The sequence below is a fragment of the Brachycentrus maculatus genome, unplaced genomic scaffold (assembly GCF_059751285.1).
Source record: "Brachycentrus maculatus isolate JH-2025_06_01 unplaced genomic scaffold, ASM5975128v1 h1tg000841l, whole genome shotgun sequence".
NCBI classification, from domain to species: domain Eukaryota; kingdom Metazoa; phylum Arthropoda; class Insecta; order Trichoptera; family Brachycentridae; genus Brachycentrus; species Brachycentrus maculatus.
Genome location: NW_028281568.1, coordinates 248,925 through 393,103, shown reverse-complemented (window position 1 = coordinate 393,103; position 144,179 = coordinate 248,925). Strand labels below are relative to the sequence as shown.

The 144,179-nt window shown below is 31.7% G+C and overlaps 6 protein-coding genes across 8 annotated transcripts; 4 read left to right on the top strand and 2 right to left on the bottom strand.

Moving 5' to 3' along the window:
• Positions 1 to 64,730: 64,730 nt before the first annotated feature.
• SCCRO4 (DCN1-like protein SCCRO4) lies at positions 64,731 to 81,304 on the top strand. 2 transcript variants are annotated; one of them, XM_088275311.1, is made up of 8 exons: positions 64,731 to 64,977; positions 65,149 to 65,291; positions 68,630 to 68,772; positions 72,967 to 73,067; positions 73,898 to 74,026; positions 74,890 to 75,014; positions 76,681 to 76,888; positions 78,147 to 81,304. In XM_088275311.1, exons 3-8 carry the CDS (start codon positions 68,654 to 68,656, stop codon positions 78,224 to 78,226), a joined length of 762 nt encoding a protein of 253 aa, XP_088131437.1. In that variant the 5' UTR covers positions 64,731 to 64,977; positions 65,149 to 65,291; positions 68,630 to 68,653; the 3' UTR covers positions 78,227 to 81,304. The 2 variants fall into 2 exon arrangements, with proteins under 2 accessions (XP_088131437.1, XP_088131438.1); XM_088275312.1 differs by lacking the exons at positions 64,731 to 64,977; positions 65,149 to 65,291; positions 68,630 to 68,772 and adding an exon at positions 70,848 to 71,136 and having other exon boundaries at positions 78,147 to 79,182.
• A 963-nt stretch (positions 81,305 to 82,267) lies between these two features.
• Positions 82,268 to 85,590, bottom strand: ATPsynO (ATP synthase subunit O, mitochondrial). Its single transcript, XM_088275314.1, has 4 exons — positions 85,511 to 85,590; positions 85,099 to 85,353; positions 83,196 to 83,387; positions 82,268 to 82,550 (listed from the first exon to the last, which is right to left on the bottom strand). Exons 1-4 carry the CDS (start codon positions 85,535 to 85,537, stop codon positions 82,392 to 82,394), a joined length of 633 nt encoding a protein of 210 aa, XP_088131440.1. The 5' UTR covers positions 85,538 to 85,590; the 3' UTR covers positions 82,268 to 82,391.
• A 347-nt stretch (positions 85,591 to 85,937) lies between these two features.
• On the top strand, positions 85,938 to 97,904 carry LOC148300075 (kelch-like protein 5). 2 transcript variants are annotated; one of them, XR_015838979.1, is made up of 11 exons: positions 85,938 to 86,353; positions 86,815 to 86,975; positions 87,672 to 87,874; positions 88,937 to 89,134; positions 89,713 to 89,892; positions 91,007 to 91,159; positions 92,434 to 92,594; positions 92,785 to 92,992; positions 94,761 to 94,950; positions 95,733 to 96,041; positions 96,310 to 96,919. XR_015838979.1 is itself a non-coding variant. In XM_088275310.1 (10 exons), the coding sequence occupies exons 1-10, from the start codon at positions 86,124 to 86,126 to the stop codon at positions 95,966 to 95,968; spliced, it is 1,920 nt and encodes a 639-aa protein (XP_088131436.1). In that variant the 5' UTR covers positions 85,938 to 86,123; the 3' UTR covers positions 95,969 to 97,904. The 2 variants fall into 2 exon arrangements, 1 of the variants encoding a protein (XP_088131436.1); XM_088275310.1 differs by having other exon boundaries at positions 95,733 to 97,904.
• Positions 97,905 to 102,857: 4,953 nt separating this feature from the next.
• Positions 102,858 to 125,357, top strand: LOC148300074 (organic cation transporter protein). Its single transcript, XM_088275308.1, has 3 exons — positions 102,858 to 103,039; positions 122,597 to 122,708; positions 123,694 to 125,357. Exons 1-3 carry the CDS (start codon positions 102,997 to 102,999, stop codon positions 125,180 to 125,182), a joined length of 1,644 nt encoding a protein of 547 aa, XP_088131434.1. The 5' UTR covers positions 102,858 to 102,996; the 3' UTR covers positions 125,183 to 125,357.
• A 2,462-nt stretch (positions 125,358 to 127,819) lies between these two features.
• Positions 127,820 to 129,475, bottom strand: sra (RRM_RCAN_like domain containing protein Sra). The gene has a single exon (XM_088275309.1). The coding sequence runs from the start codon at positions 129,342 to 129,344 to the stop codon at positions 128,649 to 128,651; it is 696 nt and encodes a 231-aa protein (XP_088131435.1). The 5' UTR covers positions 129,345 to 129,475; the 3' UTR covers positions 127,820 to 128,648.
• A 136-nt stretch (positions 129,476 to 129,611) lies between these two features.
• LOC148300072 (spermine oxidase) lies at positions 129,612 to 134,885 on the top strand. The gene is made up of 3 exons (XM_088275316.1): positions 129,612 to 131,281; positions 132,640 to 132,760; positions 134,061 to 134,885. Exons 1-3 carry the CDS (start codon positions 129,903 to 129,905, stop codon positions 134,244 to 134,246), a joined length of 1,686 nt encoding a protein of 561 aa, XP_088131442.1. The 5' UTR covers positions 129,612 to 129,902; the 3' UTR covers positions 134,247 to 134,885.
• The last annotated feature ends 9,294 nt before the right edge of the window (positions 134,886 to 144,179 follow it).

Below are 144,179 nucleotides of genomic sequence, written 5' to 3'. Positions count from 1 at the left end.
GTTGTTTGAAGTCAAACACGGCGTGGGTTATCTTTTAAAATAAGATAAAAAGAAGGTAAATGGAAAATAAATGTACTTCGTGCAATAAATGTACCTCGAGGGACGTTTGTACTAATATACATACCCTTGCCATTGATTCTATTCTCATCTTATAATACATACTATTCTTCCTCCGTTCCCTTTCCTTATTTAAATATCTGTACCCAATCTCATCAAATACATATTTATGCACTCTTACATCAAAAAATTAAAAATGCCAAATCGATCGCCTTGGCTTCAAGTAATATGGTAAAATATCAACTTAACACCGCATTGATCTAATGTATTACCGTATGCACTGTTTAGAGAAAAAACCAGAAGAAAGTTACCTGGTCATTTATGTAAGGATAGCCCACATAATGGTGTCCGAAACGTTAGCATAAATATGATAATTATAAGGTAGCCATAAATAAAAATAAATCCTAAAAAACAAAAAATACTAATACTTTATTATTATATTCCTTTATTCTTCTAATAGTGTCCTTATCATTCATCGTTCACTTTGTGTAATACCACTTTAATTTAATTTTAATTTAAGTGAACGATGAATTATAAGGAGAGTGTTATATTACCATACCACAAAGTTAACCATCCTTTTAATATACAAAATACATTGTTATTCTATTTCTTCTTCGTGGTGTTTGGTTTATTTTTTGATACAACATATATCGGAGATAATTTAGTTCATGTAGTTGAAACCACAAATTATAGAGGGGGTCGCCTTTTGTAGTTTGTGCCTTCGCACATACCTTCAGCGGCCTGGGTGTCTTTTATTACAGACCATCCGTTTGTTGTGCTACTTTATTTAAAAAACATCTAGACTCCTCAGTATAGCTTAATACCTCGTTGTTCCGTACATGTTCCCATAAATGAATCCCCAACATACGCTTGTAGCACCACATCTCAAACGCTTCCAGCCGGCCCCGTTCTGCCTGTCCAATAATCCACAATCGCTTCCATATATCGCTCACTCCTTTCTACAACGTCATATATCAAAAATCGGCAATTTTCAGTTATGCATGTTTTCGGAATACCCATAAAATGTACCGTATCCCAGCAAAAGCGGCATATTTTTAACATAATATTTACCCGCCACAGGGCAGAAAGTGCTGTTTTTGCATTTTGAAGAAAAGGTATTGTTTAATTATTTTTTTTAAATATACTAAATAATTTCCAAATGGATAAAAAAATATTCAGATTTTACCCAAAAAGATCTGTTGCACACTAAAAAAGTCAATGAGTGGCTTGATATTAATTTTGAATACATTTGATTATATTTTTAGACTTTAAAAACGATCTCCTGAAAAATCAAGTTTTTTGATGTATGACGTTGTTGAAAGGAGTGAGCGATATGTAACAGTATAATCCAGAATAGAGTTTTAATTAAAGTTTTTTTGTATTTTTAAACTTATTTTATCCTAAGTATTGTATTTTTATCAATTTGCTAGCTTTAATATTCACATCCAACATTTCTGTGTTTACCTGTAAAACACTTTATTAAAACGTGTTTTTTTGGCAAATACATTTATTGATTTGTTTTACTTTAATCTATTTCTTTTCGTAAAGGATAGATCCTTTTTTATTCCTTCCACGTATCTTATACTTGTAAAAAAGGTTAAAGTAAAATCCTTTGCCGGTCAATGGCAATAATAGGAGCTCAATGTGTAAAGAACGTTGTATAGGAAGGACGTTGTTATTGCTTTAATGAAGTTTGTACTGCCCTAAGGCGATAAATAAGGCAATTCAAAAACAATTATTCCGGAACCTTATATAAAGACCTAATACTCGGTATCCAAAGCCCTTTAAAATTGTTATTTTAAGATAGCTTTGGATAATGTACAATGCTTTTTGATTAATTAAATAACCTAAAAAAATACAAAAATGTGTTTGATGAATAATTGTATCCAAGTAATTAAATTATTTGTAGCAAAATTGCCATTTATTTAAAGTATATTTTTACTTTATTATACTCTTCATAGTTTACCCTGATTTGATTTTAAACGGTCGATCAAATTATGGCTTTAACAAACTTTATAAATATAATAACGCAAAGTTTGTTTAAATTATTTTATCACAATACTAGAAGTATGTATTATGTAATTTATTGTATTTTTTGTGTTACATTTTTAATTTAGTAACGATTTTATTGAAATATATGTAGATTATGAAATAACATTTCCGAAACTTCATTCAATATGAAAAAAAAACTTTTACTAACTTGTTTCATATTACCGCCTTAGGGTTGGTAACAACTTTTTCGGGGAAAACTTTCCGTAGAATAGTAACGGATTCAGATTTCAATAATATTTAAATGGAAAATTTTCAATGGAAATTTCCAGATTTGATATGAATAAAAAAAAAATTCTCGACCTCAGAGTTAAAATTTTTTGAAACAATACGAATTGTGGTTTGTAAATTTCCAAATTTATCATTGTATTAATTAAAAAATAAAACGTTTGACTGTTATTTGAGTTCAGTTATTTAAAAATTAATTATTTAATAACTTTACTGAAATAACAGTATATAACCACTCACCAGGTGAGTGGTTATATACTGATATTATTAACATTTTTGTAAAAAAAAAAATGTAAAAATGATTAACCACAAAGTAAATGCTTTAAACATTAATAATATTGAGAATATTGTTTACTTATTTATATTTCTTTTCTTTTTAACTAGACTAAGCCACAGCAACGCGTGACTGGGAATGAAATATTTCATTTTCTAGATTCATTGCCAAATGACAACAATTCTAGTTTTTTGTTCTTGTTTTTTTTTTTAAATAAGATTTTATGAATGCTTAGCTTTTTCATTCGACTAAATACATTTGCCTTTAATTTACGTTCGCATAAAATTCTCGTTGCGATGAACAAGATTATTTAATTTTGGAATTCTCATAAATTTCTTTCAATTTAGTCAATAGACAACAGAAAATATAAGCAAATATACTACGCAAGCATATGAATTTCTCATTAATTTTGTTCACTGAAGCAATTCACACACATCATATTTATGGAACATCAAAATTTATTGGAAATTTCGGATTTCAACTCAAAAGTAAAATATTACGCTTTCTTAGTTCACGCATATGTTGATAAATTCGATTTGATGAAAAATAAACGGATAAGAATTTTTGTATTTCACCGTAGAGCGAACAGTGAGTAACTTACATTTTCACGTTATTTTGAATTAAAAAATATACTTGGTTAATACCACTTTATCTTTATATATATATTGTGACACAAGTTTCACAATCGAAAGTTAAAGAAAACATTTAAAAAAATATATGAAATGTACTACTACTACCATCACGCCGTTTCCCCGCAGGAGTAGGCAGAGAGGATGGAACGCCACACTCTTCTGTCCTGACATACATTTCTCGCCTCTTTCACATCCATACATCTAGTCATACCTGCCCTCCGATTACGCAGACTTTTGACACCGCCAGATTTTAGGTTCCGATTGATCTGATAGTGCCAAGTCTTTTTCGGTCGTCCTCGTTCTGTTTTACCTCTCACATTCGCCACATATATTTTCTTAATCATTATCTCGTTATCCATTCGCTCCACATGTCCATACCACCGTAAAGAACTCGTATCCAAAAAAAAAGAAAGATCACAAGGCAAAACAAAATCACTATATATGTAGGTACATCATGTTATATAATCGTAGGGGAATTGCCTAAATCTTGTAGTCCTGAGATGGAACAGATCACCCCTCTTGGTAGGCCGTTCCAGCAGACCAATCATCCTCCCCACAGGATACATAGATGGCATTAACCGATTACAAGTCCGATCTCTATACAGACTTCACAATGATGAATGCGGTACCTGCAAGTTTCAATCGCGCCCTAGTAATTGTCGCTTCTTTTGATACCAACTTTTATCCTCTTATTCAATTTCCATTCACGAGTTATGTCCTTCGTCCTGATGTCCTTCAATTACGTAATATGTAACTTTTATAGCTTCAGTAAAAAGTTTTACAGCTCCTTATACCCTAATAAAATATTATAATGTATCGGTTAAAAGTATTGCACGCAACAAAATAATTTATTAAGCCTTCCTTCTTACCCGACTGGTCGGAATACAAATTCAGGTGATTTTACACTCCATTAAGAATCGTTCCTACGATTTCAGCAATCACGTATTCCGATGTCACGTTCTTTTTTCTACTACGTTATTTTCAATCTACCCATGGTTTAAACAAGAAAACAAAGTCTGAGGTCTAGACAGACTCTATTGACACTTATACAATACGTGTGGAGTTGAAATTCGGAAATACAATACCTTAAATTGCGACTTTTAGTTTCATAAAGCTCACTCCTTTCAACAACGTCATATATCAAAAATCGTCAATTTTCAATTGTGCATGTTTTCGGAATGCCCAGAAAAAATACTATATCCCAGCACAAGCGTCATATTTGTAACTAAATATTTGCCCGCTACAGGGCAGAAAGTGTTATTTTTGCATTTTGAAGAACAGGTATTGTTTTATTTTATTTTTAAATATACTTGATATTTTTCAAAGGAGAAAAAACCTTCAAGTTTTACCTAAAAAAATCTGTTGCACAGTAAAAAGTTCAATAAGTGGGTTGATATTTATTTTTAATACATTTTATTATATTCTTAAACTTTAAAAACGTTCTCCTGAAAAATCAAGTTTTTATTTTATTTATGACGTTGTTATAAGGAGTGAACGGTATGTGAACATGCTAGGTACAAAATAAAAAGCCAGCGAATGTACAATTATTTATACGAAATGAATAAACAAATTAATATTCGTAGTATTATAATTAAGCATGAATGAATTTAAATATAACATTTCCTTCGTGATATCTCTTACAACCCTTACATTGCATTTAAAAGGCTTTATTTTAACGTAAAACATTGAAATGTCAAAATTTGGCAAACGTTTATCGATCTTTTGCTCCATTGCATTTCTGGCACACGTCCGTAAATAATAAATCTTTTTTCAATTGCCTAACTTTAAGCCCTACATACATTTGCCCTTGTTATATCTGTTCCTTAATCTTTTTAGATACAACGATAGTATCTTTTGTATTGCTCTTATGGTTCTGCAAATAAAAAGCGCTTATGCATTAAAAAAGAAAGAAAAAAAATGAAATAAAACGTTCCATTAATGATTAGTTTGAGGTTATATTGCTGTCGTAAATCATTACTTTAAATAATTTAGGTTTCAGTCGGCCTTACAGTGATTTTTTTATTTTTCTCACATCAGGGATTTTTTATTTTTTTTAATTCTTTTGCATTACATAGCATAAATTCAAATACAAATTTTTTTATAAAATATAAAAATGAATACAAAAAAGATCCCACAAAGGCATGGCCTGTGTATGGGTATACAAAATAATTTAGCCATAAAGGGTATAAGGGTATAGGTTTCTAAGTAGAACTAGTTAATACAAAATACAAAAAACTAAATATAAAATACAAAAAATACTTGACTCTCAGAAAGCATTTTTTTTTAAATAAAATTGAATACTTAAAAACATAAAAGAGATGAAAAAGTAAAAAGCTAGCGATCATGTGCTACAAGAAAAAGGAGCAAAATGAGGAGAAGGAGAAAAAGGAGGAAAAAGGATTTGTATTAAAGAATTACGTAGTAAGAAATGCTCTACAACATTTTGAGTGTGTCCTATACTTGTTCACAAAATCTGGATGATCTCCCATTACAGGAGTTATTTTAATATTATTTGTTGACATCTCATTAAAGATGATGAAGATTTGAGTAGTGTGGTTGTCAATAATGGATAGAATTGGTGAACACGTGTGGAAAGCGATCACTTAAACCAGACTATGACGGTCGTCAGCCCCGTAAATACCCAGACTTCCATATTCTTCTTCATCTTTGATGAGATGTCAAAAAAAATGTTCTTATTTAAGTTTTACTTTTCAAACACCGAAAATGAATCGCAATGCATTGAAATTCAAATTACTTATTGGAAATATTATGTTTTCACATTATTTTTTTATGCATGCAATTTGAGTAAATAAAAAACTAACGCTTAGAAATAAAAATATAAGATTTTTTGCCCATACATTTTCACATAATGAATATTTATGAGTACAGAACGCAAACCGATAAATTAAGCTACTGATTCCGATCGGTGTTTTATCGTCCTGTTTATCTAACACGTTTTACGTACAGTTAAATAAAAATACATTTTTTGTTACGTACTCAAATACGTATTACAATATTATTTCTAATGTTTGAGGAATTCCGTTAAGTAAATGCCGTTTTCATTAAACGATGTACATATTTTGTATCGCGTGATAAGATATGAAATACGAATATCGAGCTCATGGCCAATCAAAGGTTAACAACCGCTTCGGTAACCTAAATAATACATCCAACCCTACGCCGCTATCCTACGAGTACCTTGTAGACTAGGCCTGGCCAACCTGCGGCCCGCGGCGCCTCTACGTGCGGCCCGCAGCGCCTTTACATATGGCTTGCGGTCATGTGATGATTTTTTTTGAATATTATTTATTTTTTTGATGAAGTATGTTTTTATTTAAGAACCATATTGTAGTTAAATTTGTACAACAAAATAACGATTTCAACAGAAAACATTCCGAGTATAAGATTTTTCGCTCATAAAATTATTAGTGCTTTTGGATCCACATACGTTTGTGAAGCTTTTTTTTCAAAAATAATAAAAAAATTATAATAAAAACAGGGCATCAATAATAGACGTAAATCTGAAAAATCAGTTAAGGTGTGTAACTTCAAGTATGTAAATAGATTTAGAAAAATTAAGTGTTCGAAAAGAGTCTCAAATCTTGCACTGAAAAGAGTAGTCATTTGATAATTGGTTTTATTTGTAACAAAGTTTGTAATATTGTTTGATTTATATGTGACTTAATTAATAACATTCAATGTCAAAATATTTATATATATATATATATATATATATATATATATATATATATATATATATATATATATATATATATATATATATATATATATATATATATTTATATGTTGGCCAGGCCTGTTGTAGACAGTTACCCCCTCGCTCACTGGCTCTACCCTATATAGGGGTATTATTTTTAGACTACCGCGACTAAAAGCTAGAATATTCAATTATGTAAACCGCGAATCAATAAGGCATTCCAAATGAAAAGTATCCACAACCAAATCTGGACTCAAGCTATTACTTGTGTTGTATACAACATAAGTTATAATTTATAAGTGTTAAGTTATAACTTAAAGTTATAATTATATAATACTAATAACTTATTTTTGAAAATATAAAGTGTTTAAAAGTGGTATTACGCGAAGTAAACAATGGATGGTGGAGAGGTTTTTATATAATATGTAGTTAAAAAATTGATACAATCGTATTTTTATTTTACAAACATACATACAACACGTGTTACAAACTGATCCCATATAAAAATATTCTTGTAAAGTTGAATCTTCCTTTTTCAATCAATCATTTTTATAACAAAATAATAACTTTATAATTTTTTCCACATATATTTTATTTGACCAGTGACCGGTTTCGACATCATCAAGCTAGTAACCGTATTTGTTAAATATACCACAATAAGGCAAGGGTTGAAAACCACTATTTATGTTAGTTTTTTTGACAAAATGAATTTAAATTTAATGAATATATGTAAGTATTTTTTTTATGAAATCATATTTTTCAACCCTTGCCTCATTGTGTCTAGCCACTCACCAGCTTAATGATGTCGGTAACGATGAAACTCGGTTACTGATCAAATAAAATATATGTGGAAAAAACTTAACATTTGTTATTTTATTATAATATACAAAATATAGTTCCACTAAGAAATGTCAGTACAAATCTTAAGTAAAATATTTTTTTATCTCAAATGGAATATTCAACTTATATTTGTATCGTACATTCGCATATATAATTTTTATTTCATATTTTGTATTTTTTTCTTTTAAATTTAAATTATGAATAAGTGAGTACATTGGCAGGCTTGCAATTTAATTTTTCCGGCTTATATGATATTAGTTACTACTACTAATATAAACTAAAATTCATCAAATTTAAATTGTATGTTGTCTTTATAATAGTTTCACCTTTTTTATGTGCGATCATTTTGTAATACTTTCATAATCCTGAAAAACTAAGGACACAAGCTTAAGGACATTGGCCCAATTAATTTGAGTTGCCGAAGATAAATATTGAAATATGATTCAACTACCATTATTCAAACCCTCCGCATATCGTCAAAGAGAACATATGGTATTACACGTGAATAAATATTTTTTGTTTGAACAAGTAAAATAAAATAAAACGCAAAGTTATGTAACTGAATCCGTAATATTGTTTGAATATTCGTTTGATAAAAGACCCTGAATAAATATCTGAAGCCTCTCTCGGCCGGCGCTTATGTCGCCAAATGTAATACCAAAAAACCTTAAGTCTTTTTCAATATTCCGGGATCACATAATAGGAAAGGTCTCGACAAAAAGACGCCAACTACAGCCTAAATTTTGGTCGGAACGATCTCGGCTTTCAAAACTTTTTCAATAAGAATCTCTGTCTATTCCAATTGAAAATTCACAGAACACTAGGAAAACCAGGTTGAGAGAGAAATCTGAAAGCTCCTTGCATAATATAAACATGAAAAATTCTTTAATTGATTCGGCGGTAGTAATATATCTATTATTTTCTCAATTTATTTACCAGGTGATGTTTAATAATGATACTCAATGCAATAAAATATATATCACAATAGATTTTAACCAATCATGGTATTTACTAAGTAAAATTTCAATAAAAATACATATACATTTTACATTTACTATATCACAAACATTCGTATAATTTTAATATTTGCAAACATTTTTTCACCCTTAATTGAAGAAAACAACTAATTTTAGGATTGTCTTAAGTAGAACTGTCTAGAATTATAATTAAATTATAAATAAATACTTTGAACTATATTAAATAAATTGAAAAATAGATTATATTTTCAACACGGATTTATAACAAGTTAAAACAATTCTTATCAAATTTTATAAACGAAATAAGAATATTTATGTTAAATTGAAAAATTTTCATTGATATTCTCAACTGAATAACAACAATGATGAAAAAAAAATTAAATAGATTGTTTTATTTATTGTTTCGGCATTTACTTGGTGGTAAGACCTGTTAAAATTATGAAGGAAACACGTGTTTTTATACCACTTGAGTTCATTAATGACTACTAGTTTCGTCAGGTCTGAATAATAACTAAAATATAAATTAGAAAACTGTTCTATAAATAAAGAGAGGGGTAAGTTAGGGGGAGGGGGTTAGTCAAGGGCGCGGAGTTGAAAATAAAGGAACAATGGAAAGCAAAGGCGAAGAATTTTTACACATTATATTATTTAATAAATTGTGATTACAATTTAGGTTTTTTTGGATTTCTAAATTTACTAAATAATTCATAATTTGGCCTTTATGTGGTACAAGGTGTAATAATTTTGATTTGTAAGAGTGGAATAAGTGATTTCTATCAATTATTTGATTTGCAAATTCCGAAAAATAATTACTAACACGACCGCTACGATGTTCTTTAATTCCTATCTTTAAATTTCTCGCGGTTTGGCCCATATATTTTTTATCGCAATCTCCACACGAAATTTCATAAATACGACTTTTTTGTATTTTATTTAAAAGAGTGAAAAACTGAAATGATATGTCAAAGATAATATAAGATTAACATTGAGATCGTGATAAAAAAAAACAGAAATGACAAAGTTTCTTTATGGAATAATTTTACAATATTTTGAGGCGTTCTCGCAAGAGACGTCACAAATGATTCGAGAACGTTCCATTGCAAACATGAACCTGATAATGGTAATGGTGGAACTCTGGCGATGGGGTTGCCATTTCGAATTCAAATTTGATGAAATAAGAAAAGAAATAATCTCGAATAAATTGAACGGGGGCAAAACTGAAAGGAATTTCAGGATTTACGTCAGTTTCAGGATCAGAGTATCTGACATAGTCCTATATAATATTACAAATTCTCTCTTGGGAACATAAAAAGTATTTCAATATTTTTCGTGATTTTGTAACATAAATTTTAATATTTTTACACCGGTCTCTTTTACATCAATACAGTGTATAAGTCTATATACATATACATACACGTGTATATACTTGAAAGTGGTCAGGTCAGGAGTCAGAATAATAGGAATGTATAAATGAGAAGATGTATGAATGTAGAAGAGGCGAAGATTGTGTGTGTATAGACATATTGGTATGGCGTTCTCTCTGCCTACCCCTGCGAAGAAACAGCGTGATGGTTGGCAAGTTAGTTATTTAACATTTCCGGGAGTACAATAGCTAATATTACTTTATCTTAGGAGTAGATTCGTTCTAAATAAAAAAAATAAAATTTCACGTAATCTACGTATTATAAAGAGAAATTAAAAAAAAAAATTAAACTCACCATCTCTTTGTTACTCCTTTGAGGAAAATTTGCAACGACGTTCATTTACGTCCATACTCCCGGAAACGTTAAGTTAATAAAATAAACATAATAAACTGCATGTGTGCGTGACATTTGAAAAAAAATTCCTTCAGGATGTGTATTACATATATAAAAATAATATTAAATATTACTCGTAGGTATACAATACAATATCAATTATGTATTAACGAGTATGTAGTTACGTCTAGGCGTAGAATATGGCTTGTGCAGCGTTGCACCAACATCGTGTGTAGCGTATGCAAAGTTGCTGCAAATTAAATGAATTGGATCTTATCGCTCACGAAGAGGTATACATGTTACATATATTCCAGAAGTACATATTTCTCCTTACCACCGCATTACCCCAACTACCCCAACGTAGGGTTACTACCAAAACTTTAAAGCTCTCCATTCTAAAAATTGCAAAGGTGACTTTCATACACCCTTCTAACAAATAGCTCGGATAGTTCATACTCGTACAAGTAAAAGTTGGTATTTCACTCACTCCTTTCAACAACGGCATATATCAATAATCGTCAGTTTTCAGTTGTGCATGATTTCAGAATGCCCAGAAAATGTACTATATTCCAGCAAAAGCGGCATATTTATAACATAATATTTATCCGCTACAGGGCAGAAAGTGTTGATTTTGCATTTTGAAGAAAAGGTAAAGTTTAATTATTTAATTATTCAAGGTATTGTTTAATATACTGAATATTTTTCAAATGGAGAAAAAACATTCAGGTTTTACCTAAAAAGTTCTGTTGCACAGTAAAAAGTTTAAAATGTGATATTTATTGACATTTGTTTTTGATACATTTTTAAACGATCTACTGAAAAATCAAGTTTTTTGATATACCTATGAAGTTGTTGAAAAGAGAGAGCGATTTATCTAATATATGGGTTTTGACATGTTGACATCTCGATATAGATGAAGAATATGGAAGTCTTTGTATTAACAGGGCTGACTTGTCATGAGCTGGTTAAGTGATAACTTTACACGTGGGTAACTTTCACCATTCTGCCCATGATTGACAACCACACTACTGAAATTTTTGGATGTCAAAATGTAAAGAAATTGGAAAACCTAAGATTTGTGAACGAATATTCGGACGCACCCCATATGTATTCATTTAACCTGTATTTTTTCGATATATATTTTTTCAATTTAAAATTTACAATGACGTGTCCTCACTAAGTTCTTCCGTGCCGAAAACGCAAGAATACTTGTTTAGAAAACGATTTATTTATTATTTTTTTCACGAGTCGTTCAATTATGGGTGAAGTGGCCAACGACGCGATCTATTTGGGGTTTTTTCACCCCCATTGTTTATTTATTTATAGGCCAAATTATGAATTATCTTAAAAATTCAGAAATACAAAAAAATCTGAATTCTAATAATAATTTATTAAATAATATATTGTTTCAAAATTCTTCGCCATTGCTTTCAATTTTTCCTTTGTTTTCAAACTCCGTTCCTTGACTAACCCCTTCCCCTCACTTTCCCCTCTCCTTATTTATAGAACAATTTTATATTTTATATTTTAGTTATTATACAGACCTGAATGATGGAAGTTTAGCTTCTGAAACATGTGGTCTATAATAAAACTCAAGTGGTAAAAAACGAAGTGCTTTCTTTAATTATTGTAACATGTCTTACCACAAAGTTAATGCCGAAACAATAAATAAAATATAAATAGTTTCATAAACTCTCTTTTCTCTCTTAATATACAACATTATTCATATATGTGGAATTATTAAATTGGCTTTTATCATTGTCAATCTAACTTTTCTTATGAATAAGCTGTATAATTCCCTAACAAATAAAAATAAATAAATTGGTGACGATAGAAAGTTATTGAGCTTTCTTAGATCAAATTCAAAACAATGTGTTTTTTTAAGTCTTTGATCATTTGGCTCCATTAATGTTTTAAATATTTGTGAGTATATAATATTATGTATAATTTTATATAGAATAAAATAACATACATTAATTTTATATGACCAGCAACTGCGTTTTGTCATAACCGACATCATCAGACTGGTGTGAGGCTAGACAAAATTTTATGTTAAAAACACAACAAGGCTACTCCTTTTTTTTTCTTTTCAACTCCTGCCATGTTGTGTTAGTAAAATTGTAAATTTGTCTAGCCTCACTCCAGTCAGATGTCGGTTACTATGAAACCCGGTTTCTGTTCAAATAAAATTCATGTGGAAAAAATTAAATACCTAGTTGTTATTTTATTCTATAAAATGCAGTTCCACCAAGAAATGTCAGTACAAACTAAAATATAATTCATATTATTTTTTGACATTTCATCAAAGATGAAGAAGAATATGGAAGTCAGGGCATTTAAGGGGCTGACGACCAATAGTGTGGTTGTCAATAATGAGTGGAGTTGGTGAATGTTACACGTGGGTAAAGTGATCACTTAAACCAGCCTATGACGGTCGTCAGCCCCGTAAATGCCCAGACTTCCATATTCTTCTTCATCTTTGATGAGACGTCAAAAAATAATATGATAAATAACTCCTATGATAATCCCGATTTGTAAACAAGTATTTGGACACACTCAAAATGTTGTAATTTAATATAATTTTATAAATGTAATAACCGTTCACCAAGGGAATTTATATATTAGTACCTAAATAACATATTCATTCAATTGTTTCAATGCACTGGCTGGTTTTAAGTATCCCGAGGATATATGAATAATAAATCAAACCGGGATGTGACCTGATTTCATATAACAATTAAAAACCATATCCTTAAATTCAGCCTCCGATACCGCATCAGTTTACAAATGAGTTTTTAAAAAAATTACTTTGTTTTAATCATTTTTTATTGGTACACTTTTTCCAACCGGTTTCGACAAAAAAAAACGGTTGAAAAAAGTGTACCAATAAAAAGTGGTTAAAAACAAAGTTGTTTTATTTTATAAAGTTTATAAAATGTGCCACAAAGTATCTGCGAAAAACATTCAATGTATAATTTTTTTTTTAAATACCAGTTCGTCTTTTCTTTTCCGATTTTTATTTTATTTAAACCAAACATTATTAAATATTTCTGAAATAACATTTATTTGCCAAATAATTTAACTAAAATTTAAAAATTCTTTGTTTAATTTTTTCGTGATTTCAGAAAAATGGTTTATATTTTCATTGGTTATTATATTTTATTTCCTGTTAATCTATGAAATGATCGAATTGTTATTTAAAATATACATTTGCATGTTTTTTTAAAAATGGTTTTACGAAGATGAGAAATTTAAAATAAACACATTCAAAATCAAAAGGTGCCTATTGCACCCTTACGTTTATAAGCAGTGTTATCTTGATTGTTAAATACGAGTAGGTACATAAAAAATGGTGATCAACCCTGCGGTTCAGTAATCAATCCAAACTTATATTAAATAAGAGTGGAACTCGCTTACATTTATTTTTAACTTCTGCAAATCAAACCCAAGACCTCCAACGGGGTAGCCAATCATGCTGACCACAACACTACGAATGTGAAATGAAACGTGTAAGAGCAGATTATACCTGCATATTACCTGCTTTTGATCTTTGAATTTTTAAATAGATATTAATATTTTTTTTTAAAAACACCTTCATATGGCTACACAGATTTTGGACAAAAACATTTTATTGTTAATCAAATCTAGAGAAAAATAATCAGTTTGATTGAGATGGTTTTTGCATATTTAGTATTGTACATATTTACTACTACTACTACTACAACCATCACGCCGTTTCACCGCAGGGGTAGGTAGAAAGGATGGAACGTCAAACTCTTCTGTCCTGGCATACACTCCTCGCCTCCTTCACATCCATGCATCTAGTCATACATGCCCTCCGATTACGCAGACTTTCGACACCACCAGATTTTAGGTTCTCATTGATCTGATCGTGCCAAGTCTTTTTCGATCGTCCTCGTTCTGTTTTCCCGTTCACATTCGCCACATATATTTTCTTCGTCATTCTTTATCATGTACATATTTCAATTTTCGAATATGTAGTGATATTTTTGTAAATGCATGGTAATTTTTTTAAATACTATTATTTATGCTCATCGGTTTTGACCATATTTGCAACCTTGACGACCTAAAAATAATAAAATAAATCAAAGCGTTCTATATTTAAATTTCTAATACGACAATAAGGGTAGCTTTCGACATGTGGGATGGTTTCCCACCCCTAAAACCCGTACAAAAACAAGATGGCACGAAAATCGTTACTTCAGTTTTGATTGCGCAGCTCAAAATACATAACATTACTTATCTTTGCGATATCTTAAGTTTGGATGATTTTTGATAAAAATGTTCTTTTTTATAAATAAAAACCTTGCAATGAAATCAGACAAAAACTAAATGAAATGAAAGTAAAGGGAGGTAGATTCCTCTCACGTACGGAGAGCTTTTGTTTTATTTTGTTTTTCAAGCTTGGTTAGGCAGTAAAAAGGGACCAACTCAAACACTACCGGAAGATGAATTGCTATACAAAATTTGCTTTTGTGACGAAACGGAGGTTTAATGTAATTCTCGAACCGTTGTGTTGTTTTATAGTAGAAATGTATAGTGGAGAAAGTTTATTTTAAAATCTGTAGTAAGGACGAGAATGGATGTTTTAAAATAAACACTTCTTCATCCATACCCATAGATAATACAAACATTTATCTTTTTTTTCATATTATATTTATATTTCATCAAACACACAATATCGATTTTCAAAAATGTGCCCTCACTAACTTTTTCCGTCTTGAAGGCACATTTTGCAATACTTATTTATAAAACAGTTGTAAAGAAAATTATTTATGACTTGAAATAAAATACAATACTGTGGAATAAAGCGATCTATTTTGGATCTATCCACCTATACGATCCATTTAAAATAGCTCTTTTATAATTTTTTTCTTTTTTAAATGACGTTTTAGATAATCGAAGCAGGTTGTACAATTTATTGCAAAATAATCAAAGTTTTTTTCAATCAATAGAAGTATGGTTTTGTTCGATGTGTTTCTGTATTTTGGACCTTGGGGTTTTATAAACGTTAACGTAAAGTGTGTTAATTGTTATTTGTGTGTTTTGCTAGGAGGTGCTTTTTTATGTTATCTGAGAGTAATTTTCACAATATTATTTAATAAACGCATGTTCTTTAGATTAATATTTTTTAATATAAGTTACGAAACGGAAAAATACAAATATCGGTTACATAAACAGTTTTTTTTTGGAATATTAGAATCAAACACCGATTTTTTCGGTCTACTAAATTGTGTATTTTAATTATAAAAAACACATAAAAGTAAAAATCGTGATAACTGTTTCGCCTTGTGTCATGACAAGGCGACACGAATTTCATTTAAATTTGTTTTTAATAATAAAAATAATTCATAAACCCTAAAAATCAGTTTCTGATTTTAATACTTAAAATATAAATTTTAAAGTTCTTCAAATTTAAAGCCAAAACAATAAAAAAATGCACTTACAAATCACATAAAATTCCGATTTGAACTGCATCTTATTTTGCATCACCGTATATTTTACCACAACGCTCTTATTCTCCTAGTAAATATAGAACTCGGTCTCTGTTGAGGTATCGCAGCTTAATCTGCTGAAAATTTTGTCAAATAAAATAGCTTATAATAGGCAGAAAGCCCTGTCACTCTCAGACTTCTTCATTCCCCGTATCAACAAGGACTTCATGTTTTTTTGTGAAATCTTAATAATCATTCCCTTAGTACAGTAAAATTTTGCATTTGTGAAGAAAAATTTTAACGGACTCAAAATATTTTTAATCATTTTTTTTAAATCATTTATGCACACCCCTTCCTAGGAATCGAACCCTAATCCGGTAGCAAAATACACTAACCATACGGAGGCAAATATATGTTTATGTTTATGTATATATATATATATATATATATATATATATATATATATATATATATATATATATATATATATATATATATATATATATATATATATATATATATATATATATATATATATATATATATATATATATATATATATATATATATATATATATATATATATATATATATATATATATATATATATATATATATATATATATATATATATATATATATATATATATATATATATATGTAAATATATATGTGTGTATTAATTAACCTTTTATAAGTTTAGCTTATCAAACATAAAAAGAGGGCGTATTGATTTTTAGAGCTTTCTTAACAACAGGTTTTAACATTCGTGCTTTTTTCAATATTTAGCCTTTCCTTTTCCGTTAGATTGAAAGGAAGAGAATGAGATAGAGCATGTTTTGACTGTTAACAGCATTTTCTATTAGGTAATTGACATTTCAGGGGCTTGTGCCGTTTCTCGTGAATTTTGATGAACGAGTAACCTATTAGGGTCGTTTATGCTAAAAATTAATCTCAACCACGCCATTTAACCATGCCAAAAATACTTTATGGAAAAATTTCGCTATCAAACATCAAATTAAATATATATTAACACGATATTTCATGTTTAAAATAAATAACAGATATTAAGTTTTTTATTTAAACATTTGTTTTTTTTTTAAATAACGCTTTAGAAAAAATGTACGTTTACGTTAGTAGAAACCTTAAAATTTCAATTAGTAAGTCAGAAAAGCCTATCGAAATCCCATGTATATTTTTTATGGTTTATTTAGTTTATAATTTTAGAAACTTCATAAAATAAAACAACTTTGTTTTTACCACTTTTTATTGGTACAATTTTTCGAACCGATTTCGACAAGAACCTTGTCATCCTCAGGGTTTATGTGCTAATTCTAAAACATTGAAATACTTTTAGTTAGGTTGTAATAGTTAATTACTCTTCCCTTGTGATACCGAAAATTTCCACGCACTCCTTACACCATATGAAAATGTGATTTAAAAAACGAGAAAAAACTCCTAAATATTTCCTACTTTTATTGAGCATTGCAGTATTTAAAGTTTATATAATGTGCCACAAAGTATCTGCAAAAAACCTTCAAAGATTTTAATTTTAGATGCTATTATTATATTAGACAATTATAAACGAATAAATCCACACAAATACTAATGTTCAAATACTATATCGACAGGAAATGTGAAAAGCCTTGACCTTGAAACAATATCCTGAGAAAAAGTTACAAATTGCTTTTTTTTTCATTTAGAGTATTGAAAAACTATCAATAGTAAGTTATGAAAACTATCATTTTTCGTATAATCTCCTGGGGATTTTAAAGCTCGTTGTAAGGTTGTAGTAACAGTCCGTTATTAGTCGCTCAGTGAAAAAGCTAGTCACTCTGCGGATTGACTTACGCCTTTAAGCAAAGCTTAAAATAGTTTTTAGTTTCGAACTTTGACTGACGTGTTTTTTGTCGCGGATAGACTAGTAAAACTCCGATTCAAGTCGAGCTTTTGCATACGTTTGAACCTGTCTTAGCTTAAACTAACCACAAGCGTACTATTGACGCTCACAGATGTCTTTGTTCTCGTTACATCACGAAAAAAGTTTTAAAACGATTTGTCATGTTTTTATTCAAATTATTTCTCGCCTTTTTACTTTAGTCAAAGTATGAAACTAAAAACCGTTCCAGGCTTTGATCAAAGGTGTTGGTCACTCTATAAGTTCACTTGTTTATTCACAGATACCAATATCAGGATTTGACTACAACATGTTTGAACAAAATTCTTTAAATATGCATATTTTAGTGATACAGATTTTTTAAAACTTAAACAAGTAACTTTTTTCGTCTTACATTTCTTCATAAAATAAATTCATCGTGAACTGTTAGTTGAAAAATTCAGTAAATGATAAAAAGCGTTTCCAGAAAATTTAATATTTGGAGGGAATTCAAGGAACCAAATAAAGATCAAAAGTTAAAAACATGTTGCCATTTTTGCCAAGTTGCCATTTTTTTCACATGAAGTACGAAATTGGAGATTTTCATCTGTTGATAATTTTTTTTTCATGACTTTAAGCAAGTCTGGATACTTTGAAGCAATCCTTTTCTAGGAAAAACTGTTAAAATAAATTGGAATACAAAAGATTTACATTATGGTAAATTATTTAATAAAAAAAGTTAATGTACAAAATAATGCTTAATCGATGTGTAAAAAAACGATTGTACATAGAGTAAGTATTTAGAATAAAGTTGCAGAATTAAAAAAAAATATCCCTTTGTAAATTCTTAAAGTATTTCATAGATTTTTATTACTTTTATTACATCACAAGCGTCGTAAAATTAAACGTATTTAAAATGTGAGCTTTTTACTGTCTTTCTTTTCTTTATCACCGAACTGAGCGACAAAAATGCCTGGTTGGGTACAGCTAGTGTAAATATTGTATATTCATAAGTTTAACTGATAATTCTGACAAAATGAATAATTTATCAACCACTCTGCAAAACTAGATTTTTCCGATTTTTCTGACCTTGTTTTACGTGATCCAAATGCGCTTAGTTATATTTTTATTTTGTTTAAAAACATCCTTCGTTCTTCAGAATCCGATTATGGTCGGAAAAGCGGCTAGCCCCCGAAAACGCGGGAAAAATATCAAGTGGTTTCGCAGCAAATTTTCCAGACGACAAATTCGCGGACTATAAATTTATATGCGAGTAGAGTCTTTGTGCGGTGTTCCTTTATTATTATTGTGGCTGGAATATCAGGGAATACCTAATATTAAATGTAAGTACACGCTTACAAATGAAATATTATTTCGCAAGCCTACTCCCCGAATTTGTTACTGTTCATAAGACGTACAATATAGGTAGGACATTCAAGAACTTCCAGGGATATCTAAATAATAATAAAAGAATTGAACTTAGTGATTTACTTGACAAAATATGTTATATTCCGGTTGAATATATTTTTAACATTGTATTACTAGTCTTTTAAACATTTTTTGTAGAAATCAGAGCTTTTTTATTCCAAGAATTATACTACAATACATTTTACTACGCGCAATAAAAATTTTCTTTAATTTTGTGGATTAATGTAGTTAAATTTAGACTCAATTTATTTAATTTCATTAATTGATTCGGTAGTCACTTTTTAGAAAAATCTATCCATTTTAATTTATGTTTTACTTAGTAAATACCACTTTTTCTTAAAGTCTACTGTGACATGTGTTTTGATGTTTGAAAATAATGTGGAAGGCATCGAAACACGTGTCACAGTAGATTTTAATAAATAGTGGTATTTACTAAGTAAAACAATAATTAAAAAAAAAAAATTACCACAGTGCTCAAGCCACAATTTATGTACATATAGTGATTTAATGAGCAGAATATAAGATACACTTATTTATTTATTTTTTACAAAAATATTAATAATATTAGTATACAACTAATATTATACTAATATTATTAACATTTTTGTAAAAAAATAAATAAGTTAAAATGACTAACCACAAAGTACATGCTTTAAATATTAATAATGTTGAGAATAGAATATATATGTTCACATTTTGATATAACAAAAGATCAACTTAAGAACCTGAACACTGTCACGAATACACAATGAAAAGAGCTTTGAATTGATTAACAGCTATTTTTTTAGAAAAAAATAGTATCTTGTTGAGTAATACAGATTTAAAAAAAAACAAACGAGTGCTCCTGAATACGAGATAACTTCTTCCCAGTAAAAATACAATACTTTTTTACCCTTTTTAGATTTTCCGCCACAGCAATATTTTTTTACTCATAATTATGCGGATCTCCCATAATTCTCCATTTCTGTTTCTTTCACTGGACCACATTAATTCAACGTTATCCATGTTTAAAAAGATCATCATAAACAATATCAAAGTTGGACAAATATTATCCTTAATAAATAAAAAATAATACGATGCAAAGAATTTATTGTTCTTGTATGAATTTTTTATCTTGAAAAAACTTTTAAAATACGAGAGAAATTTGTTTCACAATATTTTTAGTGTATACAGATCTCTGCTCACAAATTCTTAGTTTGTTTCCTCTTAGGAGTAATTTATATTGATATCTCAACACAGATGAAGAATATGGATAATCTGGATATTTACAACCTTTGTATCATAGGCCAGTTTCAGTGATCCATGATTTAGTATTCTACCCATAATTGACAACCACATTATCTATTAAATGGATAGTGCTGGGAAGTAGCGTGTGTAAGATCTTGGTTTTTACATAGCTTACGACCTTTTATAGTTTGGATTAAGTGATCACTTACACACACGTGTGGTTTTACAACATTTTACCTATGATTAACAACTACACTATGATATACAAATTTCTAAAAAATATATGGTACCGAGAATGGCACATGAAATATAACATCCAAAATTCATCCAAATATCAACAATATCACTGCTTCTCCTTTTTTATACAATTTATTTTTCATTTGAAACCTTAAGAACAATTGCCGGTAAAAAAACTGAATTATAATTCATAAAAATTCCTATCAATACATTGAGAAAATATTTTGAAGTTTATGTAATAAAAATTCACAGAAATCAATTCAGTCAACATGATGGACTCATGAAATGCAGTATACACCTAAATTGAGTAGCATTATTTAAAATCTGGAGAGTTGCTTAAAAAAATACATCTTTTACACATTACTTTATTGTAATACCATCAATGTTACTTAAAAAATACTTTTTTTGATAAAAGTTAGAAAAAAGAATAGAACTTTGGGAAAGCAACTCTAATTATTCAGACGCATATTATAAATACAAAGAAATCAAAGCCGTACAATAATATTAATTCTTAGAGTACTACTTTATCGTCATAATATTTTTTATTATTATCATCTTTTCGGATTCTCGGAACGATTGTAGAGCTTCATTATATTAACATGCGCGAATTGAAATTGCCTTCCCTATTAGGAAAATTCACATCATACTAACCGTATTCATTATGTGTAATTCTCCAACCGTACAATTTACTTTACTCGTTGATTTTATGGAGATGAATCACTTGTTGTTTTAAATAATTCATTATTTATTTAGAAGTCTTAAAAAAAGGAATAGTGAAAACATTTATCTGTATAATTTTAAGATAATTTATTATTTGATAACAAAAAAATACTTAATATTTTAAGTAAGTAATATAATATTCATTAATAATTTACAATATTTTGAGTATGTCCAGACACTTGTTCGCAAATCTGGATTATGTTATAGGGTTATTTTTATATAATTATTTGATATTTCAACATAGATGAAGAAGAATATGGAAGTCTGGGCATTTACGGGGCTTACGACCAAATGCCTAGACTTCCATATTCTTCATCGTTGTCAAAATGTCAAAAAATAATAATGAATAATGCATGTAATATATAATATATGGTAAAATACTAAAATAGTTGATAATTTAAAAAAAAACTATGGCATTCATATGAAACATCAGTGAGTGTTAAAAAAATAAGATCGAAATCACTTTTATTTATTTTTATTTTAAATTTAACTCGGTAAGTAGCATTTTTCAATCAATTGTGATATTTGTTTCGATCCATTTCGTATAATTTTCAAACAATTTATAAAAATAATGCTGAATGCATCAAAATACTCGTCACAGATTTTAAGAAATAGTGCTATTTACCAAGTGAAAATTTAGTTAAAAATTAATAGATATTACCACAAAGTGACTGTGGAATCAATCAATCAAATCACTTATATTGTGACATTTTTTACATCTCAACATAGATGATGAAGAATATAGAAGTTTGGGAATCAGCAGGGCTTATGACCTGTCATAAGCTGGTTAAGTGATCACTTTACACAAGTGCAACATTCACCACAAAACTCAAATTTTTGGAACAACTACATATATCACTAATCTCATGACACTTTATATGTGAGTTCTCTGGAGCCATGTAAGGTTGGATTGTTTAAATTTTATTTATTTATTAGAGATTTATTTCGACTCCCCACTGGGAATTGAGACCGGGATCTCCAGCACGGTAGTCAAACGCTCTGACTACTAACTACACTACGGTGGCCGCATTTCACGTTACTCCCCTATATATGATATTACAGTGAGGCCCCGATATAACGGACCACTATTCAATGGACAAAAAATCAGGTCACAAGTAAAAAATTAAAAACGTCGTATAAAAAAAAATATGCTAAAATTCAAGTGTTGGCGCATGTAAACATTTATAGTGGCCATGATAATCACAAATTATGTCTCAAAACTTGATTCAAAAGTGGAAACGAAACATGATTCCTTTTCCAAAACAGGATAACCGAAAGCAACCGCGTCGATATCAAACACCAACGTCGCTTTACGAGGAGTGTCCTTTATCTGCGTAGAGTGTTTTTTATTGTTTATTTTAATCCCATGTTTAAAAACTGACTTCCGACTTTAACGGACACCCCCTTCCCCCAATTAGTTCGTTATATTGAGGCTTTACTGTACCTACGTATTTATTCTTCATTATTTATTTAATATGGTTACAATATTTTTTTTACAATTTTAATTATTTTCTAACAATCTTAAAATTATAAACGCAGTTCTCTCCAAAAAAGAGACTGAGCTCTTATGCTTGGAGAGGGACTAACACTTGTTTTACAATTTATTTTTTATTTAAGTCATATTTTTTTCTTGCTTAGATTAACATTTATGAAATTCATTTATTTATTTTTTAACAATTTAAAATCTTCATTTTTTATATCTGTAGGAAGGTCGTTGAAGTACTTAGTTCCCAAATATTTAAAGTTTTGTTGGAATTGTTTGGTATTGTAAAGTTTTATATACATATATATCATAAATACAGTTTTTCCTTTATTTTCTGCTTAAATTGAAGAAAAAAATATCGTGCCTTGTTTGACCCATGCCGCTGATAACTCTCATTGAAATTCGCGGTGTGAGCAAAACTTGCTTGTACACTGATTAAGACAGTGTTTATTTAGTAGAACTCGGTATTAAATTATAAACTTAATATGAATAAACTGAACACATTTGTGCTTGAAAGCTCAACATATTCGAAGCCAAAATAAACTAAAGACTTGTGATCGACCTCCCGAGGCCAAATAAATGCGCCACTACATGTATCGACCGACTCAAAACCATGTGAACTTTACAAAACTTTATTGAACCGTGCAAAGGAGTTACCTCCGCAAAACTTTGAATACTAAAAGGAATGTATTTATTTGTTTGGATAAGATTGTTTATTTGAATGATCTGACACACATTAGACACTGCGAATATTTATATTTTTTTACATCCGGTTTGACTAAGGTTTTCAAAAATTTTCGTTATTTCAATCGGAAAATTTTTAATCCTTAATACTGCTAGTACAAATCTATTTCTCGTTTATTAAATTCAAAAGAAAATGTCAACATTTTTTTTTTCTTAATTTTTAAATATTGTTTTAAAGTATTATATTATTTCAGAACAAACACATAACACGGAGCTTTCGTCTTTCGTAAGAATGCCGTCCATGAGTGCATGTATACACTTTTTTTAAGAAAAAAGACCGCAAAACCTCTATGGCATATGTATGGTAGATATATTACGAACAACGAGATTAAGATTTTATATATGTTTATTGAACCCGAGACGCCAGTTCGCAGTCAAGCGTCTACCCAACAACGCCAAATCTAGAAGTTGTAATAATAATAATAAATTTGGATAATTTATAAAGCACTATTTTCGTAAAATACTATCTCAAAGGCGTTTCAATCGAAAAATACTACCTCAAGGGCTTGTAATCGAAATTGTATTGATATTCAGGTCAAAAGTCAAAATGACCCGAAATTGCGGCTAATCTATGATCTTCTTTAATTGGACATAATTGGCAAAGAATCGTTTGCTTTCAAATCTCAAATTCAAATATGATGCTTAAATTGAGATATTATATTACATTTTCAATCAACAATACTCGAATTTGCTTTATTTCATTTTATTTCATAAAAACAACTTTTGTCGTAAGTCCAATACAAACGGTTTTATGTAATATGTTTTTCAAATTGCCTCCCTAAGCTTTTTCTAGGAATCAATTTAGTTAATATTAATAGCATTAGTAGAAAAAGGTTGTTTTTATCCTTGTTTCTAGATTATTCCTAAAATACAATAGAGTAATCCTATGAAATGGACAAAACAATTTTTTACTACACAAATGTCATGAACAATATTCACCCTCGTTTACAAAATTGATTCCATTTCACAATATCTATATTTATTTATCAAAGTTCATTATTTTTGTGCAAATGAAAGTTGTATAATATTAGTGCGTTGTATTAGACTGAGTATTTTCTATTAAAGTAGAAAATTACAGAATAGAGATATGACAAATAATAAATAATAGATATATAATAAAACTGCGTTATATCTGAATAAGAATATTCCATTTATGTAGAAAAGTATAAAATAGAGATATAACAAATTATAAATAATAGATAATATGGCCGAGAGAATAGAACGCCTCACCAATCTGTCTTTGCAAACAATCTTCACGTGTAAGACCGAGGAAAACTTGGCATGATCAGGTATATCAAATACTTTAAAGCAGAGGGTTTATATGAAGAGATCCATGAATGTGGAAGAGGCGAAGTATGTTTGAAAAGACAGAGTGGTGTGCCGTTCTATTCTCTTTGCCAACCTCTGCAGGGAAGCATGGTTATAGTTAGTTAGATTTTACTTAATGTTTCCTGAGAATTATTTAACTTACAAAACGTTTTTTAATGAAAAGGTGAAATATAAGTGTTTTTACCTAACGTTCTTTTTACTTCTAGCAATCTGTCGCTAGTAAATTTATTGCTTTTGTAACATAATATTGATGGAAAAAAGTTCTAAATTACTTCAAATCACCGCAGCCAACGATCGTTAATGCCGATAGCTTTAACCTATCACGAAATTTACTTGGAGCAAGGAAAATTAACACAATCGTTTCACCAATTTTGTATTGCTCAATTCGATTGTAAAATCTGTGTGATATTCTGGTTATATTTTCTATCTTATGATTTTTTTTATATACTTCACTTATCAACTATAATTTTGTCGTTTTCTCAAAATTTCTCTCTGCAAATGCAAACTTTGTATTTTTGTAATATTAATTGAATGTAAAAACCCAATTAGATTTATTATTTTTTGCTTTAAACGTCGTTTTTTTATTAAATAAATAAGTTTTTCTTTGAAATAAATATATGGTTTTGAAAAGCAAATAGTTATTATAAGGTTAGTTTAAGTTCAAGTTAAAAATTAAAAAAATATATATTATTCTAAAAAAAAAAACAATTTTTACATACCGGGAAACACCTGATAATATTTGTATGAAAATATTTTTAATTTGACCTGTTATTTTATTCACAACATCTTGAGTGTGTTCACATTCTTGCACACAAACTCATTGTGTATCTCAATATTGGAGAAAACTCCTAATGTGATAAAACCCAGATTTGTGAACAGATTTGTTAAAATACTCGTACACTCAAAATGTTGAAAACATAATTTTTTAACTACAATAAATATTTAATGTAACCCTGAACCTTACAATATATATTTAATAATACCCGGAGAGTAGATGTGATCACCTTTCCTTCGTACATTTGACAATCAAGATTTCATTTCTATTATATAAAGCAGTACCGTATGCACCATTGAGTGCGAATAAAGGTTAGAATGAACAGCGATTTTAAATCAAAGTTATTTTGTAAAGTAAATTGTAATGTCTGCTTCATATTTGTTAATTGCCTATTTTTCTTTTATTACACAAACAAATATATTGTTGTTGTTACATAAATAAAATATAGTTCAATCTTGTTACATTACGTGGAATAAAAAAGTGACAAATAAAGAGGTTCTAAAAATAATGAAGGGAAAGAACTTTACTGCTGACAATAGGAAACGGAAGAGAAAAGACGATAGGATATATTCTGTTACCCAATGACCTAATCACTAACACAAAGAAGAAAAAACAGGCATAGAGTTATACAAAAAACCTTTTTATAACTCTATGCCTGCCTTCTTAAAAAAAACACTATTTTTCGTTTCTGCTGAAGTAACAAAAGATCAAGAAAAAGGTTAATGCTATATCAATATGGTACAGAAAATAATTGCAGATCAATCTTTAAAAAAAAAAATTAGAACAATTAACACAATACAAACTAATTAACTAACCATCGCATCGCTTATATACATCGGTATAGCTGAAAAAAATAGAACGCCATAACTCTCTGTCTCTGCAAACATTCTTTGTCTCTTCCACGTTCATTCATCTCCTTATGCATGCAGATTGTTGATTCCTGAACTGACTTCTTTCAAGTATTTGACAAACTTCATCATGTCAAGTTTTCCTCGGTCGTCGTTTGCTCCAATTTCCAACTACATTTGCCTCATAAAGAGCTTTATGCCCTAAATGTATAATTTTGTAATATAAAATCAATACATTTAATTACTGTAGCGCATTTTCAAGACTCGAGTTGTTGGGATGTTTCTAATAATTGAATTACCTGCAAAACATTGGTTTAATAATTGCCTGAAAGCTTGGGTTATACAACTCACTTATCCTGAATAATCAAGTAATCGCTTCATCTCTTAAAATATGCCTGAAACCATCCCTTAATGATCCAATTTCAAAACGTTTGTTTCCTTACCGTTTGAAATTCACATCTTCATTTACATATCAAAAACTGTTCTATCGAATCTACTGCTATACTAGTTACGATGGTATAAAATGTCTGCCGGTTGCTATCTAAATAATGGTTTAATTATAATGTCTTCTCGAAAATTTGAAACATATCATTTATTTATGATATATTATATTTGTTGCTTGTTCACAAATCTGGATAATCTCCAACTATAAGAGTTATTTTTCATATTATTTTTTGACATCTCAACATTGATGAAGAAGAATATGGAAGTCTGTATTAGTAAATACATAAGTATAATAGTGAAATTCAAGTACAATGTTTCGAAATAGATCATACATATAGAACTTCTACGAATTTGAGTATTATGGTTGTCAATCGTGAGTAGAATTGTTGAATGTTACACGTGTGTAAAATTATTACTTAAACCAGCCTGATGACGGTCGTAAGCCCCGTTAATGCCCAGACATCCATATTCTTCTTCATCTATGTTGAGATACCAACAAAAAAAATAGGTTTTCTATAATAATTTTATGTAATAATAAATTCATTCTTCTTTGCATGTGTTTTTTAAATGTATAGCTTCATTGGTTTTTCATCAAAATCTTGTTTGGATTTACCAGAATTTTTGATTTCTGGTGTTCTACTCTAACTCATTTTGTGATTTCATATTTTCAATATGAATTTTTGATGAAATGAATTATTGACAATGTTATATGACAAAATAATTCCCTTTGAATAATTTTCTATACGTATATGAAGTAAACACTTTATTAGAGAAGTTGTCTGAGTATAGTATTATCAAAACTCCTACAGTATCAACAATGTGGTTCAATTATAAACTAAACCGTATTATTCCACAAAGTTACATCGAAATCAATAAACAACGAATCGTAAACATGCTGATTTATATTGAGAACCTTGTGAGTTGCGAAAATAATGTGATTTAATGAGAACAGATTAAAGTTTATGAATATAAATTAATTCATTAAACTTGGTTGTATTTATTGGAGAGAAGGTTATTAAGAAAAAATCAAAGATTTGGAAAATCTAAAAAGGTATCATGAATTATTCACGTTTAATATTGGAATGTTTCTAATTCTGTATATTAATGTACTATCCACCCTGTTATGAAAAGTGTGTTGATATGATTTGGGCATGTGAGTCGAATGAGTGAAGAAAGAATGATAAAAATAATTTATGAGGCGAATATGGATAGTAATAGAAGCATAAGAAGACTGAGAAAAACCTATTATGATCAATTATTTATCAAATACTTGAACGTGGTGAGGTTGGGAATCAAAATAGACGACGGATAACTATGAGCAAAATCATGAATGTGGAAGGGGCTAAGATTTTTCGCGAAGACAGATTGGTGTGGCGATCTACTCTCTCCGCCTACCCCTGTAGAGAATCAGGGTGATGGTAATTTAAATAGATAATTTTACCAACCATGCTCATGAAATTGGGCTGTGATTAATTTATTTTTATTTTTATTTTTATATTGTATGCATATTAATTGAGATGAAGAGTTGATTTGGTTTTTTTATACGAAAGAAGATGGAAGCCAGAGCATTCCGGGGTTAACGATTTAGCATTTTGCTGGAATAAGTGAAAACTTTATACACTCATATAACCTTCACTATAGTGACATTATGGAACATACAATATTTTTTGAACGATGTATACTTATATTTGCATTGTTTCGTATAAAAATGATACATCCTAAGTCTAAAAAAAAACACCTTTTATTTTTGTTGATATATCATTTTTTGGGTGAAAATTCCAGAGTCAGATAAAATAAGTAATAATAAAGAGTTTATAGTTTGTGTTCGGATTCGGCGTGACATTGTAACTTTTTGTAAGTAAAAGTTTTACATAATACTTATATACGTGTGGTATGTTCGACCATAACTTTTGCTTGATTTTATTTTTCTCCACCTTGTGTCAATTTTAGCCCCGTGTCATTTTATTAGACGGAAGCATCGACCAAATTTCCAAATCCCATTTCCAAATCTCCTAACCGATTTATTAACGATATATAACCTGCCAAATCAGCCTGCAAAGTTGATTGATAATATCGCATGATTTTAAGGCAGTCCGTGTCAGAATATGTCCTTCAATTATCGTGTTTATTTTATATTTTTACAAACTTTTTATATTTATGTACTTGCTGTACCCAGACTAGAGTTTCTATAGCTTAGTTTGGTTAAATGAAATATAGTGAATAGTATTTTTTTAAATGTTTTTTGCAGATACTTTGTGGTACATTTTATAAAATATTATAAAATAAAACTTGACCTTTGTTTTTAACCATTTTTATTTTTGGTACTTTTCTCCAACCGGTTTCGACAAGAATCTTGTCATCTTTAGGGATAGACGTGTATACATATATCTTTCCTTGAAGATGACATAGTTTTTGTCGAAACCGATTGAAGAAAAGTTCTAAAAATAAAAGTGGTTAAAAACAAAGTTCCAGTTTTATTTTGTAAAGTTTTATTATTTATTGATTCGGTATTAACTTTGTGGAATGACATGATTATTTTAATTAAATTAAACACTTGAATAATCCACTGAATTGAGTTTTATTTATATTTACGACTAGTTTCGAAAACGACAATTGTTTTCATCTTCTGGTACAAATTAAAACTAACGAAAGTTCGTTAGTTTTAATGACAACTTGTGATTTTTTTCTTTTGTTATGTGTTTGTGTATTTATATTAACAAAAACATTTAACAAAATAATTTAATGTTCATAAATACGACTTTATCAAGAGTAAACCTTCCAATTGATATTCCATATTTATGCTTTGACTTCTCACGCGAAAACTGATGGCATATCGGGGGAGCTTTTCTTGATGCTATTAATTATATTGATCTGGTTTTCTTGACAAACAAAAGCAGTCCAAATAAGGGTTTGTTGTCGCAAATCCCTCAAGGGAATGTTTTCCAAGTCATGAAAACTTTCATCTCCTTATGTTGACAGGTATCAAATAATCAAAACATTTTTTTCTCTGTCAGAAACCCCCGGAGATATTTTGGGAAAAGAAACTAAAACCTACCCTTAGTTTCGATGGGAATACTGGTCAAATGTATCGGAATTAATGTTATATGTAGTGTTATTCTGGAAAATAAAACAACTTTCATACAATATTTAGAGTGTGTCCAAATCTTCGTTCACATGTTTTGAGTTTGTCTGATTTTCTTAATGACCCGAATTCAGAATTTAAAAGTCTTGTTTTAAGTTTTCAGAATTTCAGTATCGACTAATTGAATGGAAAAATCCCAAACGTTTCTTAATTATAAAATTCAAATATTTCCATAAGAAACGTAACAGAACTTAGAATTAGAGTAATTTGTAAAGATAAAAAGTAAAATCAAGTATCTCAATTTATCTTTGGATTAGGATTAATCAAATCGACGGAATAAGTCCTCGGCATTAATAACGTTCAGCCAACAAGTTACAAGTATTGGCTAATGAGATAATGTTTAGACGATTGATTGATTACTACAAACTTTTAAGGATGCCTTAAATTTTCAATATTTCAAGGCTCAATGTTTTTTTTTTGTTCTTACGCTATGATTATCATTAATATCACTTTTTATTTATTTATATTTTATCGTACACATAATTACAAATTTAAATAATGTTCCCTAAATAACTTTTCCCGTGCCGAGAGTGAATTTTATGATACTTATTTATAAAGAAAGAAAAAAATATTCATTAATTGATTTGGCAGCCACATTGAGGTAATATCTTTTATTTATCTTAGTTTTACTGAGTAAATACTACTATTTATTAAAATCTGTTGTGACACGATAGCTGACGTATTCAGCCGATGCATTCGGCATCATTTTCAAACACCCTTTGAAACAAACAAACGGTGTTTGAAAATAATGTGGAATGCATCGAAACACGTGTCACAATAGATTTTAAGAAAAAGTGTATTTACCAAGTGAATTTTTTTACAAAATATAGAAAATTATTTATGACAAATAAATACGATATGCCCAAATGATACTGTTTAATTTCCAGTAAGGATCTAAGGATCTAAGACTGTTGCATATATACAGGTTTCAAGTATCAATGCAATCTGTATGTTCAATAATGGGCATAATGGTGAAAGTTAAAGAAGTGTATTAAGTGTCGCTTAAGCCAACTAAATGCCAGGTTTATAAGCCCTTGGATGCTGAGAGTTCTTCTTTCATAAAAAAGAAGCATGATACATATCACATATCGCTCACTCCTTTCAAGAACGTCATAAATCAAAAATCATAAATTTTCAGTTGTGCATGTTTTCGGAATGCCCAGAAAATGTACTATATCCCAGAAAAGGCATATTTTTAACTTAATATTTACCCGCTACAGGGCAGAAAATGTAGTTTTTGCATTTTGAAGAAAAGGTATTGTTAAATTATTTTTTTAAATATACTGAATATTTTTCAAATGGAGTAAAAACCTTCAAGTTCTACCTCAAAAGATCTGTTGCATAGTAAAAAGTTCAATGAGTTGCTTGATATTTATTTTTAAAACATTGTGTTATATTTTTAAACTTTAAAAACGTTCTCCTGAAAAATCTAGTTTATATAAATAAACTAGAAAGACGTTCTTGAAAGGAGTGAGCGATATCAAGTTGAGACACCTTTAAATTGACATCTCATAAGTAGGATGTATAATGCAGTATCCGAAATAGTAAAAATATTAATATTGTAAGCACATTTTTTGTTTTCTTTCCAAATTCTAGCTTCTAATTTGATTGTGACGTGGCTCTGTTTAAATTTCATCTCGAGTGACAATGAAAACAGTAATAATTAAATGTTTGTCAGAGGTATGCGAGTATCTCGCAAATTCTCTTACTTTCTGCCATGAATACTAATTATAAGAGCATCTGCTAGAGAATTCCGTTTCTCTCAGATTTTAATTTTATCCTTTATCTCAGTATATCGTCAAAGGTGGAGCTCTCGCAGTGTAAGGGAAAGTCCACGCCAGTGATTCTGAACAGAGACCATCTGAGCCTCACAGTCTTAACTATAACAATGCTCAGTTCAACTTTCAAAACTCGGAACATCTGCCCTTTCCTAATGGTGTTATTTTTCAAATACACCACCCCGATGAAACGTGTTTCGCATTTTCGACCCCCTGCAATTATCTCGCACAGCTCAGCAGCTCAGAAGGGTAACTGATGTTTTCAGATATTTTTATGTTTTCATGAATTTATGCATGTTCTTATCATCTGTTATATTAAATTTAAGTTTCGTGCTGACATTTTTTAACGGAACTGTATGTTTTTATAATAATATAACAAAATATTTAGCGTTTTCTATTATAACTAAATAACTAACCATTACACGGCTTTCTTGCAGGGATAGGCAGAGAAAATAGAACGCCATACAATTTTATGTATCTCCATATATATACCCGTCCATTATACCTACTCCTGACCTGACCATTTTCTAGTATTTGAAATACTTGGGATTACGTTACAAATAAAAGAGTCCTCTGCTAATAAAAAATCCCAGTCAAATCAATCATAGATACTGCCGCGAACTCACGCATGAAGCGGCGTGAGAATGATATGATGTATGGTATGAAATAATATGGTATTTATTGACATCTCATCAAAGATGAAGAAGAATATGGAAGTCTGGGCATTTAAGGGGCTGACGACCGTCATAGGCTGGTTTAAGTGATCACTTTACACACGTGTAACATTCACCAATTCTACCCATTATTGACAACCACACTACTCAAATTCTTGGAAGTTCTATATATATGAACCAATATCGAAACATTATTTTTGAATTACTAGAACTTCACTAGAGACATCTATTGGTGAGATGAAATATTCTTCTTCATCTTTAATGAGATGTTAATAAATAAAATGAAAAATAACTCCTATAATTGGAGATAATCCTGATTTGTGAACAAGTATTTGGACATACTCAAAATGTTGTAGATTATATGGCATGGGTCGGCAACCTTTTGTTGTAAAAGGGCCAAATAATTTTTATGGGGATCAGTGCGGGCCGCACTTGCAGTAGGTATACATATAATATTTATGTACAAATATTTTAGTTTCAAAAATAAACGCTTAGTGTATATTTTAACGACATTTATTGTATTTAATAAAATCAATGAGATTCCCTTCGCTCCCTTTCTCGCTTCCTTTCACTCGATTGTGTATAATATCGTCCGTCATGTGCGTTGCGGCGAGAATCTCGCGGGCCGCACCAAGATGTCTCGCGGGCCGCATGCGGCCCGCGGGCCGCAGGTTGCCGACCCATGTTATATGGTATTAAATTTTAAAGTTATCTACACTACTTAGTTAAAATGTTATCTTCCGTATGTAATCGGTGCTGTAAAGTAATTTTTTAAACGAGAATGTTGAATGACTATTTCTCTCGCTCACTCAGAAGGTGAATATCTCCTCTGTCCTTATTTCCTATAGCAATATAGAAACGTTCTTTATTACACGTGAACGCGTTTTAATGGCCGCCATTTCTTCTTACTTTTTTTACTGGCTGTAATGCCGTCTGTATTACACGGTTTTATTTCTTGTAAAGCTTGTCATCTGAGATATTTGTTGACATTACTTCTCTCAGAGTCGTATTGCCTTCGAGTTTAATACGGAATCTTGTCAACAACAGGGAGATAAATAAAACTTTATGGAATACTTGTGCAATTCTTCCAGACTAATAAAATAAATGTTTTTTTTTGTTGTTGTTGATTTTCGTTGTGAAATTGTGCGTAAAAATATTTTTTTTGTCGTTAGCGTTTGTATTCTTCATTATACGCTAGTTTATAACCGATTTGAAAATCAAAGATATATTTTAACTCTTTATACCTTGTTGTATAAATAAATCTGATTTAAATCAGATTTATTTGTATAAATAAATCTGATATAAAGTTAAGTTTAATTTAACTTTATATTTCGAAAAAGCTGCATGTAAAATTTTTCAATAATGGAGTTATAATATATGAAATAATAAATTTGGATAATTTTTACAGCGCCATTTTAGTAGATACTATCTCAAGCGCGCTTCACTGTAATTAAAAGAAAATTCCACGCCATCGGACCGTAACAACAAAGACACACTCGCCAAATTTAGTGCCCGTTTGCGAGCTAGTAAGTAAGCAAACATTTTTTTTGTATAAAACTATATTGAATAAAAAAATGTGCATATTTTAACAAAATACGTGAATTTATTCGTTTAAGAAAAAAAACACTTTCTTATTCTTTGTGGGTATATTCATTACAAAATAACTAAAATGACAAAAAGATGTCCACTTGTTTTTTGTAGTATAGGATTTACCCAGTAGTTTTAAAATTAAACATAGGTCGAGTTAATGCGGCGAAATGATCTGTGGGGAGATTTATGAATGTGGAAGAGGCGAAAAATGTTTACAAAGATAGAGAGATATGGCGTTGTATTTTCTCTGCCTACCCCTGGGAGTAACGACTTGATGGTTAGTTAGCTAGTTTACATATATACGAGTGTCTTCTTTCTTTAAATGTAATATCAATTAGTCAAATATTTCAAAATGAAACTCACACTTCCGTTATTATTATCTGTCTTGTATTATCTAAGGTTAAATCACCATCCATTATATACAGATTGGATTTCCATAAAAACGCCAATGGTTTTAGTACCGCGTTCCACCTTACTGAAGGTCAAACGAACCTTTACTTTAGAGAAACTTGCGTTTCGGGAACTTAACGAACGAGTCAATACCAAATTGGGCCAGCATAAGTCACTTGTCGCGAGCTATTTCTAGAGCTTTCAAGCTTTCTACTGAGCTTATATTTACGTACAACTCAACCTTGCCTAACCAGTCGAAAAACTTCAATTTACTTGCAAATGGCCTCTGAGTCCGCACTTAGTATTTATTTCACACCTTGTTAAACATACTACCTGTGAAAATATTTTAAACTAGATTTTATCGAGCACATTTTAAAAAGCGATATATATATTTCTACCCTTGTTCAACTACTTTAAACTATGTCGAGGAAACAAATTTTGTTTGTTCACTGTTATTACCTTCAAGCAATGAATTACAATTATTATTTGTATGAATTTACGTACGTATGATTAAACTAATAAATTATTTTACATGTTAAATTCAAAAGAACTTATTGCCATAATACAAACAAATTACACATATTTAGAGCAAGTACGTACACATTAATTTATTTATTTATTTCATGAATACATAGTTTTTTTTTACTATATGTATTACGGCTCTTTATGCATGGCCTGTGTTGAGCCAAAATACTGACATGTTAATATATTTTTTTATTTATTATTATTTTTAAATTATAAGATTATATACCTACATTACAAAAAATAGATAAAATAACAATTTACAGTATAAAGGTTTAACAATAAAATAATTACACCTGGACTTTAATTCATTCACGTTCTACTTTGTCTGTTCCAACGAGATGCAACCATCGAAGGACATTGTTCTTAAAAACATGATCACTACTGGAATTCTTAATAATTACAGGCAGCAAATCAAATATCTTTGGCGCAAGGAATGAAAAGGTTTTTTGCGCAAAACTTGTTTTGCGGATGGGCCAACGTAGTTTATATTTAATGCTGCCCGGGTTCAAATATTTCGTTAAGTTCTTACCTTATCCATTTTATTCCAGAAGTGAATTAATGCTTCTTTGATGAACAGTTGCTGTAATTGCTGTAATACACATGAAACGACTAAAATTTACATGAAATGCAGTTCCACCATGAAATGTGAATCGAAACATAAATCTAATAAAAAGTGCAAGTACAGTACAACTGACGAGACTCTACTGTGGTTTAAAAAGGGGTGCAGGAAGAAGAACCTAATTATTATCGTGGTTTTAAACCCCTGCCTTGTTGTGTATATAAAATAGAATTTTGTCAAACTTCATTCAAGTCTGAACGACGAAACCCGGTCACTGGTAAAATAAAATATGTAATTTCATTATATAAAATGCAGTTTCACTAAAAAATGTCAGTACAAAATTGAAATTAATAAAATATGCATAATATATCAAATGTGTAATTTTATATTTTTTCTATTCTCTGTCATGCTGTATCAAAACAGGATTTTTTTCAAATAGTCGCTATGTCATTTTTTTCCAATTTCCGGGAAGTAAGACGATGTCAACGACTTCTCAGCGTTGTTTTTTATGATAATTTACATCTTACTCCACTTCTGTTTAACATCCCATTTGTTTAGTGTTTTATCATTCTCAGCATCTCTTCGTTTCCATAATTTTCTCATCTATATAGATTTCTCACCCTCTCAACTTTTCTTCTTTAATACAACTAAAAATATATAAAAAAATATTATTAAAATAACTCCAAACGTTGCTGGATTTCCCTAAAGACTCGAGGATGATAGTCTCAGAGCGGAAAATTCGGAAGACAAATTTATTCATGGAAATATTATAAGCACTTCACATTAAGTAATGTTGTCGGGTTAAAGTAATTAAAATTATGAAAGGACATATTTTGAATGTGACTTAATAAACATAATTACATCGTTACAATATTTCTTTTTAACGAGTTTTCTTGTTTCCACCCATTAATGTTTTTAAATTGGAAATTTTATAATAACTTGCTTTCAAGAAAATGAATTAACTGTCGGGTTGTGGTCTCGTGGTTAGTGTCGCGGACTCTTGAGGCAGAGTTTCTCGGTTTCGAACCCACTATACCACAATTTGATACCTATTTCTTATAATGAGCTGCTTAGGCAAACATAAATAGTATTAAATTGAAGTATTTTTTGTAGATGATAAAAATAAAACATAAAAACACAATTTTTTTTTCAAAAAAATAAAAGACTTGTTTTTTTTTACATATTTTTAAACCTTTGTAAGTATAATATTTACTTAATTCTGCTCACCAAATTTACTTTTTAATGATGTCATGAAATAATAAACATACAGAATAAGTAGGATATAAAATTATCCATAAAATATTTTAATTTGACATCATTAGTCATAAAATTGTTTTAAAAATATGTGTGAAAGAGAACATTTTATTTATTTACTTTTAAATAAAATAATTGCATTTTTTATTTTATTTTTTTATTTATTGACTTGGCGTTTAATTTGTAGAACTCCATTTTAATTTATGTATTAATTTTAAATCAAACACAGATTTTTTGAGTCTACTGAGTTTGTATTTTATTAACAAAAAACACTGAATAATATTTCAGAGTATTTTAGAGTAAGGCGAAACAATTGTCACAATATAAATTTTTATGTGTTTTTTGTTAATAAAATACAACTTAGTAGACTCAAAAAATCTGTGTTTGATTTAAAATTAATACATAAATTAAAATAATTGCATATTTTACTGACAAATATACTCGTGAATATATCCCACTTGTGTTAATTAACAAACAAAAAATTGGTTATTTCAACAATAATTTATTTTGCAACCAAAATAACAAAATTAAATTCAACAAAGAAATGTGCCACATCAATACAATAGCCGAGATATAATTTCCTAAAAATATTTACCTTAGGGAAACGTACAAATCAATTTCGAATAATATTTTCGAAATAGCGGGAAATTTATTTTATTACCCTGTTAAATATTATCCATTACATCAATGAAAAAATTTATGGTACTTCATCACGCAACGATTTATGAAGGTTTTATTGAAAAATACTGAAATATTATTCAGCACTTTTCAATACTCCTCATTATGTATAACATACGTGTACCAAACATGTGAGAAAATATTTCTAAAAATATATTTCCGGGAATTGTATTCTCTAAAATATTATTATTTATTGATTTGGTGCCTTGTAAAATAGCATGATGATTTGAATATAAAAATGAAACTAATTATGAGCTTATAAATATAAACAGCACTAGTTCCGAGAACTACTAGTGTTTGCATTAACAAGTGAAAATACAAATACATTTTCAAACCCTTATTCGCACCCAATGGTGCATATAGCACTGCATCGTAGGGACACAGTGTTATCTTGATCGTTAATTGCACCGAGGCAAAGTGATAAGCCCTGCTATTCTTGTACCAGTCTAGGGTGATATTTGATAGATATGAAAGTGAAAATTACCCAAATTTTTTTTGACCCCCCTGGGAATCCTACCCGGGACCTCCAGCACGGTATTTTATTATATATATAAATTTATATATATATATATATATATATATATATATATATATATATATATATATATATATATATATATATATATATATATATATATATATATATGTATATATATATATATATATATATATATATATATATATATATATATATATATATATATATATATATATATATATATATATATATATATATATATATATATATATATATATGTTAATTCTGCTCTCTTACTTTTCCTCAACTTTCTTACTTTATATTATTGCAACCTTGAAGCTTTGAAAACAAAATTATAAACTGACACAATTTATAAAGTGACACGAGACGGGAAGATTATTGAATTCTCCGAACCTGTTCATATAAAACATTTCATATTACGTAAATCCGACATCATGGAAATATACGCGCATTTCAGAGATGGAAAACGTTCTTGTGATACTAGCCTGCGAAGAAAATAAAAGCCGGAAGATCAGATCTCGTGATGACTGAAATTACAGTCGGCCATCTTGTGGGAAAATGAAAAGTACGACGTACATAGCGACTGTATATTAAGAGGGCAGCTGTCACGTTTTTATGATTTCTTTTACTTTTTTTACATGTGAGGTGCATTATTTTTTATCTTGCTTATTATGCACAGGTATTATGCATAGATCATTAGGTGGATTTTTGTTTCATCCAACTAAAAATAAAGTTTTATTTTAATCTGCGTTGGTAACAAGTGGGATAATCTATATAACTTGTTTTCAAGAATTAATTGTCGGGTTGTGGTCCCGTGGTTAAAAACGCTTGAAAATAATTTATAAATTTTAGCTTATAATTTGACCAGACGGTCGTCAGCCCCATAAATGCCCAGACTTCCATAATTTTCTTCATCTTTGATAAGATGTCAAAAAATAATATGAAACGACGATTTATTACAGCTTCAGTTTTAACGTCTCGGGTTGTGGTCCCGTGGTTAGTAACGCAGACTCTTAAGTCAGAGTTTCTTGGTTCGAACCCACACTACCACAATTTGATACCTATTTCTAATAATGAGCCACATAGGTTTACAGAAAAAGTATGAAATTGAAATATTTCTGTTAATAATAAAAACATAGGACATATACATATATGTGGTTTTACGAGGAAATTCAAATTTATATTTAAAAGCGAGTATTTTATTCAGGCTAAATGCTTAAAATAACAGAGATTATTCACGGATTTCAGAGTGAACGTTTTTTGATATGTAAGTAACGAACTCTTTTATAACATTTTTGAGTACCTATGTCCAAATCCTATTTTTCCGAAATTCCAATAATCCTATATTTATGTACCTAAACATCAAATAAAAAAATTCTGAATGGTTTTTATAATTTAATTAATTTTTGTAAATTTTACGACCTTTTTTATTCATGGACCACTTAGAAAATAAAACAGTCATGAAATTAGTTTTTAATTATGAAAAAGATGGGATAATAGAAACATTAATTCATTTTATTGCTCTGCAATTAACACAGGCACAGTACACGAGAACAGTTATTATACGTTAATCACGTTTTGAAATAAACAGGTATAAAAACAATTCAGTTAATATGTGAATAACTTCGATAGGCTCACATCTTAAAAAGAGTATTTATATAACAGAGATTATTCCTCAACGATTCTGTCGTCAATTCTTAGAAAGAAAATTAAATCCTTCGAAAAAATATTCTTCTTATATCAAGCGGCATAACAAACACCATATTCAAAACACAATAGTATTTACAATATTAAGTTTTTTTTTTTTAATTTTCAAAAGCTCATATCGAAGTGTAATATATCGGGTCGTGGATTCCGTATTTAGCACGTAAAAACGTGTTGACGACGTTGTAAAAATACATTAACTTTATTTTTGTATTCGTTTTTTTTGGCGAGATTTTAAATAATATAATAAAACCAAAATAATATTACAAATTTAAATCGCAGAAACAAATTCACATCTTCCAACATATTTTGTGTATCCCAATACTTATCTTTGGAGTATTTTTTATATTTTTGACATCTTAACATATAAATAATATAAAAACCCTTATCCGCACCCCATGGTGCATAGGGCACTGCTTCATATAAACGCAGTGTTATCTTGATCGTTTACATATGAAGGAAAGGTGATCAGCCCTCCGCTTCAGGTACCAGTCCAGGGTAATATTGAATAAATATTATAGTGCAAAAATCACTTATATTTATTTGACCCCCCCTGGGAATTGAACCCGGGACCTCCAGAATGGTAGCCGAGCGTGCTGACCATTACACTACGGAGGCGGACTATATTTTTGACATCTTAACAATCATGAAGAATAATATGGAAATAAGGGTATTCACGAATTTTTGACCTATCATAAGCTAGTTACCACGTTACGTTCATATAAACATACTCAAAATGTTGTGATTTAAATAATCTGGACAAATTATAAGCTACCAAGAAATATCATATTTTTAGTATGTAAAATATGTATAATAATCGGGTTTGGATCTAGCATCCAAATAAAATGGTCTCTGCTAAATAAAAGCTATCTCAATCCACTATAGATGGCTCTAGTAAACTTACGCGAACAGTGTCATGAGATTAATGATATTTGTAGGAGTTAAAAAAAACTCTTTTTCACTGTAATATTTATTCAATATTACCCTGGACTGGTACCTGAAGCGGAGGACAGATCACCTTTCTTTCGTGTGTTAACGATCAAGATAACGCGGCGTTTATATGACGCAGTGCCCTATGCACCATTGGGGTGTGGATAAGGGTTTGAATGAAAAAATGAAGTAGAAAAAACAGTAGTGTGATTATCAATCATAGGCAGATTAGTAAATGTTGGACTTGTGTAAAGTGATCATTAAACCAACCTATGTAGACAATAGATCATTTAACCCCTGTAAATGTCCAGACTTCCATATTCTCCATAGTCAATAATTAAAAATTCAAATCGATTCCGTAAAGAAATAATTCAAAGAAAAAAGCAAGAAGACGCATGGAACAGAATACATACATTTTTCAGATGTAAGAAGGTGAAGATAAATATTTAAGTAGTAATTCTCGCAGCTAAAAGGAGAACTGTGATATTTTATCCATTGAAAAAATCACCATGTACGTATGTTAGCAAGATCTACGAACGCTCGAAATAATATTTTTTTCTTTTGTTAAATTTCCACCCGCACATTTTCTTCAATGAACTGACAATCAACGGCTTTAAACATTGTTAAAAATGTTTGTATAAAATATATCATAAAACAATTAATGATTTCCTATCAAAGTATCAAACTTATACAAGTAACGTTACCAAATTCAGTAATAAAATAAAATAGAGCACATCATATATCTCAGAGAGTGATTTTCTTTTACTTGTTATATTTTTTTTAAATACGTTTTTTCGAAATATTTTTAAACGTTTTGCCTGCCTATTTAAATTGATGACCGAAATTGTCTTAAATGCAAAAACAGACCACGAGTTTTTTATTTAAACATGACCAATTTCGAGAACATCCGTAGTTCTCGTAATAAACTCAAAAGTTGTCTTATACAGCTTATTTTTTTATCACGAATATTTACTTAAAAAAATAATACCAAATCAGTAAATAAAATAAAAATTATAACGCATTAATTTTTCATTTTAATATTTTCTTTAATATTTAATTCAATTTCTGTTGGAAAATAAGGAGATAAATTATTACGTTTCATGGAAAGATTTTTTTTAAAGTTTTATCTTTATTACTAATGTGCGAATAGAATACATAATAAGGGGCATTCAAGAGCTATTTCTCTTTTAAAAGTTCCCTTAGATTCTAAGTATGATTATTTGCACAAGACATTACATGTACCATGTGTAGTAAGCTTTTATTTTTAACGTTTCAGTCTACATTGCAGCATCCATTATCTGCGATAATGTCTTTACTAGGTATTAACGACATAAACTTTAATAGCCTATGAAAATGCTATCATCATTTAAACAGCTGTGAAAACCTTATTTTGAGAGAAATTCAATTCCTTGCGTTTTCTCAAGCTGCTTTAAAACTCGCAAAAACTAACGTTAATTGTTTAATTTTACTTTAAATATACGTAGGTTGTTTTGGATGTTTAATAAGAATGGTATTTAAAAACATATATTATATTATGCTTTAAATGACATTAAAAAAATCATATCAATCTGTACTGGTACCTGAAAAACAGGTCCAGTCACCTTGCCTTCATGTTAACAGTACTCTTAACACCATACAGCTAAAATTGATAAAAATAAAATTCATCGTGAAAAAACAAGGTGTTTCCTTAAATAAATTAATTCATTCATTCCATCAAGTAAAAGTTTGAGAAACATTGGAATCAGGTTCGTTAATATATCAAATTACATTGTTTACTTTAAATTAAAATTATTACAATTTTCTGTCGAATTGATTAACGAAATTAAACAATGAATGTTAATATTTAATGTCGTACACAATATTCAGTTATATAATGAAATTTTGTTTGTTCTTTTCGGTGTAAATTATAGTCGAAACGTAAAATTCAATACAATGCAAATTTCAGACAATATTACAAAAAAAACGTGACACACCAAAACATGAAAGGATTATAAATTTTAGATTCAATTTGAATGGGAAATTAGAAGCCAGAAGAAATCAAAACATTATCTCAAAAGAGGAATTGCAAACACCTCATACAATAAATCCGTAAAGTAAAATACACATTATGTTTGTTAAAAGTTTGGTAATATTATAGTAACAAACCGTCTTGGAAGGAATGTCAAAGCAATATGGTAAACCAGTGCCACCTAGATAACGTATTCAATTACATGATCTACAATTTGGCATCTACTCATATAATCTATGACGATGCTTCAAACAAAACTAGAAAAAATCTAGGTTTTATTACGGGTCAGCACTTGGCAAGTCAGATAACTGAACTTTGAAAGAAGTTTTTCCACTCTCTTCATTCTTTGACGATACGGCAAAATTTCCTTCTGATTGCTTCTGAAAGATTTTGATATATTTTCATTTCTTCTTTGTGGTAAACTAATTTATATTATCTGGATGTTATTGTTCATCTCATCGGTAAGATCCAATAATACTCTTCTTATTTGTTTATTCTGATTTGAAAACCACAATATATTAAGTTCGATTTTTTAGATCAGCATGTAAAAAATACAAAATCATAGAAGTAAAACAAATTCAAATGTACGAAGAATTTTGTATAAACGTATACTCAGGGCTTTTTGTTTCATGTAACGCAGTGGAACAAAGTTCCGGCACTTTTTTTCATACATATATTTTTTAATCAATTAGACGAAACAATGTTTGCGCTTACGATTATAATCGTTATTTACATAATGCGTTAAAATGATGGGAAAACTTGCTTTAAAATTTATTTGATTGATTTTGTTAAATCGATTTGTATTCAAATGATATCAATATAATTTGTTTTAGTAAAAAACTTGACATGCAGTGAGTTCCAGGATCTTTTTTGATAAAAAAAAGCCCTGTAAATCTATTTATTTATAAAGGTAATGATGCTTATTGTTGATTATTATTATGTAGGATGAAGTAAAAGAAAAAAGGACATTATATTTGTATTAGTCTATGTTTATTTATAAATGTAGGTCTCAAAAATGAAATGAGAAAATGTAAATTCCGACACATCAACGGAAAATTTCCCAACCCGGTTACATGATATCATGGAATGCAGCTTCGCCAAATTTATATCACGGCTTAGATGTGATATGCGAGGCACTGAAAATCCTCAACAAGCGCCATTTGTTATCATTCTACGAATGTAGTGGGTTTAAATAATTGGTGCCGCTTATTCAAACCATTCTGTCGGAATGTACGACTACGTGAATGGGTACCTTTCTCAGACTCAAATATCTCATTAACGCTCTAAATCATCCTAATTGCTCCTTGCCTGAAAACTTGCCTGTACATTAGGGTGTCTCATTTTTATAAACTTTTGAATTCAGTAACCTCAATATAAGAATTACGAAAGTTCCTTTTTGTAATCGAAAAAATACATCTGTTTTATTTATTTTTAGCCAGAGAAAACAACATTAAGTAGCGAAAAATAAAATAAAAGCTTTTTGGGAAGAGAAAATAATTATAAACAATATTTTGAGTGTCCAATTTTGTGTGCAAAAATATTAGATTTGCTCCTTTTTTTAATGTTGATAGCATAGAAAAATATGGAAATTTGATTGTATGATTTACATCTTTTAATGATAATTTTATAAAATAATCAAACAAAAAATTCTGGTTGTGACCATAGATATCGCCAACGAAGTAACACACATAACATATTTTCAATTGTAGCAAAAATTAACTTCCGAAATGTAAGTAGTATGGTTGTCATTCGTGGGTAAAATGGAAACCATCCAATGACAAGTCGTAAGCCCTGTAATGTTCAAACCTCCACATTTTTCTTCATTTATTTATACATACATAAATATCAATAAAAAAAAATCTTGTAAAAATATTTTCTTCGATATTGTTTGTGTTATTGGTCAGTATTAAAATTTCGTACAAAACTTATTCAATTACAATAGAATCTTTGTCTGTCTTGTCTTATTTATCCATTAAAAAATATATATTTATATAAAGACAACCAATTATAAATCAAAATTTAATTAATACATACATATGTACTATGTAACGATTTGATAAATTCATTTTAAAAATGAATTATTTTAAAAATATTTTGTTTAAATTGTCTTAATGGACCTAAAGCAATTGTTGACTCCCTTTTTCTTTAAAAAGAATATCATGGGCTGCCATTTACGTACCCTACTGTACATATTTACTATACATGGTATTTACGTCTGTAATTTACCTATGAGTTTTCATAATAGAATATGTATTTGCAGATTCGTAGAAATTCCAACGAAGATTCCAATTATTATTATAATTCAATATTCACTAGCGTTATATATATAGACATGTGTATTTCAAATTTTTCAATAAAATTTACAGGCAATTTGACTTTGTTTGGTAGACATTCGACTGCAAAAAATCAATGATTTCCATCAATAAAGTGTTTTCGAAAATTGGGATATTGTAATAAATGGTTGGAAAAAAAATTGCTTGCAATTTTAATAAAAATCATACAATAGTCCCCTCATTATGTGTTGAGATTTCTAAGAGATACTCAGCTCTTTTCACAAAATTTGGTATGTAAGTATTGGCATATATAATTGTATGGAGTATTGTAAATAAGACAAAATCACTGCAGCATCGTGAATTTCGTAGGGCGTAGTGAAAATGTCCTTTTATAGGTAATTTTAAATATCAATAAAAATATACCAATATTTATTAATTGTCGTTTTTTTAGTTCAGAAAAAAAATTTAACTCTTTTACAAATGAAATATAGACACATAGATTAATTCTAAAAAGCTTTTAGGTCTGAATTTTTTATCGATATTTAAACGAAAATGGTTCAAAATAATGTTTGTACAAACTGTTATTGCTTGTATAATAATGTTTATACATACTGTTATTGCTGTCATACTGTTATTTAAGAAAGAAAATGTCTAAAGAAACAAGTATATTTTTGTAAAAGAAAACTGAAAAGTATCAGAACTTCAGGTATAAGGTACAGTAATATAATATACAGTAATATAATAAATATTATTTTTAAAAAAATATAACTGACTACCAAACTCAACCATATTTCCTTTGTGTATATTTTTTTCTGATAATTATTAAAACACAATTAATATTTTCTGAAGCACAATATCAACTAAAGAATAAAAATAAAAAGCAGATTTGTATTAATGTTTTGTTTTATTTGTGGGATTTGTTTTTTTTTTATAAGGTATTATATCTGAGTTTTAGAATTAAGCCTCAAATGTTTTCGATTTATCTACTTAACGTGATCTTATCTGTCTTCTACAATCCTTCTACCTTTATTTCCACCTGCCTTTAAAATGGAAGTTTACTGGGTTAATCCTTTTAAAAATAACGTTGAAACTGATCTTGAAAAACAATTTTAATCTTGAACTCCATGAGGCAATAATTTTGTCCCTAAGGAAATTCGACAGGTAAGTAGGTAGCTGTCATAAAAATAATCCGATTTTCCAATAAAATTTTCAAAAATTAATTTTATCTCTCGACTTGATATTCGGTCAGTAAAAACTTTTTAATCCCACGAGTAGACTAAGTAAAACATTAAAATAAGCAAATCCTGTACAAGGGTGATTAATAATGCTTTCCTTTCCCATTTACTAAACTTGATGTAAAATCTTGTAAACGAATTATCCGAGTTTAACATTTTTATTTTGTTATTTTACTTATTATAAAAATCTGAGCGTTAACAAATCTATACAATCCATTGAAAATCACACTTTTCATTAATTGATTCGACAGTCACTTTGTGGTAATATCAATGTTATTTTTATTAATGTTTTACTTTGTAAATATTACTATTTCTTAAAATGTATTATGCTACGTGTCACAATAGATTTTAAGAAAAAGTAGTATTAATGAAGTAAAAATATTACCATTTAATCGTTCCTACATACAAACCAAACGATCAGATCCTTTCTTTCATACGAACATGAACATACCACAATTAACCTAATGTAAAGACTTACTTTCGCATTGTTTTTTACATAATAGAGTATATTATAGCTCGATTTCAAAAGATACACCATCTCACTTTATTCAAACGATGTCTTACATAGTGGTCAGAAAATATTTTCATCCCAGAAAATTTTAATATCAAAGAATCGATATATATATATATATATATATATATATATATATATATATATATATATATATATATATATATATATATATATATATATATATATATATATATATATATATATATATATATTTAAATATATATATATATATATATATATATATATATATATATATATATATATAATATATATATTTATATATATAATACATATATATGTAGAGAGCTCAAAGGTTGACGATTATTCTAGCAGTAAGAGATTTGGGGGTAGGTACCACTTTACTGTACGATAAAGATGACGTCTAAGGTGAAACCCCTCGCATAAAGTTTAGACTTTATTCCGACTTTTAGAGAAATTTTATTACTGTCATCAGGGGTGGATTTAGTAACGGGATAAAAAAGAAGGAAATAGTAATACACATATATGTACAACTTACTTACCATCACGCCAATTCCCCATCGAAGTAGAAAGAGAGAATAGAACGCCACTCGATCTTTGCAAGCATTCTCGCCTCTTCCACCTTCGTACATCTCATAGGTACATACTTGCGACTATACAACTTTGAAGTATGAATTTGAAATTCTATAAAACAAAGTTTTCCCTAGTCTTTCTTTCCTCCTATTTCCAACTTCATTCGACTCTAATATTTAGAAACAAATTTGTTTTCTGTTCTTTCCTCATTCATTTGTCCCACATGTCCAAACAATTCTTAAGTTTACCAACAATGCTTATCTCAGTATTGCATTTTTCCTTATTTCATCATTCTCTTCTCTGTCCTCTCAATTTTCTTTTTTTTATAATTTTTTTTTAACATGATATTGATGGGAATTATATTTGCCGGAATATTTTAGAGATAATTTTGCGAGTGTTTTTGAGTACAACTTTCACTCATGAATTACTTGAAATTGTAGTATCTTTAAACATAATGAGTAAATCCACTCACGAGTAGGTATAGGCCATAAAACTTATAAAGTTGAAACCTAAGTAGGCTCATTATAAGAAGTGTTGCATTCACCGCAGCTAGATTTTAGAGTCACTTGGACTTAGGGTAATTTAAAAAAAATAGCGATAATTTAATATTAAAGGTACACTTCCGCTCATCTATTATTAGTGCATGTTGAAAAAAAATAGGAACTGCACTTCAATGAATTGGATGGCCTGACTCTGGTCAATGTCTGTACACGACAAATTCTTCAGTTCTTTGAATACCTTGCGCGTGGTAATGAGGAAAGCCTGGAACGACTGGTTGTGATCGGCATCCAGGAGGGAAAAAGAGGGAGAGGAAGATCTCCACACGATGGACTGATCAAGTAAAGGCAGCAGCAGGCACCTCGACGGTTGAAGCGCTACGTGCAACGCAGTCAAAGGATAACTGGAAAAGAGTAATTGCATCCACAAGAGTCAAACCCTCAGCAATGAGGAATAAGACGGAGAATAAGAAAAAAGTCACTGGTTATTTGAAATCCGGCACTGAACGAATATTTGTTTTCATCGTGTGTTTGGTACTCGAATCTTCGCCTCCGTTTTTATTGGTACTAAAACATTGTCTTAGTAATAAATTACGGCATCATTTACATTCATGACGATGCGACGATAAATACCAGTCCAATAACTTTATCGCGTAGCGCTAAAACGTACTTCCTATGCCAAATTAGTGGCGGTAAAAGTATTCAAAATTTATACCTAGACAAGCGATATTTTTCAGATGATATTTTTACACCCCGGTCTCAATAAATTTTATTTCTTATATTATATTATAAGTATATTCTTTTCCCTTTCTTACCCTGATGTGCAACCAGTGGTGTGTAGGACACTGCATCAAATTGATGCAATGTTATGTTAATCGTTAACTATATGTAGGCGAGGTGATCAGTATTAGATAATGGTAATATTTTAAATTTAAGTATATTTCACCAATCTATTAATTATCAAGATATCACATATCCTTATCTACTCGCACAAAATTTGATCGCAAGATTTTTTAAATTTCAAATTTGCAATATTTAGTAAAAATGGAGGAAGATGCGTGTAACACAGAGAACGAGAAAATACTCAAACCCTAAGATATTAATAACGATTTTATTTTTTGATACCTCATCAAATATGAAGAAGAATATGGATGTCTGGGCATTTACGGGGCTGACGACCGTCATAGGCTGGTCTCAATGATCCCTTTACACACGTGTAACATTTACCAATTCTACCCATTATTGAGAACCACACTACTCAAATTCTTGGAAGTTCTATGTAATATATGAACCAAATTTGAAACATTATTCTTGAATCACTAGAACTTCACTAGAGACATCTATTGGTGAGATGAAAATAAAAATAAAATAATATTGAAATAACTCCTGTAATTGAAAATAATCCAGATTCGGTGAACCAGTATTTGGACACACTCAAAATGTTGTAAATAACGATATTAATTACTAACGATATAAAAATAAACATAATATTCCCTTTTGTATATCGAAATAGAATTTGAGATGTTTTTAATATTAATTATGCTTGGTTCAGTGATTTATTTTCAATAAATTACATGTTCATATTGTTCCTATAAAGTATGACGACTGAATATAACCAATATTATGTATTTATATTTGATCTGCCTGAAAATTACGATAAGACTTCGTAATATTAATTAATTATTATTATTTTAGTTGTTACGTATATTCGAAACTGCCTAAATTAAGTACACAACTTTACTAATACTTGTGTACACTGAACACCGCGTATATAGAGTAAAGTTGCGATGAAAACCTTAATGAAATACATCTAATATTCTTCAGTATTCGTTACAGGGGGTTGTTGATCGTCAAAGTCCGGTTTTTCGGGACTCTAACCCTATTATGTAAGCGGCCATCTTGAAAATACATATTTTAAAATTTGGACTAAAAAATTTATATAATAACCAAAATAATCAATTAAACAAAATAATTCTCTACATCATAGTTATACTTATACTGTATATGTGTGTGTGGATCGAACGAGTGAATAAAATTAAGGGGGTGAATCTGGTTGGTAAAAGAAACAGGAAGACTGAGGAAGCCGAGATGATTTAGTATTTCAAATACTTGAAAATAGTCAGGTAGGGAGTCATCTCACATCATCTCCGACGTTTCAACACTTACAGGGACATTTTTATAACGCCTTACAAGGTTTATCCTAGAAATATCGTTTATCATTTTCAAAAAATATTACAGCGATATAAATCTTTGCCCCTATTTCAGCTTTTAAAAAGAAGATCTGGAGGCGCGTTGCAAGAGCCTGGGTGAAGAAGACCTGTCCGATATCTGTCCGTGTTAGCTCATAAGGAACTCTCAGGAGAGGTGGTGTCATTCATGACACAAACAGTGAAGGATATTGGTACCATAAACCAAGCTAGGATGCAAAATGCCGAACTCTCTTCTAGTGGAATGGAAGGCCTGATGACGACAGTCAACAGTCCGGCTACTCCTGAGGAGTTTTACGTGATTTCCTCCCAGCAATGAGCAAATAAATGCTGAGAAGTTCCTGATTGGCTTACACTAGTTATTCCATCCTTTTCTCAATATAAATTCAAATAAAACATGTTTTTTTTATAATTTATATTTGAAGCACTAACTTTGTGATTTTCCATTTTAAAATCAAATGCAACTTTGTTTTAAAATCACTATAAATATTTTATTATAACATAATTATAATGTCTACCGGTTTCGAAGCTAACCGCTTCTTTATCAGGACTGATTGTTACTAAAAACCATTCAATATTTTTAGTATTAATCAGTCTTGATACAAAAGCGATTAGCTTCGAAACCGGTAGACATTATAATAAAATATTATGTTTTAATAAATATTTATAGTGATTTTAAAACAAAGTTACATTTTAATTGTGTTTTTTTAAACTATAAGAGACAAAAATCCACTTAATGATTCATAAACCTTGTACATAGCAAGGTAAAAAAAATTACGGGCGAAACCGGATAATAAAACACCAGTTACTAGCCTAAGTATGAAATATATGGTAATTTGTTATACTGAATACGTTTTTATATCACATGATAATGTTATTTATTGAACTCCATTTAAGGCAATTTCCCTCTTTATTATATTTTAACAACGGATCGTTGATCAATGGTTCACATTTGAAAATAATAAATTATCTTGATGTGACTCTGTCTTTTCACCGACAGTTCATACACAAATGGACATTGATTTAATAGTGCTCATGTTCATCATCATGTTTTGTAGCGGTAATTGATTATATTTGTTTTACCAGGGCCAGGCGACACGCGATGGAAGCGCCCATATTGCACCCAACCCGAGCGAAGGGTTAATCAATCAAAACTACCCTTACGACACTCAATCATATCATTTTACGTTTTATACACATATATTTAGGGACGCAAATACAAATCCCCTCATTAATTCATGAAATATATAATACCTATAACGACTTAACCGAATGAAAAATTCTAGCGTTATTTAACGTTATTTACTATTTAGTAAAGTGAGAATATGTAATAAATTTAATATTCCAAAAAAAATCATCTTTGAGATTTCGAATTTGACATGAAGAGTATACAGGTTTTTTCATTGAAAATATTGGACGCCTTACAAATTAAATTGGACTTTTTACGAAGCAAATTGGGCGTTTTTATAAAAAAGAAGGTTATATTGTCTTTTATAAAAAGTTATAATTTTTAAAATATATTCATATTATTACTATATAAACCGTCAATGTGAGTTCTTCAGACTAGCATGTGCGTTAGTCGTTAAGTTGGTAAGCCTGCGCGGCGCGCTGTTATAGTATGTGCGCGCGATGTGTACTTAAGTTTTCAGACAAGATTTTCAGTCCTTTTTTCAATCAAAAATGCTACATTGAATATATTTTTAATAACTCTAACTTTTTTTATAAAATACACTATAACGTCCAATTTGATTTTTAAGGCGTCTATTTGGACTTGTTAAACGTCCAATCAGATTTAAATGCGTCCAACTTGGTTTGTAACGAGCAATATGATTTGAAGGCATCCAAAAGTTTTAAAATAGTTGAACATCCAATATTTCAAATAACCTAGATTTTGTTACAGAACCTAAAATCTGGTGGTGTCAAAAGTCTGCGTAATCGGAGGGCATTTATGACTAGATATATGGATGTGAAGGAGGCGAAGAGTGTATGTCAGGACAGAAGAGTGTGGCGTTCCATCCTTTCTACCTAATCCTGCGGGAAAACTGCGTGATGGTGGTAGTAGCAGTAGTAGTACCTACCTAGATTTTGTTAGCTAACGTAACGTTTTGTTGGTGTAACGAAATTCGCATGTCAAAGTTTTTCGAGTTTACGAGCGTCAATCTTCCAAAAACTAGAAATTAGTTTTATTTTAAATGGTTTCAAAGTCGTAAAAACATAGCCGTAATCAAAGTAAAATGTTTAAAGTTTTCAAACATAAATCTTACTTTAGTATTACGGCCTTATTACCTGTAATTTATTTTCATTGCCATTCAATTGATGTTTTTGCTAAAGCATTTTGTATCTGACATGTCTACCAATACTTCTAATAGAGAATATTTAGCAAAACATTGTTAAAATTGTGGAATATTTTCAAAAAATATTACCAATTAATAGGGGTGCCATATTTCTTGACATATACTACAAAACAGGTCCTAAAAAAGTAATGCATGGTAAAGTAGGTACTATATTATTCGCTGTTTTCTTATTGATAGGTTGGTAAGCCGGTGTGTTCCATTTTTAAAAGACAAAATAATTTATGGTTTTTCCGTGGTTGCCAAACTTCCAAACAAAACGGCATAGAGAAATTGCCGAATTCCCGCGAATAATTCAAAAACGCGTCCGCATCACGTACAGGCAGGTTGGTACCTTTTTTTATGGAGAGGACTTTTCCGGAATTTTTGGACAAATAAACGATCCTATTCGTCATTCATTATAATTTTTTCCTTATACGTAAAATAAAATAAAAAACTGTAGAAAATATGCGTTACTACATAAAACAATAAAATGCCTTTTTGAATCTAAAAAACATATTTTTCATTAATGGTTTTTTAACGTGTTTAGTAGGTCTCTTAATAATCGATAAACTTAATAATGCCTGTATCGATAAATGAGAAATTTGTTGTTTTTACATTAACATAGGAAACCCAAGCACATAGAATCCTTGTAAAAGTACTCGCCATAACGCATTTTTAGGTTTGTTTTGGTTTTTTTCTGGAAACACATACATGATTAAGTTGGTATTTCTGCTGTAATGTGATCGAAGCTACACCTAAATCGCATCATTGTCCTTGCTGCTTTAACAGTGAAATAAAAGAATTCTATTGCTATTTTCAAGATAGGTAGGTACTAAATTATTTTATCGTTAGTACCCTATGTATTTGTAGTAGAGTAGGCCAACCGTATTTATATATACGAATTTCCAAAAAGTGTAAATTTATTAGATAGATGGAACAAAAAAATTAAATCTGAAAAGCAGAAATTCAAACTAAAAAAACCGAAAATTTAATAATAAAAAATCGAAACCTGAAAAGCAGAAATTCATGAAAACAAAATTCTGAGAATTAATGGTCAAAAGGTCAAATATTATATATGTATAAAATAATTAATTGAAAACTGAAAAACGAAATCTCAAAAATCGAATAGTCTTTATACTATCGGTTTTTTGTTTTTAAAGAAATAAACCTCCAAAGCTTTTTACATGAGATGCTTATTTTAAGTAGGATAGGGAATGTAGATAATAAAAATTCATAGATTACACCCGCACCAACTTAAAATAAGTACTTCTTGAATTCATTTTGCAACTGGCAGCAATCGAACTCAAGACGCCAGTTTCGTAGGCAAACGTCTACCTGATTACATCACGCACCTAAACAATACATCAATTCATATCACGGAGGTCACCAGGTAAAATATTACTAATTAAATAAAGATGCATATAAATTTATTAAACCAGCGCTTAATGTAGTACAATAATTATTTATGAAACATAATACAGGCCTAGTAATAATTATCCAAAAAAATAATATTTCTAAACAATATGTCTTTGAAACTCTAGAAAATATGTTACAATCTCTCTTTTGTAAATTTACCTTGTAAAAATAAGCAGGGTACCTACAATAAAAATAAAAAATAAAAAATATTTGTATATATATATATATATATATATATATATATATATATATATATATATATATATATATATGTATATATATATATATTTATATATATATATATATATATATATATATATATATATATATATATATATATATATATATATATATATACATACATTATACAGGATTTTCTTTATTATAAAGACATGCACAGACTTTAGGTTGTAGGACCTCTCAAGAGCGGATCTCTAAATGTGAATGATCTCCAGGATACCAAAGTCAGCCCTAAAGTTGAAAGAGATCCTTCCGGCCACCATCTTGACATTCAGATGATCTCCCTCGCAAAATTGATAATTGAGGCTGGAGTGCTCTTAAGGAATTACTTTTCAGCAAGAAATATGATTTTTCATCCCTTATTACACACCAGTGAATTCGGTTATAGCGGTTTATGACTTACCACCAATCGATATTAATTTATGAGAGTATACCAATCTGTCGGCTTAAAATCCCTTTATCGGAACTCGATAAATTATGTAAGAACTACGAAAAGAAATTATTAATTGCTTAGCATTATATTTACTACTACAAGCCCCTATCCGCAACCGATGGTGCATAAGGCACTACATAAATTTAATGCAATTTTTATTTGATCGTTTCTTATATATAAAGCAATCAGGCTTGCGCTTCAGGTAGCAGTACAGGATAAGTTTAAATAAATATTTTCATTCTTTTGTTTTGTTTTATTTTATTTATTTTTCAATTTTATGAAATTCATAAGTTATATTTGTAATATTCCCAATTATTAATTTTTATTTCTCATTTTCGGATATAGGATTAAGGTTCACAAACACAAATAAGAAAGTTTTCAAAAAAATATTAAAACAAAATAAACCAAAGTAATACAGGGAAAAAATATAAATTATAAAACAATAAACGGATATAGTAAATAGGCATATGAAAAACATAAGGTAAGAAGCATGTTTAAAGAAAAATGAGATATCATGACTAGCACTTATACAAATATCTTTAAATAAAAGTGAAAATCTTACAATTTTTTATTCCTGTGGAAATCGAGCCCGGGACCTTTAGAATATTAGTGAAATGTGCTCACTATAACATTACCGAGTTTTCCGAAGCGGGATTCTTCTACACCTTTGCAATAGTATTCTCGCTTATTTTCGATTTTAATGTATTTTAATGCATACGCTTTAAATTTTAAATTTATAATATGTATGTTAATTACATATAAATAAATAAATTGAATTGATTTGAATTACGGAGGCGGACAAATTAAAATAGTGAACAATGTTTAAGCTTATAAATTTATTTTATAATCTGAAGGAGCACATACTGAATGTCCGTCAGAAATTTTCGTCCCTTCGCCGACCACAGTATCTCCTACTTAATTAATTACAGCAGCGATAAAAACCATACACTTTGAAGCGTTAATATTTTTACTTAAAAAAAACAGGTTTTATAATTAACAAAATGGTTTGTTTAGGAAATGTATGAATGTAGATACTTGACCAATATACATGCTCCTATAAAAAAGAAGCCGTAGAGTTAAAAGTATATCCGTTGATAACCCCATTCAAATGAATATAACACAAATAACCTATAAAGAGATCACGTTAACCAGCAAATGACAAGTTTTCAGCCTTGCAACTGCCCAGACTTCCATTTTCTTTATCACTTTGTAGAAATGTAAAAATCAAATCATCATATATTATAAATATCTCCTGAATGGTGCAAATCCATAATTTTTGTTAACACACAAACTAAAACACAAAAATTTGGGTTTTACCAGTTTTTCTTCTATATAAGGAAAAAATTTAAGGATATTTATGTATTCATAATATTTATAAAAGGCAATTAATAATAATTTACAACTAATAAATACACAAGTAAACGATTTTTCTAAAAGTCCGTTATTATTTGTTTCCAATCACTCAACCTGATCCCTTTTGACTGTGACTGCTAATCAACACAAAAAATAAAGCCACTTGAGATCTACCTGATTTCTTTTGCCTAACGGCCAATATTTTGAATTTTGTGAAGTAGATAGTGTTTTAGTATTAATCATTCTTGATAAAGAAGCGGTTAGCTTCGAAACCGAAAAGGCATTGTGGCTAAGTTATAAGAAAATATTTATAGTGATTTTAAAACAAAGTTACATTTTAATTATAAAATAAATATCCTCAAACATATTCCTGATATGGAAGAAAACTGATTAAACCCAAAAGTTTTGAGAAAATGCTTTTTAAATAACCTTGTACTTCATATCATTTTAAACAACAATATCTGATCTAGCCTTATAACAACTTTTACTTGTACATTCAAAGTTTTCACCATAGAATTGTGCTGGCAAATAAAAATCAAAAATATATTATTAACGCTGGTTTTTTAGGAGTACTCGGAGAATCTAAAATCTTTCAGAATGAAAAATATGTAAAATCATATCATGCTTGGAAAATCGTATTAAAAGTAAAATGTGAAAAACCTTTTTAAAAAATAACAATTGACCATATAAAAGTGTAAATTTATCAAGTTTAACTCATGCCAAAATGGTTAATACGTTATTTCTAACGATTCTCGAACTACGATACAATTTTTTTTCTGAAAAGATAAGGGAAAGAAAAGAAATCATCGATAAAATTTTCAAATAACGTAATAATTGGCTTTACAAAGACTAAGAAAACAGTGGATGTAAGATTTATGCATTTGAAAAATATGTTCAATATCACACAACCTGTTACAAACAACATTTCCTTTAATTGATTTTTTCTAATACGCATGTGAAGATAATATATGATCAAAAGTCAAAATATTTTAATCAATACTTGAACAAAATACACTTTACATCAGATTTTGAAAGCATATTGATCATATTTGAAATAAATACAATTAAAAATTAATGGCATTATAACTAAGCGAAATTTTTATTTGAAATAATTGTAAAATTATTTTTAAATGGTATTTTTAAGAACAAACATAATCGATTTGAATGGAATGTAGGTCGTATGTAAGTATATTTATTGATAACGTTTCCATAAGGTTTGAAAAAAAAATCAATACATCAACGTTTTTTTATATATATTTTTTTATATTTATGTAAATCTCAATAAACTACCGTTCCTACAAATATTAAAAATATTTAAAGTAGTTTTTAGCAGCGGAAGGAAATATCTTTCTTATTTTAGACTTTAAATCGTGTTGCAAAATATTTAGCTGAAACTTGTAAAAATGTAACAGGTACAATAATTACAGAAATTATAATCCAATACGCATGCATTTATTATTTTAAAAAATATTACCTTTTCGCCTTCAAACAATTTCAGAACAATTATAACAACCACAGTTCAAAATATAAATTAAATTTACGCAATAAACTTTGAAACAAACTTCGATATTGTTTTTATTTTATTTTTTAACATTCTAGTTTCTGATAAACAAAGAGCAACTCACTGAGAAACTTCACAGTCACTTAGTGCATTATTAATGGGCCAATATGAGTGGAAATTTTCATTTTTTTTAAGTTTAGCTTGGCCGGCGGTAGACCGGCACAGTACCGCCGCTTAGCGTCGTAACGTCCGTCTTTTCTGAGCGACCTGACGCGACTGAAAGCTGAAATAATGCTGAAATCCAAGCAACGCTACGTCCACCTCGCTCAGCTTGCGATGGAATATTCTCTCTTTGGCGAACGTTCCAAGTAATGGAGTGCCTACTTGGATGCGTCCCCAGTTCGCATTCATAAATTACAACATTTTCTGGGTGACTCTTCTACTCGGGCAAATAAGCAGTCAAATAAGAACAGCCTTGACATCAAATGAAGAAATTTTTGGATGCTGGGAATGCTTAAACTTAATCTCAATAGACACGTATTGAAAAATAATGTACCTACCCTGAATCTTTATTGTTTAGCTAATTATTTTTAATATAATACTATTGCCGATTTAAAAGCTTAGTATTATTTTATTTTTTTACTCTGCATTCACTTTGTGGCAATACATGATGAAATTGTAAATGAATACACCTGTTTTTTACCACTTGAGATTAGTAACTTAAGTGGTTAAAAACAAGTGTTTTAATTTACAATTTCATAAAACTTACAAAAATAAAACATCCTTGATAAATCGGTCACAAATTTTACCAAGCTTTACGTATTTCTACTGATATTTTAGATCAGTCCTTCTGCAAGTACTCATTCAAGTTCTCAATTTATTGTTAGTCAAAGCTTGTAAGAGTACCCTATTTATTGCTACTATTCTCATTTTCCTACCAACTTTTCCTCTCCTCTATTTTCCTGTATCAGCGATGTCCTTCATATTAAGTCATATGAATTCCATCAAATATATCCCACCCTTAAAACTCTAGAAGCCTTTTTTTAAACTGTCATTTCAGCCAGCTTAAGACCTCCTTTATTTTATTTTGAATTTAAGTTTTACTTATTAAATACTGCAATTCTTTGAATCTATTGTGACATGTCGGCTGTCCAAACTTAAAACACAGTAAGGGACCTTTTTTTATAGTAGGTTTTTTCGCATTTTTGGACTAAGTAGAATCTACTTAGTCCAAAAACGCAAAAAATACCTACTACGAAAAAATGTCCCTTACTGTGTTTTGAGTTTGGACAGCTGATGTGCTTATGTGCATTCCATATCATTTTCAAACACTGTGTGATGCTAACTCTAAATTTTAGAGTTGCGTCCTTGGGACGTTAAATTATGAAGATGGGTAGGAACTGTTTCTTATTTTTAAAAAATTATTGTTTTTTTATCAATGAGCACACAGACAATAAAAGGGAGGCTTTATTCTCTTTTATTTTGGCAAATTTTGAGACTTCATTGGTTTCTGAATTCGAAAAGAACACACATCAGAGGAGAACATTGAAAATTGTAGCGTGTAAAATCCCTTTGTCGATCTAAAACTCTCCGTTCACGATCGAACATCCTAGGCCAGAGATTGACAGACTCCCCAGCGAGAAGAGACAAATATTGTGAAAACATAATCTTAACATTTTCTCAAAGCCACAACAAACGAAACCACAGAGAAACACAAAGTTATCTCGGGATTAGTGTAATCGACTAAGTTACTACTTGTCTCCAATATTCATGTTAACCCTGAGATCTCGAACGTTGAAATTTATAACATGGACGACCGCGCGAGAGATCTGACGTGTTTCCACGCACGATTATTTTAACCTGCCCGGGAGTTAGTCTCTGCGGACTAAACTGTATCTGGGGAGTGAGTTTTTTTTACGTTTATAATTTATATCATAGTCGATGCTATAAGCAACATATTTTCTTGAATAAAAAAAATATTTTCAACGGTATACATTGAAATTTAATTTTTTTACATAAATCATGTCATAAATCATGTTTTGTATCGGCCGTACATGTACGGCCATACTCCTTGGAGGAAAGTCTGGTGTAGCCGTACATGTACGGCCATACTGTCGGACAGGTTAAGAATAGATATGGGAATTTGACTTTTTTTATTATTATTTTAGCATACATATATATATATATATATATATATATATATATATATATATATATATATATATATATATATATATATATATATATATATATATATATATATATATATATATATATATATATATATATATATATATATATATATATATATATATATATATATATATATATATATATATATATATTTATATATATATTTATATATAAATATATATATATATATATATATATATATATATATATATATATATATATATATATATATATATATATATTTATATATATAAATATATATATATATATATATATATATATATATATATATATATATATATATATATATATATATATATATATATATATATATATATATATATATATTAAAATTAACTGCTTACCTTTCAATGACTCTTTTTTTTTAACTATATATTTATTTTTAAGGAAAACCCTATTTTTTCAATACAAAAACGGAGTTTTAATAAAAAAAGTTCAATAACGTCAAATGTTACCTGGGTTTGGAAAAAATTAAGTTGCGATTTATCGAAAACTGGGCCTTAATTTGCAGTTGATTTGCTGAATGTTTTTGTTGGGCCAGATTTACATTGAGTCAGTAACTGACTTCAAACACAAGACAAGTCAGTGCTGAATAGTACTGCTATCGTATAAACTGATTTCACGTAAGTACAGTGATGTCACACCAGTGCTGACTTCTATATTCCCGGTGTTTATTTTCAAAGTCAGTCCGCTCCCCTCGCCACATGCGCCAGCGGTACTGACATCGTCTAAACACCAAAATCAGTAGTTGGTGAGTCGCTGATTTAGCGTTGTAGACTGTCCAACGCTGTCGTTGAACTGATCATGGGGTACTCGCGGAAATTCACCACAGAAGCTCTAAAGCTTAGCAAAAAACAAATAAGGATCCTAACCGGGGCCTTGACAGGACACTGCAGACTGAGGAAACACATGACAAAAATTGGACTACATGACTCCCCAGTATGCAGATTTTGTATGGAGGATAACGAAACGCCAATCCACATTCTCTTTAATTTTGACGCACTCGCTCGCAAACGAAGTCACATCCTTGGAGGACCTCTACTGGACTCCGAGAAGGTGAAGCTCCTACCACCAAGACAGGTCGTGAGTTACATGACACACGTAGGTCTTGGGAGTGAGCTGTGATACTGAGGGACTTCACAATATACCTAATAAGGTCGCAGTGACATAAGGGATGCAAGATCCCCTAACCTCAAAAAACGCTGTCGTTTATCCCCTTCCTTATCCAAACTCATTTCGTTTTAGTTAAAGATATCACTTCTTCTAACATATACGTGAACTCTTCTAATGGCAGATATGAAACATTTCTTAACGAATAATTGACTCATTTCAAACAGCCAATTTTGAGAATTCATTTTCCCTTATGGACCGATATGGTCTGCAACGCAAATGTGCTCCAAAAGGCAAGAGCAGGGAGACATTTGCTGACTAATATCAAGGTCTGGAAGGTGTCCTATCTGGGGCATGAGCTAAGAGGGGAGATGTATGACCTATTGCACCCAATCATTAAAGACAAAATAGAGGATCGACGAGGTGTGGACAGAAGACAAATCTCCTGGCTCCAGAATATCTGAGATTGGACGGGGATCAGGCCGTCGAGGCGTTGTTTAGAGCTGCCCAAGACAAGGACAATTACTCTCAAGTGATAGTCGACATCAGGGAGACTTTACATGACACACACAGAATAAGATTTTTCCTCACTGACTTTAATAGCATATGGGTATCGTGAAATAAAAACCTCGACTGATGACGTCGTGTAAACAGTGTAAGTCAGTTTGTTGTGCCAGTACTGACGTCAGTAACTGACTCAATGTAAATCTGTCTTTATATTTGATTCATGGAAGAAAATACTCGTTGTTGTTAATATGTAGAGATGGAAATTGAAGAGTCTAAATGCTTAAAAAAGAAACCATTTGGCTCGCGAACCAAGATCTGTCGACTCCAGATCTGGACGAATATATGGTTTATATCAGTAAAGCATATCAATGTTTCCTTGTACATACATATATCATACTTTTAAACATACGTTTATGTTGTCAATATTTTACGTATTGTTTTGTCCACCTCCGTAGTATAGTGGTTAGCGCGTTTGGTTACCGTGCTTAAAGTCCCGGCCTCAATTTCTAGGGGGGGGAGGGTAAAAATAAATATTTTAGTGATGTTTTACTCTTATATACAATATCTTCAATATTACTCTAGAATGGTACCTGCAGCTCAGGCTTAATAAGCATTCGTTCATTCATTTAGCGATCAAGATAACACTGCTATCACCATGTCCTATGCACCATGGAGTGCTGATAAGGGTAAGAAAAATTATTTGGTAAAAAGGGTAAAAACATTTAAAATGCTAAGCGATAGTAGCTGTTAAGAAGCACGCTGTCCACCATAAGCAATGTTTAGTGTTACGTCCTTTGCTGTTACGCTCAATAGATGTCGGTCAGATTTCGGTCTTAAAAGGATTATTTCAAATAAAATAAAAAGATGTTTTTTCCTCTTACATTTAAAAACAGGTGCTTATTCTTTTTTTTCAAAACAAATTGCTTACATAAGTGATAAATATAATATTCCCGATGAGTAATTTCCATTTCTCATTTTGAGACATGGGATTAAGATTAATAAGAAAGTTACGAAAAATAATAAAAAAATAAACAAAACTTACACAGGGGAAAATATAAAACAATAAACAGGTATAGTAGATAGACATAAAAAACATAAAGTAAGAAGTGTTACGTTGTGTCAAAATTTCAAAGCAATCGGTGAATAACTTTAGGAGATTTGAGATTTTTAACAAACTAACAGTTAAATTTTTATTTTAACGTATAACGCACATCGCTCACTCCTTTCAAGAACGTCATAAATCAAAAAACTTGATTTCTCAGGAGAACGTTTTTAAAGTTTAAAAATATAATACAATGTATTAATAATAAATATCTAGCCACTTATTGAACTTTTTACTGTGCCTCAGATCTTTTAAGGTAAAACCTGAAGGTTTTTTCTCCATTTGAAAAATATTTATTTTATTTAAAAAAAAAACAATACCTTTTCTTCAAAATGCAAAAACAACACTTTCTGCCGTGTAGCGGGTAAATATTATGTTTAAAATATGCCACTTTTGCTGGGATATAGTACATTTTCTGGGCATTCCAAAAACATGCACAACTGAAAATTGACGATTATTGATTTATGACGTTCTTGAAAGGAGTGAGCGACATGTTAATATTCTTTAATTAAATAATGGATTAAATCCGTATTATTTATAGATACATCCGGATTATGTGACAAAGAACCAAGGCCAGTTTTATTGGAAGAGGGTACGAATCGAGTGCATGCCGATATGCGGCAACGTATAATATGGTAATAATATTGTATTGAATAAATTTAATAGGGAAGTGTTCGCTATTTGGATGTCATCCAATAGTGCTGTAAAATAACAATGCACTGGATCTTTCAAATAACTGCGGTTATGCAAAATATTACTGAGTTATAGCAACCTTTTAGAAAACCCGCATACCGCTGGCACGTTTATGCGCCAAGCATGATGTTCAAATATCAGATGTCATCATTATATTACAATATTAAATTGTAATAAAAATACAGTTGAACTTCGATATAACGAATTAATTTAAACGAAGAATGGTCCACTAAAGGCATCAATCTAAATATGTATGTATGTATATAGGTACATAAGTGATTTTTTCACTTTAATATTTATTCAATAATACCCTGGACTGGTACCTGAAGCGGAGGGTTGTTCACCTTTCCTTCATGTGTAAAACAATTAAGATAACACAGCGTTTATATGACGCAGTGCCCTATGCACCATTGGGGTGCGGATAAGGGTTACCAAATACCAATACCGATATATATATATATATATATATATATATATATATATATATATATATATATATATATATACATATATAAATAGCTAACGATAAGCATGAATTGTATGTAATGTTAAGGGTAACATGAAATAAATGTGAGGGAAAAAAACACATATTTATTTTGACCCACCTGCGAATCGAACCTGGGACATCTAACCATCGTAGGCGGACGAGTACATACTTATTTGTATTTACATGTGTATATAAATTTATATGTATTTAAATTTAACTCATTAGGGTTACCCGTTCCAACATAGACTCAAAATGATTTATTTATATATGTTTTATAATTATTGATTATTTAATTTAGCTATTTTCGTTTGGCATCTATGCTTTGTACAAGATTTATATGAGATGATTATTGGAGATATTCATTTATTTATACAAAACATATCAAAGTGCCAAAAAAAATCACTGCCTTATATTAATATGCGATTCCAAAAGGATTTTTTAAGTAAACCTGTTTCAATAAAAAAATACTTTTCTTATTACCATTCTTATATAATGGATATGAAAAGATCACTTCAAATTTAATGTTATTTTTTAATATTCATATTGAGTTTTAATAATAAAATGATTTTAATTTTCCGACATGAATCCTTGTTTTTTTTATCAATTATTTATATGCCTTTTAGAATTTGGTTTTTAAATTTATCGCGATGGAAAAGTTGATATATATTTGTCAGGGTTATTTGTTTAAGTTATATCGTGGAAATTTATAAGAAGTTATTTAGGTTATGATTTTACTTATATGCTAATTACTTCTAACATACCGATTACTTATGTACTTGCACAACACTATGTTAGCGTCCGGAGGTGAGATGGCGGTTTACAGCGCGTCAGAGAGGACAGGTTCCACTGTTGGTGTCATGAAATAGTGTGTATATAAATATGTGACTTCTATTTTTCCCGAGATTAATTTAGAAAATTATATGTAATTGAATCCCATGAATCAAAAGTAATGACACTGATTCATTAAATTTAATTCAATTTCATTGCTACATTAAACTCGCGAAGGTTGAAAATTCAGCAAATCATGCTTATGTTGATTACTTATCAAGTTATATTTTTTAAATTGCGCGCTAAATTCATGTGCGAAAAAATCCGTAACAACTAATCCGTCGCGACATCTAGCAGTAAAACTATAAACATAATGTATATTTTCATCCGCATTCAAATAGCTTTTATCAATGGAGAGAGCCATCTAGCGGCTAGTCGGGCAAACGCCCTCTCCGATGGAACGTTAGCGTTGGTTTTGTGTCTGGAATTATAATTCAGTAATTCAGTTTTGAATTGCTCGGCTGTAATATTCGTAAATGTAGGTATTCTGTGGACCAATCAAACACGCACGCACACATTGGACTTTTTCACAGCTGGGCGTCGGTAAAATTGTAAAAGCTCGATCGGACATGGATCAGACGAAAAAACACTGAAAAACATCACGAGTCTGGCATTTTGCGACTCCTGCGACTTTTAAACCTGCGACAAAACGGTAAGTCGCCCATAGAATTTCATCCCCTTTCACCCCCATTTTTCGCAAATGCGAACTTGAAGTGTGCATTATCGCCAATGTTTTCCTGTATTTTGTGGTTTAATAGATTATTGCGATTAATTTGACTTTGCGCAAGCTTATTCCGTCTTCTCATCGATGTCTGCATTTCAGGTTATATTCCTTCACGGTCGACCGTCATACAAATCGGAACCCTGGATTTACACAATTATCCCGATTATTTCCTCGACGGCTCCACAATAGGAGACCAAAATCGCTTCGTTTTCTCCAATTTAATTTCAAATCTGCCTCCAGTCGTAAGTACACCAAGGATATTTCAATTTCAAGGATAACATTTTAATTTTGACAACTGAAATTTATCATTACTTACGCCAATTTAGAACATCCTCGCTGTCGTTTGACAAAACAATCTAATTTTTAGAGGTTCGGTGAAGAAATTAGAACAAAATTACCTATATCCGAGTATCTAAAACGCTATTTATTAGCAATTTTATATCGTTTTACATTATGCAAATAGTCCTTAAGATGGTGCACTATGTCCAAAAATTGTCATTGTAAAACCTTTGTCATTTTCTGCAGATGTAATTCTAAGTAACTAGTGCAATCAAATTTGTCCAATTATTTCTTTACATTTATAAACCTATGTCCATAATGAATCTCAATTACTTTTATTAGTCAGCATCATTTTGCACAATAGCTTTGTGAATGCGGCACACTGTATTAAATCCAATTTGATTAATACAATTCTCTGAATTACATAAGGGTATATTCTCTGAATTACATAAGGATATATATATGCCATATTTCACATTTGATGTGCAATATGGCATATATATATATATCCTTAACTAACTAACAATCCAAATAATGCTATTGATCCAAGTAAATTGTATTGAACTTCTACACTTGGAGGTGTAATAACACATTTTGCTGAACTTCCATATTACTCAATCGATAAATCACAGTAAAATATTTGTTACATAGATAATTATTAACACAGAATGATTATAATTATGTTTTTTAATGGAATTACGTACAAATCATTTATCAAGTAAGGAAAAGATTCTACGATATGTTGCTGCACTGAATGCTTCAGTTTCTTCTAGTTTTTGTAAATCTTTTCTTTCATTTCTACGATTAAACTGAATACTGACAGTCAAACTTAAGACATCAGCCTGTAGGACCTGTCATATGATAGATATAAAATTAAACACTTATTATTTTGAGGTAGTGTAAACCAGCAATGACAGGTCATGAACCATGTAAATGTTCAAGACTTCCATATTCCCATATATGTTATCTGCAATACGTCAACACAAACAAACAAAAAATTGATAGATATTAGGTGAAATTCTACATCAGCATTATTGGGACCTTTGTTTATTAGTATTTCCTAATAAATACATGAAGAACATCCTAACATTTCAAACAATTGATTATTAAGAGAAATTTGATAAATAAAAAGTTCATTCTATGGAATTTCAACTGTATTAAATCTAGTCTGATGAAAATGATCACAAAATCTAATATTTGAGTGCAGCAATAATTGTCAATTTCGGTCATTATATTATTCTTTTTTTAAAATTCTTAAAACATTTTTTTGTTGTTGATGTTTTACATATCGTAACTCTTAAATATTTAACATTACGAGTGTTCCATGTAAAAAATTTTTTACTTCTCTTAAATTTTTATTTGCCTTACAAAAGTGTAGATTTTCAATAATTATACCATGAAATAGTAACAAACGTCTAGGGTGACGAACAATTTGGGCTACAAACAGAAATCTTGCTAAAATATAGACACAATTTTCAAATAGAATATCGGTTTAGTTCAAAACCTGATGTTCTGTATGTAACTAATGCATTTTTGCTTGCAACCTGAATTGTGTTAATCATCCCGGGTGTTCTTAGACAGAGTATCCACTACATAAGAAAATTATTTTGATTAAATTATTTATCAACTTGGTATTGATAATATTTTGTATTCTGATATCTTCCGGTGGTTTGAGGTTACTCTGCGCATTACTTTGATTAAACAGAGCAGCTAACCACAGAAAGCATCAACTTATTTGTATCATAAATATATGTACAGAATTATATTATCACACATAATAAATGAATTCCAAACTTTAAGGTAAAGTATGCAGGCCTTAAAAGTTCATATGGTGTATGCAATTATGACATACAATGCAATGTTTCGAGTGAACACTCATTACCATCTGAATAATCAGTTCTGAGAAGAAAAAAATGGCTAAAATCTCACATTTATCTACGATTGTCGCTCAACAGACATATTTGTGTTGTGGCATAGACAATGTCAGCTGCAGTCAATGATTTTACTAAAGTGCAGATTATGATAAATATATTATTTATTGTTTCGGCATTCACTTTGTGTTAAGACACAATTAAATTATAAATAAAACACTTGTTTTTTTACCACTTGAGTATCATATTTTCAAACTAGTTTCAGAAGCAGTAGATGGAAGCATTTATAGCTTTCGAAACTAGTCATGAAAATATAATACTCAAGTGATAAAAACAAGTGATTTGTTTATAATTTATGATACATATATAAATATTTTTTTTAAATAGTTGGCAGAGATTATTAGTGTTAATATGATAATAAATAAAAAAGTAAAAAGCACAGTTTTATTCAGCATAATAAATAGCACAGGCAATCTTTAATTATCAATCATTATCGACATTTACTAACTCTTAATCAGGTCTCCTTTACATCACCTGCAATATCAATAAGGAAATGATACTTAATTTTAAAATTTGTATCCTATTTAGCAAAGTGTAGTTGTTATATTAGGATTTCCTGTAATGCCTTTTTTTATATTTTGTAGTTGCCTAAGAAAATTATTCTTGCCTATTGTGTACAAAGATTTATAGCATATTCAGTTTATATCTTAAAAATGAGAGTGAATAAGTATAGCAAATAATAAAAGAATACAGTTGATCCCTAAAAACAATATAATAGATGCAATGGATTCAATATCTTATATCAATTGAGGTTTGTCACATAGTTAATTTATTTCTTATATTTAATTTATTTTGTCTTATTCGTCTTTTCCTGTATTTTTTTTCTTTTTAAATTTTAATGATTTTAATTTAATCTTTTTAAATTTTAATAATTTTAATTAATTCTTTGGCATTTCACAATATATTATGTATAATTTCAAGTACAAAATAATTATTAATACAAAAAACAATCCCACAAAGGCATGGCCTGTGTGTGGGTATACATTTTATTTTAGGTTATAATAAAAGGGTACTGGCAAGAACACAATAGATATTACAAATAAAATTAGATTAAAAGTGCTAATATAAACTACAAATATTTGATTTAAACAGAAAACAAAAAGTCAAAAAGATGAAAATGAAAAATGTTGGCAAATATGTACTAAATGAGTTACATGTTTAAAAGAAGATGGTACATAGATCTGTTTTTTTAATAAATGGTTTAATCAAAATTTAAAATCGAAACAAACTTTGTTAGGTAATGCCTCTAAATATTCTTCTAATTGGTCCCCTCAATTTGGAAACCGGTTGGACTGTATGTCTGTAAAGAGTTAAAGATCGGCGGGCATGTGAGAGCCTGTCAGGCGTGTACTGACTGTGTGTGTTCCCAGGGGCAGGTCGCGTGCGCGGGCGCAATGCCGCGCTGCAGCAAGCGGCAGCGCAGCGGGCCCCCCTCGCTGCCCCCCTCCGCCATGCCCCTGCCCCTGCACTCCTTGGAGCCCCAGCACCACACCAAGAGGACCCGACACAACAGGTAACCCCTTCTATCCAGCTCTGCGTCACCATGCCGTGCATCACAGAGGTGTCATTTCAAGTTGTATCATTGTTTTTATATATTTAACCTTTCCCAAAGTATGGACGTAAATTAACATTGGTGCAAATTTTCCTCAAAAGAGTATCGATGTTAATGAATGTTGAAGTCTATCTGTCAGTTGGTATGATGTAACTTGTATAGCAATGACATCTCGCTCACTCCTTTCAAGAACGTCATAAATCAAAAATCGTCAATTTTCAGTTGTGCATGTTTTCGAAATGCCCAGAAAAAGTACTATATCCCAGCAAAAGAGGCATATTTTTAACTTAATATATACCCGTTACAGGGCAGAAAATTATATTTTTGCATTTTAAAGAAATGGTATATTTTTGTAAATATATTAAATAATTTTCAAATGGAGAAAAAACCTTCAGGTTTTACCTAAAAAGATCTGTTGCACAGTAAAAAGTTCAATAATTGGCTTGATATATATATATTTTTTTAACACATTGTTTTATATTTTTAAAATTTAAAAAAGTTCTGAAAAATCAAGTTTTTTTATTTATGATGTTCTTGAAAAGAGTGAGCGATCTATGGATATTTGTATGCAATTTTGTCGTAAAATAAAACCTTGAGATGGTGACTTTTATTTTTTTTTAATAATTTTTACATAATTTCTTTCTTCATAATACATACATTTTGTGATCAAAAATCTAATAATTCATGTCAAAAGAACCCACTCCCCATAGAAAATCGGACATCAATTATTGTACTCCCCGAAAGGTTAAACAGTTCTCTGTTTAGCCCGAGTTTGACTTGGGCAAGGTGTTTGCATTGTAATGATGGGCCCGAGTGCTCCTTTGGAAAATCGTATTCCGACCTCTTGGTATTGATTTTCCTTAGTCAAATATATTCATGTATTTGTTTTTATTGGTTAACCCGAGAGATGTTTGGGCTGTCCTGTTTCAACTTGTTTGGTGATAATTTCTAGCACTGGCGAATTTTCTCGCCAAAATTCGATTCATAAGTAGTTAAGAAGCTGCTTGAAATTTTGACACTAGCGTAGAAAGGTACATAGCGATATTTTTACCATACAATTCAGTATGTTAAAAATGATCTTTTTGGACACCTTATGTACATCAAACACGGTTCCCGTGTCCATACAAATATTGCATACACGCGTTAACGGGAGTCGTGTTGAATAAAGAAAAGGATTCGTAGCCGGTTTTATGTGTTTTTAAAACACGAAAGGATGCCCTTATTATGATGTTTAAATAGAAAGTAGAATTTAATTTTGAACAAAGTTATGAGTTTTCGAAAATTCGCACTGTATGATATTACTTTATAAGCATTAAATGTGTTAAGTAATAAATCACTTTAAATAGTTTCTGTAGGGTCTGCTCAAGGGGTTTTTTTTTATCAAGTTTCCCCTTAAGATTTTTTTTACAGGAATAGCCTGAATATTTATTACTCAAAGTTATATATCGTAGTCGTACACGAGAAAGTGACCAACTAACAAAACGTAAAAAGTTCAAGAGGGCCATTTAAGTCAATTTTGCTTGGCGAGAAAATAAACATCAATACACTTGGTCATTTTTAACAAGTCAATATATTCTACTTTCACGTTTTACATCGCTTTTATGTTTTTTCAGAGCAATATTGAGCTAGTAAGATATCAAATAGTCAGTAATCACGTTTTTTTGTAAAAAATGCACTTGGTCACTTTCTCCTAGACGTTATATTGATGATAAAATGATATTGATATGTATACAAAATTTATATTTTTAGATCAATATCTTGTAGCTTAAACCAGTTCAAAGATTCTGAATAAAAGCATTTAATTCTACAGAATACATAAGTTAAAAATTAGTTTTTGTATAATTAATAAATATAATATAACATAATTAATTCTTTGTGAATCTAGGACAGCCTGTACATGCTTTCCAATTCTCAATTTCTGTGAGAAAAATATTTCAGAGCTGTGAAATTTGTAACATTATTCCGGCAGACAGTGTTTATTTTTGTCCCGGTTCCTTTAGTTTTTAGTACGTCCAGCATAGCCCACACACACACACACACTTTGGCAAAATTCCTCTTGCTAGCTAGACACAATAAACTCTCATAAGATTGTTTAATTTTTGCTGAATAATTTTCTGTATAATACGGGCTATTCTCTACCCAATTTTGATAAGTGATATTGACCTTGCTGCGAGAGCATTCAAGTTTAAATTAGAACATGCCCGGAGTGTTGTTTATTTCTATCTGAGATAAGTGCTGTGGATATTTTATATATTTAAAAAAATAATTTGTTATCTGTTTCTGTTTGGAGTTGAAGTTTTGTTGTGATTGTATGGACGAAGATATGTAAGTAATTTTTATTTTGTATTATTTGAATGACTTTCGGTTACTTTTATAACAACTTTACCTTTTGATTTTACTGATTATTCGTCTTTATTATTTATTATTTATTACTGACTGGTACACACCGTCAATCATTCTCTTTTTTTTGCAATGGAATGTGACAGGAAAGATATTAAGAATTTTTGTTTATATTTGCATTTCCAAAAGAAAATATTTGTAGTTTTCGTATGAACTGGGTAAGATTTGGAATCTTTTGCCAAATTTTAAATGGAAAAATGAGTAAATTAGACTAGCATTGGAGGATATTAAAATTTTTTAAATTACTGTCATTAATCCCCAGCCTGGCGGTTCTTTGATATCAAGGATTCATCTCGATGTTTGACACTAAATTTGCGTGAAAACACGGCATAAAGGTCAAACTGATACGTTGTCAATATTGTCTTTACGATACATGATAAAATAATTATATTAATTACTCGGAATTATAAGATTTATTTGTAAATGTGTCACGTGAAACATAAATGTTGTAAAATCGCCATTGTTTTTTATGTTGATTTATGTAAACAATATAATCATTAACCCATTTAGATAGTTAAAAAAAAAACACAACCATGCAACCGATAGTCATGAAGTAGTGTTTTTAACACGCTGATTGCCGACCTGAAAAGCTGGATTTCATGAGATAACCAAACTATAAATTTTATTTAACAGTGATTATAACTGTGCTTGAACTTAAAGTGTTTCTTTAGTTTTAATATTATCTGAGTAGGTTTAACATAATGTAAATATTTATCATGCGGTAACATGTGATCGGCCATCAGCTGACAGGCCGAATCACATGTGGCTGGCAATCAACGTGTTAAAGTGGTATTACACAAAGTGAGCGATGAATGATACGGAGGAAGTCATACATATTACCATACCACAAAGTTAACAATGATTTTAACCCTTCCCTTACGGTGCTAAAAACTTCCGCGTGCACCGGTGATACAACATATAAAAATGTGATTTAAAAACGGGAAAAATGTAAATATTCCTAAATGTTGTTTTTATTGAGCATAGTTGTAGCTGAAATGTATCAATTTTGTAATGTTAGCTCTGTCAAATACCTAAAAAAAGAGAAAAAAATATATTGCAAGTAACCGGCGTAGCAAGCATAGCAACACGACGCTAAAATGACATCAATGGAAACAGTATGAAGCCGCGTGTGCATGTACGTAAAGTGCGGCACCCGCGCATACTCCGAGATATGTTTGTGTATTGGTGATCCTATCCCCTATTTTTTTTACAATTTATTTATTTCCGTTGCTGCAAATGAATAACTTTATATTATAATACTTTTATTTAACACGTAAAAGTATTACCAAGGAATACAAAAATTGTGGGCCCGTATCTATTATATTATATTTTGATATTCTCATTTTTAACCCTTTCCACTCTGACCATTTTTTCTCGTAACTGATCAGCTACTCTGATCAAAAAAATGGGATGTTTTTCTACCATTAAAATAAATATTTTGTTTCCTTAATTTTGGGACACTGTCTGGCAATTCGTATGACCATGTTAATTACAATTAACTGTATTTATCTGAAATATTTTTTGGTAGAATATACTTGGGTGATAGAGAAATCAGTGATTAAAGTTATACCTGCGCCGGGCCAGACATTGTGGCCCACGGAGCTGCCTACTAGAATCATACGGGCCAGAATGTCTGGCCTACAGAGTGGTAAGAGTTAAAGTTAAGTTCTAGTAAATACATTTCACCGGAAGGGGAAGGTAATACACAAAATGTAAACACAAAATACATTAAATGGTTCAATTTACTTTGTTCAGTAACCGAAGATGCTCCAGATCAGAAGACACAAGCTTCAGCGTGAAGAGATGCCTCGCCTGGTTCCGAGAATACACCACACCTGACGAGCCCGACATACTTGGTAACCATTCAGCTAATGATCCATCCTAATTCTATCTGATCAATCATCACTCATTCTGGAAGATCGTTCAGGTATCATTTTATGATAGGGCAAATAAATTTACCATGAGACGATTACGGTACTATTCTGCCTCTCTGCGCCTGAAGCTCGTTTGTTATGATTGTTTTTTTTAGAGAGTATGTTTGTTGTTGCTTATACTGGTATGATTTATTTTAAAAGAGAATTTCTCATTGGAAAACTAAAAACAACCTTTTAGCTTAGTAAATATGCGAAATATCTAAATGTAGAATGGGTTGAGTCTGGTATTTCACTAATACCCTTTGAGCCCTCCCACTTTTTCTGACTGGTCTCATTTAACAAATGTTTTATTCGTATAAAATAATGTTTTATGATTCTACTAATTTCTAGTGACTGCTGTTTCGCCTTGTATGGACGTTTAGTGTAGCTAGAAAGTTCTCAATTTGGTTGTTTATTTCCATTAACCTATCAATAAAAGAGTGCTTATTTTAACACCTTTCAGGCGAGTATTTTTACACCTGCGGACGGCTGGTGACAGGATTTGATACATATAAATAATCCCATATAGTTTAGACCTTAACAAACAGATTGGTATATAATATTCATTTAAAAATATTGGATGATTCCTTCTTTTCTGCATTTGAAATGAAGCCGGCGCAGAAGGTAAAAATACCCTTCCCGCCCTTAAGCATCAATCGACTGAACGAGTAAAAAAAAAAAATACCTTTCCCATCCGAAGTGTGTTAACTGGCTAGTTAAATTCCTAAGAATTATTATTTACTGTGAAAATAAATGGCCTTTTTTATTTCTAGGTCCTGAGGGAATGGAAAAGTTTTGCGAAGATATCGCCGTGGAACCGGAGAATGTGGTGATGCTGGTACTAGCCTATAAAATGGGAGCTAAACAAATGGGGTACTTCACTCAGGAGGAATGGCTGCAAGGTTATTTTAAACAGTAATTTAATGTGTCAATTGTCCACCTCGGGATATGTTTAAATATGTGAGCTGAAAATAACTCGTTGACCCGGAAATCCAAGATAGAATCACTGTATGAATTAATTTTTTTGTTTTTGAGATTGCAAACTATGTTTTTGGAAATCAATCCGACGGACTCTTAGACTTGCGCAAGTGAAATGTTTCTTTCATTTTTTGCATGTGATACGATGACAAGTTTTTGTTGTTCAACGTGATTGAATTCCTAGCAATGAAATAGTTTTTAAGCATACGAGGAATACAGCAGACTTGATTTTTAGGGATGGATGGTAAATATATTTCCCAGATTACGCTGTTAGTCTAAAGCCGCTTGTGCACTACACGGAATTTTACTGTCTGGCAATCCGGTTTTAAAAAATAAAAGCGACTACAACAGTTTAGCGTGATCGAATTTACGCGCAACATTTAAGAGCACCAATCCGAAGAAAGACAAACAAAAGTACAAACCAATCCAAGCCAATCATCGTTTTATCACATGTCCATACCATCTCAACACACTCTTCTTAATTTATATTGATAATGCTTATCTCAGCCTTGCCTTATTTCACCATTCCATTATCTATTATACATAATTTTTCCGCATAATTGTCTGAGACATTGCATTTCGACTCGATCTGTGATATTATCTACTTTTCCATTAATTTTCAAAACACTAAAACATCCCGGTAAATCTGCTTCACGGTTGATCTGATCAGCATTTTTCTTAGTATGTAGTTGAACATTGCCAGTCCTTGTTAACATGACGCAAATAAAGTTTTGCATATTTTAACTGTTTGCCTGTTTGTTTATATTATTGATGGAACTGTTTACAGGATTAGCAGAATTACAGTGTGACAGTATTAGTAAAGTACAGAATAAATTGGATTACTTACGGAGTATATTAAATGATCCACACCAGTTCAAAGGAATCTACAGATACGCTTATGATTTTGCCAGAGTGAGTCACCTTGCTTATTTACTATTATATATCTTATTTCTTTATCAGGATCGGCAAAAGAATTTCTTTCTTCTTTTCAAGTTGACTCCCAATTACGAGATAACTCGTAGATTGCGTTTTTTGCTAAGACGCCGACTACGAGTTATCTCGTACTGTGTTTACTTGCCATATTCGTGCAGCTACAATAAAAATTCTAGTATATCAGTGCTAATATGGAAAGATGGCTTCTGGGAAGAGAACAAAAATCAATGCTGGTTTACATGAACAGAAAATTTATTAATAAATGAACAGGAAATATAATTATGTACTGTAATTAGAGTTTTTAATAATATAATTTGATTAAATGAAATTGTCTTTTTATACCGGAATTCTGAAAATTGCCATGGCAGTCAACGTGTTAATAATTTCTTAATTAATTTGCCTTCTAAACACCCTGATGGTGCATAGAGCACTGCAGCATAGCATCTATGAAGTATTATCTTCCTTATTGGTTACATGAAGACAAGATTTTATTTTAACTCCTTGGAAAAATCTGGATACCCCATGTATAATAATCAAAATGTGCATACTACATATTTAAATTTTATTAACCTTTCCGGGAGTACAAAAATTGATGTCCGACTTTCTCTGGGGAGTGGGTTCTTTTTACATGAAAAAATTTTTTTTCATTAAATCGATGTATTATGAAGATAGAAATTATGTTGAAATATTTTTTTTTCAATTAATACCTATTTGAAATATTTTTCAATTATGACAAAATTACACACAAATATCCACAGATATCATTGCTAAACAAGTTACATCATACTAACTGACAGACGCACTTCGACGTTTATTAACGTCGATACTCCTTTAAGGAAAATTCCCACTGACGTTCATTTAAGTCCATACTCCCGGACAGGTGAAATATTGTTAGAAAATAACAAAATTAGTATTTTTGAAAATAAAATAACTTTCGAAATAACAATTTTGAAATTAATTTAAAAAAAATACTAATTGTATTTTTCAAATTAACACATTTTGCACTTTTTTTTTGCGCGTGTGGACCGCTGGTGTCGGGATGTGATAATTATGTACATATAGTTAAGACCTTAACAAAGGTATTAGTATACATATAATATTCATAACATTAAAAACTTTGGATAATTCCTTCTTTTCTGCCCTTGAAATGAGGCCGGCGCAGAAGGTAAAAATACCCTTCCCGTCCCAAGCATCAATCAACCGAACGGATAGAAATACCTTTCCCGTGTGTTAAATATTGTGAGAAAGTAACAAAATTGACATTTTAAACAATACAAATAATTTTCGAAATAACAATTTTTATGTGAAATTCTTCAAACCCTTATCCGCACCCCAGTGGTGCATAGGGCACTGCATATAAACGCAGTGTTATCTCGATCGTTAACACATGAAGGAAAGGTGATCAGCCCTCCGCTTCAGGTACCAGTCCAGGGTGATATTTAATAAATATTAGAGTGAAAAAATCACTTATATTTATTTGACCCCCCCATGGAATCTTAACCTGGACCTCCAGAATGGTAGCCGAGCGTGCTGACCATTACACTATGGAGGCGGACATTATGTGAAATTAGTCAAATAAAATGCTAATTGTATTTTTTGATATCTGGTCTCCTCGGCCTTTGGTACATTGTGTCGGCCGTTCCAGGACAAGGACCAGCGCAGCCTGGAGGCGGTGACGGGGCGGGCCATGCTGCAGCTGCTGCTCGGGGGCGGCTGGCCGCTGCTGTCCCGCTTCTCCACCTTCCTGGAGAACTCCCGCTACCGGGTCATCAACCGGGACCAGTGGTGCAACATCCTGGAGTTCAGCAGGACCGTGCATCTCGAGCTCGACAACTATGACGCAGACGGAGCCTGTAACTATCTCCCCGTTCACTTATATACCATGCATGCATTTACCAATATTATTTATTGATTTGGCGTTTAATTTGTAGAACTCCATTTTAATTTATGTATTAATTTTAAATCAAACACAGATTTTTTGAGTCTTCTAAGTTTTCCTTTTCTATTTTTTCTCTTTTGGAGTTATTTTCCAATGTATTTTGTCCGCCTCCGTAGTGTAATGGTCAGCACGCTCAGCTACTATACTACAGAGGTCACGGGTTCGATTCCCAGGGGGGAGGTCAAATAAAAATAAGTGATTTATTCACTCTAATATTTTTTCAATATAACCCTGTACCTGAAGCGGAGGGCTGAACACCTTTCCTTCATGTGTTAACAATCAAAATATCACTGCGTTTATATGATGCAGTACCCTATGCACCATCGGGTGAGGATAAGGGCTCGAAGAAGAAGAAGCTTTGAAGCTATCAATGATGTCAGTTTCAATGCCCTTTGATCTACTATAGCAGATAATTATTATTTTAAGTCAGTAAATTTTAGAAGCATGTCTTTAGATTTTTTTCCAGTAACTCAATATCTTTCTTAAGGCATTGTAAGCTGGAAACACTTAAGTGTCTTTTACATACTGTTGGTAGACAGCGGGAGACGCTTATAAGCGTTCTGTTCGCTTACTTTTGGTTGAGTGCGAGAGACGCCAAAAAACATTGTATAGATCGGAATTGGGTTTGCGGTTACTTGTGACTAGTATACTGTGGGTCGGGCCGCAGACTGTCTAAGTATAATTAGAGTCCGGGTTGATGAAAAAACCGCCTGACAACAATGTGTTAATTTATATATTAAATGTTAAAATCAAACACTGATTTTATGAGTCTCCTAAATTGTATTTTACTGTTAAAATAAATTTTGTCACATTCATTTAAAAATGCCACAACTAGCCGAAAAAATTGTCAAAAAGATTTTTTTTATGTGTTCTTTAAATGATAAAATACAATTTAATGGACTCAAAAAACCAGTGTTTGATTTTAATATTTAATATATAAATTTAAATGGAGTTCTACAAATTAAATGCCACAATATAGTGAGTATCGGGTGGCAGACTGCCTGAGTATAATTATGGTCGGGGTTGATGAAAAAACCGCTTGACGTCAGTGTGTTATGGCCTTTTTATTGTAAAGCCATTTTTCTAACCCTTATCCGCACCCTTTGCTAATTCCCTCATGTTGAAACTTCCTTTTTCTTAGTTTGATTGAGTGAATTATTGGTTATTTCCAGGGCCTGTGATGTTAGACGAATTTGTGGAATGGCTGCGACACGAGCGGGAACAAAAAAATATCACCTCGGAAGAGAGCTGAAAGTAATACGGAGAGAAGAAAGGACATCACCCGCTACTATCAACTCATGCAAATACTATATCAAACTATACATGTATTATCCTTAATGTTAGTATGGTAACCTCACTCTATAATATTCAAAGGCTGAGAACATTTGGTCAGTTTTATCAAATTACGTAGCGTCATATGTAAGGATCGTAATACATTCGTAAATTAGTCCCCGCGCAAACTGATCTGTATCCACAGTTTCGTGACTATTTGTTCCTGTGTTAGCCAGATTGGAGATCTGTATACGTCGTAAGGATAGTTGTTAAACATTGACGATTGTATCGCATAATCTGTGTACGGAGAAATATTGGACTCTTGTACATAGTACTCAACCAGACAGTAATTTAAGCATTTGGTTAACGGATTTCACAAGAACTAAATTCTTCTGCTCAAATATTTTGTTTTCCATTTGATACTAAGCATTGGTAGCTTTATTTAATAATAAAAAAGTTATATATGTATTACCCTTGTTTTATAACACATTCATCACATTTGTTATATTGGACTATTATTTTGAAATCATTACTTGTTTTTAAATGTTTTATTTTCTGGAAATAAATATAAAAGTTTTAATGTAAATTCAGAGACGTGTAAGTAATTACGGCAATTTGCTTTGCTAAAAAATATGCATATTATTTGAAGCTACAATTTCCGAAGTGAACATATTTTGAGTTGCACTCATGATAAAATTTATACTAATAATTTTAAAGAATAATTTTTTTTTTAGTATGTTTGTGTATCTTTGATATGTGATATCACATTTACCCAATGACAAGTGTGAAGCCAGTTCCCTGAGAGACCTCAACAACGTCATTTAAATAGGCGTTCCGAAACAATGGAATGTCCAAGAAAAAGAGTTTTTGAGCCACTAGCTTTGTCTACTGCATTCCTAACCATATTATTAATAATATGAAAGAACAATCACAAAATAACTTTCACAGAAGCACTATTTAATTAGGGTAGCAAAAAAAATACTGTCATAAATGCAATACTTTACTATAAAATTGAGTCAGCTTGTGGTCCCATGGTTAGTCTCCAAGTTTCATGACTAGTCATAGTTTCCAGCCTACTCTACCACTCTATTTCTATTTTTAATAAGGGGCCGCTAAGGCCTTTAAAAATAGTTTGAAATTTAAATTTATATATAAACAATACGGTGAAACCTCTATCTATCGTTTCTCGAATAATCGTTTTCCCGGATGTGTCGTTTATTTATTTTACCCCGAATTCATTTCATACAAAAATAGATCGCATCGATCGTTTCTATCCACCATTTTACCGCATTCATCGTTTGAATTATTCTACATATGTATTTAATATAATTTGTCTGTTTTTTTACTTTTTTTTTTAATTTTCTGAATTTTGCTCCGTTTTGTTTTGTTTTGTTCTGACGACAATATTTCAACGTGTGGGATACACACCATCGAAAGCTTGTGTGATAGATACAGCAGAAGAGGTCTGAAGATCTTTGGGTTCTGTTCAACTTTGTATTTTTTTTTTATTAAATACATTTATTAACATCTAAAACATGTATTCTTGAAATTTCCACCTACTAATGGTTATGCAGATTGGGAGGACGGTATCTTTACTCGATCGTATCTCCTTTATCCCGCATTCATTGTTTTCCCGCATTCATAGTTTATTTCAATAGGTCCCTTTAAAAACGATAAATAGAGGTTTCACTGTATTTGTGTTATTATATAATGAGAACACAAATATTTATTTTCAATAAAAAAATATACTGGCAACATAAAATGTCTGCCAAATATGTAGTCTTAATTGCTTACACTACTGACCTGAGTGAAGGTGACGTCTTACAAAGCATTTTTTCATTGGAATGTCTTAAGTGCAATGGCTTGATGGAATGGTATAAAAATTCCACATTATGGTTTGTAAAAAAAAATACAGAAGAGGTTTGTAATTTTTACGGTATATGCAGACTTTTTGATGAATGGGATTTTTTTTAGTTCACTTCGAAAATGATAGCTTCATTTTATGCATAATACTTTCTGCCAAATGTGGTATCTAGCATTTAGCAACAAAGACACCGGTGTTTTTGCAGTACCTAGTACAATTAGTTTTATTTTTCACCCGAAGCCGTATGTAGTTATCGTAGTTTTTATTTCCATTATCAAGTGTGTTCATTTATTATGGTTAAATTTTCTAGTCGTCATATGCTTACAAGCCTCTGAATGCTGTTCCTCTATGCCAGTGTTTCTCAATCTTTTTGTGCCATGCCCCACTTCATTTAAAAAATGTCCCATAATTTTTTGGTTTACAAATTTTGAAGAATAACTAAAAATGTCAAAACATGCAGATTGCTCCTACCCTCTCCCACCTCATGTGGAGTGGGGCATGCGCCCCATATTGAGAAACACTGGACTACGCCATAAGCAATATTAATATGCCTATCCTAGTGTTTAATATATGGATGTGAATGTCACTTATACATTAGCCTAGCCTATGTAATGATCGTGGAAATATATTCTATTTTTGGAAATTGTAAGTTTGTCTTTTAGATGACTTATGGGAATGTGAGTTGGAAGAAATAAAAAGACTGGCATTTAAAGAATGGTAAATATAAATTTTATAATATTGCATTTGTATATATTTAAATCTTAGATTGATTCTTCAATTTCTATTACGTGGGACTAGACATAGGATTCATTTTTCTTTATAATGTAACAGAAATTAACTCAAAATTGGACTTCACTAGACTTTTGACTATCTGGGATGTTAGAAAAAATACTATTCGAACCTTTATCTGCACCCCAATGGTGCATAGGGCACTGCATCATATAAACGCAGTGTTATTAAGATTGTTAACACATGAAGAAAAGGTGATCAGCCCTCCACTTCAGGTACCAGTCCAGGGTAATATTGAATAAATATTAAAATGAAAAAATCACTTATATTTATTAGACCCCCCTCTGGGGATCGAACCCCGGACCTCCAGAACGGAAGCCGAGCGTGCTGACCATTACACTACGGAGGCGGACAAAATACATTGGAAAATAATTCCAAAAGAGAAAAAAATATAAATCTAAAAAATTCAAATAATTAAGTACATATATGACATGTATCCCAGTTAACGCGACTACATAATCAAAATCAGATATCTTCTGTGATCATGTATTATACTTTTTCTAAATGTTATTTATCAAAAATAATTTCAGAATTTTAAATTTGCTGGTCGTCTTACTATTGATTTCATCTGGCCGATTCATTTTATCTAGCCCACAATCCAACAATCAAATGTATACTAACTTAGCGTAACACAAGTTTATTCATTGTGAACTTGTACATAACTTGATTAAATTACCTATTTTTTCCATTTTCTTCATTCATTGTAATCTCAATTTAAAAAGAAAATAAAAGTAATTCAGTTATTAAAATCATAAACCATTGTTTTATTTCATAATATGTATATTATTTTATTTTTACAAATTGGTGCCTTACTTATTCCTAGATATTATTCACATGTCTGTCATTTCGTTTGATCAATATTACCATATTGGTTACAATAAAGCTTGTTAAAGAAATGTAATTTGACGCAGGCGATATGTATTACATTTGCATCAAAAAAATGATGACAGAAAAGAATCGATAACATTTTTTATTTTTTGTAACTGCAGACAGTTGGTAGAATTCCATATTGAATTGTTGGGTAATATATCCAAAATTAAACAAGGTTTATTTGGTTGAATTCTACATTTATTTATGTATATGTTAATATGTGACGCGTTTCGTCTTCTTAAGAAGACAAACGCATCACGTATTAACATATACATAAATAAATGTAGAATTCAACCAAATAAACCTTGTTTAATTTTGGATATATTACCCAAGATAATATTTTTGTATTATAGTGACACCTATCCGCTACATATCAAAGCAAAAATGAGAAATCAGATATGTAAGATGTGGTTTTTGTTTATGAGTTGAAGGTAACCGAAACGCACAAATATGTGCACGCCATAAAGAATATTACTAAATTCAAATGAAACACAGTAATTTATTTACATAATATTTAATTGTATACTAGTATTCCATAACAAATCAGATAATTTTGTGTTCTATCTGTAAATTAAGAAGCTGATTCATGATGAATGTGATTGGAGAGAAAGTTGTTTAATATTTAGGCAGGGGCCTGGATCACTTCTGTGAAGCGCTTCACTTTGCTGGCAACACTCATATCCACATACTTATCATCAATGGAGACGATCATTCCACCCAATAGTGCTGGGTCAACCTTAGCGGTCAAGTGGATGCTCTGGTTAGCGGACTTCAAGAATTTCTGAAAAAAAAATCATAAATAAGCACATTGGATTCTTGACTACATACATCTTTTATTTTTCAACGACACAAATAAGGTGGACAAATATACATCTTTCAAAACATCAAGAGTTTTAGATATAAAATTTTTGTATGTTGTATACTGCTAATATTTAAGAGTCCTCCGTGAAGAATAAACAAATGCACAGCTTACGACATTTTGAATGTATCCAAATATGTACATACTTATTCACAAATCTGGACTATCTCCAATTATAGGAATTATTTTTTGACATGTCAACATAGATGAAGAAGAATATGGAAGTCTGGACATTTACAGGGCTTACGACTGTCATAGTATAATGTTTCAAAATTGAATCATATATATCCACGAAATTGGATCATATGCTTCCAAGAGTTTCAGTAGTGTGGTTATCAATCATGGGTAGAATTGGTGAATGTTACACGTGTGTATAGTGATCACTTAAACCAGCCTATGGTTTAAGTAATCACTTTACACACGTGTTCTTCATTTATGTTGAGATGTCAAAAAATAATATGAAAATGCACAACTCCCTAAAGGTGCACGTTAACATATCAAAGTATGTATTTGGTAAAGACTCATCAATTTCTGACATCAAAAAATATTTAATTTAGCGTAGCTCACCTTGAGGGCAGCCTCCAAGGCCTTGCGCTGGGCATCATCCAGGGCCTTGGCGGTGGTGACTTCGCAGATCACTTCGCCTCGGTGTGCGGACATCATGATCTTGAAGGCGTTGATAACATGGTCGAGCTTCTTCAGTCTTCCATTTTCGGCCATCAACTCCAACATGTTACCAGTCGCCGGCGAAAGGGAAATCTTTAACAAAATTTCAATGACTTTAGAACACATATTTTTGGATGAACCCGTCCAGTATATTTGAATCCATATTACTCCTATATAAACTAACAGAAAGAGAACCTAGAGAAATATGCGAGATTGAAGATGTCACTAGGTAGGCAAGGCAACGAAGAAGACAATGGTATGCGCATGCGAGGAGAATGGAACCATCCAGACTCCCCCACATTGCACTGCACAGCTACCCTCAAGGCAGACTACTCCGGGCAGACCACCAAAAAGATGGATTGACGGCTGGGAATCGACATTGCAGGAGGCTAATCCCTCCTAAAAACAGGCTACAAAGCCTACACCAAGAAGAAGTTTTGTGAATATTATAGAACAGCGAAATATATTTTTTTCACAGATTCTACATTTAATAGTTCCTGATGGGACACGTCAACCCCTCATGTCTCTTCCTCCAACCCCGAGGATTCCGGCGCCCCGGAAGGCCGCTGACGACCATTCACCGACTATACTCAGCGGAACTTCGAGACGCCGGACTGACCTGGGAGGAAGCCAAGGAGATGGCGCGTGACAGAGTGACTTGGAGACGTCTCGTGTTGGCCATATGCTCCACCTAGGGAGCGAACATGGAAAAAGAAGAAGAAAGATGGGACACGAGTTTAAGTTGAAGAGTAACTGCGCTATGTTCATCGTCTTTACATAAAGTTTGAAGATACATTTAAAACACTACTAAAAGAAAAAGGACACGCTGTTGTACTGTAAATGGCAAGTTAAAAAACCCTATCTGAAATGTAAGGGAAATATAAACGTTCGATAATCTTGCAAGCTGTGTAATAATTTTATACCGTGCCACAAATGGCAATATCTCTTTTAATGCAGATGCAAGAATTATTTTACATATTAAGATAAAGTAATATCATCATAACAAATTATAAGTGTGTGACGGGTATCATTAATGACATTGCTGTATTATAGTTGCTGCTTAACTTCAATTATTACACATTTCAGTCCTGCCAGGACAGCTCCCTGATTGCTATCAGCTAATTAAAAATCATGTGACAGGCGCCGTGGTGTAGTTGGGTAGACACTCGATTGCCAAACTGGTGTCGCGGGTTCGATTCCTAACAAGTGCAAAATAAATTCAAGAAAGATTTATTTTCAATTGGTCTGGGTATTTGTGATGTATTTTTCACATTTACCTTCCCTATCCTTACCATCCTACCTGCAGACAAGCCTCTAATAGAGACTTTGCGGGTTATTCCTTTTTAAAAAGTGTGACTTGTGCTCAAAATCATGTAACTTGTGTGATCATTGGCGTGGCTAACCGGCTAACGACAACCAAAGACGGTTGATGTGCAATCTGTAGAATTGGAAAACAAACACCAACCATAATACTGTTGTATTTGAATAATACTACACTCGGCTCTAAGTATACGACAATCATATGTTAATAATAAAATAATAGGATCAAGCAATAGGGTAATTTCATATGAAGTGTATTTTTTTTAATAACAGCTAAAAATTATGACAATTTCCATAACCAGACTGTATTTTTTTGACAAAAGGCACTCAATAATTATGTCAATGAAAATAGCTGTCATTATAGTGACTACAGTATGTGACTGGATTGTTTCGCTTTCAGACAACATTCATGAAGTAAGATTTGTAAAATAGATAATACTGAAATATTTATTTATGTAAATTCTTTTTCAATGAAACAAATTACCTTGGTAGCTAAATGTCTGAATGCACCAGCTTTGATTGACCGTTTGATGGACGGGTTGATAACCAATTCCTTCAATTTCGGGTCACTTTTCATCTGGGCTTGGAAGTTCAGGAGCTCCTTTTCAACAACATCCAATTGCTTCATTTTAGAAGCTGCAGAGTACAAGGCTGTAGCATAGCGACCCTCCAGACCGAAGATCTGGACGGGTGGCTTTATCATGGGTCCAGTAGTGGACGCGCTGCTGAAACTGCGGGCCTGAAATAATGTTTTTACATTGAAACAAGAATATTACATAACCTAACCCTACTTACCAAACGGCTTGTCAAAGTTCGAAACATTAAATTAATATAACAATAAAATCGCATAACAACTCTTAAATATGGATTTAGTAAGATCAATATGATAAACTAACCAGAATTGCACATTTCAACGAAGACATTTTCAATAAAAAAATTATTATCGCCCTGCCGAAAACGTAATATGGAGCTGACCAGTGATACCAGTACGTAAATCGATCGATAAAGTTTGACATTTCACCAAAAGAAAAAGTACTTACCAGATGTTTTTTTTTATTATTTTAATTTGATAATATTCCATGCATTATAATTTGTTATAATAGAAAACAGGCATGTAAACAATGTTTTTTTTTATGTTTACAATTTTTTTAATTGAAGAAAGACTGTTTTTATTTGAAAATCGTACCTCAGAGTTTTATAATTGCCTATAATATAAATAATGGCAAGATAAAATCTGGCTATTGGTAACGGGTAACAATAATATTCTTATGTTGGTAATTTGACATGTCTTTGTCAAGTCTCTTTCTGTTTCGTTCGAAGTTCATTCTCATTCAGTTTGAGTGCGAGCTGTCATTCTTTGTTTATAAATCTGGCTTTGTTTCGTGACTTGCCGAATCATCGGCGGTGATCTTCATGTTTGCGATCTGTGTCAGTCTTCATCTGATACATGATTTTATTTACTAAGTTTTAATGATTGTTCGTTTACTGGTCTAGTTTTTATTATTCACTATGTCAGCTTTGGGTAGTCCGTCAAAAGATTCCATCCAGGATGCTGTTTCAAATTGCTCAATTGACGAAGGTTTGCCAAGGGATCTCAGCCAGATCAGTCTCTCTTCCAGCAATAGCCATGATGAATCATTCCGTTGTGTAGACCATGCAGAAGGAAGCCTTCAGCGAATGTACGGATATCTTCAAGCGGGCCAACTATGTGACGTTGTTCTGATTGCCGGAGGCCGAAGGTAGGACTCGATTAAAAATAGCGCATTTAAAAAATCTTTCGTGTAATAAAAATAAGTGATTTTTTCACTCTAATATTTATTCAAATCACCCTGGAGTGGTACCTGAAGCGGAGGGCTGTGATCACCTTTCCTTCATGTGTTAACGATCAAGATAACACTGCGTTAATATGCAGTGCCCTATGCACCACTGGGGTGCGGATAAGGGTTTGAAGAAGTAGTGTATCAAACCCGAGTTTCAAAGACAATGCGATTTAAAAATATAATAATTTACTTAGTAATAAGTATATTGGTTCCTATTTTTTTGTTTTTGTTTTCGGATAACCGGATTGTTGTTGTATTCCAAAATAACAACAACAAAAATCGCAATTAGTTCATTAGACCACTATTGCACTAGTAGTGTCATTGATCTATTCAAAATGTATGGGAGTAGGTACCTACCACATTGTTTTTTTTTTCTTCAGGTTTCCCGCCCACAGGCTAGTGTTGTCATCAGCGAGTGAATACTTTTCAGCAATGTTTGCTGGCGCACTTCGCGAATCCCAACAGAATGAAATCACCTTGGAAAATGTTGCCCCTGATGCTCTCCATCAGTTGATAAACTTTTGCTATACAGGGACTATTGGTTTGTAATTTTTATTTCCTAACAATGGCATTTTTACTTGAAGAAATATCACCAGCCTACATAGTTTTTTTTTATATAATATTTTCCAAATCACCTTGCGGTTAAATTTGAATTTTAAATACAAGCAATGAAATGATTTTTTTTTAAATATATTTCTTTACAATAATATAACAATAGTCTGATCAATCATCTTGGAAATTTAGAGAATTGGATTTATTTTTATATTTTTTAAAAATCTTTTTATTAAGGGAGATACACTAAAAAACTTTGAAATGTGGGATATTTTAACAGATGTGGATGTTGCCAGATTATAAGATACTCCATTTATGGTTGTCAAGTTTTTTTTAAAGTAGGTCCTTGTAGAAATTTGAATGAAACAATGATATATTATGAATTTATGTGTTTTTTAAATGTATATATATATATATCCCATCAAATATATTCCACTCTTAGATCCAGGAATCTGAAACACAGGACTGATCACGCTTTCATGTAGTTAGTAATCAAGTTAACGCTGCATCAATCTGATCCGGTGCCTTGTGCACCGGATCAGATTGATGCGGTGCTGTAAGGATTGGAGAGAAATATGTGAATTGCACCATTTCATAATTTAAAAAATATTCCTAAATATAACTCAATTTCTTAAATTACTGGGCTACTTTAAGTTATTGATTATATGTTTGACTTCATCACCAGGACTTCGGGAGGAAACTGTAGAACTTCTGCTGTCCACATCATGTCTCCTGCAGCTGACCGGTGTAGCGAGCGCTTGTTGCAACTTCCTGAAGAAGCAGCTCCATCCGTCCAACTGTTTGGGCATCGCCATGTTTGCTGAACAGCAGTCCTGTAATTCCCTGGAGAAGCACGCAACTGATTACACGTGCGAGAACTTTATGCAGGTAAATATATTTTGATACTTATAAATAACCAAAAAATAGTGTATTACTATTTTTTGGTGATCACGTTAAGGGATCACGTTTTTAGTATAATGAGGAAATGCCAGAATGAAATTTAAAGAATCTTAAAGAATGTTTCACTCACAGTTAGTCCTTTTATTTATATAAGTGCGATTCCACTGAAATCAGATAATTACAAAATACTTAATAGTCTATATATAAATTAAAGAAGCAAAATGAAAGTCGCAATAAAAACGTCTGATGATTTCAACGCTCTAGGTGGCTTGGGCCGTTCCAGCGTTAGTTTTGCTCGGCAATCTCCGTTCTCATTCGTCGTTACGCGTCCTGTCAGCGCTGCCAACTCGACGGTTGCATCGTTATACGAGTTACATCGCCTACATGTTCAAATCCTTGTATACAAATACTGGATGTAACTCCACAAGCATTGAGCCATTAAATATGGAAATGATACTTAATACACAGCTGTTGATACATTGACAGCCAATATTTTCATAATACATTAAAAAATGTTTTTTAGCGTTTTATGTTTTTATTCCATAAATAACATATGAATGCAATAGTGGTATAATTTTATGCAATTTTATAAAGTTTTTTCATGTATACATGAGTAACCGACACAACGCAGTTGGAAGAATTCAAAAGATGGTGCTGTGTCAACCACCTCGTCGGCGCAAGTTTGTGTCCACTCTAAAGAGCAATTTATAAATTTATATAGTGCGCGTGTCTCACAGCTCAAAAAATTAGGCCAAAATAAGGTATATAGTGTCAGCCACAGGTGGCCGACAATGCACAATTATAATGTCTTGTGTCAGCCACCTGTGGCTTAAAACAAGTTTTGAAATTAAGGGCAATAGAAAGAAAACTGAGGCCGATACAGTTTCAGTCAGTCCTAATAGTAATTTGTGAGTCAGGCAGAGACCGACAATATAATTGGAGACGAAAAGCACAAAAAAACAGTTCAAGACTGCTGTTACATTTATATATAATACACTATTACCCAACAGGGGATAAAATCCCATAATATTTGTCTTTAACTCTTTCCAGGTGTTCAGAAACCAAGAATTCTTATCTCTGGATTCCAAACAGCTTGGCAAATTACTGAGCTCCGATGACCTCAATGTCACATCAGAGGAATGTGTGTTCGAAAGTGTGTTGACTTGGGTAAAACATGACCCATCAAGTAGAGACAAGTACCTCCCCTATCTGCTTGAATTTGTCAAACTACCCTTACTCTCCCCTTCCGTAAGTATTCTCATCATTTGTCATATTTGTTATTACCTTTGCTTTTCAAAAGTTTGATGAAATTATTTTTAGAATGTTGAAAAAGTAATTAAGTTATTTTTGGCCCTTTTGTAAAAACAAATTATTAAATATGTATATATTTTTTTTTTAAATTATAAATATTTGTGTTTTTATTATTTATAAAACTACTTCAATATGTACTACATATTTCTGTGAGCCTAAGCGGCTCATTATCACAAATAGTTATCGAATTGTGGTAGAGTGAACCCAGAAACTTTGACTCAAGAGTCAGCTACACTAACCACAGGACCACAACCCAACTTAATATATAATACACTTAATACATATAGACTTTAAATTATCATAAACTGCCAAATCAATTAATTAAATGTTTAATCTTCAATAACTGTTTTTTTTAAAGTATGTATTAACCCATTGTTTGCAGGAAGTGCTTAAAAGCACTTAAGTGCTTATACATACGCAGGCGGATACTAATTAAGGCCGGGGTTGAAAAACCGCCCAATAACAATGTGTTAAGTTATTATTTATGATTCTTTTAATAATTGATGTTCTTGCAGTTCATATTCGACCACGTAGAAGCATCTTGCGGTGATGTTCCCGAATGCCACACCCTGATAATGGAAGCCCTGAAGTGGCATCTGTTGCCGGAATGCCATCCCCAGTCATCCTCGCACAAAACTTGCCCACGAAAATCTACTGTGGGCAAATTGCTTGCAGTTGGTGGAACAGATGCCAGTGTAAGTGTTCTATATTTAATCCTTTGTTTCAAATTCCTTGTGAATGACTCTTGTGTGAGTCATGTGAATCCTTGCCAAATTCACAAACAACTTGAAGTTTTCATAAATAAGTTTTAGATCTGCCATATGGAGAATATTATAAAGGCGTGTGAATGTAAATGATGTCTTATGTCTGCTTCTGTAGCGTAATTGTTAGCGCTTTTAGCTACTGAACTGGAGGCCCCTGGTTCAATTCCAGGGAGATGGGGGTCAAAATAAATACTAGTGATTTTTTCATCTAATATGTATTTAATTTCACCCTGGACTTGTATCTGAAGCACAGGATTGATCACATTGCTTTCATATGAGAAGCGATCAAGATACTACTGTGTCAATACGATGCAGTACCCTATGAACCATTGGCTGTAGATAAGGGTTAGAAGTAATAGAAATTATATCATTCTCTCTTAGTGCGTGTAAAGGCAAGCAAGTATCAAAAATTCAAATTTGTATTTTAATGGGTATCTTCTAAAGTGGGCTGTATCCAGTCCATATTGAGTATGAGATCGTGCAGTTAACATAACGCGCATATTTTAAGACTCAACCACATAAGTGTACATCTGGAATAGCAGTCATTGTAAACAGAAGGGGCTTGAGTATTGAAATCAGAATCAAATTGTTACCCAGTGATGTCGAACCTAGAAACTTTCACTCAGATTCAACAACACTAACCAAAGGACCACATATTGACTAATAATTAACTGATTTTACAACTTACTAGATGTACCTGGCCACTCGTCGCTGCGGCTCAGTCTAGTTAAAGGAAAAGAATGAAAATATTAAAGCGCATATTTCTAATATGTTTAATTTCACAATGCTTGTGGAGAAATCAGAATACTAAAAATCTATGAAACAACAATACCATTGAAATGATTGAAAATGATAAGTGACAGCTGCTGTCAAGAAGCATGCTGTCCGCCGTAAGCAATGTTTAGTGTTGTTATTATATTCAACAGATGGCACTGCCATAATGTTTAAAAAAATAAAAAATTCTGTGAATACTATTAATAGATTTAAGATTTTGACCAAACCAACATTTTAACAATTTTACTAATATAGATTTTTTGTATTTTAGGGAGCAACGAAAATCGAGATTTATGACCCGAGAAAGAACATTTGGTACCAAATCAAGAAGTTGAAAATAAAGAAACTGCAGTTTGGTGTCGCCATGATCGGAGATAAATTACTTCTAGTTGGAGGCAGGGACGGACTGAAGACTCTTAACACTGTGAGTTTCTTGAGTAATTATCACTTGGCAAATAGGTAAGTGATCACTTTTCATATGTGTAAAGTGTCCGCCTCCGTGGTGTAATGGTCAGCGCGTTTAGCTACCGTGCTGGAGGTCCCGGGTTCGATTCCCAGGGGGGTGAAAATAAATATTAGTGATTTTACGCTGTAATATTTATTTAGTATTACCCTGCACTGGTTCCTGAAGCGCGAAAGTGATCACCTTGCCTTCATGTAAGTAATGATCAATAAAACACTGCGTCAATTCGATGCAGTGTCCTATGCACCATTGGGTGCGGATAAGGGTTATAAGTAAGTAAGTAAGTAAAGTGATCACTGAACCAGCCTATGACAGGTGATAAGGCCTGTAAATACCCAGACTTTAACATTCTTTTTCATCTATGTTGAGATGTCAAAAATGTAATGTAATTATATTGTAAATGAAAACACTTGTTTTTTACCACTTGAGTATTATATTTATTTTTAACGACTAGTTTCGAATGCTACAGGTGCTTTCATCGACAGGTGAATAGTAATACCGTTGACAAAAGCAACTGTAGCTTTCAAAACTAGTCGTTTTCATTTACAATTTAATCATGTTTTACCACAGAGTAAATGCCGAAACAATAAATAAAATAATGTAATTATTTCTTACTCTTAATCGAATCCATGCGGCTCGCTTAACCGTATGTGTTTTCACAAAACATGCCCCATACGCGGCTGACATAAGCGTATGTGTTTTTACTTTGCTCCAAGTTTCGAACCTCAGTCAACTTGGAGGGATTTTTTCATGGCGTGGAACTTTGGATAAAATAATATGTCAATCCTTGGCCTTATGACATCTGTTGAAATATCTGACTAATAATTTGTAACATCACAAGGATAAATAAAAGAACAGATCCCTGATTTTTCTTGAGGTCAGTAATTAGTCGGCGCCATAATCATGCCCGTCTCACTCTCGACGCTACGCATCGCCAGTGGGTAAGAGTGACACACGATGCGTGCTTTGATTTATTTATGTTACAATCTCATTTGTTTATAATAGATATATTTCAAGAATAATGTGACACAAGTGTTTTATAGAGTACTAAAAAGGCACAATGAATCCCATTGAATGTTATTGTTTAGGAAAATAAATCGTTTCTTAACTAAATACATGATAAAAGTAATCATTTGGGTAAAATACCGCCGCGCACGGGCGTCTTTCAGGAGCAAAGTTAGCGCGGTTGAAAGGTTAAAATATCGGAGTGTTGACAGAGTGTTTCTGGTTTGCAGGTGGAGTGCGTGGACCTGAAGACCCTGGCCTTCTCGGTGCAGCCGCCCATGGTGACACACCGCCACGGGCTCGGGGTGGCCGTGCTCGGAGAGGGGCCCAGCGCCCCCGTCTACGCTCTCGGGGGACACGATGGCTGGACCTACACGGGAACTGTGGAACGGTACAAAATATAATTATCTTCTTCGTGATAATCTTTTCAGGGATAAATGTGGACACTGTTGTATTTTAAATATGAATATTATTTATAAAATTGTCCGCCTCCGTAGTGTAATGGTTAGTGTGTTTAGCTACCGTTCTAGAGATTCCGAGTCCCGTCCTTAGCGTGTTAATATTTGTAAAATTTGTGTCAGATGGGACCCAGTGTCGCGCAGCTGGTCGTACGTGGCTCCCATGCTGGGCCCGCGCGGCATGTTCGGGGTGGGCGTGGTGGGCGGCAAGCTGTACGCCGTGGGCGGGCGCGACGGCAGCTCCTGCCTGCGCACCGTGGAGGCCTACTGCCCGCACACCAACCGCTGGCACCAGTGCGCGCCCATGGCCAAGCGGAGGGGCGGGGTCAGCGTGAGTGATAAAACACAATCATCCTTTTGAGTACATACTCTCAATCTAAGCTTCAACCGTATCTGGCAGGCTAGAACTCTCTTGAAAGGCGAAAACCCATCTTCTTCTTCTTGACTGCTGGGGCCGGCTCTCCTCGTCCTCAGGTTGTAGGTCCTTCTGTCCTGGACAATGTCACCTAAGCCATGCATTTGAATAGTGTTATCTTTCTGCAGTATCCATGAATTTTTTGGTCTTTTTACCCTTAAATGCATACCATTGCAATTCTGCAACAAAAAATTCACATCAGTTGAAACATCCTTTAGTCGCCTGGAATTGTTATAATTCACACTGTTGCATATTCATCACATACCTAGGTGTTAGAAATAAGTCAGCCTTTTATAACTACATAGATGGCACTGTAAGTTCTTTATTGACATTTAGTTATTGTTGCCAGGATTTTTTTTAAATTAAAAAATAATAATATTGTATCATGCATTTAATAGTTAAGTACATCCAACCTCTGCCTTAACTGCATCTGACTGGCTAGAACTCTCTTCTTCTGTAGGGTAAAGACTCATCTCTACTTCATATATGAAGAAGTAAAGTATATCTGACCATCTGGTCGATACTGATAAACAGTGTTAACCTAGTCGGCTTGAACAGGGGGATTGAAATCACACATATATGAATTTTTACTGTATAACTTTAGTTTTATAAGAGCTACTTACTCCATATTTTTTATAATCTTAAAAACAATATTAAAGAAAGTTTTCCCTTTTTTGTCCGCCTCCGTAGTGTAATGGTCAGCACGCTCGGCTACCGTTCTGGAGGTCCCGCGTTCGATTCCCAAGGGGTGTAAAATAAATATCAGTGATTTTTTCACAGTAATATTTATTCAATATTACCCTGGACTGGTACCTGAAGCGGAGGGCTGATCACCTTTCCTTTATGTGTAAACGATAGCACTGTGTTTATATGACGCAGTGCCCTATGCACCATTGGGGTGCGGATAAGGGTTTTTATTATGATTGTTATTATTATTTCCCTTTTTTATTTTTATAATTTCATATCAGTTTTCTTTTTCTTCATGAGCCCTCTGACCTCTACTGCTGGATATAGGCCTCTTTCACTTCTTTCAATTTCCTCCGGTCGGTTGCTGCTTGCAGCCAGTTTTTACCCCCCACAGTGACTTTGTCGTCGGACTATCTCTTTTGGGGCCTTCCAACACCTCTGTTGTTCTCTCAAGGTCTCCATCGTAAAATTTTTGGGGTCCTGTCTTGCAATATGTCCTACCCACTACAATTTGAGTTTTGCCACTTGATCCATGATATCCTCTACTTTGGCTGTTTTCCTGGTATCAAATCACATTCAAATCCTTAAGTGTTTCTTAATATTGTTTTTGATAAAAATTACAATCAGTCAGTACCGCGAGTTATACATACTGATATCGTAGTCGTACAGGAGAAAGTGACCAACTAACGAAATATAAATAGTTCAGGAGGACCATTTAAGTCACTTTTGTTTCGCAAGGAAATAAACATTAATGCAATTTGTCATTTTTAACAAATCAATATATTACACTTCCAAGTTTAAAATCGCTTTGGAATTTTTTCAGGGTAATATTAAGCTAGTAAGATATCAAAAAGTCAATGATCACGTTTCTGTAAACAAATGCACTTGGTCACTTTCTCCTGTACGACTACGATATAGATAATGATTGATGACAGCTGCCAGTCTCACTACTTAATAACTATTGCATTATAGTTTTCTTGCACATATCCGTACGTAGGTGGCTGTGATGGACGGTTACTTGTACGCCCTCGGAGGTCACGATGCTCCCGCCAAGAATGAGACGGGGCGCTTCTCCTGCGTGGAGCGCTACCACCCGCCCACCGACACCTGGACCACCATCGCCAACCTCAGTCGGGGAAGGGACGCCATCGCCTCCTGCTTGCTGGGAGACAAGCTGATTGCCGTAGGTTGGTATACTCCTATCTTATTGCGGTAAAGGTGACGTTGCCCAAGACAGAAGGACCTACAGCCTGAGAATGAGAGAGCCGACTCCAACAGTCTTTTTCTAACCCTTATCTACACCCAATGGTGCATAGGGCACTGCATCATATAAACGCAAAGTTATCTTCATTGTTTAATACATAAAGGAAAGGTGATCAGCCCTCTGCTTCAGGTACCAGTCCAGGATAATATTTAGTGAGTATTATTATGAAAAACTCACTTATATTTATTTAAACCCCCTCCTTGGGAATCGAATCCGGGACCTCCAGAACCGTAGCGGAGCGTGCTGACCATTACACTACAGAGGCGGAAAAGTTTACTTAGATGAAAATATAAAAGTCGTCAAAGCTTACAACCTGCAAGAAATAATCGGGGGGTATGTATGAGGAAATGCACAAATGTGGAAGGGACGAAGATTGTGTGCAAAGACAGAATGGTGTGGCATTCTGTTCTCTTTGCCTACCTCTGCGTAGAGCGGCATGATAGTTAGTCGTTTTTTAGTTTAAATAATGTGGTTGTCCATGAGTAGAATGGTCAACAGTCTATAAACATGTTCCTGATTGGCCCACACTAGATTATCCCTCCTGTTCCCAACACAGATTAAAACAAAACACCCTTTTTTATTTAGAAGAAACAAAAATCCAGTTAATGATCTATAAACCTTGTACATAATAAGCAAGGTTATTATGTACAAATACATCTCCCTTTAAAAAAACGCAGGCTAAAAACTGTTTTTTTTTTTTTCTAGGCGGTTACGATGGACTGCAGTATTCCAGAGTAGTGGAGCAGTACGACATGCAGACCAACGAGTGGACTCCACTGGCCCCCCTTAACGTGGGGCGTGCGGGCTCCTGCGTGCTCCCCATCCCCCTACACATTCCCCTGGGGTCCCTCCTGGCCCCCAACGAGGCCATGGAAGTACTCAAGCTCAAAACCAACAAGCCCCAGTCCGCTACTAACCCTGCAATGGCCACAGTCCAATAGACAAGTCATCTGTTATCCTGACAAAAATATCCGCTCTGGCAACATCAAAGATTACTAAAAATATTAAAATACAGTGAAAACCTTATTTGTTCGCCTCCGTAGTATAATGGTTAGCATGCTCGGCTACCGTTCTGGAGGTCCCGGGTTCGATTCCCAGGTGGGGTCAAATAAATATAAGTGATTTTTTCACTCTAATATTTATTCAATATTACCTTGGACTGGTAACCTGAAGCGGAGGGCTAATCACCTTCCCTTCATTGTTAACAATCAAGATAACACTGTGTTTATATGATGCAGTGCCCTATGCACCATTGGGTGCGGATAAGGGTTAAAAGAAAAAGGAAACCTTATTTTACATTTTTCAAGGAACCGAAAGAAAAAACTTAAATGGAGGGGAAATGTAAACGGGGGGTAAATAAAAAAAAATTGTGAAAATGCATGTAGATGAGTTTTTTGCATACACAAACCAAAATGGAGGGAACGTTTAAATTTGGGGGTATTTAAATTTTTTTTTATTTTTTTTGGAAAAAGCGTAATGATTTAACGAATAAAACAAGCAAAAAAACGTAAACGATAATCGCAAATAATGTCCCCAAAAAAAAAGAAGCGTTTCAGATCGAGTTAAAAATCGAATGACAGGAAACATAAACTGGGGGAGAAAAAAACTAAATGCTGGTAATAAATGTACAAAAATATATCGGGGCAGAAAGAATTACACGCAATTGGCAGGAAAATGTTAAATCTAGGTTTCACTGTATTTTGTTGAACTGCTTATACTTGGCCTATGTGTAAAGATTACATCGTGGAATAGTTTCTTTTCTTCATTGGAATGTCCTAGGGGGCTGGCTTCCCAATTGTCATTATGGCAATTGGCATTCCAATTGTCTTAATGCGGCATCAGGCTTTACTATGTTTTTTCTTCTTTTCTAAAAGGTTAAAACTGAAAAAAAATATCGAGAGTAAGACATTTGTTGTCTACGCATGTTTCATTTTTTTAACACATTCGGACGGGTGTTTTTTATGCCGCTGGCGACGGGATTTGATAATTATGTACATATAGTTATGACCTTCTCAAGAGATTGGTACATAATACATATTCATATAAAAACATTAAATATGTACATAATTCCTTCTTTTCCGACTTTGAAATGAGGCCAGCGCAGAAGGTGAAAATACCCTTCCCGTCCTTAAGCATCAATCGAAAGCTAGAAATACCTTTCCCGTCCATAGTGTGTTAATTAAAAAAATTGCTTCCATTTTATCTTCTTTCTTTCGATAACATTATTTACAACATATATACATATTTGCTTTTATAATTTGGATTATTTTGCATTTATTTTCTGTGCTAGGATAATAATTATTGGTATGACTCCAAAAATAGTACTTAATTATTTGTTCTACCATTAAAGTATTATATAACTAACAATGGTTCAAAATTTGACATAAAATATTATGGTTGTGCATTTAACATATGTGTATTGCATGATTATCTGGGCACTTCAATTTCTATCAATTTTTAATATTAATAATCTGTGTATACATACACTTATTAATTATCATAAATGTAAATTTTTATTGAGAACCATTATTCTTTTATTAGAATAATAAATAAGTATATAAATCATTCAGATAGGCTCCGTGGCGTAGTTAGGCAGACGCTTGACTGCGAAACTGGCGTCGCGCGTTACGTTCCCGCCTAGTGCAAAATAAATTCTTGAAAGATTTATTTCCAATTGGCCTGAGTATTTGTGATGTATTTTTCACATTTACCATCCTATCCTTACTAAACTTTTTGCAGACAAGCCTCTTAAAGTAGAGGCTTTGCGGGTTATTCCTTTTAAAAAAAAGATATTCCATATATCGTAGTCGTACAGGAGAAAGTGACCAAGGATTCAGGAGGGCCATTTAAGTCACTTTTGCTTGGCAAGAAAATAAACATCAATGCAGTTAGTCATTTTAAACAAATCAATATATTAAACTTCCAAGTTTAAAATCCTTTGGGATTTTTTTCAGGGCAATATTAAGCTAGTAAGATATCGAATAGTCAATGATCACGTTTTTGTAAAAAATGCACTTGGTCACTTTCTCCTGTATGACAACGATATATTTCTTCTCAAATTGAGATATTTATGAAATTGTATTGCTAAATCATCATTATGGTAATTAATTCACTGTCTAATTTTCTGCTTGAATTTAATAAAATCATAAAACATTTGTACATTGTCCAATTTCAAATTACAAGCAAATAAATTTGTTGATGCAATATTCAGCATGGATGTGCCCAGAAATCAGAAGACTTTTTAATGAAAATTTTATATTACCTCAAACAATGTGGCAGACTGATTAGAAATAATTTGGTTTTAAACTTTTACTAAATTTCTGGAAATTAAAATGTCATTAGATATAATTAGGGGAAATTATTAAATAGTAATAAATTAAATATAAAGTATTAAGTCTTTTGTAATTAATGGAGAAACGTATTGTGATTAGTAATATGTTGTGGTATAATTACTTGAATATTTGGCTTTATATCTGATACTATGCATAATACATAACTGTTACCGAACTGAGCTAAAGTGACATCTCTATTTGGAAAAAAAAACTCCAGACCTTTTGTATAGTTGGGTAAAATTATATACATTTTATGTACTCCCTTGTATTACATGTGTATTTATTGTATGAGTACATATTTTGTTTATATCTGATGTTCCTTAATTGCAATATTAGAAAATGTGTAAACATTTTTGAGCATATATTCGATTGTACATTTTATTAAATTTATTAGACAAGATTTGATTGTAAAATTACCAGTTTCACGTAAAAATAATAAATTGTATCTTTCGATTATTTCTTTTTTTTGGTTAAGAATTAGGCTCATTATTAAAATACATATTCAGACATATATTTTTTCATCAGTAATCTAGTATTGTATGTATCAAGGTATTTTGGAGCATAAGCGTAATGATTATTTTTGCAATACAATAATGACATTCTTTTTATATGCATTTGGACTTTTCAGTAATGAATCGGCATTTTAAGGTTGTAAAAAATGCGCTTACTACAAAGCCACAAATCTATGTGGTGAATATTGATTTCCTACTTATTGATAAAGCTTTTCTGTGATTTTATTTGCGCTGAATATACATATAATGCTTCCTTTTTTATTTTAATAGTAATGGTGATATAATTTTTTTTTTTTTGCATAGATTTTGTAGGGTTTATATATGTATAATCAATTGTGTTATTCCTAGTTGTAAGACTGATAATGTTTTATTATTTTTATTTTACTATTCAACACATTCACAGGTCTTTTTTTTATACAGGGGTAACTTACAACATTTTGAGTGTGTCCAAATACTTGTTCACAAAATCTGGATTATCTCCAATTACAGGAGTTATTTTAATATGAAAATAACTCCTGTAATTGGAGATAATCCAGATTTTGTGAACAAGTATTTGGACACACTCAAAATGTTGTAAATAAATTATCTGGTCAAATTATAAGCTTAATAATAAAAATGAAAATGGTATTTTCTGTCGGTTCTCATGTGTGTGATTATAATCCAGGATTCGGATCTCACATACTAATATAAGAGTTTCTGCTTAATAAAAAGCTTCTTTACATCTCACCAATAGATGCCTCTAGTGAAGATCTAGTGATTCAAGAACAAGGTTTCTAAATTGGTTCGTATATATAGAATTTCCAAGAATTTGAGTAGTGTGGTTGTCAATAATGGGTAGAATTTGTGAATGTTACACGTGTGTAAAGTGATCACTTAAACCAGCCTATGACCGTCGTCAGCCCCGTAAATGCCCAGACTTCCATATTCTTCTTCATCTTTGATGAGATGTCAAAAAAATAACAGGGGTAACTTGTTTAGATGCATATTATGATATTTTTTCGATAATCATTACAATAACCAGTCTAAATATATTATATTTTTCCATATAGTGCTTATTTGACGCCTAAAGCTGTCATTTTCTAAACGAAATACATAACTGTGAATGTGTTAATATTAAATTTAATTTTTATTACTCTTTGATGTAGTCTGATTTTTTTAATTCTACTTTGTCTTCGTGAAACGAAATTATTTCAGCCATGATTAATATAATTAATCAAATTACTACGTTTTCTTGGAACTGATTTTTTTATTGGTGATATATTTTCTAAAGTATTTTTAAAAATCTTTCATTTGTTTATTACTTGTGTTTTATATATAGGACATTTTTTAGCTATAATTTCGTTCACTCGGATCTCACATCAATTGAGTGAATCAATACACAGTAAACTGTTAATTTCCCGGAATCACTTTAACCGGGAATGGTTTTACTAAAATATTTCAAAAAATCAAAACTCAAAATGCGCAATTCAATATTGCATCATTTGAAAAAAATATTCTACAGCTTATTTGTATTCCCAACAACAACAAAAACAATGCAACACTGTTCGGCTGTCCAAACTCTAAATACAAAAAGGGACATTTTTTGTAGTACGTTTTTTTTGCATTTTTGGACTAAGTTGATTCTACTACAAAAATGCAAAAAAAACGTACTACAAAAAAAATGTCTCTTACTCTGTTTTAAGTTTGGACAGTCGTCGTGTTGTTTTGTTTAATTTTGTTGAATCAACTACATATTAACTGTGTTTTGTATTGGGTTCATATAAGACAGTCATGTAATAGGAGGTAACTGTATACCGCCTTTGAGATAAAGATGGGACATGTGTCTTTGACACGTGTTAGCAAATCGCAAGACTTTTCTTGTATGTATCGATTGGTATTTACAAGAAATGTGCAGATATTTAAACAGAGCAAAGGAAGCTTCCTTTACACAAGAATTTCAAAAATAATATCGATGTTCAATGCGGGCCAGAATGGTGAATTTTATATTGTTTAAAGAGATCAGTTAATCCAGGTAATTACCTGTTGTTCGGACATCCAATTCCTTTCTTAAAATACTTCATCTTTGTTGAGAGGTTTATAAATATCTTACTATCAGTTTAATTACATTATATCAGTTTACAGAAAATTAAGATTTTTTTTAAAAATCAAGTGATGCCAAAAAATTATCCATTTTTAAAGTCTTATTGATCAAATATTAAAAATTTCCTATTTGTACAATAGAACTTATAAGTATTGTGTAACGTGTATGTATATGGTTTCTCATAAATAATGTTTATTGTAAGTGTAATACATTTTATACCATTTTGGAAATAAAGCATTTATATATTGACCGTGTGTTCTTTTCTTTTCGAGATGGTTTGGGAGTTTGGTGGGAAAATAAGGTGCTTAGGGTGCTGTATCATATAAACGCAGTATTATCTTGATCGTTAACACATGAAGGAAAGGTGATCAGCCCTCCGCTTCAGGTACCAGTCCAGGATAATATTGAATAAATATTAGAGTGAAAAAATCACTTATATTTTTTTGACCCCATCCTGGGAATCTATCCCGGGACCTTCAATGCGGTACTGAGCGTGCTGACCATTACATTACAGAGACGGACAAACGTGTTTTTATGTACATACCTATGACAGATGTTTTTACCTGGTAAAATCATGTTTTTTTCAAACAGTTTTTTGATCTCATTTGTTTTTATTCAACTGATGGCCCCATCTATTAAAAGTAACAGCAAAGCACGCAATACTAAATATTGCTCATGGCTAAAAGCGTGTTTCTTGACAGCTGTTGAAATAATATATACTCACAAGCATTGTGAAAGTAAAAATACATGAAATTTGTGCTTTCTCTTTTGTTTCTTTTCCATTTAACCGTACTGAGCCACGGCAACGTTTGGCCGGGACAGGTTGTATATATTATAAGAATAAACCTCTTCATGATGACACCATGAATTAAAAAAGTTTAAGAACCAGTGTTTAATGATAATGGTTATTTGGCAATAAAATTAATTTTGAATCCGCTTTCGATTGGTTATAGCACTCTTACCGTTTTACTGAAGGTTTCTATTTAGTGATTAAGGGTGTACTCGCAAACATACAATCCAGTACGCGACCGGCTGCGCACATTTTTTTAAAGAACATATGTTTATTGGAATTAGTTTTTTTAGAATATATATCGAAAAACCATTTTTATCTTTTTTTTTAACTCTTTTCTTTTCAAACCCGTATATTTATTTCAAAGTAAAACTTATTTTTTCAACACAAAAACGGTCTTTAAAAAAAACAATTACGTTTAAAATTACCTGGTTTTAAAGAAAATTATGTTGTAGGCCATTGATTACTGGGCCTTAATTAATTATATAAATGGAAAAAAATTAATCGCGTTGAATATGGACAGGAAAGTAATTTTATCTTATTGTAATTATTTTATTATTATTAATAAAAATTAAAATAAAAGTTTCAAAAATCATCCAACTACCTGTAGGTTAGTCATGTTGATACTATTAGAAAGTATTTAAAAAAATATTATTCCTAATAATATTAAATTTGAATATTCTTTACTCATATGAAGAACATCATTCCATATTTTAGGAAATATTACATAATTTTATTGTTGTATTTATTGATCAAACACAACTATGCACGCTACCACAAAAAAACTGCAGACTACAAATCGATTCGCGATAATTCACAAATGCAAACAGATCACGTCACTAATATATTGATCATGATGGTCTTCGTAATGGGATCCATTACGATTCCCATCAATATCTATCAATAGTAACGTTTTAAATTAGTAAATTTTCGGTCACGTTTCACCGCTCCAAGTGCGATGTAAATTTTCCCGCTCTCTCGAAAGAAAAACGGAGACATTTCGGTTGTTTTTGACTTTCCAAAGGGCATTCATCTCGCAGTTCTGATTTTGAAAGTTTCCACAAAAATGTGGAGCAAAAAAATGAACGCTGTGGACGTGATTATAGTTCGCCCGCCATTCCAGCCGCGGTTGGCGGCTCGGTCGGTTGTGTTTTAAGGTTCTGCTTATCGGAAAGTACATACTTTAAATTATCGAAGTGAAGTTGAAACCAGTTTGATATATTTAAAGCACAGCATCTCTGGGAAACTCGGAAAGATGGATTCGGACCACGCTTTGGAGGAGTTGATGGGGAAGATGGGTGAATATATATATTTTTTCCATTTAAAATTCTGACTAATAATTATTACCAAGTCATTAAACTCATCCGAGTGAAAGTTTTTTAGTTTTGCATACGTTTTCTGTCTCTTTCCGTGCATTATGAATTAAATTAGCATATTTATGCATTGTTCATAACGCTTCAACTACAACGCGCGATGTCTACGTTTATGAATTTGAAATAACGTACATACGTTTTAACTAAATACACCGAAAACGTCCAAAAAAGAGAAGCCACGTGTTTGTGACGTATATGTTTTAAATATTGACATTATACACGTATATGTATATATATTATATACCAATACGATATTTTTTGCGTGAACACGCATCTGTTGATCGTTGGAAAACTTTTAATAGATTTTCTTAACCTTCAATCAAATATATTTACTTTTTCTTGATACGAAAGATTTACAGTATGAATTATATAAGTACTCGACAAATAAATTGTAAATAAAACGGGAGTTTATTTTACGAGACGATTATTTCTTCCAATTTACGTAATGTTTGTTTTGGTCGAAGAGTTGATATATTTCATATTTTTTATCACAAAATAACGTGTTTACTTTATCGCATATCTATCATAAAATGTAACAGATGTTTTCAACTTTTATTTTTATTATTAATATGTTATGTTTCAGAAAGTATACGTATTTATTTTAGAGTATTGTTATTTTTTCATCATAATCTATAAAAAATTAATTATAAATATTCGATTTTTCAAAAACTGAATCTCCTAAAGTTCACTGATTGCTTTGAAATTTTGACACAACCTAACACGTGACAGGTTAAAACATGTTTTTTTAATAATAAAATACAGTTTTTTTACCCCAATAGCAGCGCCATCTGTTAAACGTAACAGCAACAGATGCAATACTAAACATTGCTCATGGTGGAGAGCGTACTCTCGACATCCGCTGTTCCTTAGAATTTTCAATATTTTAGATTGCATTGTGATTACGTTATATTGACTTTTTATATTTTCATTTATTCACAAGCACTGTGAAATTAAACATATTACAAATGTGATTTCTTTTTTCTTTCATTTCCATTTAACCAGACTAAGCCACAGCACCGTGTGGTCGGGTACAGCGGCAACAGTTAATAATAAAATCATATTAATTTTAAGTTAAATTAATTTTTACTCTTATTTCTAAAATACACATAATTCATTATGGTGGTTAGCGCGACGGGGTTGGTGTCCCGAAAATCAGGATTTAAACTATTTATGACCCCCTTTAACGATTACGAAAGAAAAACTGTTCTTTTTAATTCATTTGCCTTGAATTTTTAAATTATTGGGTTATTTATTCTTATTTTTTATGACGAAGCGTAAATCAGGACCGCACTTAGATTTCAAACAAAACGCTTCAAGTTTTGAAATATTAACAAAAGACGATCAGGTTTTTCGCCTTTAACATACATTACATACAAATATGTTTTATACTCGAAGTCGAAAATCAGCACTTCAGTAAATTTCGATAAATTGCATTATTACAAGCGAACGAACTTCATGTTGACATTAGGAATTAAGACTACCTAAATAATTAATTAATTTGCTAAGGAGATCGCAATCTTCATTATGGGGATTTTTCTAACACACAATGGCGTCATTACATTGGTGTGTTTTACCGCCATCATAAAGATGTCGATTTTATCAGGATTTTATTTGATGTTATATGTGTCTCAACTTGAGATGAAACATCTATCGTTTTTATACGAAAGAAGATGGAAGTGTCCCAAGACTTACGACCTGGCATTCGGCTGGCTTAAGTGATCACTTTTAACGCTTATGTAACATTCACTTTGAACATCCATATTGCTTTTTTTTTTAAAGATATGCACATGTACATGGATTCCTTTCACATGCAAGTAGTTATTTGATAGATTCGAAAGTATGGCTGATAGTAACGCCAGTTGAGAAATTTGAGAAATATATAGTTGACGCCAAATTAATTATTTTGATGATTAAAAATGCGTGATATCAAAGTAGGTGAAGTTTTTTTTATTTTTTTATTTCATTTATGTATATATGTATAATACATAAGTGAATATATATTATAAATCAACTTCAATCTTTTTGTATATTTAATATGAATGTTCAATAATGGCCAGAATGATGAACGTTACATAGTGTATAAAAAGTGATCATCCAGCCATCGGCAGGTCGTAAGCCTTGTGAATGCCCAGACTTCCATATTCTCTTCGTAGGAAAAGACGCTCAAGATATATCAGATCTTTAAATTATATTCGTGTAATTAACCCTTAAATTCCATGTAGTCTAAATTTTTGCAAATTTTGCGGTTTTTACATTATCATAAACACAAATGGAATCAAATCGTGATAACACATGTTTTTGACTCGTAGTGTCTGACTGAGAAATCAGATTTCAGCTCTATCTTGACCTTGTGAACACATGTGACCTATGTACTGTGTACACCTTCCACATGTTTGATTTTATCGAAAAATGTGTAACAATTTGTAAATTACATACTTAACGGTGATCTTCCAATTAAATGAATTAATATTTAAAATAAAGAAGATACACAGATCAATCAGATGTACTATTTTTATTTAAAATCGTCAAAAATAAGGGAGATACAAAACATTATATTTCTATGGCAGGGAAAACAAATAATACCCGACGTCATCAAGTGTGAAGTCATGACTCTTATCAACCACAAAATTCACTAATGCAAAAGACTTAGATTCTATGGTTCGTGTAATTTACTATTACTGTAGATCCTGCGATCCCTATTCACGTATTTCATACTAGGAGCGAGGAACTGACGGTAGTGAGAAGTTTTACATATTATTTTTTGACATCTCAACAAAGATGAAGAAGAATATGGAAGTCTAGGCATTTACGGGGCTGACGACCGTCATAGGTTGGTTTAAGTGATCACTTTACACACGTGTAACATTCACCAATTCTACCTATTATTGACAACCACACTACTCAAATTCTTGGAAGTTCATATTCTTCTTCATCTTTGATGAGATGTCAAAAAATAATATGAAAGTAACTCCTGTAATTGGAGATAATACAGATTTTGTGAACAAGTATTTGGACACACTCAAAATGTTGTAAAGAAGTTTTACACATATGTTTTTATATCTTTTCAATATCACGCAAATTTGCAATGGTCTAAATTTTTTAAATGAAAATAATAATTGACATTTTGATATTTCCGATTCATGTAGATATTTCCGATGTATGTGGAGTATGCTAAATTCGAGATTTCTCTGGTGCTAAAATAGTTTATTACGAAATTAAAGACGGCAACTCTTTGTTCAACCTTGCGTGTATGTTTATTTTTGTCCCGGCTAGGAAGACCCAATTCCGAAATACGAGGATTATACATATATCTACGCCTAACCTATAGATTCTTCAACTTTTTAGTCAAGCACCCCCTGCTAAAATCTTTTGTTGATTTAGGGAATGAAATTCCCACAATCTAGCCTGTGCAATGTAGTGAAATGTATTATGTAGTTAAAGGGGAGGAAACAAATATATTGCTAGCCAAATTCCCAGAATGTAGCCTGTGCAATGTAGTGAAATGTAGTATGAAGTGAAAGGGATGGAAACAAATCGCTCACTCCTTTCAAGAACGTCATAAATCAAAAAACTTGATTTTTCAGGAGATCGTTTTTAAAGTTTGAAAATATAATACAATGTATTAAAAATAAATATCAAGCCTCTTTTTGAACTTTTTGCTGTGCAACAGATCTTTTTAGGTAAAACATGAAGGTTTTTTCTCCATTTGAAAAATATTTATATATTTAAAAAAAAATTAAACAATACATTTTCTTCAAAATGCAAAAACAACACTTTCTGTACTGTAGCGGGTAGATATTAAGTTAAAAATATGCCTCTTTTGCTGGGATATAGTACATTTTCTGGGCATTCCGAAAACATTGTGGCACAACTGAAAATTGACGATTTTTGATTTATGACGTTCTTGAAAGGAGTGAGCGAAATGTGTTGCTAGCTAATTATATGCTTAGCCCTCTAATCTATGACCTAGGGCCTCAGTTAAAAAAATGGCATAGAAAATATCTGTAGTACCCATCAAGGGGGCGGTAAAGTTACCCATATCGCATGTTAAAATCATATCATCGATCAATTCCACTTGAATATATTTTACGCTAACTAAAATGTCTCTATAAATAATATTTGAAACACTAACTTAATGGTTTCCCATTTTATAACTTAGAAACAAATTTTGATATAACATCTCATTATAACTTAATTATAATGTCGAATGGTTTCGAAGGAAACAGCTTCGTCTTCAAAACCAATTTAAACCAGTATTAATTGGCCACGGAGAAGAAGCGGTTCGGTTCGAAACCGGTCGACGTTATAATTCAGTTTTAATGAGATTTTATAACAAATAAAGTTTTATTATTAAATTAACTAAGTTTTACTTAGTAAATACCACTTTTTCCTCAAATCTATTGTGACATGTGTTTCGATGTATACCGCATCATTTTAAAACACCGTATGTGAAGTTAATTCTAAATTTTAGAGTTGGGTCCTTGGGACGTTGACGGTTTTAGAAGGGGTTGGAGCTGTTTCTTAGTTTTATCTATTTATTTATTTTTTATTTCTTATCAGTGGGAATATAGACAATAGGGGGGAGGTTTTAGTCATTGTCATATATTAATTTTAATTAAAAATTGATAGATTTTTACCACAAAGTGACTGCCGAATCAATTTATGAAAATAAAGTTTTAAGTTATAAAATTTCTCTGTTAATAATTGTTTTGTTTTATTAAACGTGTTATATGTATTAGAAGCTTTTCACGTATATTATACGAACAGATTAAAAGTAGTACCGACTCCGCAGTTTAATGGTCAGCACGCTTGGCTACCGGTTCGATTCCTAGGGTGGGGGTCAAATAAATATAAGTGATTTTTCCACCCTTTTATTAATTTTATATTACCCTGGACTAGTAAACATCGGCAAAAATTCACTTTTCATGAGTAAAATCTGTCGGATTCGCAAAATAAATATTTTTATTGACGAATACAGCAAAAATTGTGTTTTGAGTAAGGCTTAAAATGAAAATACATAAATGCGTTAATTGTAATAAATAAATATCTACATATTATTGTTTTGAAAAAAGTGTAATAATTATTTGATTTATTTTTGCAATTTTTCGTTTAATTCATCATTCAGCCTACCCCAATGATGCTGCGTTTTTTCGATTTAAATTTCATCGATTTTTACGGCACAGGACACCTTGAATAACCACATTATACTCCTCCCTGTGGTCACGTCTTACTGCGGGTCAATGCCTTCTATAATAACAGCCTCCACCGCTGCTGTCTGTCCTCTCGTGCAATCATGCAACCGGGAATGCACAACCTCACGGGATTATTTCGACCATTGTCATCCCAAAAAAAGGATTTAAAAGGATTTAAACCTGTGCCTATGTAAGCCAAGCCTCTCTCGTCGTCTGATACCTGAAGCGTTTTCTTTGAAATTTTATAGATTTTTATGTATCATCTTCAAACCCTCATCCACACCCGATGGTGCATAGGGCACTGCATCACATAAACGCAGTGTTATCTTGATCGTTAACACATGAAGGAAAGGTGATTAGCCCTCCACTTCTGGTACCAGTCCAGGGTAATATTGAATAAATATTAGAGTGAAAAAATCACTTTTTTATTCGACCCCCCTGGGAACCCGGGTCTTTTCGGCATGCTTATTTTTACACCATTTTTATATTTACAATATATTGAATGTATCCAATTTTTTGTTTATATATCGTAGTCATACAGGAGAAAGTGACTAAGTGCATTGTTTTACAAAAACCTGTTTATTGACTATTTGATATCTTACTAGTTTTATTGCCCTGAAAAAATCCATAAGGATTTTAAACTTGGAAGTATAATATATTGACTTGTTAAAAATGACTTACTGCTTTGGTGTTTATTTTCTTGCCAAGCTAAAGTGACTTAAATGGCCCTTCTAAACATTTTACGTTTTGGTAGTTAGTCACTTTCTCCTGTACGACTACGATATGTTGGATTTTCTCACTTTGGAGTTGAGTACTTATTTATTGAGTACCAATCCTAACTAAAAAAACAGATTTTACTACAATATTATTTTGAAAAATCCCTTCCAACTAGGTCATTTTTGTTATGAATGTAGCATTTAGCATGGCATAAGGCAAAGGCATTACAAGCATTTAGATATCTCAAATCACTTGTCACCAATCAAAATTATTAACGGGAATATATGAATACGTTTGCCAATAGTCCAATAGTGGAGCGCGCTGAACTATTAACATTATGTGCGTGCTTCAAATTAATTTATGGACTTTGAACACTATACTGGACTTAGATGTCTGTCAATTCCAGAGACCAACATGTCTTTAAATATGCCGATTACTTTTTAGTATTGGAGAGTATAAAATTAACGATTAGGGTAAAATATTCGATATGGTCGGTCAAATTAGTTTACAACTGAACCATTCATATTATGAATTTAATTTTTTTAATTAATATTTTATTTAGTAAATAATATAGTGGTATAAACTAAGTAAAACATTAATTAAAAATGGATAGATTTTACCACAAAGTGACTGCCGAGTCAATTAATGAATTAATTTTTTATTCTATAAATCTTCATTCAAAACATTTTCTAAATTTTTTAACAAAAAAATATATAAAAGTTAATTGGGCCAGTTACTCACATTACATATTTTGGAGTTAAACAACTGATATACTAAAATTTAAACATTTCAATTAAACCCTTTGGCATAATAATCTGTTTTCAGTATTTGATTAGCATAAAACTAAAAAAATGTAACAATGCTTTTTGGGTTAGTTATTATCATTCTAGACATAGTTAGTTTTGGAGTTTAATAACTAAATTAAAATATTTCTAAATGGAATGTCAAAAATAGCTCATTTTACCACTAAATAGGTTTACAACAAAAATTCGGTTAAAACACCCAAAAACCGTAAAATCAGTCCCTAAAACAGCGTGCAAGAATACCCAACTAACAGATACATCGAGACAAAGCAGCTAATGTTGATTTAATTAATGCCTATATGAAATTTCAATATGTGTCTCATATCAGGCACGTATGAAATGAGTCATGTCAATAACTAGTTGGATGTCAACAATTCCCGTGTTTATCTTAATATCTAAATTGCTCTATTGTTTATAAAAGAAACATGCATATTTAAAAAATACATTAAATTTATGGTTGCTTTTAATTTTTTCAAAGACTTTTTTATATTATATATATGAACCGTTACTGGAAAAAAATCGCATACACCTTTAATATCCATTGATTATTGATTAAATGACGAGTTTTTAGATGTTTTGCCGGGAAAAGATCGTTATTTTATCCAAAACCGCAGTTACTAAAACCGCGAAAGACGAGGGCTGATATCGTCGCTTATCTCAAACGATATGTTTTATATGGCGACTACCAGCTGACCTTATGTTATCAAACATAACATATTATCTTATCCTGTCAACGAATCGTTCAACATGTATTTATAAAAATATCCAATTGAAACAATTAATATTGTAAAAATTACGATAGCAACGAGGAATGACTAAAAGTTACACACAATACGATACATTATGCAACCTTACTGATGCATGCCACCCTATCTGATTGTTCAAATGAAATTGTATGTGTTTACGTATTGTTTAGTACTCATGTGGTTCAATGCATCAGTTAGTTTGTGAATTCATAGTTCCTCCTACAAACGCTTCGGCTTTCATTAAAGGGGCATTTCCAGGGCGCTCTCGTGCTCAATCTGTGCAATATAAAACACATCAGCTGCCTTTATAGGGGCATTTCCAGAGCACTCGCGTGCTTAAATTGTGCAATGTAAAAACCGCTTTAGCCACCATTAGCGCTTTCGAGCTCAAATTGTGCAGTATAAAAACGTTTCGGCTACCACTACGGGGAGTATTTCCAGGTCGCTCCTGTGCTCATATTGTGCAATGTAAAAACCGCTTCGGCTATTATTACAGGGGTATTTTCAGGGCATTCTCGTGCTCCAATTGCAATGTAAAAACTGAAATATGATCGTTTATCCAATGTCCAAAAAGCATATAATTTCCTCCATCACGGAAGCCAATCACGTTAAGGGTGTACTCTCAAATACACAATTCAGTACGCAACTGGCTGCGTGATAAGCCACACGTGTTGTTCGCGCACTTTAAAAAAAAAATAATATACTAATAGGAATATGTATTTTTAGAATATGTATACATATTGAAAGTTTTTTTTTGTAATTTCTACTTCTTACCTTTCTTTCTCTTTTCTTTTCGAAACAATATTTTTATTTCGAAGAAAAACTTATTCTTTCAATACAAAAACCTAAATTTAAAGGAAATTATGTTTCGGTCCTTCAAGCTTGATTTTTTAAATAATAATAATAAATTTGGATAACTTATATAATAATAATAAAACCCTTATCCGCACCCCAATGGTGCATAGGGCACTGCGTCACATAAACGCAGTGTTATCTTGATCGTTTACACATGAAGGAAAGGTGATCAGCCCTCCGCTTCAGGTACCAGTCCAGGGTAATATTGAATAAATATGACAGTGAAAAAATCACTAATATTTATTTTACCCCCCTTGGGAATCGAACCCGGGACCTCCAGAACGGTAGCCGAGCGTGCTGACCATTACACTACGGAGGCGGACAGATATACTTTAAAGAATATATATTTGATTTTTTTGTTTTTTAGAACTCTTTACTTTTCCGTAACTCTTCTTTTCAAAACCATATACATATTTATTTCGATAAAAAAACTAATTTTTTTTCAATACAAAAACGGTGTTTTCAAGACAAAAATCAATTACGTCAAATTTAACCTGAGTTGAAAGAAAATTAAGTTGCGATTTAACGTATGTTGGGCCTTAACGACGAACAGACGTGAAATGTTTAATTAGGTAACTGTATTTATCATTTACTTCTGATCTCTTATCAATAATGATAAGAATTCGCTCACTATCTCAACGTAATGTTTCAAGGTGCATTTTAAAAAATACATTCATTTGGCAATAGAAGCAGAGGGCATGAATGAGGAGATGCATGAATGCGAAAGAGGCGAAGAAAAGAGGGAACATTGGTGCGTTATATTCACTCTGCCTATCTCTGCAGAGAAGTGGCGTGATGGTTGGTTAGTTAGTTAGAAATCCCAAAAAGTATTTTCACATACCAAAACATTTGATTTATTAGAAATCGATAAAAATGTATATGAAAATAAATCTATAACTTATCTTACAATGCGACAATGACTAAAGTTCAATTAACAAATACAATTTCGGTTTCAAAATTGTAGTTTGTTATTTTCCCTAAAGTCAGTTTTTAGTTATTTGTTTTTAGTTATTTATATAATATTACATATTTTAATTTATTACATAAATAATAAACAATATTTTTATTCTACTACATACTACTACCATCACGCCATAGGCAGAGAGGATAAAACCCCACACTCTTCTATCCTGACATACACTCCTAGCTTCCATCACACCCATACACATCTAGTCATACATGCCCCCCGATTAAGTAGACTTTTGACACCACCAGATTTAAGGTTCTGGATGATCTGATCGTGCCAAGTCTTTTTCGGCCGTCCTCATTCTGTTCTCCCGTTCACATTCGCCATATAAGTATATATTTTATTTTTATTTATTTTATTTTGCTTGTTCGGGAATTGTACAGCTTTACATTAAAAAATATACAATAAAAAAAATTGTTACTTTAATAATAATAAAGCCAATTAAACAATTTCACATTTATAAAATAAAGAATTATAAAATATATTTTAAGTCTTTCTCTCGCTATCCCTTCGCTTTTTTTTATAAAATATGCTAAACTTATTAACTAATGTGCTCTTAGGTAGTATTTTACAAAAATGGCGCAATGTAAATTATCCTAATTCATTATAATAAACTTGTATGTTTAATAACATGTATGTTTTGTCCGCCTCCGTAGTGTAATGGTCAGCATGCTCGGCTACCGTTCTGGAGGTCCCGGGTTTGATTCCCAGGGGGGGTTAATAAATATAAGTGATTATTTCACTCTAATATTTATTCAATATTACACTGGACCTGAAGTGGAGGGCTGATCACCTTTCCTTCATGTGTAAAACGATCGCGATCACACTGCGTTTATATGAAGCAGTGCCCTATGCACCATTGGGGTGCGGTAAGGGTTTTTATCATTATTAATAACAAATATTTTTTATGATTGTTGGAAAACGTGCTTATGCATTCTGTGAGTAATATACAAATGTGATGTTTAATGTGGGTCGATATGATCTATAAATACCCTGAGTAGACAAAGTATATTGTTGCCATGGTAGCGACCAACCGGCGTCTCGAAGACTGCGAAGGAAAAACTAAGTGAAACGATTCATGACTTTCATCCCAGGATTTCATCTTTGTGTCTAAGCCAAGAAAATAATTATTCACGTATTTGAAAAAACGTTTATGCAAACGCGTCAGTAAAGATGCTCTTGTAATAAAAAATAAGAATTCCTGCCAAACACCAACAAAATCAAACTAATTTCTAAAAATAATAATTTATTCTTGAATAATTTAAATACGTACATGCGGGGACAGCTTTACGCCTACAGCAAAACCTCGATATAACGGACTAATTAGGGCAGAGGGGGTGTCCGTTAAAGCCGAAAGTCCGCTATATGGAAATAGGTTTAAAATAAATCAAAACTCCTCTTTTTGAAAACATGAACAATGTATTTCCTCCTCCTAACCCTTATCCACACCCGATGGTGCATAGGGCACTGCATCGTATAGAAGTAGTGTTATCTTGATTGTTAAATACACAAAGGAAAGGTGATCAGCTTTCCTCTCCAGGTACCAGTCCAGGGTCATAATAAATAAATGAGTGTCTTCGGACACTCGTTGTAAAGTGACTTTGCTGTTTGAAACCGACGCGCTTGCTTTCGGTTATTCTGCTTTAAAATAGGAATGATGTTTTGTTTGCACTTTTGAAGTTTGTTGTTTTTTTAATGTTCAACTCTCAAAAATTATGAAAATTACGTGGCTGCTAAAATTTGTTTACATGCGGCGACACTTGAATTTATTTTTTAACCCTCATCCGGATCCAATGGTGCATAGGGCACTGCATTGTAGCGACGCATTGTTATCTTGATCGTTAATTGTATGAAGGCAAGGTGATCAACCCTGCGCTTCTTGTACCAGTCCAGGGTGATATTAAATAAATATGAGAGTGAAAATCATCCATATTTATTTTGACCTTCTCGGGAATCGAACCCGGGACCTCCAGCACGGAAGTTAAACGCGCTGACCAATACACTACGGAAGTAGATTGGAAGTGAACTCAAGCATGTATAATATTGACAGGTTTTTGTATTTTTATAACATTTGGTCGCATTTTTACGCCACATCCCAGGTTCGTTAAATAGAGGTCTGTTATATCGAGATTTTACTGTATTTATTTTCTTATTAATTTGTTATATTTATTGACCTTGTAATGCGGTCTGAAAAGAAATGCATACAATAAGTGCTGACAAAACGGAATAATAACTTGTTACGTTATATCAGCAGCATCTAAAATAATAATAATAAAAAAGATTCCTAAATAAAGATAATGTTTTATTTTTATTTAATATAGTTAATTTTTTTAATACAATTTCTATACATTTCTACTGAATACAATCTCGAAACTTTAGTTAGGTACGCTGAGCCTCTCCAAAAAAGAGACTGAGTTCTTGTGCTTAGAGAGGAGCTTTCTTTTTATTTTTTTATTGTTGTTGATTGTATGTTATACTTTGATCAATTTTATGACACAGTTACATATGCGTTCACTACAGTCATCTCTTGCCAGCCCTGTAAAATCCCAGATTTCCATATTCTTCTTCATTTATCTTATGTCAAAATGTAAAAATAACTTCCATTAAGAGGAAAATATACAGATTTGCGAACAAGTATTTAGACACACACTCAAAACGTTATAAATGAAAGATATATCTATTTTTTAAGGAATAACCTGCCAAGCCTTTATTAGAGGCATGTCTGCAGGTAGGATAGTAAGGTAGGGAAGGTAAATGTGAAAATATAAATCAAAAACACCCAGACCAATGGGAAATAAATATTTCATGAATTTATTTTGCAATTGGCGGAAATCGAACCCGCTACTCCAGTTTCGCAGCCGAGCGTCTACCCAACTACGCCACGGCGTCTGTCCCAATAACACCCTTATCTTCATCCGAATAAGACCCTTATTATACATTTATTCTGTATAAGGTGTTGAGTAAACAATAACAATAATAAAAATATATATAAAATCATTAAAATAAATAAAATTAATAAAAATAAACTCAGTCAATATTAAGTTGTCAATTATAGTCGTATAATTCAACCGCCCATACGTATTACGCCTTCTAATGATTTGTATTACATAACTTTAAGTGGTATAGAGTGTTGATAATGCTTATTTATTATCTTAGTTACTCAATGTTAATTGCACATATCTTATAACATATCGCTCACTCCTTTCAAGAACGTCATAAATCAAAAAACTTGATTTTTTAGGAGAACGTTTTTAACGTTTAAAAATATAACACAATGTATTAAAAATAAACCTCAAGCCACTTATTGAACTTTTTGCTGTGCAACAGATCTTTTTAGGTAAAACCTAAAGGTTTTTTCTCCATTTGAAAAATATTCAATATATTCAACAAAATAATTAAACAATACCTTTTCTTCAAAATGTAAAAACAACAATTTCTGCCCTGTAGCTGGTAAATATTAAATTAAAAATATGCCTCTTTTGCTGGGATAAAGTACATTTTCTGAGCATTTCGAAAACATGCACAACTGAAAATTGACGATTTTTGATTTATGACGTTCTTGAAAGGAGTGAGCGATATGCGAACCAATCATTTAAGTATATCGAAAACCGACACAACTCGTTTGAACTAGTTTTGTTTCTATTATAGGTGTCTCAATTACTACGAAGTGTCTATTGTTTGTATACGAAGGGAAGATGGAAGAATGAGCATTCCAGGGCTAACGATCAGGAATTTTACTATTAATAATTACATAATATAATTCATTAAGCATCCAGCTGCGCTGATAGCCAGACTTCACGCCCGATTTTTTCAAAGATGGATATTGTTTTTTTTTAAATATTTTATACTTAATGTACTTACAAGATATATTTTTTTATAATTTAATTCATTTTCTATGCATTTCTTTTTTGCAATCAGAATGTGTACTGGAAAAATATTTTATTATAATTTTTTTTAAATCCTTACCTTACAATAACTGTTGTCTTTTTTATATATTTTTTATAGTTTAATTCATTTTCTATGCATTTCTATTTTGCAATCAGAATGTGTACTGGAAAAATATTTTATTATAATTTTTTTTAAATCCTTACCTTACAATAACTCTTTTCTTTTTTTATATTTTTTTTTTATAATTTAATTCATTTTCTATGCATTTCTATTTTGCAATCAGAATGTGTACTGGAAAAAGATTTTATTATATTTTTTTTAAATCCTTACCAAACAATAACTCTTTTCTTTTCAAAACCATATTCTTTTTTTCAATACTTGTTTTTTCAATACAAAAACGGTGTTTTCAGCAAAAAATTCAATTACCTAAGTTAAATGTTATTTTCGTTTAAAAAAACATGTTGCGGGCTATCGATTATCCCGCCTGAAATCACTCGTAGAACGTTCGCCATTCTTTAATTTTTATTCTTATAGCTATTTTCTCTAAGATATCGTACTATCAACAAGTATTTTGGTTAAATTATTTAAAAACATATTACTTCAAAAAATTGTTAATTTTTTGACATCGGCAAATTAGGATGATTGATATAAGTAACCATCACTAGGCAATTATTCTTTATTGAGAGATTAAGATTAAAATTTGATGGGCGATCAAGCAATTTACTAAATTACTTAATTATCAAAAATTTTGTGTTTTCAGCAAAAAATTCAATTACCTAAGTTAAATGTTATTTTCGTTTAAAAAAACATGTTGCGGGCTATCGATTATCCCGCCTGAAATCACTCGTAGAACGTTCGCCATTCTTTAATTTTTATTCTTATAGCTATTTTCTCTAAGATATCGTACTATCAACAAGTATTTTGGTTAAATTATTTAAAAACATATTACTTCAAAAAATTGTTAATTTTTTGACATCGGCAAATTAGGATGATTGATATAAGTAACCATCACTAGGCAATTATTCTTTATTGAAAGATTAAGATTAAAATTTGATGGGCGATCAAGCAATTTACTAAATTACTTAATTATCAAAAATTTATGTAAATTTGCACCAATTATGAAAAACTATTTTACAAGTGTGAATAAAACATATACCTGCTATTGCACTTGAGGTACCAGTTCAAAAGAACAAAATTATTATATTTACTAAATCGCCATAGCAAAAATGCACAATTTTTACAATCTTTTATTTATTGCTAGTTCTTCTTCTTCGTGTATTACAATATGTATGATGGTTATTTTGTTTCTTTTATGGTCAGTCTCCACCCGCCTCTATCCTCCACTCGTCTCTTTAACACGGCGTTTCCACACATCGTTCACTCCTTTCAAGAACGTCATAAATCACGTCGGCGACATGTCGGAGATAATTTGGTCCATGTAGGTTAAACAGGTCGTCCTCTAGTTCTTATTATTATTCTTTGCTGTAGCTCAGTCTGATGAAATGGAAAGGAAAAAAAGAGAAAACGCAATATGTTGAATAAAATGATTTTTATTATGATTATGATTTAAAAAATATTTCATATTTCTATTTTTAAAAATATGTATTCAAATAAATGCACTAAATATGGCCGCGATCTTGCGCCTGAAGTATGGCAATACGCATAGCTGTTTTTTCTTCATTAAAGAAAATCGAACATCGATTGTTTCACTTACGGAAAAAATCAAATATTTGTGAATTGTAATGAGTTTTTCTAAATAGGCATTGAATGAAACGTGGTTTTGGTATGTACTTTATCGAATACAGTTTAGTATTTTCCTTTTGTTTTCAAATTTTAACATAAAAAAACAGAAGAGAATATTAATATAATATTCTCAATCAAATTTAAAAGCAACTCACTAAAACTGCTTGTTTTCTATGTTCATCTGGCTACCGCGCTGGGGTTCTCAGGTTCAATTCTTAGAAGGGAGGATCGAAATATATAAAAGTGTTTTTTTGCTCTAACTATTTATTATTCATCACCTTGAATTGGTAACTGAAGCACAGGACTGATAACCTTGCCTTCATGTAATTAAAAGTCAATATAACACTGCGTCAGTACGATGTATACAGTGTCCAGTACAGTGTCCTATGCACCATTGTGTGAGAATCAGGTTAAGCAGAATTTATATGACCAATTGAAGAATTGCAGTTTAATTTACTTTATTTTTAAAGTAAAAGTGAGAGACATCGACGGTTGTGACGTTCCATCTTTTTTACCTAAACCGCTGATAAAAATTAGTAATATCTATTTTATTTTATAATACCGTTATAAATTCACGTTTGATGCGTAAAATGCGTCGGACACGCAAAATAAATCTTTTCATGGACGAATAAAACAAAATTTCTCTTCCATTGTCGCGTAAAAATTGATCGTTTACTCTCTTTACAAAAGAGATAAAGGTACCTACCTCGTTTTTTTCATTTTATATCTATAGAATCGTCACGCGCCAAATAGCTTGAATTAATGTGGTATTGCCAGTAAAGAAAAAAATAATGACTTGATTGTTTCTACTCTTTGTTGTATATAGGTGGGTACCTACATATAAAATCAGATTGGATTCCGGTTGGCGTAAATGGAAACTAATGGAATATATTTTACGGAAATGAAAGCATCATAATGACGGGTAATTAGGATATTTGTTTTTTTATCGCCTATATAGTAATATTATTACCCATTTCCGATATTTTACACGGAAAAAAGGGTTATATGCATTCATTTACTGATGACCGGAAGCGCTTTAGAAAGATAGGAACTGCAGTAGGTACCCGCGTACGGTTGAAGGTGCATGTAGGGGACCGCATTGCTGCATATGTTGGGTGCAGTATTATCTTGTACTTTATAATTTAGATTAAACTCCTATGCAGATATCGTGGGTGTATTGGCAAAAACGTGAATATATGATTTTTTTACTTAATGATGCAGTATTATAAAGTTTTCAACGTTCTATAAACTGATAAAATACACAAAATACATTTAAAATGTCACATTTATATGATTTTATAAGTAAATTCAACTTTGAGTTTAATAGCGGGTATTTTATTCAGGCTTAAATATACAGAATTATTCAAACAGAGATTTTACAGTTTACGTTTTTTGCCAGTATACCCACGATATGATGCGTGATGTGATCGAACGTTTATATCTAGTAAAATGAATTTCTGTTGATGGTTTTTGATGTGATTTTTTATTGTTATATTTATTCACTAACGAAGTTAAAGAATATAAGTAAAGTTAAAGTTAACTACATCACGAAGATAAAACGTCAACTTTTGTATGTAATCGACCTATTGATTTAAATCTTGAGCAGGTAGTAGGTACTTATAATGTTAATTACTAAAAAATACTGTTTTTTTTAATAAAAGGAACAACACGCAATGTATCTATTTACATGTTTGTCTGCAGGTAGGATAGTAAAGATAGGGAAGGTAAATGTGGAAAATACATCACAAACACCCAGACCAATTGAAAATAAATCTTTCTTGAAATAATTTTGCAATTGGTGGGAATCGAACCCACGACGCCAGTTTCGCGTCAACCCAACTACGCCACGGCGCCTGCCACGAGAATTGAATTTCCAAAATTGAAAATCTTACCGCTTTACACTCTTGCTTGATGAGTTTTACACATTTTGTTATAGCTAGTGCACACTTAAATGAGTGACAGACATCCGGTTCATCTATAATTTCCGGTGGCGGCAAAGTCCTATATCTATAAGTACAGGAAGGTAAGTTATTATTTGCGTAGCTGGTGGAATGTCACAAAAAAAGAATAACTACACCTAACATACTGGCAGAGATAGGTTTTCGCCGCCACCGGGAATCATAGATAAACCGGATGACCAGCCATTTGAATTCACGAAAACAATTAACTGATATTTTTGTTGCTTTTTTGCCAATTCATGAAACTCAAAAAAAAGCTTTGAAGAAACTCTACTACATAATATCGCCACTTAATTTTAAAAGCTATACTTCTAGTAGAGTTCTAGTTTCATTTGAATTTTCCCACTATTAAAGGGTTACTTTCACTCAGAAGAAATATCGAATTTAACATATTGGATATTAAATAATCGAATTTGATTTGTAAAATATTTCAAATAATTTGGGAAATATTCATTAATATTCGATTAGACGAATATTGTTTAATTTGACTATGTGTAAGGTATCCGCAATGTTATTCTTAGAACGGTATATGTTAACTAATAATAGGTAATTAAAGACGACCACGACATCCTTCAGGAATTCTGCAAAATTTCTTGATGTCGCCACATCTTATAATTGGCATTAATTGACGAATGAGCTAACATTACTCGTTTCCTTTTTAGTACTTCATGGAATGAACTTTCTGATGCCCAAGATGAATTTTAATAGCTGAAAGAGGTAGATAGACAGATAGTTTTATATATGTATTAAGTATACACATATGTATTGTACACAGGCAAATGTTTTCGCGAGCTCATTTTTATCAGCTAAGACAAATAAAGAGTATTCAAAAGAATTTGTCAGTTCATGCTGCCTGTCAGTTAATAAATGCATTTGTAATGGAAGATCTAAGAAAGATTATTGTATTTTATTGACTATTTTTCTTATTACCCATCTCAAAAATGGAAAGAGAGTTAAAATTTCATATTTTATTTCCTTGATACCAATATACCTACCATATGAAACTTTGCGCTAAGTATTGTGTGTTATCATTTAAATTAAAACATATTTGAGATTGATTTTTCATTTAAGGATAGACAAGTAAATTTTTAATTAATAGCAATCTACCAGCATTAATGAATACAAGCTACAATTATTAGGAAAACAAAAAAAGCGTAGTGAAACATTCCTGGAAAATTAAAAAAATTCTTCGTCATTGTTAAATGTCAAGTGTATGCCGAATCTTTACACAATGGAACGGATAAAAATCCGTTCCATTGTGTAGTTTGGCTACCGTACTGGGGTCCCAGATAAATAATAAATATCGCCTATGTTTTACCCTAGTAAGTATATATTTAATATCACCCCAGATTTGTACCTGAAGCGCAGGATTATCACCTTGCCCTTAATATATAATTAATTAATATAATTAACGACCAAAATAACACTGGCACGGCATCGTATTGACGATGCCGTGCCCTACGCACTATTGTATGCGTATAACGGCTAGAAGAAGAAGATTAAGGAAGAAATTCCAAAATTCCCAAGGGTATAAGTATCTACAAAAAAAAACAGGATTAAAAAACATGGTACTAACGCCATCTGTTGTCAATTTTAACAACTAAATAAATGCATACATATTTCCCAACTCATTCAGTGATTATACATACTTATTGTGTCATTTCATTGCACCAATTATTATTCATTCGTATTATGAAAACGGCATTCAAATAATATATCATATTGAAATGAAAAAATAGAAGATGCGTTACTTCCAATTTAAATGTCTCGCGCAGTCTGTCAACATAGCGCAGCAAGTTACAAAGATCAAAGAGTCTTTATTACAGTTCAATAACAATAGGTACCTACTGTAGAATCAAGCTTAATTTCCCACTCAGTGCTATTATTACCATACTATCCTGTAATTTTAACAAAATCAATAAATAAAAGCTTAACATTTATTGATTTAACCCTTTTCAATTCACAAGTTCATACTGTAAACTGCATTGGTACTGCATTTGATGAACTCACATATTGCTTATTCCTTTCAACAACGTTAAATATGAAAAAGTAAATTTTCAGTTGTACATGTTTTCGGAATGCCCAGAAAATGTACTATTTCCCAGCAAAAGCGGCATATTTTTAACTTAATATTCACCCGCTACAGGGCAGAGAGTGTTGTTTTTGCATTTTGAAGAAAATATATTGTTTAATTATTTTTTTTGATATACAAAATATTTTTCAAACGGAGAAAAAAAATTCAGGTTTTACCTAAAAAGATCTGTTGCACAGTAAAAAGTTCAATAAGTGGCTTGATATTTATTTTTAATACATTGTATTATATTTTTAAACTTTAAAAACAATCTCCTGAAAAATCAAGGTTTTTGATATATGACGTTGTTGAAAGGAGTGAGCGATTTGTAATATGTTCAATTTCATAGTGCTTATGAAGAAATGAATATATTATTACTATTTTGCACCTATTTTATTTTTGAGAAAATTATACCAACCATCTTTATTCAACCACATAAATCCTTCTTGAAGATTTTACTTATTTAATTTTATTAGTTGAATTTTCTTTTGTGAAATACCATTCAAAGCAAAGATGTTAATTTGTGGTTTATTTTGTTTCAGGGGAGTTTGGCAAGTACCAATGCTGGCAGTTCATATTGCACATCTTAGCTGCAGTTACGGCGGGAATGCATATGATGTCACTCACCACAGTCGCAGCCGTTCCAGACCATAGGTAAAAATATTACTTTCATTAATTGATTCGGCAGTCACTTTGTGGTAAAAATCTATCCATTTTTAATTAATGTAGTACTTAGTAAATACCACTATTTCTTAAAATCTACTTTGACAAATGTTTCGATGCATTCCGCATCATTTTCAAACACCGGTGTTTAAAAATGATGCGGAATGCATCGAAACACGTGTCACAGTAGATTTTAAGAAATAGTGGTATTTACTAACTAAAACATTAATTTAAAAAAATATTACTTTTAAGATATCATAGATAACTCAACAATTTTATAATTAATATTGAAGTAAGGGCATTTTCAGGACTTGACCTAACATTGGCTAGTTTTAATGATCACTTTATCCAGTACTTGTCACACAAATATACAGTTTTAAAAATCAAGCAAATATAATTTTTCAATCATTGGTAGAGTGAAAAATTGTGCAGTGTGCAAAGTGATCACATAAACCAACTAATGAATGGTCGAAAACCTTGTAAATGCCTGACTTTCATATTCACTTCTCAATAAAACATCTCTGCCGAAACAATTATAATGTCAATATTTTTCAGCATAAATACATCACCTTTCATTAGGAATTTGAACTTAGTAAAATAATTTCTGTTTTTTTTTTAAATATTGTATAATTTATTAAGCCACTATCCAAATAAAGTTCTTCTAATGGCTTGACTATGGTATGGTCCTATCTGCAGCAAAGTGGGGATGTGGTGTAAACTCGATCATTGTTCATATAAATGAAGGTTGGGTGATCAGTCTTATGCTTCTGATTTTTGGATAAATGAGTGGAATATGTTAATTAGGATACAGAAATGATAAAACATAACATTGTATGGAGGGAAAAGAAAATATCAGTCAAGAAACACAAGATGAATTGAGAAGATTAATTCCATTGATCGACTCATCTCCTGACACAATCTAAAAATATAAAATAACAGTACTGATTTTTTTTAAACAAAATATTTATGTTTTCAGATGTGCTATACCCGGAGTAGATGTCAACGGGACCTACGCTCTTTGGAACTCTACAGAAGTTCTGGCAGCAATTCCAAAAAAACCTAATGGTAACCTGGAGTCCTGCTACATCTTGGATGGAAATGACTCTGTAACCTGCACATCATACGCATATGACGATACCTATTACGTTTCCTCGAGAGCGATAGAATGGGACTTTGTGTGCGATCGACGGTGGAGGGGAGCCCTAGCGCAGTGCATGTACATGCTGGGAGTGTTCACCGGGGCAGTGGTCCTAGGAGGACTGGCTGATAAAGTCGGAAGGAAAACTATATTCTGCTGGTCCGCTCTTCTACAGTTGATACTCGGAGTCATAGTCGCCTTTATCCCAGAATACTGGTCATTCTTGGTAGTCAGGTTCCTGTATGGAATATTCGGATCAGCCGGATCTTATATCACCGGGTTTGTGCTGACGATGGAGATAGTAGGAGCTAGCAAAAGGACAGCTTGCGGCATCGCCTTCCAAGCCGCCTTTGCCGGAGGAATCATGCTGGTAGCCGGGTGGGGAGCTATAATCAACGACAGAACCTTATTGCAAGTCATATATGGACTACACGGGCTGATGCTCATCCCCCACTGGTGGATCATGGATGAATCTCCTCGTTGGCTGTGGTCGCAAGGGAAAGCTAGAGAAGCGGTCACTATAGTGCAAAAAGCATTGAAAATGAACGGCAGAGGGTACAGCGTAGATTCTGCACACTTCATTTCCCGGGGGAAAGCTGTAGCGAATAAGAATACTCCCTCAGCTGGAACCTCTGACCTATTTAAGACGCCTAATTTGAGGAATAAAACACTCAACGTCTGTTTCTGCTGGTTTGCCAACTCACTCGTATATTATGGCCTGTCTCTCAATGCCGGGAAGCTGTATGGAAATCCATTCCTGATTCTGTTTATAATGGGTTTGGTGGAGTTCCCGAGCTATGCCGCCGTAATCTATTTCCTCGACAGACTGGGCAGAAGATCCCTCATCAGTTCGCTGATGTTGGCGGGAGGGCTGTGTTGCATTATCGCCGCATACCTGACCCAGGGCAGCACGGAAGCGACATCCGTAGTCATGTTAGGAAAGCTCTTTATCGCCGGATCCTTCGCCATTATTTACAATTATTCCGCGGAACTCTTCCCGACGGTGGTGAGAAACTCAGCTCTAGGCTTGGGGTCTATGAGCGCCAGATTGTCCGGGGCGCTGACTCCCATGATCACTCTTCTGGACTCCCTGAACCCGACCATTCCGGCCGTGATATTTGGAGTGATCTCTCTGCTGTCGGGACTGATGACCTTGTTCCTTCCCGAGACCATGGGAGAGCCGATGCCGCAGTCTCTGCAGGACGGAGAGAGCTTCGGGAAAGGCGACACTTGCTTCACGTCGTGCCTCGGGAAGAAGGGCAAGACGCACTCCATTCCGGATAATACTCCCGAAGTGATGATACCTTTAGACAATATGAAGCGGTAGTACAGAAATAAGACTCCGTGATTTGAACATATCTAATGTATTTGCGGTACTTATATTTACATCAAACATTCATAATTTACATTCGCAACAAAGTAGTATTTAAGTACATAATCATTTCTCGATGTGATCATTATACATAATTCATTAATATAACACTTTCATAGATACACAAAAATGTGGTAATTTTTATTTACACCTACCTATGTCTACCTACACGCTGTGTTCGATAGCGGAAACAGAATTCACTAGATGGCTCTAGGTAACAAAGGAAAGCATCAGATAACAGAAGGAAATTATGTACTAAAATGGTAACAAATCTATCCTAAATGTATAAAGTTCCTGCACGGAGTGCGGATCATCACATCGGGGACGCGGTCCATCACGCGGGAACACGGACCCGAGTCCTCCACTACTCCCAATACTAAAAGTAAATTAACAGCCTTTTCACTTTAAACATAACTCGTGTAATGCGATATAACAACATTGCGATATAACTTTTTACACAAAAATAAACTCTGTTAATAAAAAAATATCGTCAATTGTCAAGAAGAGGATATTAAAATGGATGCTTCGCTACAAATTATTTTACAGTAATACAATACGTAGCGGATATCAAAACATAAATTGCTCGTCTTAATTTACCCTAGTCAATTTTAAAATTTCATAAAAAGCGTAATTCAGATTATAAACAATGTAATATCTGCATGTTAATCTAAAATGTTCATATCGCAAACTGTAAATTTACTAATGAAACATGCATTGGCCGGATAATACTTGGGAAGACATCAACTACAGGTCATGTGTTGTAATTTTATTATTGACTATGCAAATTAGGTCGTTTCACGTTATTTCCTCGGAGACATTCAGTTAATTATTGTGTATGTTGGGAACTACACACAGCGGAAAACACGAAAAGCGTGACTAGATGACAAGCAATTCCCCTAATACAAAGAAAACATTAACTAGATATTATCCCCCCAGTGTGGGTGACATTACCTTGTATGTATACAATTTAGTAGGTACAATATGCTTCATTTAAACTAATTTGCTTCTAGAAAAATGTGAACACCGATACCACTTTGATCACATCATTTACTAGAACAAGGTAATTTAAATAATGGATACACACAAATTATGCCCACAAAGTAGACTCAAGTTACCGGCATTGAAATTTCAGCCAAAAGGCAATCCCGTTTAATCAGAACTTGTTTTTTATAAAAAAAAGGTAAACTTTGTAGGCACGTTACATCAATATGGGTAACTTTAAACAAAACCAAAATACTTAGGCAATTTTTATGTCCATAATATTATACTGCTGTATTCTATAGGATAGGCGAACTTGGACTGTTTAAAAATATTGTAACTCACATTAATTACATACAAAAATACATTTTTTGCAGATTATAAAGAATTTTATAAAAAAATACTTTTCACATTTTCATTTGTCATATTTTGCAGTATTGATTTCGTATTAACCACAAAAAATTAAAGGGTTTTAACCCAAAATATTTATGCAAAAATATGAATGCTTCAGGAAAACCTTTACTGGTCAAGAAGAAAATAACAGTAATTTTTAATAATTTTCACTTTAATTTTTATTAATGTTTTACTAAGTAAATATCACTATTTCTTAAAATCCACTGTGACACGTGTTTCGATGCATTCCGCATCATTTTCAATGTTTGAAAATGATGCGGAATGCATCAAAACACGTGTCACAGTAGATTTGAAGAAATAGTGGTATTTACAATGTAAAACATTAATTAAAAATAGATAGATTTTACCACAAAGTGACTGCCGAATCAATTAATAAAAATATCACTTCTAATAAAAAATAATCGTTCAATTTGAAACAATAATATTTTACATCATTCAGTCCGGGTTGTTCCACCCCATAGATACAAACAATTTAAGAACTTTGATTGACAATCTTTTATAAAAATTACCCATAAAAATAATTATTCATAAAAAAGTCGGATAGGAAATTACACATTTTGAGAATAGGAAGTTGTGGTAGAGTGGGGGGGGGGGGATCAAACCTAGAAACAAGTTACCTAGATTGAGTACTATTCATGCCAAAAAAAAACACTTGGATAAAACTTTCCATACTGAATAGAGGTATTAAATTATGTTTTGTGTATACATGTGATGGTTTAAGGCCCCAGTACTTATACCAGTTGTTGTTTCATAACAAAAACAATATAAGATAGCTGCAATATTATTTCAAAATATTGTTTTATGAATAATATTTTGGATATTCAATATCTATGTACCAATATAAAAGTTTAAAAAAAAAAACTCCTATTTTTTACATCTCATATTTTTTAGGAGACATGCGCTGATCTATGATTCTACATATTAGAAATCGGTTTTAAATTCTGAATGAACTGGAGCCTTAAGGTGGAGACTGACCGGAGCATTTTGTCGTAACATAACGTCGTAACATTGCTCCCAGCGAGCATCAATGAGCATCCGAAACTATGGATGGAGCGCTTGGCTCGGTTTACTGACTGCCTGAATGCTCACATCGTAACGTGTTACGTTACGACAAAATGCTCTGGTCAGTCTCCACCTTTACACAATAAGTTTAAGGCAATATATTGCCTTAAAGCGGACCTTATTAAAGATACAAATAAATAAGGCATATATAGGATTAAGTATTAAACATATCTGAACCAAATTTTTGGAGTATGTTAAGATAATGTATAGCAAATATAAAACTATTTTTTATATTAAAAATGAAAGTAAAAAAAAAAATTAAGGACATGTTCATCATGCCACGAGTCGGATTTGCCAATTGGAGGACAGTCTGGAGATTATTAACACACTTCGGACGGGAAAGGTATTTCTACCCATTCAGTCGATTGATGCTTAAGGATGGGAAGGGTATTTTTACCATCTGCGCCGGCCTTATTTTAAAGTCACAAAAGAAGGAATTACATATTTAATATAATTTATATTTTAAGCACTCACTTTGTGATTTTCCATTTTATAATTAAAATGTTACTTTGTTTTAAAATCATTAATCATAAAGTGATTTTAAAACAAAGTTACATTTTAATTATTTACATATTTAATGTTTTTAAATGAATATTATGTATCAATCTCTTTGTTGAGGTCTTCACTATTTGTAGATAGTGATGAAATCCCGTTACCAGCGGTCCGCAGGTATAAATAACACCCGTCCGAAATGTGTTAAAAAAAATCAAATAAACCTTGTAAACATGCGCAAAAGTATAATTATGTTTATGCAACGGTTGCGGCGAGAGACCCTGTAAAGCCAAGTGGAGTATGGAGATTCACTAGTGCTAACTGCACTAAACACTACCGGCATTGAATTGTAACTGGAGCAGTCGGTCACTTGTCGGGAGATGGAGATGAAGCGGTGGGGAAACATCCTCTTGACAATGGGCGGGGTAAGTTGTGAGCGGGGTGGGCGGGCGGCGCTAGGGGGCGCTAGGGGGCCCTAGGGCGCCACGTGCGCGCTGGGGATAGAGTGCACCACGATGGCGGGCTGCTGGCCCTGCGGCGGCAGCACCTCGTGGCACTCGCCGGGCGCCAGCGCCGCCAGCGCGGCCAGCAGCTCGTGGTTCACGAGCGGCTCGTGCTCCGGCCGCGGCTCCCAGCCCAGCGGCGGGCTGGACGGCGGCGAGATCAGGAACTGCTTGAAGGGCGCGGGCGGCTCCAGGTTCTTCGCGGACACGGGCGTCACGGGCTGCGCGAAGTAGCACGAGATGCACGACTCTCGGAACGGGAACTGGTGCAGCTGGATGCGCGCCTGCGCGGCCGCCGCGGGCCGCTCGTAGTTCACCCGCAGCCGCCGAAAGCTCCGCAGCCACTGGAACGTCACTTCCTCGGAAAACGATCTGAACAGGTTTTCCATGTCCGTCTTCAGGCTCTCGTCGTTGAACACTTCGATCTGGATGTTCGTCACGATGATGGACTTGGGCAGGTCGTCCAGGGGATCCGCGGACGGGTCGTCGTTGTCGTAATCCAGCTGGCCCAGGTTGGGGTGGACGTTCGGCAGACCGTCCGCCTCGTTGATGAACACCTCTTCGTCCTGGAGAGCGTCGTCGTAGTGCCCGGAATCGGCCATAATAATAGACGATCGAAGATCTGTTTTGATTTTAGTGCATATCGATTTTTTAAGTTTAACGCACATGCGACCTTTAGACGGAAATTATTGGACCGCACACTTATCGGTCGAAACTAAATATATATTCCGTTGACGTACTTATCGCGCGAAAAGATATATGTATAAGAGAAGATTGATATTTCAGCTTATAGAAGCTACCAAGCGGCGAAAGAAATTCCTTGTTATTTTTCTGTAAAATTTGTTCTCCCACAGTTGGTAACATCGGTAGCCTTGCGAATATGACGCAAATTAGGTGTTGCTATTTGTAAAAACCATAGAAAATTACGATTATTCAGACAGCTCAAGAATTACATACATATCTTTTGAATTTTGAAGGAAGATTCTTACATAATTATATTTAAATTAATAAAATATTGACAGTAATCACACCAACTTATAAATAAACATTTTTTTTTGTTTAGAGCTAAAATCTAGAGAAATTTGATTCTTTCGTAACGAGGAAGAATCGTCAATAAACAAGAGAATGGCTTATAAATAATATTTATCTATGATCTCAAACGCCAAAGTATTTCTACATAGCCTGACAGCTAGCAGCTGAAAAAAACTAAACACAAATGAAATAGAATGGGAGACCACCCAAACTTAAAGGAAAAATTAGAGGAAACGAACGCTCTATCAAATAAATGTAAAATTTTAATAATCGGGGCTGGCGTCGCGGGACTGTCGGCAGCCAATCATTTAGTAAAAAATGGATGCGCGGACTTCCGAATCCTGGAAGCCAGAGGAAGGATCGGAGGGAGAGTGATTTCCATACCGATGGGACCTCAGCGGGTAGAGCTAGGAGCCAACTGGATACACGGAGTGCTCGGGAACCCCATGTTCGAACTGGCAGTGGCCAACGGGCTCGTAGACATCATAAACGTCCCTAAACCGCACAAGGTCATCGCGGCCACGGAGCAGGGGAAGCAGGTGCCTTTCGGGATTCTGCAGGAGATCTACGAAGCGTATGTGTGTTTCCTCAAAAGATGCGAGGAGTATTTTTACTGCCAGTACTTGCCCCCCGACTCCATCAACAGTGTGGGAGAGCATATCAACTTAGAGGCTTCCATTTATCTAAATAACATACCGGATTCGGAAGATAAGACGATAAGGAAACTCATCTTCGAATGCCTTCTGAAGAGAGAAACGTGCATCAGTGGTTGTCATTCTATGGACGAAATAGACTTGCTAGAACTCGGCAGCTACACTGAACTTCAAGGAGGCAACATAGTCCTCCCTTCCGGGTACAGTTCGATACTTCAACCACTGTCTAAAGATATTCCTCCCAGTAACATTCTTACTAATCATCCGGTTAAAGTGATCAACTGGTGTAATGCGGTTCCTCCGGGAGCGATGGGAAGTCCGGGGGCCGATTCGGGAATAGACGATCCGGCAAACGACTCCGACGATTCGGACAAGACTGTAATAGACGATTCTCCCAACGCTTCTCCCACGAGAATGGGACTAAAGAGAAAAGAATTTAAAGAAGCATCCGGTAAACAATCTAAAAAATATATGGTAGAAGTGGAATGTGAAAATGGTAAAAAGTTTTATGCCGAACACTTAATTAGCACTATCCCTTTAGGCGTTTTAAAGGACATTGCACCCACGATGTTTAATCCTACATTACCGAGTGACAAACTGGAAGCCATAGACCGACTACTGTTCGGCACAGTTGACAAGATCTTTCTCCAATATGACCGGCCATTCCTCAACCCGACCATATCGGAGATAATGTTGCTATGGGATAATTCGGGCCATCAGGAAGATGTCACTCAAAATTGGTTCAGGAAGATTTATTCATTTTCCAAAGTGTCGGAAACTCTTCTTCTCGGATGGATTTCAGGAAGAGAAGCGGAGTATATGGAGACTCTGTCGATGGATGTCGTATCGGCCAAGTGTACGGAAATCCTCCGTAAATTTCTTAATGATCCCTTTGTTCCTGAGCCACAGAAATGTGTTTGGTAAGGTTTTATATCTTTAAATAGCATGGTTATTATTAAATGTGATATATTTTTACAGTCTTAACACATTGTATTTATAGATTTGGCATTTAATTTGTAGAAGTCCACTTAAATTTTTACATCAAATGTTAAAATCAAACACTGGTTTTTTGAATCCACTAAAAAAAAACACAATTTTTTGTTGTTGACAATTATGGCATTTTTATGGCCTAGTTATGGCATTTTTAAATGAATGTTACAAAATTTATTTTAACAATAAAATACAATTTAGAAGACTCAAAAAATCAGTGTTTGATTTTAACATTTAATATATAAATTAACACATTGTTGTCAGGCGGTTTTTTCATCAACCCGGACTCTAATTATACTTAGACAGTCTGCGGCCCGACCCACAGTATACTAATCACAAGTAACTGCAAACCCAATTGTACAATATTTTTTGGCGTCTCTTGCGCTCTACCGAAAGTAAGCAAATTGAACACTTATAAGCGTCTTCCGCTCTCTGTCAGCAGTATGTAAAAGACGCTTTTAAGCGTTTCCCGCAAACAATGTGTTAGTTGAATACTGAAGTTTATTCACTACATTGAAATCTGTTTAAGAGGCATTGAAGGGGTCAAAACATTTAATTCTAGTAGAACCCTTTGGTTTATGTATATGAGATTCTTTCTCAGAATTATTTTAATTACAAGGAAACTACTGGAAACATATATTTTTTTTTAAATATGTTTTTCGAGACTAGATGTTTTACAAAACATATTTTGAGTGTCGAATTTTTTATTAACAAATGCTGAAATTTACCCCACCGTTTTTATCAAGATTTTTGAACATATAGTTATTTAGATGCAAAACTGGGTATTTACAGGACAGGTGTTGAATTTCAATATCTGTTATCATTAACTCTTACCGCTCTGTAGGCCAGACATTCTGGCCCGTATGATTCTAGTAGGCAGCTCCGTGGGCCACAATGTCTGGCCCGGCGCAGGTATAACTTTAATCACTGATTTCTCTATCACCCAAGTATATTCTACCAAAAAATATTTCAGATAAATCCAGTTAATCTTAATTAACATGGTCATACGAATTGCCAGACAGTGTCCCAAAATTAGGGAACCAACATATTTATTTCAATGGTAGAAAAACGTCACATTTTTTTGATCAGAGTAGCTGATCAGTTATGAGAAAAAATGGTCAGAGTGGAAAGGGTTAAATTATTGCGCAAATGACTCAACATTTACTCTTGCAAAACTCAACAGAGTCCGAATTGGTCTCAATATAAATCACTAAAATAAGATATTTCTATTTCCAATTAAAAATAAATTTCAGCAAGTTTTCAATTGATCTCAATGTTTCTGTTGCAGCACAAGTTGGCACAAACAACCTTTTAGTAAAGGAAGCTACACATCGATAGCTGTCGGAGCTTCACAAATGGATATTGAAATCATTTCTAGACCTTGCTTTGCGGATCCTCAACAGCAAAAGGTGATTTTAAAAATTAAAAATATATTTTTTGAAACTAAATAGAAATGTATTATGTTCTACATTTTATTTTTCGTAGGTGTAAAAATACCAAATAATTAAACAAGATTTTTGTTAAAATCAACTTGTCTTGTTGTATCTATGACAAGAAACAACATAAGGCTTTTCACCAGTCAAGTTAGAAGATGGTGGTGTTAGAGCTATAAATTTATCAGTTAACCGTGCATATAAAAAAAATCAGATATGTATAGCTAACTTAGTTAAATTTTTCCACAAACAAGTCTTGATGGTCCCTTTTGATTATTATTTTTCTTCCTCTTCAACTCTTATCCGCACTGCAGTGGTGCATAGGGCACTGCATCATATAAACGCAGTGTTATCTTGATCGTTAACACATGAAGGAAAGGTGATCAGCCCTTCCCTTCAGGTACCAGTCCTGGGTAATATAAAATAAATATTGCAGTGAAAAAATCACTTATATTTATTTAACCCACTCTGGGAATCAAAACCGGGACCTCCAGAATGGTAGCCGAGCGTGCTGACCATTACACTATGGAGGTGGATTTTTTTCTATAAATTGTTTTTTGTTGTAAAAGTTGATTTTAGAGCAATTTAAAGGTTAATAGTGCTTTATTTTTTTTGTAAATTAACACGTTGACTGCCAACTACGAGATAACTCGTAGATTGTGTTCTTGCTAGGACGCCGACTACGAGTTATCTCGTACTGTGCTTTACTTTCTATATTTGTGCAGCTACGATGAAATCATAGTATATCAGTGCTAATATGGATAGATGGCTTCTGGGAAGAGAACAAAAAAAATCAATGCTGGCTTACATGAACAGAAAATTTATTGATAAATTAACAGAAAATATAATTTAAAAAAAAAATATTAAAAATCAAGAAGTAAAATAATATTTTTAAAGAATTGGCTTTTTAGACCGGAATTCTGTAAATTGCCATGTCAGTTAACGTTTTTCTTTTCTTTATTTTAAATTCTTTTGCATTACATGACATAAATTTAAATACAAAAAATATTAATAAGATATAAATATAAATATAAAAAAAGATCCCACAAAGGCATGGCCTGTGTGTGGGTATACAATATAATTTAGGTCATAGTAAAGGGTATAAGGGTATAGGTATTATAAGTAGAACTAGAATAATAACTTGTTAATAATGTTTTCATCGATCTGATGGTTACTTAGTTCATTTAAATTCTAGGCAAAAATACTCATTACTCCATACAACAGATGGCGTTATACCAGTAGTACATAAACATTTTCCTTTATATTTGTCTTTCAGCCCACACTTTTGTTTGCGGGTGAACACACTCACAGCAACTTCTACTCGACGGTTCACGGTGCTTATCTCACGGGAAGAACTGCCGCCCAGCAGGTCCTAATACCCGATGAGACAAACCAGATAGTCATGGATTGTAAGGACACCAGCGATCTCAGTTCCTGGATCCAAGGAATGTCCTTCCAGTAATCCCGCTACAGCGTAGCATCCTATTTGTTTGATCATTGCATATTTTATTATTTATTAGTTTCTTGTCATTTCAAATATAATCGGTTACCAAAGAGATTTATTTCTGCCAGGCTCTTATATTTCTGTATCCAGTCAAGTGTTGTTAATCCATTAACCCTTTAACCGGTTAACTGCCAAAAGCGTCTTAAGACGCATAATTTTCTGTAAACAGAGCGCCGCTCGTACAAAAATTACGTCTTAAGACGCGCCGTTTTAAATGGGCTTTTACTAAAGAAAATCAATTATTTAAAATGTACAATTGAACTATTAATTTTATGATTATGGATAAATGACTGCACGACTGGGGCGCTCTTCATTTATTTGGTAAGTTTTATAAATAAACGTTATTACACTTTCAATAACGATATGTTCAGAAGGTTTTATTTTTGTCGTAAAATTCGCGGCGTGCTGGGTACAGCCATACATGTACCTGCCGGCAGTTAAAAGGTTAAGGGGGATAATTTTTTTTTGCTTAAATTATAAATTGATGAGATGTACTTTCAAAATTGCGTACAAAACCTGTCATTAAAAATTACACAATTTTAATTTTGACTAAAAATGTCATCTTGTTTGTTTTTTAAAAACATGATTTAATGAAAATGAAACAAATTTTAAATCTGGATAGTTTATTGATTTCCGTCACGATTGTTGCCGAATAAAACAATTGTCTCGGATGAAGTAAGTAACGTTGACTCAAAACCTAGTTTTCATTTTTTTTAATGCTCTTTTTTGCTTGATATGTAATTACAGTATTTCTAGATTTATCATTGTTTTGTGCAATTAATAAAAAAATAAAATCCTAGGGATTTGAGAGCCAAAATTAAAATTTGTAAACATATTTATGTTATAAATTTATTTTTTATTTATTTTCAAAAATAAATAATTTTGGTTTTTGTTAAACATTTTCATTTTACACTAAACGATATTCCTCAATATCATAATTGAGTTGTGATGCGTGTTAATTGTTTAAATTTTTTAGTACATATCGCTCACTCCTTTCAAGAAAGTCATAAATCAAAAAACTTGATTTTTCAGGAGAACATTTTTAAAGTTTCAAAATATAATACAATGTATTAAAAATAAATATCAAGCCAATTATTGTACTTTTTACTGTGCAACAGATCTTTTTAGGTAAAACCTGAAGGCTTTTTCTCCATTTGAAAAATATTCAGTATATTTAAAAAAATAATTAAACAATCCTTTTTCTTCAAAATGCAAAAACAACACTTTTTGCCCTGTAGCAGGTAAATATTAAGTTTAAAATATGCCTCTTTTGCTGGGATATAGTACATTTTCTGGGCATTCCGAAAACATGCACAACCTAAAATTGACGATTTTTGATTTATGACGTTCTTGAAAGGAGTGAGCGAAATATTGTAATACTTTCCAGTCAATATTCCTAATTTTGTTGTTTGGTTGTCTTTTTTGTAGATCATGTTTTATTAACGCATGATAATAATTTCCGTGCAATGTTATTTGATTGTTATGTTGTCTCTTGTTAATTTTTGTGCGTCTCTAGGTTTTTTTTAAACCTGGTGGATTCAACTTATCTATTCCGCAGGAGTATAAAGACTTTTTAATGAAGAATTATTTTTTTAATGATATTATGTAATTTTTGGTTCAAGTGATAACCACTTTATTCGCTACTGTTAAGATGTTACAAAACACATTGATGTGTAAAATTTATCAATTTAAATAGGATAGTTACGAGCTAAGTATCACATACAATTACTAAATTATTAGTAGTGAAAGTTCTCAAAAGTGATACTGTATTGCAGTGCTCCGCAACCTTTTCCCACCTACGAAACACCAAAATTCTTCCAAGAGTTCCACGGCACACCAAAAGCTAAAATAAATAGGTAAAAATATAGCCTATTGAAAAAACTACTCTGTTATAATAACTTCTTTGGTGGACTTAATAGATGGATCTTAATAGATGGACAAAATTATTAAAATTAATTTGTCATTGTGTATATATATAATGAATAATTATAAAATGTCAAATACATTAATTTGACCGCGGCACACCTGAATCCGGCTCGAGGCACACCTGTGTGCCACGGCACACCAGTTGCGGAGCGATGCTGTATTGTACCGTATTGCATAAATAAATATACATTCATTAAAGAAATATACTATTTTTGCAGTTCTAAATTGGATGAATACTAACTTACAAATGACTGACTTTTTTTGCGCCATTATTGCTCAAAATATAAAATCGCTATTACATAATTACAATCTAAAAGTGGTTTTAAAAGTATATATATATTTACGTCTTTTGTTGTGGTATTTTGTTTGTATTTATTTATAGACAGAGAAATATCACCATGTTGGTTTTGCATTTTTGTGTGAATGGAGATATGATTTATGTAATGCCATATTGAGACATTAATAATGACATTTCTAAATTGATGGGCCATACTTTGAATTATAGTGAATCCTCATTTTACACTTTTCTGACGAAAAATGACATAAAATCGAGGAAAATGCAGAAAAGAGGAAATAAAAAAAATGTAAAAGATTTTTGTTTTACAATCTCTTATATCGATAAAACCAATAGTGAAACCACGATGTGACGTTTTCCTAGGTCATATTTTTGGGGTTCCTTTTCATTTTTATATATTTCATGCATTTTTAGAACCCTGACTTAAGGTTAAAACTATTAAAAATTATAATTTGAACAAATATATATTTGTATAAAAATGTCTCAAATTGATGTTGAACTGCTTACTCCAAACCTTTTTTTTTAATAAAAAAAAAATATTTTAGAGACAAAAAAGACTTGCAACATCTTTTTAGTAGTCGAATTTCAGTTTTCTGATTTATGTATGAATGTCAAAAGATGGAATGAGTGCAGCTAGGGCAATTGATTTTTCACAATCATTTATCATGGCTTAAAAATCATTTATAAACCAAGTACAGATTAATTTACTATCATGTGTTTAAATTTCTTATCGGTAAACGCTTTCATTGACCAGTTATCTGTGACCTCGCTTTCCTTGATAGTAAAATTAGTCATCCTTTGTGTCAGTACAATTAAATGATTAAATATTGTCATTGTTTGCTGGCACTTTGCTACTTCAAATTATTTGATAACGCCATTGAGCACAGATTTTTATTAAAAACATTGTTTACAACATTTTGAGTGTGTCCAAATACTTGTTCACAAATCTGGATTAACTCCAATAAGGAGTTATTTTTTACATTATTTTAAAAATGAAAAAATTAAACAGATAATCTAGATTTGTGAAGAAGTATTTGGACACACTCAAAATGTTGTAAATAAATTAACTGGTCAAATTATAAGCTTAAATGAAATTTAAATTTTCTAGCGTTTCTCAAGTATGTGAATAAAATCCAGGATTCAGACCTCACATACAAATGAAAGTTTCTGCTTAGTAAAAAGCTTCCCTCGTTTGCAATTTCAACAGTCAAATGCTCTTTTTATTCTTGGTGTAGGCCTTTTGGCTTATTTTAAGAGGGATTAGCCTCCTGCAATGTTGATTCCCAGCTGGGAATCCATCTCTTTGGTGGTCATCTACCTTGAGGTTGACCGTGCAGCGAAATGTGGAGCATTCCATTCTCCTCGCAAGCGCATAACATTGTCTTCTTCGTTGCCTTCCCCGCATAACGACATCTTTCATCTCACATATTTTTTTTAGATTTGTTTATCTGTTTAATAAATGAATCTGATTTGGCTACATATGAACAATATGATTTTGATTTTGAGAACTTTAAATCCAAAATAAATGCACAGTAAAAATTTTATTTATCTAAGATAGATGTAAAAATTGTGAGAAATCTTTGAATTTTTCTGTGCAACAGATTCAAAATTTCTCATTCATTATTTTATCTGATTGAATTGATTTATTTAATATGAAATTAAGCCCTATCTTTGCCAAAGCTTTGCATTACATTAGTGATAATAGCTATATTGGCCATATCAACATCAATGACAAGGGCAAACGAGTCTGTATTAACATTTTTCGGGTAAAATGTGCAATATGGATATGGAAAATCAGTTTAAATTGAGCATGAAATAAATGTTTTTATTGTTTTTTCCAAAAAATGTGCCATTGTAACACTTTTTTTTAATTGACAATATCTTGAGTTTGTCCAAATCTTTGTTCACAAATTCTGGGTTTAAGTTAGCAGCCTATGACCGGTCGTAAGCCCTGTAAATGCCCAGACTTTCACATTGATCTATATTGAGATAGTAATAAAAAAAATGACTTAAAAAAATAATTAGTATTTTTCTTCTGTAATAAATATAAAATGTATGTAATTTGTAAGTTTAATTTACTAACCTTTTATTTCATATACATATCGTAGACATACACGTGAAAGTGACCAAGTGCATTTTTTACAAAAACGTGATTATTGACTATTTGATGTCTTACTAGCTTAATATTGCCCTGAAAAAATCCCAAAGCGATTTTAAACTTGGAAGTATAATATATTGACTTGTTAAAATGACTAACTGCATTGATGTTTATTTTCTTGCCAAGCAAAAGTGACTTGAAGGGCCCTCCTGAACATTTTACGTTTTGTTAGTTGGTCACTTTCTCCTGTACAACTACGATATGTATTACTTGTTCTGTCATTCAGAACCTAAAGTGCAGTAATATTAAAAATTAAATTAAAAAAAAACTTGTGATATACACAAAGCCCTCTGCTTTCCGTTACCAAATACCTAGTGATGCTCTTACTGCCCTTTAGATACTGTATGACAGATTATTGTAAAGGCAGCGTGTTTCTTCTGAACCTACGAAATGTAGATTGATTAAATTATTGAAAAAATATTTTCTGTGTTCACTAAATAGTATTTTGTGATTCTGTAAAATGTTTCATATTTTAAAGAAGAGTAAAGTGATTAATCAGATTCTCTCCTGTATCCTTATGAGAGTTTATCAATGAAAATCATCCTTTTCCGTTAGTAAATTACTGGGCGCAGATGACCTGTGCCAAAAAATAGGACTTGACGTTATCTTTTCAATATGGCGTATGGTACATATATCTGATTTTTAATCAGTTGATTCAAGATTATGTTATTTTGCATATGACTAGACCTTTTAGATGTTATTTGCCAAAGTGGAAAGTTATGACCACATGTATTGTAAAAAAAAATATATATTCTGACTTTTGGTGGTGTTAAAAGACACATTGCACAATTTATTGGAAACTAACCTTATCCAAAAATTGATAAAATTGAGTTACATAAACTGCGATCTTGTAATGTCTTCTATTTGTATGATGAATACTTTGTTTATATATTAAATATTAAAATCAAACACCGATTTTTTGAGTCTACTAGATTGTATTTCATTGTAAAAAATAAATTTTGTCACAATCGTTTCGCTTTATGGCATTTTTAAATTCAAATATTCGTTTGAAAATGCCATAACAAGGCGAAACAATTGTCACAAAATTTATTTTAATGTGTTTTTTTTTTTAAACATTGAAATGAGGTTCTACAAATTAAACGCCAAAATCTATAAATAAATTAATACAGTGTTTGAATAATTCACAAGTGTTACAAGACAAGTCTGTATTTACTGAATGTTCATATTTTTTTGATGATAAAAAAAGTTTTTTTTTAAGAGGAAGTTTTGTGTTTTTTATTATTTACAAAAATACTTAAATTTTATTCTATTTCTGTGTTCATTATTAAAAATAGGTATCAAATTGTGGTAGAGTGGGATCGAACCCAGAAACTCTGACTTGAGAGTCCGTGATACTAACCACGGGACCTCAACCCGACATTTTTAATTTGTAGTATTGCTATCAAATCTCAGGTTCAATGACAGCATATCTTAAAGTGATATAATTTTATTTTTTTATTTTTGTTGATATATTCTTGCATGTTAAGAAATCGTATGTGATAAAATAAAATACAAAATCTTAATGCTTACCAAAATAATATCATTAACAAATTCTTTTTCGTTCGTCGGAATTGATGGATGTCAACTTTACGTGTGGACATAGGATTCTGTCCTCGAATTCTGAATCCCGTTATACTAATGTTAAGCATGGTTTGAAACGAATTGTAAATATTGTCTGATAAAATAAATACTTAGATAAAGTATATGTATTTCAAATAAAATTACCAATAATACTAAATTATTATTGAGGTGTACATCATTTAAAAAAAAAGCCCTTATTTGACGGACAATGAACTATTGTATTATAATTGACTCGACGATTTGTGTTAAGCTTAAGGGATAGTGCACATATAGTATTTTTAATAAATAACTTATTTGTTTTTATCACGAGAGATTCAAATTCATATTGTCATAATACATCTATTTATTTTCATAGTTTTATGCATCACATTTTTCATTTAAAATTTAAGCCTGCAACATTTATGATATTTTTATTTTAACAGCATTTTAGAAAATCTCCTTGATTTGATATTTTGGTGATAATTTTTTTAGAACTTGTATTGTAAAATGTCTTAGATGCTTTTTTCTAGTCATGTATGGTAGGTTTATTTATGAGATATACTGCTGAATAAATAAATGATTTTGCATCATAGATTTTTTTAAATTAATTTCCTCTTCTTTCATTGTCCCCCTCCCTGTATTGACAGGAAATTGATTGGATTGAAAAATATGATAGTAGAAGACACAGTACTGCTCGCTTTTATGTTCTCACTGACTCATGTTTTTAGGAAGCAACATCGGGAACTTGAACCCAATGGATAAACGGATAGCAAGAGCTAAAGTATCGTTTCTCAACCTTTTAAGTGTTGCAACCAAAAAAACCTCATGACACCCTAATTACTATTGCACCTTTACTGAAGTAAGTGTTTTATTTTTCTGACCGATGGCAACACCTCATATACCTGACTGACCTCATGAACAACTGGAGAGCTCACAAACAACAGGTACAGTAAACCCTCCTATAAAGGTGAGATAAGTACTGTGTTTTCGGAGGGAACGTTTTAGAGGGTAAATGATTTCAAATTGTATTTGAATTTAATAACGATTTATTTCAGATACCACAGGTAATATATAAAAATACAATTTAAAACATTAACCTCCTATAATGTTCCCTTTGATAATGCGGTACCTATCTCAACATTATAGGGGGGTTCACTTGTATAACATAAAGTGTTGCCACCCTGGATGGGGCAAAAACGGTAGAAGTTCAACATACTAGAGACAAAATACCTGGTTAGTTTGTCTCCACAGCCACCATCTACATTCTTAGAAGCCTAAGCTTCACTTTTGTGTTGAATCAACATGCTCCAGTTATTTATGTAACTCGTTGCTTCCATCCAATGATACTATTAACACATTTATTATGGTTTCCATGATTTAGGTATTTCAAATTAGGTATCGTACAGGGCTACTTGAACTTTGATGTGTTACTTGAGCCCAGTACAAAAAAAAATTGATCCGTATTTGGTCAACAATAATGAACGTAACGACATGATTCATTTTTTCCCTGACAGGTGACACTTATTGTAACGATACGTTCATTATTGTAGACCAAATACAGATTTTTTTTTGTACTGGGCCACATCACACATTTTGTAACACATCAAAGTTCAAGTAGTCCCGTTCTACGGTACATCTGAGAGCTTGGGGAAGAACATAACAGTTATTATAAGAGTATTTAAAATCTGTTTAGATTTTACTTAAATTATGCATCAACATGAAGAAACACCACCTCAGTCTGTGAAATTCAGAAACATGGAGTGAAGTGATTTTATAATCATATAGTGATTTTATAATGATTATTCATGGGTTTTCCAGTAGGAATAAAAGTCAAAATACCATAAAATATACATATATTTCTGATAATATAAAGATTCAATGAACATTATTTTATGCACATGACTTCGTAGCATATAAAACTATATTTCAATTACACAGCCTGTAGACATCGCAGAATTGTTATTAAATCATACAAATTGCAGACAAATGGTTAAACTTTGAGTTTCACTACAAGTGTCAGTAATTATTCAATTGGTATAGGATTTTGTGGAAGATTTAAACACATTTGTGTGAAGATAAACATCACAGAAACATATTACTTGTACACACATCTAGCAAAGATATTGGATCTGCAGAATCACTATTTCACAATAAAAAAAAAGGTTTATATCTTTTTAAACAAAATGATGAAACTGCAAACAAAAAGTGTTTGTAATTTGGCACAAAGACGACTATTTGATTTTGGTTTTCGATTCAAATTTATCAAATGTAAGTATTGATGAAATTTTATATGTAATTTATTCATAGTACACATGTGCACTTATCATTATCAAGTACATAGGTACTATATATTTTTGTGTTTCTGCAGATCTGACATTTTACATGTTGAGGGGCATCCCAATGTAGTATTTTCAAGAAATAAAAATATTTTATGAAATAAATATACAAACAAATAGATTACAGTAAATTAAATTTCATAATCTACTGCATAATAGTATCAGTTTTATATCTTTGAAAACGAAAATTAAGTTTGATACACAATAAAATAATTTATTGAGCATTTTTTAGATCTATATTTATAAATACATTGTTTGTAAGAAAATATTATATGAAAGTACTACTTGCGATGCCACTTAACATGGAGAACAGAATTTTAATGTAGTCATAAAATAGATGCTTTTTAAGCATTTCTAGGAATATTATATAAATAACCAAACATATCGTAAATTTTATCATTTTATAAAGGTACAATCAATCTGAGTAAAATCGAACAAAAACTAAATATTTCTTTTAGAATTTTAATCTCCTATTAACTGTAAAATAAAGAATTAATGATATTTATGGATTCCAAGATTCAAAGATTTTGTTGAACAATATATTTTTTTAAATTAGGATTAACAACAGTGTCCAAAGTTTTCCAGGTTATTAATTGTCACTTAATATAATTATTAATTTTACAATTTCTTACTGAAAAAAATAAACAAAATGCGTATTATGGACGTAGAATTCATAAAATATATGTCTTAAAAACGTGTAAGCAAGTAATAATAACTTTCATAACAAAAACAAACAAAATTGAAAAAATAATATAAAAATAGTTCAAACTTACCCCAGATTGACTGTATGTTTATTTTATAATTTTAAATCAAACGAAGGGTAACAGAAGTATCACATTACATATTTTTATTAAAGCAAACCAAAATTGTATGTATAATAAAATGGAAATCCACTTTTTTTTTAATACATATCGATGAACATAGAACATTATACATACATATATCAAATTTTGAATGATATTTATGTATATTTTATAGGTACAGGTTTCATTACCTTAGGTCAAAACTGATGGAAAATATTATAACTTCCTTATAACCATTTACATCAGTTCACCTTCCCTTGTTATATTATGAGTTAAAATATTAATGTGACCATTTTAAAATGGCTCTTTGCAATCTATTTTAAAATTAAACCTTAAAAATAACAAATTCTTAAATATTGAATTTGATTCGAAAAGCTGGGATGCCTTAGACGCAAAGCTAAAACAGGGTTACATTGTGTAAAATCTTCAAGTGCGAAATTTAAAATATACTTTACTTATCAAATAACAGCTTGAAAATGTAAATATAATATGACATTGTAAATAAAATATTAAAAACAATGATACAGAATTCTTTACTTGGTAATTTTTAACACACTAAGGAAAGGTATTTTTACCCGTTCGGTCGATAGATGCTTAAGGATGGGAAGGGTATTTTTACCTCATGTACAGGCCTCATTTAAAATTAAAAAAAAAGGAATTATTTGATGTTTTTATATGAATATTGTGTACCAATCTCTTTGTTAAGGTCTTAACTATATGTACAAAATTATCGAATTCCGTCGCCAGCACTCCGTAGAAAACACCCGTCTTTAGTGTGTTCATAAAACATAATTTAGATTTTTTTAACAGTAT

Excerpts from the sequence above, each read along its gene's own strand:
- SCCRO4 (XM_088275311.1), top strand. The coding sequence starts at position 68,654 with ATGCCGCGCTGCAGCAAGCGGCAGCGCAGCGGGCCCCCCTCGCTGCCC. Across the intron at positions 74,027-74,889 it reads TCAGGAGGAATGGCTGCAAG|GATTAGCAGAATTACAGTGT; the intron begins GTTATTTTAAAC and ends AACTGTTTACAG. Across the intron at positions 76,889-78,146 it reads CTATGACGCAGACGGAGCCT|GGCCTGTGATGTTAGACGAA; the intron begins GTAACTATCTCC and ends GGTTATTTCCAG.
- ATPsynO (XM_088275314.1), bottom strand. The coding sequence starts at position 85,537 with ATGTCTTCGTTGAAATGTGCAATTCTG. Across the intron at positions 83,388-85,098 it reads TCAGACATTTAGCTACCAAG|ATTTCCCTTTCGCCGGCGAC; the intron begins GTAATTTGTTTC and ends ATTTTGTTAAAG. Across the intron at positions 82,551-83,195 it reads CCTTGGAGGCTGCCCTCAAG|AAATTCTTGAAGTCCGCTAA; the intron begins GTGAGCTACGCT and ends TTTTTTTTTCAG.
- LOC148300075 (XM_088275310.1), top strand. The coding sequence starts at position 86,124 with ATGTCAGCTTTGGGTAGTCCGTCAAAAGATTCCATCCAGGATGCTGTT. Across the intron at positions 92,993-94,760 it reads AGCGGAGGGGCGGGGTCAGC|GTGGCTGTGATGGACGGTTA; the intron begins GTGAGTGATAAA and ends ATCCGTACGTAG. Across the intron at positions 94,951-95,732 it reads AGACAAGCTGATTGCCGTAG|GCGGTTACGATGGACTGCAG; the intron begins GTTGGTATACTC and ends TTTTTTTTCTAG.
- LOC148300074 (XM_088275308.1), top strand. The coding sequence starts at position 102,997 with ATGGATTCGGACCACGCTTTGGAGGAGTTGATGGGGAAGATGG. Across the intron at positions 103,040-122,596 it reads GGAGTTGATGGGGAAGATGG|GGGAGTTTGGCAAGTACCAA; the intron begins GTGAATATATAT and ends ATTTTGTTTCAG. Across the intron at positions 122,709-123,693 it reads GCAGCCGTTCCAGACCATAG|ATGTGCTATACCCGGAGTAG; the intron begins GTAAAAATATTA and ends TTATGTTTTCAG.
- sra (XM_088275309.1), bottom strand. The coding sequence starts at position 129,344 with ATGTGCGTTAAACTTAAAAAATCGATATGCACTAAAATCAAAACAGAT.
- LOC148300072 (XM_088275316.1), top strand. The coding sequence starts at position 129,903 with ATGGGAGACCACCCAAACTTAAAGGAAAAATTAGAGGAAACGAACGCT. Across the intron at positions 131,282-132,639 it reads GAGCCACAGAAATGTGTTTG|CACAAGTTGGCACAAACAAC; the intron begins GTAAGGTTTTAT and ends TTTCTGTTGCAG. Across the intron at positions 132,761-134,060 it reads CGGATCCTCAACAGCAAAAG|CCCACACTTTTGTTTGCGGG; the intron begins GTGATTTTAAAA and ends TTTGTCTTTCAG.